Source organism: Elaeis guineensis, chromosome 10 (assembly GCF_000442705.2).
Source record: "Elaeis guineensis isolate ETL-2024a chromosome 10, EG11, whole genome shotgun sequence".
Lineage (NCBI taxonomy): Eukaryota > Viridiplantae > Streptophyta > Magnoliopsida > Arecales > Arecaceae > Elaeis > Elaeis guineensis.
The window spans coordinates 26488185-26632363 of record NC_026002.2 but is presented as its reverse complement, the minus strand read 5'-3'; the positions used below and the strand labels follow the sequence as shown (position 1 = coordinate 26632363).

The following is a 144179-nucleotide window of genomic DNA, read 5'->3' as shown; positions in this document are numbered from 1 at the left end:
CAAAATTCAGTTCATCCCAACATATTAAATACGAAAATTCAAATACAATCCCACAGTAATTCATAAAACAATGACAACAATAAATTGTCGAAGCTTTCAATTTCTTCCACTGCTTGAAGTTGAAGTATGTTGAAATATCCTAGGACAGCGACGACGATCATGACCCTGTTCCCTACAAATACCACAGTGGTTCTTATTTCTTATTTGCCTATCATCCATCTCATTTCGTAGTCTCGTTGACTTTGGTCTACCTTTCTGCTTCGGTCTCAAACGATGATGATCAGACATACATTTGAACATACGTGTATGCATCCAATAATCTTCATGTGGTAGTGGATTGAAATTACCGCTCCAAGCATTCATGTATGCTGTAATTGTATATGCATCATCCACAAAAGCACTAAAATGTACAGCAATTTCTTGACACAGCTAAAACATGTGAACATGGATATTTGTACGTGCTCCACTTTCCACAAGAATATTTTCTTTCAGCTAATGTAACAGTATGAGAATTTTCTCCACCTCGTAATCCTCCGCTTGCTCTTCTCGTAAGCACTTCATATATACCTCTTTGAAGGTTGAATGCTGTTACTCGGTGCTGGTTAGCCTTAACTTGATCTTCAGCAATTTTAATTGCAACATGAGGAGTAAAAAGATTATTTTGATTCTCCTCTACATATCTCAAGGCTTGGGCATGCCTCGTATTGAAATATTTGACAAGACGATAAAATGTCAGTTGAACACAAGCTGTAATTGGCACATTTCTAGCTCCTCGTAAAACACTGTTAAAAATCTCCGACAAATTTGTAGTTAAAACACCATAGCGTAGGCCATCATCATGTGCCAATGTCCACTTCTCCTTTTCTATCTCGGACAACCAGCTCCAAGCTTCTTCATTCACTGTTCTAATCCTACCCATGATAAAATTGAATTTACAAACTTGATGAGCACTTCCTGCTTGCCATACTGCTCTTTTCAGCTGCACATTTTTAAAATGAGTGTTGAAATTACTGCAGATATGTCTTAAACAGTATCGATGATAAGCACGTGGTGGACTCCATCCAATAGACTCATCTGCGATGGCATTTAATATACCTGGATGCCTGTCAGAAATTAAGCATATTCCATTTCTATCTTTAACGATATGTGTTCTGAGCTGGAAAAGAAACCAACTCCAACTTGCAGTCGTTTCCTCATCGACAATTGCATATGCTAATGGAAATATCCCATTCTCTGCATCAATGCCTGTTGCAATTAACATCTTACCTTTAAATTTTCCATACAAGTGCGTGCCATCAATGCTAATTACAGGACGGCAGTGCATAAAACCCTGAATAGATGGTTCGAAAGTCCAAAAAATATAATTTAAAACACGAACATTGGAATTCACAGCTTGAAAAAAATTCCATGAAACAACTGTACCAGGATTTGCATATTGAAGTGCAGCCATATAATAAGGTAATTTAGCATAAGATGGCTCCCATTCTCCATAAATATCAACCAATGCCTTATGCTTTCCACACCATGCTTTCCTGTATGATACTGTATATTGAAATTGATCATTAACGGCTGCCACTATAGCTTCAACTTTAACACCGAGATCTTTCTCAACAATATGTCGGACTAATGTGCTAATCATCTTTCCACTGACATGTTTGTGGTCTCGACTCAATCCCGTAAACAAACAAGTATGAGGACCCTCATATTTTGTGATTTGAAAATATTCATGTTTTTTCAACAATGCAGCACGAAGCCTCCATTTACAATGCTGAACATTATCTGATGATGCGCATCGTACGGACCATAATTTCGAATGCGACTGAACTACATTGTATGTCCGATGCTTCATAATGTGATAAAGATCAACAGCTCTCCTTAGATCATCTTTACTCTCAAACATTAAACCTTTAGAAAATTCAGTCATCGAAGAGTCCCAAAATTGATTGTCAGAATTCAATCTTCGACCAGCACTAACACAACCACCATCATCTAAATTTATATCATTAAAATATTATCATCGAAGAGTCCCAAAATTGATTGTCTTCATCTTCATTTTCATCTGACTCAAAACCCAGACTATCAGAATTTATTCCACCGACTATCCAATCATCATTTCCTATATGAGTGTCGTCTCCCGCACTTACCACTACTTGTACCAAAGGAGAAGTCATCATAGCAGAAGACACAGGAGAAGTCACCACAGCACTTGGAATAATTGGACAGCTAGGACCGGCAGTAGTGGAATGTTGTTCTGCAAAACCGGCCTCAACACTATCAGTTTGTATCATAGGAGTTACGAAAGGTGAGGAAGGCCCAACATTATTATCCGCTTGAGTTAAAAACCGACTATGATATCCAAAGCTTGGTACATCTTCTTTTTCAATATATAATTCTAAAAATCGACATTCTGAATATTTCAAAGGAAAAGTCAGCATTTCTTCGACATCATCATCGTCATCAATTGGAACCAAGATATATTTACTCTGCATTAACTGTCCCGACAGATTAGGAGATCTCCATTTCAATTTTATTTCATATTTTTCTTTGTCTACAGGAATACTGCTGTATAAATGATCCAATAATTCTTGACGTGATAATGATGAAGATATTCTAATCATCCGATTTGCAGGGTGACTATACTGCACACCAGTTTGATCATTCTGTATCATGCCATCATAATACAATAAAACACGAACTCGTGTACTGGCCATTTTCTCAAAAAAACCTACAATAAAATCAAGATAAAAATATTTAATATTATTAATTATTTTATCATTACAAAAGATTTACATGATACATGCATCATATCATCAACAAATAGGTACAGATAGATCCTATCCCATTCGAGAATTGTATTAATTCTATAGATTAATTACATTAATTAAACGATACGCAAAAAGGACCGAAAGAAATTTCGACAGCATTTCTCCTTAGTTCTCCCCACACGACTCAAAATGTGTGAGGAGAACTAAAGAAAAATACTGTCCGAAATTTCTCTCGAACCCTCCGCATATCATTTGAATAATGTAATTATCTATAGAATTAAATACAATTCCCAAACTGTCCAAATTGGACAATCAATTGACCAATGTATGTATTTTACGATATCCATATAAAAATATATATTTCATATATATTTTATACGGATAACGTAGAATATTATACATTGATCAATTGACGGGTCTACGTTTTTATGAAATGCAATATATTTAAAAATTTAAAATACAACTGGATCTAATTAGATAAAGATAAAAATAAAAATAAATTAATGAGATAAAAAAAATGAGCGTCGGAACCCGTGGGCCCCACCGTCATCGCAGCCCATCGCATCGGAGCCATCGCCATGCGGGGCCCACCGTCAGGGCATGCGGCCCGACCAACCGTCTGGGCCCACCGTCGAGACGCGGGGCCCACCGCCGGGAGAGGCGGGGGGCTGAGGACTGCCGTCGGGGTGCGGGGCCCGCCCTGGCCACCGGGGCGCGGGCCCACCGCCAGCCGGGGCTGGGGCCGGGCCCACCATCGGGATGCGGGGCTCGCCGTCGGGAAGCGCGGCCCGTCGCCGGCCGTCTGTGGCCGGCGGCCAAGGAGAAGGGAGAGAGAGAGGAAGAGAGAGAGGAGGGGGCCGGGGGCCAAGGACGGGACGTGGGACCCACCACCGGGGTGCGCGGCCCGCCGCCGGCCGTCTGTGGCCTGCGGCCAAGGAGAAGGGAGAGAGAGAGGAAGAGAGAGAGAGAGGAAGAGAGAGAGGAGGGGGCCGGGGGCCACCGTCGGGATGCTGGACCCGCCACCGGGATGCGCTGCCCGCCGTCGGGACGCGCGGCCCGCCTCCGGCCACAGACGGCCGGCGGCCTAGGAGAAGGGAAAGAGAGAGGAAGAGAGAGAGAGAGGAAGAGAGAGAGGAGGGGGCCGGGGGCCACCGTCGGGACGCGCGGCCCGCCGCCGGCCGTCTGGGCCGGCGGCCAAGGAGAAGAGAGAGAGAGAGGAAGAGAGAGAGAGGAGGGGGCCGGGGGCCACCGCCGGGACGCGCGGCCCGCCGCCGGGACGCGCGGCCCGTCGCCGGCCGACTGTGGGCGGCGGCCAAGGAGAAGGGAGAGAGAGAGGAGGGGGCCGGGGGCCACCGCCGGGACGCGGGACCCACCGTCGGGACGCGGGACCCGCTGCCGGCCGTCTGTGGCCGGCGACCAAGGAGAAGGGAGAGAGAGAGAGGAAGAGAGAGAGAGGAAGAGAGAGAGGAGGGGGCCGGGGGCCACCACCGGGATGCGGGACCCGCCGTCGGGGCGCGCGGCCCGCCGTCTGTGGCCGGCGGCCACGGAGAAGGGAGAGAGAGAGGAAGAGAGAGAGAGAGAGGAAGAGAGAGAGGAGGGGGCCGGGGGCCACCGCCGGGATGCGGGACCCGCCGCCGGGATGCGGGACCCGCCGTCGGCCGTCTGTGGCCGCCGGCCAAGGAGAAGGGAGAGAGAGAGAGAGGAAGAGAGAGAGAGAGAGAGGAAGAGAGAGAGGAGGGGGCCGGGGGCCACCATCGGGACGCGGGACCCACCGCCGGGGCGCGCGGCCCGCCGCCGGCCGTCTGTGGCCGGCGGCCACGGAGAAGGGAGAGAGAGAGGAAGAGAGAGAGAGAGAGGAAGAGAGAGAGGAGGGGGCCGGGGGCCACCGTCGGGATGCGGGACCCGCCGCCGGGACGCGCGGCCCGCCGCCGGCATGAGAAAAAAAGAGAGAGGGGAAGAGGGAGAGAGAAAGAGGAAGAGGGAGAGAGAGGGGGGAAGAGCTCACCGCCGCCGAGACCTCGCCGCCGTGCCACCGTGCCGCCGGAGAGACGCCGGAGAAGATCGAGAAGGAGAAGAGAGAAGGGAGAAGGAGAAGAGGGAGAAGGGAGAAGGAGGGGAGAAGGAAGAAGAGGGGAAAAAGGGTTTGGGAGGGGAAAACGCCATTCTCTATGGCGTTTTCTCCTTTTTTTTTATTTCTTTAATTATGTATTTATAATTTTTTAATAAATAAATTAAATTAAATAATAAAAATAATAATTTAAATGATAATTTTTAATTTAAATTAAAATTAAATTTCTTTAAAATTAATAATTACAATTCCTATTTTATTATTTTTTTATAATATTTTTTATTTATTTATTTTAAAATAGTTATCATTTGAAATTATAATTTCAGTTTTCTTCCATTTTTTTCTTTTTAGCATTCTATTACGTATTCTTTTCTTTTAATTAAAAAAATATTATTTTTTTTAAAGTTTAATTTACAAAATTTTTTTCCATATTTTTCCTCATTTTTTAACTTTACACTGTATTTATTTTTTGATCAAAATTTAATTCAAATTAAATTTTAAATTTTCCTCCCATTTTTTTTCTTTATTTAAAATATTTTTTAAATAATAATGTTTAAATTAATTTAGTTATTTAAAATATTATTTTAAATTTCAATTACAATTTTAATTCTTATTTCTTAAAATTAAAAATTATAAACTTTGTTCTTCAATTACAATTACAATTTCTATTTTTTTTCAATTCTTTATCTTTTTATGAAATTTTTTTAAGATATTTTTAAATTTTATTTGAAAATTTTTTTAATTAAATTAATTTTAATTTTATAAATTACATTTAAAAAATATTTTTATTTCAATTAAACTTTAATTTTTTTTTAATTTTTAATTTATAATTCTTATTTTTTGTGACTTTTTAAAAATTTTCACTTTTTAACTTTTTAACTTTTCCTCATTTTTTTAAACTTTTTAATGTATTTCTTTTTTTATCAAAATTTAATTCAAATTTAATTTTTTTAATTCACATTTATAAAATACCCTAAAAAAAAATTGTAATTAATTTAATTTAATTTTATTCTTTTATGATATATTTTTTCTAATCTAATTTAAAATTTTTATAATTTTAAATTTTAATTTTAGTTTTTTTTCATTTTTATCTTTTTGATATTCTATTACGTATTTTTTTCTTTTATTTATAATATTTTTTAAAAATTTATATTTAAATTAATTTAGTTATTTAAAATATAATTTTTAATTTTATTTATAATTATAATTATTATTTCTTAAAATTAAAAATTATAAAGTTTGTTATTCAATTACAATTATAATTTCTATTTTTTTCAATTTATTTATATTTTTATAAAATTTTTTTAGCCTATTTTTCAAATTTTTTTGAATCTTTTTTAAATTAATTAATTTTCATTTGAGAAAGTAATTTGAAATAATATTTTAATTTCAATTAATCTTTAAAATTTTATTTTTTTAAATTTTTACATTATAATTCTTTTTTTTGATTTTTTAAAAATTTTAAAATTTATAATTTTTTTAAAAATTTTTAGGACAAGTATTTCGAATGATGTTTTTCAATTAAATTTTAAATTTTTATTTCTTTCATATTTTTTTCTCTTTTTTTTTATTTTCTATGATAATTTTTTTTTAATTTCTTAAGATTTTTTTTGACATCTTTTAAAAAATATTTTAAATAAACATTCTAAATTAATTTTTTTAATGAATTACAAATTCAAATCTTTATATTTTAAATTTCAATCAAAATTACAATTTTAATTTATTAATTAATTTCAAATTTTAAAAAATTAATTTTTCTATTTTTTCACGATTTTTTCTCCTTTTTTTGTGAAAAAATTTTAAAACGCCATTCAAAATGGTGTTTTTAAAGACGCCATTCCAAATGACATTTTTTTTTTTTGGGACGATGCCACCGTGGAAATGGGGGGTGACGTGGAAGGGGAAAAAATGCCATTCAAAATGGCGTTTTTTTCTTTTGCATTAGTTTGGTAAATAAGTTTCGTTTTGATATATTTTGGTATTTAAGTTTTTTTTTTATATTATTCTGAAAAAGAGCTCCGTGAAGAGGTGCAATAAATAAGAAATTGATCAAATAGAATATATTTATGAATGAATGCTCAACATGACGGTCTCTTTGTGAAGTTTCAAAAAGAGTTTAGTAATTAAATTCCCTTGGAAATTTTTGTCTTCCAACAGTCATTGAGAACTTGGAAGATATCCATACAGAGACATCATTTAGATCCTCCTAAAGCTTAGGGTTCCAGACCTTCTATGTAAAGACCAAAAATCATGAAAATTGTTATGCAGGTGTCCGGTCAATCACACAAAACGTTTATTGTGCCACTTGGCACAAGAAAATTGGTGCCATTCATAGTTGTCGGTTGATTAAATAAAGGCCAACCTAAGAGAAAACAAGATTGCTCTCTGTGGATCATGGAGTGGATCTACCAATTCTGTTAAATTGCATCACCTAATTTATGCATCTAAGTCAATTCGTTGTGGTTCACATGAACCATTGGATCTCCAAAGCCATGTATCACTTTGTTTGTATTTATAACTATCAATAGGGATACCATATGCCCTAAAAGAACAGGTTGATGAAGTTGCTTATAAATTAAAAACAAGCAGCTTGTTAACAGTAATGACAATTTCATTTTCTTTTTAATAGAAAAAAAAACTTTATGCTAATTTGTCAAAACTCAAGAAATACTCCTTTGCATAAGAAACTCCTTTTAACCTCTCTCAGTATTGCTTCAGGAGCCATATAGTTTACCGAGAAAGACAGGCCCACAACCCTGCATGACCTTCTCATTTGACAAATTTTACACCCTGCCAAGGAACCATCGAAAGGGTAACAAATGCTTCATCAGTCTGTTATTTTGGGCTAGGATAACTAATGCTTAAGATCCATAAGCAGACAAGATTTGTCTAATAAAATTGCAAGCCTAAGACATAATTCTCAAAAGTTTAACATAATTAAATAAATTAGTATTGGTCATATCTAATTACAGGAAAGTTAAGATGAAGACGTGCTTGGACCTTGGAGATGCTACGGTCCTAATTTTCATTATAATAGTGAAAGTAAAAAGATGTCTTGAGCGGTTACAGGCTTACAGCAGCGTGGGATATCCTAGGCAGAGTATGTTACCTCTGCATTTTTTTACCCTTTTGCCTAAAAAGCGTGCAGCCAACGTACCTCTTATGAAATATAAATATGTTTTCAAGCCTATTATCTTAAAAAAGACTATTATCTTAACAAAATGGCATAATTTGAAAATCTTGTTTATCCTGACTTGGTAACTCCTCCAAAAAATAAAGAGAATATTTGGTTGGAAGGAATTGACATCTGGAATGAGAATCAGAGTAGATGACTTTCATTCCACATTTCCACTGCTTGATCGAGGAAAGTATCATTTTGGAGTCCATCGTACGTATCTAATAAATTAATCTTTTAAAATATTTATCATAATTAATTGTTTTGTCGGAAAAAAAAAAACTGTTGGCTTCCCACAGTCCGCCGTCCAAGAGTCAGTTCCCTACTCCGTATTAGTACCCTAGCGGCTCCGTCCCCATCGAGACCCCACCTCTCCTGTTCTCCACGAGGAAGAGGATCTATCTCCCGCGACCTCCTCATCTCCATCCCACCTCCTGACTTCCATCTTCTTCACATCAGCCCTGATGAGTGGTAAGTCTCCATCATCAATCTCTCTCTCTCTCTCTCTCTCTATATATATATATATATAGGTGGCCAAGAAAGGTATTTGAGGAAATGCCTACTTAATTGTATGAGAGAAACATTTGTTCTCTGCCACATTTTGCTATTCCTATTATTGGGATATATCGATCGACCCCTATACACCGACTTACTCTCGGACCTATCCGACCGATACCTGACTCTACCGACCGATGACTCCGACGATGACTGCCGACAATGGCTGCCAACAATATCCGACCGAAGGTATGTCGGCCGAACAGACCCATACTGTTCCCGACCGACCAAGCGGCCGAGCCCAAATCACCGACTCACTGTCGAGAGTGACAGCCGACGTCCGACTTCCGCAAAGCACCAGACCAGCCGACAATGTCTCCGGGTCATCACTCGACGTCCTTGCAGTCGAATACCGATATATAGTCGGCCAGCCCATCCAGACGCCGTACGACCGCTATGGGCAGTTGTCCTGTCAAGGACATGCGGCATGACCGCCCTGGGGTATTGTCCTGCCAAAGACATAGATTGATCCCAGTGACTTGACAGCCCATGGCGATTTGACAGCCTCTGGCAATTTGACAACTCCCCAATTGTCTGCACCATTAATGGCGGGACCATACCGCGTTCTACTATAAAATGGGGTAAGGCAACAGTATTGGTAAGTTTTAAGTTTCGAGCAAGCTTTCTCAAGCTTAGAGAAGCGCCTCTAAGCTCTTGAGCTCTCTTTCTCTCTCTCTCTCGCTGAGCCCCTAATTTTTCACTGTTGCCTAGTCTCTTCTCTGACTTGACCGTCGGAGAGTCTCCGTCGGAGACATCTCCAATCTGTGAGGACTTTTCTTGCAGGTGCACGACACCGACGATCGGGCGACGGGGGGATTGACCGTAACAGATTTGACACGTCAGGTAGGGGTATTCGACAGAGGTAAGCCAGCGAGCTCCACAGAGTTTAAAAAAAATCTCTCGAGATGACGAAAATCAGGGCTCAGTGATCGAGAGCTATCGGGTCGGTGAGGTGCTCTTCCCGTCGGAAAGAGGTCCCTCCTTCACCTTCCATGACGGAGCCCAGCTCTCCGCATCCGGTGGTAACTACGGAAGCGCAAATCGCAGCGATCGTACGATAAATGACCGTTCTGACGGATGCGGTCAAGAACTTCCAACAACAACCGACTCAGTTGCCGCACCCGCCGGTGGAACAACTGGCGGTGCACCCTCTGCCGTCCAGAAGCAGCTGCCGACGTCCGTGTCAACTTTCGTCTCCTCTTCAAGAGCAGCTGTCTCAGCACTTCCATCGAGAAGGGGCGAGGCGGCCACGGCACGACACCCACCGATCTCGGCATCCTTCTCCTTCCCAGCTGGAGCGGATGAGGAAGGAGAAGCAGCTGCGGACACTGTCCGCCTCACTCTCAAGTTCGTCGGGAGGTTCGATCCCTGGGGTTTCACAACACTAACTGTTGGACGACTACGAACGTAAGTTCGAAGAAATCGACCATCGACTTGCCCAACTCCAGGTGGATGGTCAGAAGTCTTCGAACGACGTCGACTTCCGGACCACCCAATCTCTCTCCAGATTTATCCTCGACGAATCGATCCCTAGTCGGTTCAAGATGCCTCACGTGGAGCCTTACGATGGCTCCACCGACCCAGTTGACCATCTGGAGAGCTACAAGGCTCTCATGACAATTCAAGGGGCAACTGATGCCCTCCTCTGCATCGGCTTCCCCACCACGCTTCGTAAAGCTACCAGGACCTGGTACTCCGACATCCACTCAGGGAGTATCCACTCCTTCGGACAGCTCGAGCATTCTTTCGTGGCTCACTTCAGCACTAATCGGAAGTCGTCGCGAACCTCGAACAGTCTTTTCTCCCTCAAACAGGGAGAAAACGAGACGCTCCGACACTTTGTGGCCCGATTCAACGTGGCCACACTTGAGGTCCGAGACCTTAATGAAGACATGGCTATCTCGACTATGAAGAGGGGGCTAAGGGGATCTCGGTTCACATATTCCTTGGACAAGATCCTCCCCTGGACGTATGCTGAATTACTGGAGCACGCGTACAAATACATGCGCACGGACGAAGGAGCTTCCGACCGGTGCCTGATCGAAGGCGCAGGCTAAAAGGAGAAGTGAAAGAAAAATCGGGCTGCTGCTGAACCCAGCAGGCCCCCGACCGATAAACGGGTCTCGCCCCGACGATGGAGCCCGAGATCGCCCTAATGCCAGAGTCCGAGACCGACGCCCCGCAGGTATGACTCCTACACTCCTCTCTCCGCTCCTCGTGCGCAGATCCTGATGGAGATCGAAGGAGCGAAATACCTGCGACGGCCCCCGCCTCTGAAGGCAAAGGGCCTCAATTGGAGGAGATACTGTCGATTTCATCGGGGCCATGGTCACACCACCGAGCAATGCATCCAACTCAAGGATGAGATAGAGGCCCTCATACGATGAGGGTATCTCGAAAAGTACCGAAGGGATCCATCGGCTCGGCCTCTTTCCGACCGACAACCCCAACCGATTGAAGAGGCAGTGAATAATCAGCCTACCGCTGGAGTCATCAACATGATCTCCAGACGACTGGATCGAGGAACGACTGCTGAAGGAGAGTCGACGAAGAGGTCGCACCAGGATGATATAATCATCTTTACAGATGAGGATGCTCGGAGAATCCAAACTCTCCATGATGATGCTGTTGTTGTCTTGGCGACGATAGCGAACTATGATGTAAAAAGGATTCTTGTTGATAATGAAAGTTCGACTAATATTTTATTTTACTCGATCTTTTTTCGAATGCGGCTATCGGCCGACTGACTCAGAAGAGTCTCTACGCCCCTAGTGGGTTTCGCCGGGGAAGCCGTCATGGTGGAAGAAGAAATTACTCTTTCTGTGATAGCTGAGACCGAACCAAGACAAAGCACCGTCCACATGACATTCACGATCATCCAAGTACCTTCGATCTACAATGCCATACTTGGAAGATTCGGACTAAACGTCCTCAGGGCGATAGTCTCGACATACCACTTGCTGGTTCGGTTCCCAACTAAAATCGAAGCCGAAAAAATATGCGGGGATCAACAACTCGCTCGGCAGTACTTCCAAATCTCTACGCAAAGCAATGAATCAAAGGACTCCCTAACGGTCGACAAGCTGGACCAATGGAAAGAAGAGGAGCGGGGTGAACCAGCTGAGCAGCTGATTTCCATCCCGATGACAAGGAATCCTGAACAAGTCATCTGGGTCGGGTCACAGTTGTCTGACCCGAAGCGACGGCAGCTGATAGAGCTGTTGAAAGCTAACACCGACATATTTGCTTGGTCGGCAGTGGATATGTCTGGCATACCTCCAGAAACAATGACTCACTGACTCAATATCGCCCCTGGTGCGAAGCCGGTGAGACAAAAGAAATGGACTTTTGCCCTCGGAAGACAGAAGGCCATCGATGAGGAAGTGGACAAGCTACTCGAGGTGGGCTTCATCAGAGAAACCACATATCCCGACTGGCTCGCAAATGTCATCATGGTGAAGAAAGCCAACAGAAAATGAAGGATCTGTATCGACTACACCAACTTGAATCGGGCCTGTCCGAAGGACAGTTTTCCACTACCAAAGATTGACCAACTGGTGGATGCGACATCCGGTTATCGACTGCTCAGCTTCATGGATGCCTTCGTCGGATATAACCAAATTCGGATGGTGCCTGAGGACGAAGAGCATACGACCTTCGTGACCGCCAAGGGCCTTTACTGCTACAGGGTGATGCCCTTCGGTCTGAAGAATGCCGGAGCCACCTACCAACGTCTCATCAATAAGGTCTTCAAAGATCAAATCGAGCGCAACATGGAGGTGTATGTGGAGGACATGCTGGTGAAGAGCGCGCAGGCTTCAGATTATGTCCAAGACTTGGAAGAAACCTTTCGTACTCTTCGGTGACATCGGATGAAGCTAAATCTGACTAAGTGTGCCTTCCAGGTAGCTTCGGGGAAGTTCCTCGGGTTCCTCATTTTTCAGCACGGAATCGAGGCCAACCCCGAGAAGATAAAGGCGATCATCGACATGCGGCATCCAAACACCAAAAAAGAGGTGCAGCAGCTCAATGAAAAGATCATCGCGCTCAGCCGATTCATCTCTCGATCGACTGAGAGATGCCTCCTATTCTTCAAAACCCTGAGGTAGACGAAAGACTTCTCTTGGCCGAATGAGTGTCGGCAAGCCTTTGAAGATTTGAAGAAGTATCTAGCTTCTCCGTCCCTGCTTGTAAAGCCAGAGGTCGGAGAAATATTGTACCTTTATTTAGCCACTGCCTCAGAGGTTGTTAGTTCGGTACTCATCCAAGAGAATGAGAGCCGAACCCACTAGCCCATATACTATACCAGCAAAGTGCTCCACGGGGCCGAAACTCGGTACTCAAGGGCGGAGAAGATGATATTTTCCCTGCTTATATCTGCATAACGACTCCGTCCGTATTTTCAAGCACATGCCATCGTGGTTCTCACCGACCAGCCCTTGAGGCGATCCTTCGTCGCCCCGACACATCAGGACGACTGACGAAATGGATGGTGAGGCTGAGCGAGTTTGACATCCAGTACCGACCGCGACCCGCTTTGAAAGCCCAAGTTCTGACCGACTTTATTGCGGAATGCCTGACAGCCGACCAAATATCAGAAGATGGGAGCTCCAAAGAAGCTGCGACCTCTAAATATGACCCCGGGTCAACCTGGGTGTTACACATAGACGGAGCTTCCAATGCCCAAGAGAGTAGGGTCGGGTTTCTGCTCACCAACTCGGAGGGAGTGGTTATCGAGTATGCCCTCCGATTCAACTTCAAAGCTTCCAATAATCAAACCGAGTATGAAGCGCTTCTCGCTGGCTTGAGAGTGGTGAAGGAGCTTGAGATCGAGAGCCTCAGAGTCTTCTCTGACTTCCAGCTAATTGTGGGGCAAGTCAAAGGCGAATTCAAAGCGCGAGACCCAACCATGTGAAATATCTCCAAAAGGTGAGAGATCTCGTGGCACACCTCAAGTATTTTGAGATCTCCCACATTCTCAGATCGGAGAATGCTCGGGCCGATGCACTCTCCAGGCTTGCGACATCTGCCTACGGCACTTTGGGCCGGACGCTGGTGGAGAGTCTCGAGCAACCGAGCATCGATAGGGCTGAGGAGATACTACAACTGACGATCGAGCTAAGCTGGATGGATCCGATCGTTCAGTATCTGACTGACGGAACCAGCCCTGAAAATCTCGCGGAAGCCAAGCGACTCCGGTGGACGACCTCCCAATATGTAATGATGGATGGACGACTCTATAAAAGGTCGTTCTCCCTTCCCTTGCTATGGTGCCTGGGACCGACGGATGCGGACTACGCACTCAGGGAGGTGCATGAAGAGATCTGCGGGAGTCATCTGGGGGCAAATCCTTGGCCTACAAAGTCCTACTGCAAGGTTACTACTGACCCACCATGAAGAAAGATGCGGCTGACTTGGTTCGGAGAGGCGAGCCATGTCAGAAGTATGCTAATTTACAACACCGGCCCACCAACCAACTGACTGCCATTGTCACCCCATGGCCCTTCGCCCAATGGGAGATCGACATACTCGGCCCTTTCCCTCCGGTGTCTGGTCAGAAAAAATTTATAGTTGTCGCCATCGACTATTTCACCAAGTGGGTGGAGGCCGAACCTTTGACGTAAATCACTGAGCGTAAGATGGAAGACTTTGTCCAGAAGTCCATTATCTTTAGGTTCGGATTGCCACACACCATCATCACCGACAATGGACGACAGTTCGACAACAATGATTTCAGAGAGTTCTATGCGAGATTTCACATCACGCACAGGCTGACCTCGATCAGGCATCCACAGTCCAACGGAGAAGTCGAAATAACCAACCGGACCATTCTACATGGGTTGAAGACTCGACTGAATGAAGCCAGAGGCCTCTAGGTCGAAGAGTTGCACTCGATCCTGTGGGCATACCGAACGACACCCCGAGTCCCGATCGGAGAATCTCCTTTCAACCTGGCCTATGGGACGGAGATATTGATCCCACTAGAGATCGGGCTACCATCGACTAGAGTTGAGCAATACTGCGAACTGGACAACTCCGAGTGTCGGAGAGCTGACTTGGACCTCCTACCTGAGCTCCGATGCGAGGCTCAACTCCGCATAGCTTCCTACCGACAAAGAGTGGCCCGATATTACAACACTAAAGTTAGGCCAAAATATTTCAGACCCGGAGACCTGATTTTGAGGAAGGTGGAAGTCTCGAAGCCTCAGGATCAAGGAAAACTATCCCCAAACTGGGAAAGACCCTACGAGATTGCAGACACCTGCAGGCCAGATGCCTACCGACTTGAAACCCTCGAAGGGATGGCCATTCTCCGGACTTGGAATGCTGACAACCTGAAATTGTATTATCAATGAATTCTGTATGCCCTTCTTGCTCGGAATACAATACAATTTCAAAACTCCGGAGTCTACAAAGTTTGGCTCTCCGTCGAAGGTCGGCCCTTGCCAGAAGTACGAGCCTCGACGTCCCGACTTGGTCCCAACATCTCGTTGGAAATCTACGACTCGATCGCTGAATCTACGAATCCACGCCGAATCTACGACCCGATCGCCGAATTTACGAATCCACGTCGAATCTACGACCCGATCACCGAATCTATAAATCCACGTCGAATCTACATCTTGATCGTCGAATCTACACCGAGCCTATGGCTCGATCGCCGAATCAACGGCCTTCGCCTCTAAAGGCAAAGGGCTTCGACCAACGCGGCTGGCTAACTTGCCCACTTAGCTTTGACTAAGAAGGGCAAAATGCTAGGACGACCGCAGTCACGCTCATGACATGCTGACTTAGTTACGATCGATCGAAGGATATTCAGCTTGCCATCGTTTATCATACGCCATGACATACCCGCCCGACCAAGGTCTGGGCAACAGGTGTTTGACTTGCGACGAACCGACTTGATCACGATCGGTCGAAGGATATTCGGCTTGTCACCGTTTATCATGCGCCCGACGTGCATGCCCGATTGAGGGCCAGACAATGGATATTCGACCCTTCATCGGTGTCCTATCCGAATACATCGGACCCTGCTCGACTATCGGGCTCTACGGAGTGATCGTGTCGACATGCTACGTTCGGTGATTGGCCGACATTCGGCCTGACATACACGCCCGATCAAGGTTCGGGTGGCGGACACTCGACCTACAATCGTTGCGGCACTCGGCCATCGGATCCTACGCTGTCTGTATGACGGTCGGGATGCCGGCCTGTGATCGGCGCTTGCGCTGCCTTTGGCACGGTGCACGCTACTGACTACTTTGATCGGCCACGCTACACCCTACCGAACGTCCTAACGAGGTATGTCAGAGCTACGACCTATACACTCGAGGATGGCTCGGCAAATTAAACACTTTGGACCGCACGTCAGAAAAGTGTGAAAAGTCTTAGATTTTGTTAAGTTGAAATAACTTACAAAATTGGATCGAAGCCCGGCTACAAAATTGGGACGAAGTCCGATTACAAATATCAAAGACAAAGCAGAAACAAAAAAAATACAAAGATAACGAAGCAGATACTCCGACTATTCATCGGAGTCGACTTCTTGCACCGGGTAGAGTTCGGGAGCCACCGACGTGCCCGCTCAGGTCGGGGAGGGACCGAGGGTTGCAGCCGTCTCACCTTCGGCAACTCATCCCGTCGGCAGTGGGTCGGCCTCCTCCTCTGCGGCTTGGTCCTCTGATCTTGGAGGGATGATGCTGCTCAGGTCGAGGTCTAGGTGCAGACTCTGAATCGCATCCTGGGTGTCCTCGTACCCCACCCGATAGGAGGCGAAGCCGCTCTCTAGGAGCTCCTCCTGGTACTCGTCCGAGCCACGGAAGTCCTCCACCGCTCGGCTCAGCATCTCCTTGGCCGACTCCGCCTCCGCCTTTGCTATGTCGGTGTCAGCTTGGGCAGAGGACAAGTTCTCTTCGGCCTTAGCCAGGTTCTCCAGGCTAACGTGAAGCTGTTCGTGCTCGACCTCGAGTTCCCTGACGCAGCCGTCCCACTCGCATCGAAGTCGGTGAACGAAGTGGATCTTGCGTCGAACCTGCTCGCGAGCTGACTAAAGTTCGACCTCCGAGGTGGCTAGGCCGTTGGTCAGTCGGGAGATCTCCTCCTCGAGCCTAGCCTTGTGGTCGACTGATAGCTTCAGCTGGTCGACTAGTGTCGCCTTCTCAGCTTCGACGATCTCGGCCCTGTTCTTCCAGGCTGCCCGGACGTTGCCGAACCTCCGATACCCGACCTCCAGCTCAGACATATTGTAGATCAGCTGTAGGTAGAAGGCCGGTTGTCAGAAAACTGAACTGATAGAAAACAATAATAAAGAGGAAAGAAGAAGAAGAGGAGCTCACCTGGATCATAGTCGGATAAAAAGAAGAAAGCATGTCGGTCACCAGCCGACTCTTCATGATCTCCCGGTCGGCCGAGAGAATGGTCGCCTGGCACAACCTCCTAGTCAGATTATGGTTGGCTAGGGCCGACGCTCCTTCGAAAAGCTAAACGTCGGATGATGCGGCGCGGCCCGCCGACCTGGTGTCGTCGGTCGGTGCCATCGAAGCTTTCCCTCGTTCGACCGCCCAGGCCCAAAAATTGAAGAGAGATGGGAAGCTCGAGCTCGACTGGGTCCCTCCCGAGGCCGCGATGGGAACCACCGCAGGATGTTCGGGCTCACGTGCTTCGGCCCGAACCTCTTCCGTGGGTGGGGGAGCCGACACTCCTTTGGCTGCCCCCTCAGCCGCCCCTTCCTCGGATGGTGCCTCGGGTGGCACCACCGGCACTGACAGGGCGATGACCAGCTCGTAGCCCGACGTGCGTTTGGTGTCGGGCTGTGCTGCCGCCGTCGCAATATCGATCGGCGATGATATCTGAGGCCTCTTGGGAGGCCGTGAGGGTCCGACCTCGGCCGTCGGTCTCTTCCTCGCCGCATGTTGCCAAATGTCGGCATCTGTTAGCCTCATTCTCGATGGCATACTTGCAATTTCAACAAAAGATCAGCACAAGTCCAAAGACAAATAAAAAGGACAAAAGAACGACCGACAGACCGAACTGTACCTAAATAGAGAATCGAACTCAGGCCGGCGTCGTACAGAGCCTGCTTGGTGACGAGTTCCCTCTGCTTTGGCACTGACACATCCTTCAGTCAGTGAAAATCCTCTCGGTCTCCAGCCTCCACCCGACTATTTTTGTTCGGCTGAGTCCGAGGGTCACCCCAGCGGGAAGGGAACCCCCAAGGTAGCGAAGAGGAAGCAAAAAAAAATTGGTTCTTCCACTCGTGGATCGATGATGGAAGATCGATGATGAACGAAAGACCCTTCCAGAGATTGAAGAACCACCACCCTCGGGCTTTCGGATGGGGTCGGAGGCGAAGAATGCCCGGAAGAGAGAAAAACGAGGAAAGATCGGCAAAAGCCGACACAACAGAGCAAAACTGATTATCAACCGGACTGAGTTCGGTGCTAGTTGCATCGGGCAAAGCCCATAGTAATCCAAGACGTTCCAGACGAACTTCGAAATCGAAAAATAAAGACCTGCCCGAAGGTCTTCGACATAAAAGGCCACCTGGCCCGGAGGCAGATTGTTAACCCGACCCTCAGCCCCAGGGGTAAAGAGCTCGAACTGCTTCGGGATACTGTACTGCTCCCTGAGCCGTTCGATATTTGCCCCCGAAAGTGAAGAAACCTCCACCTCCGGGGTCGATCGGGAATCGTCGGTCGGGTTCCCCGACTAACTTCCTCGAGGAGAGGTTCTAGCCATAACGCTAGCTCCAGAAAGGAGAACAAAAAGAAAATGGTAAAGGAGAAAGGGTGCAAGAAGATAAGAACGGGCAAAACTTCGAGAAGAGTTTTCAAAGGGAGAGCATGGAGACAACTACCTGAAACTGGGGGACAATTCGACAAGGCCTCAGTGCCAGGAATGGATTTGCAGCAAAAAGTGAAGTTTTGGATGTAAGTGGCCACATATATATAAGGCCCTTCAACGGTCGAGATGAAAGTGCGCCGAACGAGGACTTTCCGGATGCCGACGCATGGCAGCGCCTGGACCCTTCCTCGGTCCAACAGTTCGACGCACCTGCCCCCAGATCAAGCCACGTCGCCTCCATCTGCATGAACGGTTCCGGCCCAATAGCCCCCTGACACGTGGTGGAAAAACCGCATCTCGGGATTCATTAACCGACGGCGGTTCATGTTCCCAAGGAGACGGTGGTTCATGTTCCCAAGGAGATGGCAGTTCGCATTCCCAAAGAGACGGCGGTTCATGTTCCCAAGGAGACGGCGGTTCATGTTCCCAAGGAGACGGCAGTTCACGTTCCCAATGGGACGTCTGAAACCGGATCGTTCGTTGGTACGGTCGTCAGAGTCGGAGCATGACGTGATGGATAACCACTCCTTTTGCTTGAAGCCGTCGCCCACGTGGAAACGCTGGCCAACACGACATCCGACTCAGGAGTGGGGGGGGCAACTGTTGGGATATACCGACCGACCCCTGTACGCCGACTTACCCTTGGACCTGTCCGACCGATGCCCGACTCTACCGACCGACGACTCCGATGATAACTGCCGACAATGGCTGCCAACAATATCCAACCGAAGGTATGTTGGCCGAACAGACCCATACTGTTCCCAACCGACCAAGCGACCGAGCTCAAATCACTGACTCACTGTCGGGAGTGGCAACCGACTTCCGCAAGGCACCAGACCAGCCGACGGTGTCTCCGGATCATCACCCGACGTCCCGGCAGCCGAATACCGACATATAGTCGGCCAGCCCACCTAGACGTCGTACAACCGCTATGGGCAGTTGTCCTGTCAAGGACATGCAGCATGACCGTCCTGGGGCATTGTCCTGCCAAGGACATAGATTGATCCCAGTGACTTGACAGCCCACGACGATTTGACAACCCCCGCGATTTGACAACTCCCAAGTTGTCTGCACCATTAATGGCGGGATCATACCGCGTTCTACTATAAAACGGGGTAAGGCAACAGTATTGGTAAGTTCTAAGTTTCGAGCAAGCTTTCTCAAGCTCGGAGAAGCGCTTCTAAGCTCTTGAGCTCTCTTTCTCTCTCTCTCGCTGAGCCTCTGATTTTCTACTGTTGCCTAGTCTCCTCTGTGACTTGACCGTCGGAGGTCTCCATCGGAGACATCTCCGGTCTGTGAAGACTTTTCTTGCAGGTGCACGACACCGGCGATCGGATGACGGGGGGATTGGCCGCAACACCTATTATGATATATAGTGACAACAAAACAAATCCAATCAAAGCTCCAATACCAGTGGAGAAAGCCTTTTCTCACCATATATATCCTCTCCGAAAGAAGAAGAATAATAGAAATCTGAGGTGCGTCTAGCATCAGCGAACCAGACACCAATAAAAGCTTGCTCCTTTGCTCGTATGTTTGAAGGGCAGCATCAACTCATGAACAAATCTTGGCAGGGGAGAAGAGGGCATTGCAACCATGAAGTCCCCAGCCTTTCCTTTGCCATTCTTGGAGAGAGAGAGAGAGAGAGAGAGAGAGAGGGAGAGAGATTGGTTTTGAAGGGAGTTCCGAATGGGAGGGACCGAAAGAGACGGTGGAAAGTGTGAAATAGTATAATATTCATGTATGTTCACATGTATATTCTGTTTGTATGTATTATGTATGTATATACTAAGCAATTATATGTGTATATATATTATATATAGTGCTATTAAGGTTACCCCACTTTTCTTTCATTATTTGCAATATAGTGCTATTAAGGTTACCCCACTTTTCTTTCATTATTTGCAAAGTCACATTTCAGAATTAGTTGTCTGATTTATGTTGTTATTTGGATGTTTGGAGGCTGTTTATTGTTTATAGTCTTTTTGGTTATCTAGTTTCATTTGTAGATAAGGATTACGTTCTACTTAGACTGTGTCTATTTTAAAGGATCAATAATCTGATTTATGCTGTTATTGTGTTTTTGGAAGTTGTTTTCTGTTTGGTTATTTAGTTTCATTTGAGGGGATTTTGGTTGGTTTTGGGAGTAGGGCAGATCTCTTGGAAGTGTTCGAAGCATGAACCTAAACCTTCCATCATCAATCATGTTATCCTTTGCTTCTCATGTTGTTTGGAATTTTTTTATTAGCTCTAGCATTTGAATAGTTTAGAATGTTATTGATTGAATACTCCATACCATTATTGCTGATTAACTATAGAATCTCTTTATGCTAGATGTTTGTAATCATCTCCTTTTGTGAAAACAATGTGGCGGTTTGTACTGATCTAGATTAAGAAGTTTTATGTTCCACTAGTGTAAATTGGTTTTATGCTGCATTCTCATATACATCTGCTTCTTTTTAGATTGTGTAATGGGTATTCTTTTTACATCCCAACAATTGTTGCTTTGATGTGAAATCATGAATCCTCAGGATATCTTCCATTTTTTTCTTTATTTCACATTCAGCAGATTTTTCTAAAGAAATGGTTTTGAGGGTGGATTGTCAATGTAGGATGCCCATTGAAATGTTGTAAGATGAAAGTCTTTATATGACACAGTCGAGCTAGTGCATCTTTGACATTCATATTTAAAATATTAAGGACTCCGTTCACATTGGATTAACAGTAGACTGGTTTCCTACTTAGGGTAGCATTTGAACTATTTTGTTAGATTGCAAATGATTGTGCAACAGAGTTAGAACATTGCTATTTGGCGATGGAATATTGAGCTTTTATTCTTGTAAGATACCTTTTGTTTTGTGCTTCAAGATTAAGTGCAATTATAGTTGAAACATTCTTTGCTTTTGTTTCTTTTATTATCTTTGTACTATTTCTGATTCTGCTTTAAGATTAATTACAGTGGCATTTTCTGAAATGTTCTTTGCAGTGCTGTCATTATTAAAAATTGTTATATAAATTCATCTCGATGTTCATTCTACGATGTATTAGATGCTACTTTTGACAACTCTTCCATGGAGATCATGTATATTTTGTTTAAGCCACTTATTATATCAAAAGCATACATGCATTATTTTGAATTGGGCTTCACTGGGTCTTTTGATTATGCTATTTCTTTTATGTTATACTGTACTAGTTTACTTTTCTATTTTATTGTTCCTTTTGATGTACACATGTTATTTCCACTGGTTGTATCTGTATCTTGTAACTAGATTTTTTACTTTATAATAAAATTTTGGACTCTTATTACGAATGTTATGCTGTTGATTGTTAATATTTTTGCTAAAAGATATTACTATAGGTGACTGTATCTATAAGAAATGGCTCGTCGTCCTATGAATTGGAGAAGGAGAAGAATGCATTATATTAGCATTATGTGTATGATGTTTGTGGTATATGTGATTTGGTATTTTATGGGGTTGATGTATCTTAAGAGGCATCAGTTGATAGCAAAAAAAAGATGAAAAATTATTGAGAATTGAAACTCTAGATAAGTTTATTAATGAGAATGACGAAATATGTGTCTGTCAACTCCAAATAGATAGAAAAATATTTGGTATACTCTGTGAGATGCTTAGAGATATTGAGGGATTGAGAGATTCTTAAAACATGTCGTTATAGGAAATTGTTGCTATGTTACTTTACACAGTAGCCGACCATCAAAAAAATGATAGAAAATTATTGAGAATTGAAAACTTAGATAAGTTTATTAATGAGAGTAACGGAATATGCATGAGTCAACTCCGAATAGATAAAAAAATATTTGGTATATTCTGTGAGATGTTTAGAGATATTGGGGGATTGAGAGATTCTCGAAACATGTTATAAAAAATTATTGCTATATTTCTTTACACAGTAGCCCACCACCAAAAAAGTAGGATAATTGAAAATTATTTTGATAAAAATGGAGAAACCGTGAGTCGCCAGTTTTACCTATGTCTTAAAGTCATATTGAAATTACATAGAGAGTTGCTCAAAACCCCCGAGCCTATTATAGAGGACTGCATTGATGATACATGTAGATGTTTCAAGGTATATGATGATATACTTCATTCTATTTTCTTATTATTTAGATATTTTTAAATTTTTTTTGGTGTTTTAGAATTTTTTAGGAGCATCAGATGGTACCTTCATTAGAGTGATCATTCTTGCCGTGGACAAACCAAGGTATGGAACAAGGAAAAGTGATATTGCAACCAATATCTTAGGCATTTGTTCGCTTGATATGCAGTTTGTATATGTGCTGCCTGGTTGGGAGTGTTCTACACATGATGCTCGTGTGCTTTGAGATGCTATAACTAGGCCAGATGGTTTAGGAGTGCCCCAAGATATGTATATATTGCTGAACACAAATATGCAAATGAAGCTTATTTTAATTTACTTGCCTTATAATTATAGTGTAGTATATTTTCATTTTTATATGTCAAGGTTGTTATTACTTAGTTGATTCTAGATACACCAGTGGAGAGGGATTTCTTACCCCATATAGAGGGCAATGTTATCATCTTACTGAGTGGAGTGCTGGGCGACGACCATAGTCCGCAGAGGAGTATTTCAGAAGAAACATGCCTAAGTTAGGAATGTGATTGAGAGATATTTTGGATTGCTCAAGGGATGATGGGCAATTCTTAGGAGCCCTTTGTTCTTCCCTATACAGATCCAATGTCGCATTATTATGGTCTGTTGTCTCCTTCACAACTTAATAAGGAGGTATATGCATAGAGACACTATAGAAAAGGAAGAAGAGGAAGAGAGTGAAGAGGAAGAGGAAAGAGAGGAAGAATAGGTAGAGGATGAAGTTGAGTCCATCATCACTCTTGAGACATCTGACTATTGAACCAATTTCAGGAACACTCTAGCTCAACAAATGTTTAACAATTGGAGATCTATACCTTTTAAGAGTTGATTGTGTTGTGTTTTTTTTTTTGGTTCAAGTATGTTGGTGATTTTAGAACATTGGATGTAGTATGTTGTGGACTTGTTATGGAATTATTTACTTGTTATGAAATTGTTTGTGACATGGTTTTACTTGTTTGTGTACTTCATATTTTGAATTTTAACAATATTATTGTTATATACTTGTGATATTATGCTATTTTTAAGATAAGAGGAAGGCAAAGAAGTAGAAAGTTATCTAAGAGAAGGAGGCAAGGATGATGAGAGAATCCAAATTTGTGAAGGAGACTTTAGAGGCTATTTCTAAGACCTTTGGGACATTTATGTCGCACATGGATACTCATTTTGGTATCATAGTTGAAGCAATGGCACATTAACAAGAGATGACTGAGAAGAATGCAGTGAGAGTAGTAGAGGAGCTACTTACATTGGAGGCGTTGACCGGAGGTGAAGTGATAAAGGCGGTCGATATTCTCGCAGCAGAACCAAGCAAGAGCGTAGTGTTCTTTTCTCTTCCACCACACTTAAAGAGGCAGTACATGCTTAGCCTTCTTGACTCGGGCATTGATGGGTCAGATTTTAGACGTTAGTATTTTTTGTGATACTATTGTTGATGGAGTGCTTAACTTATTAGATTTTACGAAATTTCATTTCTGTATGTTATTATGCAGGGCAAGCATCTAGGGTGGAAATTGACAAAAATAATGTAGATTCTCATAATGCCGATGCTGAAAGTGATGTTGAGTGTCATGATCCATCTACATCATCATCTCAAATTCCGATTACCTATGTATATCCTGCATCAGAGTTCCACAACTTTGAAGAAGGCAAGTCTATTGAAAAGTTCCAACAGGGTCAGATTTGGGCACTCTATAGTGATATTGACAAACATCCCAAGTATTATGGCTGGATAAGGAAAGTTGAACTGGAGGATTTTAGAGTGCATGTGATATATTTTGAGGCCTGTCCTTCAAGAGAGGAGGAGAAACAGTGGCTGGGAAAAGGGCTGCCAATTGGATGTGGAACATTTAAAATTGCTAGTGGGAGTATTATATTTGATACTACAGATACCTTTTCCCATCTTGTAAAAGCTAGACCAGCTGGTAGAAAAAACCAGTATGTTATCCTTCCCAGCATTGGTGAGATTTGGGCTGTATACAAGAATTGGCGTGCAGGATGGACCCTTTCAGATCTTGAAAATTGTGAGTATGATGTGGTGGAGATTTGTGAGCATACTGGTTCTGGCATGAGAGTTTCGCTTTTAACTAAGGTGACTGGCTATAGAGCTGTATTCCAACCTGAAAGAAAAGGAACACCATTACCATGATGGAGATACGGGAAGATGAGTATTTGAGATTCTCTCATCAGATACCTGCATTCCAGCTGACAGGTGAAAGAGGTGGTAAGCTATGTGGATATTGGGAGCTTGATCCTGCATCGGTGCCAGAGATTTTTCTGGTTTTCAAATGTTGACTGAAACATTAGGCTAATGGGGGTCTGGAGTCTTTGACAAGTATGATTATGGTTTGTGACCTTTCATATGATACTTGGGTTATCAGATCAGGTCCTCCCTGCAAACGCAACAGGAATGCCTCCCAGTTTGCTTCAGAAGTTGCAGAATTCATGTACTTGTGCTGGATCCAATTTGGATGATAGCTTAAATTCTCTATGCCATGCTCTAGTTTTGGAGGTTTTCAATCTGGTGCCAGCTTGGAGAGGTTGCAGATTGTGCAGTTGATACATTTTGCTAGTTGGAAATGAGTCTTTCCATTGGCCACACTCATATATGTAGATCTCTAGTCATGCAACCAGAACTAGCTTGGTGAGATTCTGATATTTAATGCTTGCCGTTAGTTTCATTTTAGCTATCCCATGTGTTGAGGCTTTTAGCGTAGCTGCAGTCTGCCATTTTGGTATGATGAGGCCCTTGGAAGGCTGGCTGCTAAGATGTCAACAAGGTGTTGTGCCCCCCACGATCATGTCTCGTTTGTCTGCTATTTGAAGTTCTATTTTTGCTAATGGCTTCCATAATTCTGATAGAATCAACCAAGGGGTTCAACCAAATTTACTGTGGTGGTCATTTTTATATCCGTGTTGCTAGTGTTCATCGTTTTCTGCAGGGTGCGAATATCACCATGGCATCAATATCTTGTTAGATTCAGAAGCCACTTGCTTTGTTGCATTCAAAACAATGTCCTACGCTTTCTATCCACAAGGGCTTCTTTAATAGATGACCATCCTTTGTTTTGTGCAGAACTTTGAATTATGTCGATGTTGTGGATTCATTTTTATACTTAACCATGCAGTTGGCCATGGTTTGTCAAGAATATAAATTGTTTAGTCTTGGTTTAAACTTGGTGCATGTGAGATGGCTCTCACTGATTTTGGCACTAAATAACCTGAACCTTGGTGCAGATGCCTCTGGTTTTGGAAGTTACATCAGATTTTCCTCGTGAGAGAGATCTGGCTCGCAGGTTATGCTAGATGGCCATAATCCAGTTATGTCAGAAATCTAATATATCTATATCTTAAAATGGAGGCTTCTCGAGAAGATGCCTCCGTTTGACACATGGGTTTTGGAAACAGTGGGAGGAAGCCGCGTGGCAAACAAAAAAATCATTCGCGTTTGAATTCGAAGCGGTGGAGAGGGAATAACAGGCCACCAGCTCGCCGCTATCCTCAAAATCGTCCAAGATGGATGGCGGGATTTGATCTACATTAGACAAGGAAGAAGCATCGGTGAACACTGTCGGCGACAGTGGTGGTGGTCGAGAGGGCGAGGAAGAGGGCGGCGTCGGCAAGGGTGGGGTAGGAGAGGTGGTGGTGGTGGTGGCACGGAGTCGAGCACTTTAAGAATTTGAGGAAACAAGTCTTTGACATCCGATCGTTGGTCCGTTGGTGAACCGGCGGAGTCGCAGGGCCGATTGATCTTCTACTTTCGATCGGTCTTCCGGTGGTCGTGGGTGATGTCATCCTATGGGGGCGGTAGGGGGTTGGAGGAGATGGGCTTGAGGGTGTGGCGGAGGGAGAGAAAGGGGATGGGGGTGAAGAGGGTGTACAGGGAGGGAGAGGTAGGCACGGAAGGCGAGGAGGGAGGTGGGGGGAGGGGGAGTCTATGGTGGCAGAGAGGTGGTTGAGGAGAGAGGCAGGCGAGAGCTTCTTGGTGGCGAGGTGGTCCCAAAAGAAGCGGTCATCGCCGTCGTTGTTGTCGCTGCCACCGCCACTACCATCATCGAGGAGGGAGAGGAGGTCAAGGAGGGAGGGGTTGGAGAAGGGGGAAGGAGTGTTGGGGCCTTTATGGTGGAGGGCTTTGAGCTCAGAAATGACTAGAGAGGAGGTTTCATTCTCCCCTTCTTCCATTGGAGAGAGAGAGATTCTGAAAAAGAATCGACCTCTTCCGAAGTTGGCTTCAAATTTTGGGAGTTTCCGTCGGTGAGGCTGGAAAGTGTATGGGTGGGTGGGGATTTGGTCACCACTCGGCAGCATTACTCGCGCATATACTGGGCTTGCTATTAATTGGTTAGATATTGACCTGCATCCGACTGAGTCTGGCTGCATTATGCTCATACTGTTAGGAAGTTTTTGATCAGGAAGCACAAAATTTGGTCCGACCGTATCACTCGATCCTGATTTGGATCAACTTTAGATTTGGACCAAACCAACTATATGTGTATTAAAATAGAGAAAAAAAATCTAAAATTTAGAAAAAAAAATAAAATAATTTATAAATAACTTATAATCTATATTATACATAAAATATATTTTTTATTATTTTAATTATTTTAAAATATATAAAATAGATATTTATAAATTAATAAAATAAAATATTTTTTAAGAAAAAATTGCATCCAGTAAATAGCACAGGGTTATAAAAAATAGAGGAAAGACGAAAAACAATTTATAGTAAGACCTTTACCCACATAGATGATTTTTTATTATTATTATTTTATTATTATTTTTAGAGATCTATAAAAAAAAGGAGAGCATTTGAGAGAGATTAGAGATGTTTCTTAGGCTGCATCCCATGTTTTGCATGGGGGTTTAAGCTAGTAGATCTCATAGAAGCCATGCAAGTGCCTATCAATGTATCCACTGCCCCTATAGGAAATTTTACTTGTGTATCTAAGAGATTTTCTTGACTCGACATGGGTGTCAAAATTTGAATTAATTATCAACAATTCATTAAAACCATTACCACTAAAGTACGTAGAAAGAGGATTGGAGATGCGGGCATGTTTTGTTCGCAGTCGGAATTGGAACGGATTGAAATAGTTATATTTCTCAATATGTTTGGTTCATGTTGGAAATTGGAATGAGCTTTGGATAATAGGGGAGGGCATGGATTGGATTTTGAGAATTGGGGATTTTCATTTTCTTCTGAAATTGGAATGGAAATAATATCTTCAATCAAATAATTAGAAAAGGGATCATTTATATTCTTATTTCAGAGCTCAACTTTGTTGAACCAAATGGTCATTTATATTCTTGTTCTAGAGCTCAACTTTGTTGAACCAAATATGCTCTAAACTCGATGCCAAGGTAATGTGATGTTGCTTCTGCAGTGGCTCAAAATTTATAAAATTTTAAGTCATGTCCCGTAAAATGTCCATCAAAGCAAGTTTTTTCCATCAAGATTAAAATAGAACCAAGATTCCTAAATGACAGACTCTTTTCTCGTATTGGGGCGGCAACAAGTCAGTTAATGCATGCGCCTTGCAATTAAAATTCATATTCATACTCTCTTGGGTCGGATCAGATTGAATCAAATAGTAGTATGGATCAGATCAGATAGACAAAAAAGATCGGACCGGATTGGATAAAAAAATTATCATATAAATATCATAAAATAATTATAATTAAAAAAAATTAGATTAAATTTATATCGGGTTGAGTTACCATTATCTGTATCTAATACAAATTCATTTTGAATATTTTTTTTAGAATCCATACTTGTTGTGGGTTCTAAATAGATTGGATAAAATCCATCCTATTTAGATCAGTTCGGATCAGATTGAATATTCGATGGATGAGCTAAAATTATCATCTCTATTTTTATCTCGTACATTCTACTTTTATTTCAGAAAATAAAAGATATGCTATTGTTGGAAATAAATAGAAAAATAAAAAAAAAGAAAGATATTAAAAGGCAAGCTTAGCTGTGGCCTCAGCCGGCTCCGAACATTTTGGTGGTCTTTTGTGGTTACCTTCTCACCTGGTCAAATCGTGCCTCTCGAAGTGCCATGCTTGTACTCCAAGAAAAAAGTTTTCTTAGTATGTCTGACACTCTATCTACACTATGAACGTGATTGCTAGACTTTGATGTACATAATCACTCCTTGGCATAACAAACTCGCTTAACGCAGCCTCTGATATATTGTTCTTCTATCACTTCTATAAAACTATGGTGCCACTTGGTTGTTTTTTCTCCTTTCCAGACAGAGAGAGGGTTTGTTACCCAAAAAAAAGAGAGCGAGAAAGGGAGGGAGACTTGCTTGCACAATACTGTGCCTCCAAAAAGCCAGAAAGTGATGACATGTTACTTTCTAATGTTCAGAAAATGAGACTCCCTTCATAGCCCCTGCATAAAGCAGCTATGAAATGATGAAATAGTCGATATCCTCGTCTTCGATTGTTTTTATTGGGGAATACCCACTGACCGACCGACTGACGGCCGGAGGGGCCGACCGACCGACCGACAGGCGGAGGGACCGACCGACCGACCGACAGCCGGAGCGACCGACTGACGGGCGCCATCACCGGCCAATTAACGGCCCATAACCGACTGAGGATGTGTCGGTCGGACATATTTTTTCCGACCGACTGAACCTAGAAGTCTGATGGCCGACTCACGTAAGACTCACCGACCAACAGAGGGGCCCGACGCCACTCAGCTGGCCGCCGACCTAGGGTCGGTCGACTCCTCCGATCGCCGTACAGCCGCCAGAGCTTGTCAGTTCTGACAGCAACATGCGGCACGGTCACCTAGGGGCATTGTCCCGCCGAGGGCGTTGTCAACCCTGTGATTTGACAGTCCCGCGGCGATATGACACTTTCACGGCGGCTCTGACAGTCTACAGTGAGTTGACAATTCCTCAATTATCCGCGTCATTAATGACGGCGCCATACCGTGCTCCACTATATAAATCGGGGAAGGCAACAGTGCAAGGGATCTCTCCACTTCTCGACTTCGAAACCACAGGCTCGCTCCTCTCCCTCTCTCTCTCGATTGAGCTCTCTGTCTTCATTTCACTGTTGCCCAGTCACCTCTCTGACTTGACCGTCAGAGGGTCCCCGCCGGAGCCGCCTCCGGTCAGTGTGGACTTCTCTTTTTGCAGGCGCTCATTCCCCGACGATCAGACGACGAGGCGATTGGCCGCAACAGATTGGCGCACCAGGAAGGGGGAATGATGACGAAGATAAGAGCCCAGCGATCGAGGATCACCGGGTCGGCGAGGCGCTCTTCCCGCCGGGAAGAGGCCTCCCCGTCACCCTCGGCGGCGGAGCCCAGCTCTCCACACCCTGCGGTGACCACGGAGGCGCAGATCGCAGCCATCGTACGGCAGATGACCGTACTGACGGACGCGGTCAAGAGCCTCCAGCAACAACCGGCGGCCCATTCGATGCCCTCCAGAAGCAGCCGCCAATGCCCGCGTCGATCCCCGTCGCCTCCGTGCGAGCGCCCGCAACAGCGCTCCCACGGAGAGGAGGAGGGACGGCCATGGCGCGATGACCGACGGTCCCAGCAGCCCTCTCCTTCCCTGCTGGAACGGGCGAGAAAGGAGAAGCGACCGCGAACGCCGTCCGCCTCCCTCTCGGAATCTTCCAGAGACTCCACTCCTGGGGTCTCCCAGCACCGACGGGCGGACGACTACGAGCGCCGGTTCGAGGAAATCGACCGTCGGCTCGCGCAGTTGCAGGTGGACGGCCAGAAGTCTTCGAATGACGTCGACTTTCAGACCGCCCAACCTCTCTCTCGACTAGTTCTCGATGAACCGATTCTCAGTCGGTTCAAGATGCCACACGTGGAGCCATACGACGGCTCCACCGACCCGATCGACCATCTTGAGAGCTACAAAGCTCTCATGATGATCCAGGGGGCAACCGATGCTCTTTTTTGCATCGGCTTCCCCGCCACACTCCGTAAGGCTGCCAGGGCCTGGTACTCCGGTCTTCGATCGGGAAGTATCCACTCCTTCGGACAGCTCGAGCACTCTTTCGTGGCTCACTTCAGCACTAGTCGGAAGCCGCCGCGAATGTCGGACAGCCTTTTCTCCCTCAAACAAGGAGAGAATGAGACGCTCCGACACTTCGTGGCGCGATTCAACACGGCCACGCTTGAGGTCCGGAACCTCAACGAAGACATGGCTATCTTAGCCATGAAACGGGGGCTGAGGGCGTCCCGATTCACCTACTCTCTGGACAAGACCCTCCCTCGGACGTACGCCGAGCTACTGGAGCGCGCATACAAGTACATGCGCGCGGATGAAGGAGCTTCCGACCGACGCTTGGCCGAACCCAGAGGCCCGAAAGAGAAGCGGAGGAAGGGTCGGGAACCCGCCGAACCCAGCAGGCCCCCGACCGATAGTCGGGCCTCGCCACCCCGACGAATCCAAAAGTCACCCCGGCAACAGATTCCAAGGCCGACACGCCCCAGGTATGATTCCTACACTCCTCTCTCCGCTCCCCGTGCACAGATTCTGATGGAGATCGAGGGGGAGGAATACCTGCGACGGCCTCCGCCTCTGAAGGTAAAAGGCCTCGACCGTCGGAAGTACTGTCGATTTCACTGAGGCCACGGCCACAACACCGAGCAGTGCATCCAGCTTAAGGATGAGATCGAAGCCCTCATCCGCCGGGGGTATCTCGATAAATTTTGGAAGAACCCGCCGACCCAACCAGTTGTCGATCGACGACCCCGGCCGACTGAAGAAGCGGCGACTAATCAGCCGACGGCCGGAGTCATCAATATGATCTCCAAGCGGCTGGGCCCGGGGACGTCTGCGGGAGGGGAGCCGACGAAAAAGCCGCGCCCGGACGACGTAATCACTTTTACGGAGGAAGACGTTCGGGGCATCCAAACTCCCCACGACGATGCTGTTGTTGTTTCGGCAACGATAGCAAATTATGATGTAAAAAATTTTTTTGTTGATAATGGAAGTTCGACGAATGTTTTGTTTTACTCGACCTTCTCCCGGATGCAACTGTCAACCGACTGACTTAAGAGGGTCTCTATGCCCTTGATCGGCTTTGCCGGGGATGCTGTCACGACGGAAGGAGAAATTACCCTGCCTGTGACGGCCGGCACCGAACCACGACAAAGCATGGTCCACTTAACTTTTGCGGTCGTCCAAGTGTCTTCGGCCTACAACACCATACTTGGACGACCCGGACTGAACGCCCTCAAGGCAATCATCTCGATGTACCATCTCCTCGTTCGATTCCCGACCAAAAATGGGGTCGGGGAGATGCGCGGGGATCAACAGCTCGCCCGACGATGCTTCCAGATCTCCACTCAAAACGATGAGTCGAAGGGCTTCCTGACGATCGACAAGCTGGACCAGCGGGAGGAGGAAGAACGAGGTTCGCCGGCCGAGCAGCTCGTGGCGATCCCGATAGCGAAAAATCCAGATCGAAAGGTTTGGGTCGGGTCTCAACTGCCCGACCCCGAACGACGACGATTGACGGAGCTGCTGACGGCCAATGCCGACATATTTGCTTGGTCGGCAGCAGATATGTCGGGCATCCCCCCAGAGACAATAACCCACCGACTCAACATCGACCCGACGATGAGGCCGGTGAGGCAGAAGAAAAGGTCCTTCGCTCCAGAGAGGCAGAGGGCCATCGACGAAGAAGTGGACAAGCTACTCGAAGCGGGCTTCATCCGAGAATCCACGTATCCCGATTGGCTCGCCAATGTTGTCATGGTCAAAAAAGCCAACGGGAAGTGGAGAATCTGCATCGACTATACCGACCTGAACCGAGCCTGCCCAAAAGATAGCTTTCCACTTCCAAAGATCGACCAGCTGGTGGACGTGACGTCCGAATTTCGACTGCTCAGCTTCATGGACGCCTTCGTCGGGTACAACCAGATCTGGATGGCGTCGGAAGATGAGGAGCATACCGCGTTCGTCACTCCCAAGGGCCTCTACTGCTATCGGGTGATGCCCTTCGGACTGAAGAACGCCGGCGCCACCTACCAGCGACTTGTCAATAAGGTCTTTAAAGACCAGATCGGGCGCAACATGGAGGTATACGTGGACGACATGCTGGTGAAAAGTGCGCAGATCCCGGATCATGTTCGGGATCTCGATGAGACCTTCCGCACTCTACGACGACACCGAATGAAGCTCAATCCGACCAAGTGCGCTTTTGGGGTGACCTCAGGGAAGTTCCTCGGATTCCTCGTTTCTCAGAGAGGGATTGAGGCCAACCCTGAGAAAATAAAGGCGATCCTCGACATGCGTCATCCGAACACCAAGAAGGAGTTCCAACAGCTGAACGGAAAAATCGTCGCTCTTAGCCGATTCATTTCTCGATCAGCTGAAAGGTGCCTCCCGTTTTTCAAAACTTTGCGCCAGGCAAATGGTTTTTCTTGGTCGGATGAGTGCCAACGGGCCTTCGAAGACCTGAAGAAGTACTTGGCTTCTCCACCGCTGCTCGTAAAGCCGCAGGTCGGGGAGACCTTGTATCTCTACTTGGCCACATCTTCTGAGGCGGTCAGTTCGGTGCTCGTCCGAGAAAACACGAACCGAACCCATCAGCCTATCTATTATACCAGTAAGGTGCTCCACGGTGCCGAAGCCAGATATTCGGAGACGGAAAAGATGATTTTCAACCTGATCGTCTCCGCGCAACGACTCCGTCCATACTTCCAGGCTCATGCCATAGTGGTTCTCACCAACCAGCCCCTAAGGGCGATATTGCGCCGATCGGATACATCTGGACGACTGGCAAAATGGGCGATGAAGCTCAGCGAGTTCGACATTCAGTACCGACCGCGGCCTGCCTTGAAGGCTCAGGTCTTGGCCGACTTCATCGCCGAGTGCCCGACAACCGACCAAGGGTCGGGAGCTGCGGACCCGGGACGAGACGCGGTCTCCGAGCCAGATCCGGTCTCCACCTGGGTACTGCACATCGACGGAGCTTCAAACGCTCAGGGGAGCGGGGCCGGGCTCCTGCTCACAAATTCGGATGGGGTGGTCATCGAGTATGCCCTCCGATTCGACTTCAAGGCCTCCAACAACCAAGCCGAGTATGAAGCACTCCTCATCGGCTTGAGGATGGCGAGGGAACTGGGCGTCGACAGCCTCCGGGCATTCTCCGACTCTCAGCTGATCGTGGGGTAGGTCAAGGACGAATTCGAGGCACGAGATCCGACCATGGTCAAATACCTTCAGAAAGTAAAGGACCTCGTGGCACGCCTCAGGTATTTTAAAATTTCCCACATCTCTAGGTCGGAGAACGCTCGTGCCGATGCACTCTCCAGACTGGCGACTTCGGCTTTCGACTCTTTGGGTCGGATATTTGTGGAGAACCTCGAGCAGCCGAGCATCGATCGGGCTGAAGAAGTACAGCAGCTAACGGTCGAACCGAGCTGGATGGACCCGATCGTCCGGTATTTGACCGACGGGATCGGCCCCGAGGATCCCGCGGAGGCCAAGCGGCTCCGATGGTCGGCCTCCCAATATGTAATCATGGACGGCCAACTCTACAAGAGGTCGTTCTCCCTCCCCTTGCTCAGGTGCTTGGGACCGACCGACGCCGACTATGCTCTCCGAGAAGTGCACGAAGGAATTTGCGGGAATCACTTGGGGGGCAAGTCTCTGGCCTACAAGGTCCTGCGACAAGGTTACTATTGGCCTACCATGAGGAAGGACGCGGTCGAATTGGTTCGGAGGTGCGAACCTTGTCAGAAGTGCGCCAACATTCAACACCAACCGGCCAGCCAAATCGCTCTTATTATTGCTTCATGGCCCTTCGCTCAGTGGGGGGTCGATATTCTCGGCCCTTTTCCTCCAGCATCGGGTCAAAGAAAGTTCATAGTTGTCGCCATCGACTACTTCACCAAATGGGTGGAGGCCGAACCCTTGGCGCAGATCACCGAGCGGAAGATGGAGGACTTTGTTCAAAAATCTATCATCTTCAGGTTCGGATTGCCGCATACTATCATCACCGACAATGGGCGGCAATTCGACAACCAAGACTTCAGGGATTTCTGCGTGAGATTCCACATCACGCACCGACTGACTTCAGTCGGGCACCCACAGTCCAACGACGAAGTCGAGGTGACCAACCGGACCTTACTCCACGGACTTAAGACCCGACTGAATGAAGCCAAAGGCCTCTAGGTCGACAAGCTAGGCTCCGTTCTGTGGGCTTACCGAATGACCCCCCGCGTTCCGACCGGAGAGTCGCCTTTCAGCTTGGCCTATGGAACGGAGGCCATGATCCCGCTCGAGATTGGACTGCCGTCTTCAAGGGTCGAGCGGTATCAAGAGCCGAACAACTCCGAGTGTCGGAGGGCCGACCTAGACCTCCTCCCCGAACTGCAAAACGAGGCTCAAATTCGCATGGCTTCGTACCGACAGAAGGTTGCTCGGTATTACAACGCCAAAGTCAGACCAAAGCTTTTCAGGCCTGGTGACTTAGTCCTGAGGAAGACAGAGGTCTCGAAGCCCCTGGACCAAGGGAAGCTGGCTCCGAACTGGGAAGGGCCCTACAAGGTAGCAGACACCTATGGTCCGAGAGCCTACCGACTGGAGACCCTTGAAGGGAAACCCATTCCCCGAACATGGAACGCCGACAACCTGAAATTGTACTACCAATGAACTCTGTACTTGACCAGTCGGAATACAAATCCAGTTTGAAATCTCGAAGTTTTAACTCTTCCACTAACGATCGGCGCTCACCAAGCTCAAGCCCCGACATGCCGACTTGGACTTGGTATCCGCCTGAAACCGACGACCCTATCGTCGGTGACGCATCAGACTCTTACAAGGATCGATGCATCCATATGGACGGGAGTTACACTCCTTCGACCTTCGACGACACATCGGACTCTTACGAGGACCGATGCATCTATATTGACGGGAGTTGACACTCCTTCTACGGTCGAACTTTCGGACCAGACCATCGGCTAACACGCCGATCGGGCCCCGACCAAAGAAAGGCGAAATGCCTGCGCGACCGACGTCGCGACTCCCGACCGAGCTACGACCGGTCGAAGGATATTCGGCTTACCACCGTCTATCGCACAATGCGACCTCAGTCGCATTCATGATTCACCGACCGGGCTACGGCCGGTCGGAAGATATTCGGCTTACCACCGTATATCGTGAGGTGCAGTACAAATACCCGACACAAGGGTATCGGGGTCCGACTTATCGATGGTCCCTCGACCGAATGCGCCGGATGACATTCGACTGAATGCGTCAGAGGGGACCCGACTATCGATCCTTTACCACGGTCGGTCGGCTCCCGACTCAACAGACGCGCCCGACTGACGACCTTGACTATCAAAGGCCGATCCAAAGTCGGGACTTACTCTACCTTCGTGGCGGCACGAGTTGCCGAACGTCCTAACCGACCTATATGAGTTAGCGACTTATATGAGTTAGCGACTTACGAAGACATCCAACAATACACAAGAAGAAGACCGAGTAGAGAAAAAAGTAAAGGAAGTTTTCATTCAAAGTCAAAAGGAAGTTTACAAAGTCGGGTCGAAGCCCGATTACAAGTATTCCAAAAAAGGAAAAGACAAAAGAAACCAAAGTCGGCAAGGCCCGATCATCCTTCTGAGTCGATCTCCTCGACCGACGGAAGATCGGGGATAATCGGTGTATCGACCACGATCGGCGCTGGGTCGATGGCCGAAGCAGGACCGTCGGTCGGCGGGGGGCTGGTAGTCGGCGCCACATGCTCCAGGACGGCTTCCTCCGCCACGACGACGCCTCCCGATGGCTGGTCGGCCATCTCCTCGGTGGCTTGCTCCTCGGCCCCCGGCAGGATGATGCTGCTGAGGTCCAGCTCCGGGTACAAGGCATGGACCGCATCCCGACCGTCCTCGTACCCCACCCGGTACGACGCGAAGCCGGACTCCTGCATTTCCTCCCGATACTGGTCGGTGGCACGGAAGTCCTCCACCGCCCGACTGGCCGACTCCTTCGCCGACCTTGCTTCTTCTTCCGCCCGGCCGAGCGAGTCCTTTGCCGACTCTGCTTCTGCCTTCGCTATGTCGGCATCGGCCTGGGCGATTGACAAGTCCTCCTCGGCTTTGGCGAGCTTCTCCAGGCTGACCCGAAGCTGCTCGCGCTCACCTTCGAGTTCGGCGGCGACGCCATCCCGCTCTCACCGCAGACGATGCACGGTCCGACCCTTGCGTTTGGCTTCCTTTTTGGCCGACCTTAGCTTGACCCCAAGCCGGGAGACTTCGTCTACCAACTTGGCCTCCCGGTCGGCCGACTGCTTTAGGTGGTCGACCAACATTGCCCGATCGGCCTCGGCCGCCGCCGACCTCTCCTTCCAAGCCGCCCGAACGTTCCTGAACCTCCGGTATCCGGCTTCAAGCTCCGACATGGTGTAGATCAGCTGCCGATGCAAGTGTTTCGTCAGGAAAATAAAGTGATGAAAATTCTAAGGAAAAAAGAGGTGAAACAAGACTTACCTCGATCATGGTCGGGTAGAACGAAGACAGCATCTCGGTCACTTGCCGAGACCTTAATGCCTCCATGTCGGCCGGGAGGAGGATCCCCTGGCACAGCCTCCTCGCCAGGTTGTGGTCGGCCAATGCCGACGCCCCTTCGGGAAACTGTGCGCTGGGCGGCACAGTGCGACTCCCCGACCTTGTTTCGTTCGCGGGGTCCATCGGGGCCTTCCCTCGATCGGCCGCCCCGACCGACGGAACCGGCAGCGAGGGGATGCTTGAGGTTGAACCAGCACCCCCCGTTGCGGCCACAGACGCCGCCGGATGATGTTCGATTTCCCGAACGTCATCCGGCTCCACCGCCGCCGGTGAGGCCGTCGATGTTCCTTCGACCGCTTCTTCCACCGGCCTCGCCTCCGGATGCGCTGCCGGAGCCGCGAGCGCTATGACCGGCTCCGATTGATCGATCGCCGACGCTTCGACGGTCGGCACCACTGGAGTAGGCTTCTTCGGAGGATGCGAAGGTCCTGCCCCCGATACCGGCCTCTTCCTTGCCGCAAACTGTCGAATCTCGACGTCGGTTGGCCGCATCCTTGGAGGTGTCCCTGCGATACCGACTGATATGTTAATCAAAGAGCCGGACAAAGGGCCGAATGAAAAGAGGACCGGGGGATCGGGCGATACCTAGTTGGGGGACCGAGCTCAGACCGGCGTCATAGAGAGCTTGTTCGGTAACAAGCTCCCTCTGCTTTGGGACCGACATGTCTTTAAGTCGGTGGAAGTCCTCTCGGTCGTCCGCCTCCACCCGGCTGTTGTCATTTGCTTCGGTTCGGGGCACGCCCCAGTGGGAAGGGAAGCCCTAAGGAGAAAGAGATGAGACAAAGAAAAACTGGTTCTTCCATCCATGGATGGACGATGGAAGACCAGTGATGAAGGAAAGATCCTTCCGGGGGTTGAAGAGCCACCACCCTCGGGCCTTAGGGTGGGGTCGGAGCACAAAGAATGCCCGGAAGAGCGAGATATGAGGGTTGGTCGGCAAAAGCTGACACAACAGCGCGAAGCTGATTATCAGTCGGACAGAGTTCGGCGCCAATTGCGCCGGACAAAGTCCGTAATAATTCAGCAGATTTCGGACGAACTCCGAAATTGGGAGCCGAAGACCCGCGCGAAGATCTTCGACATACAACGCCAGTTGGCCCAACGGAGGGTTGTTAACCCGACCGCCGGCCCCTGGGGCGGAGAGTTGAAACTGCTTCGGGATGTGATACTGCTCCCGAAGCCGATCAACGTTCGGCTCCGAAAGCGAGGAAACCTCAACTTCCGGAGTCGACCGAGAGTCGTCGGTCGGATTTTCCGACCGAGCTCTCCGAGACGGATTTTCGGCCATCACACCAGAACCGAACAAGAAGAAGAAGAAGTGAAGAGGAAGAAGAAGAAGGGGAAGAAAAGAAAGAAGGCCACGAACCGGAAGAGAACCCTTTTGGGAGCAGGAGAAAGGGCGACTGCCGGCGACGACTGAGAAATCGCCCGGACAGAGTTTCTGCAGCAAAACATCAACAATGGGGTCCTGGGTCCGGATGGTCCTATATATATAGGGCCGTCCGACGGTCGAGATGCCTCCGCGCCAACCGAAGCCTCACGGATGTGCAACACGTGGCGGCTTCCGGGCCCTCCTTTCGGCCTGATGATTCGGCGCGCCCATCTCGGGACGGCCGCACCGCCCATATTAAATGCGAGGGGCGCCGGCCCAACCACCTCCGACACGTGGCAAACGGGGCCGCAGTTCTGAATTAAAGCGCCCGCGGTGATTCGCGTTCCTGATGGGACGCCTGACAACGCACCGCGACGGTCTGCGTTCCCCAGAAGGCGCCGGATATCCGGTCGTCTGACACCGAATCGTCCGGCACCCGACCACCTGACGTCGACGTGACATCTGACACCGACTAGACGTCTGACGCCAGCGAATCGCTCGACATTCATGAGACGCCTGACATCGTATCAACCCGCGGTACGGTCGGAATCTGGCATACGACGAATCCACTCCTGTTCGCCCGGGGTTGCTGCCCAAATCAAGGCATCGGCCAGCTCACCGTCCGACTCAGGAGTGGAGGGGGGCAACTGTTGGGGAATACCCACTGACCGACTGACTGACGGCCGGAGGGGCCGACCGACCGACCGACAGGCGGAGGGACCGACCGACCGACCGACGGCCGGAGGGACCGACCGACCGACCGACAGTCGGAGCGACCGACTGACGGGCACCATCACCGGCCAATTAACGGCCCATAACCGACTGAGGATGTGTCGGTCGGGCATACTTTTTCCGACCGACTGAACCTAGAAGTCTGATGGCCGACTCACGTAAGACTCGCCGACCAACAGAGGGGCCCGACGCCACTCAGCTGGCCGCCGACCTAGGGTCGGTCGACTCCTTCGATCGCCGTACAGCCGCCAGAGCTTGTCAGTTCTGACAGCAACATGCGGCACGGTCACCTAGGGGCATTGTCCCGCCGAGGGCGTTGTCAACCCTAGTGATTTGACAGCCCCACGGCGATATGACACTTTCACGGCGGCTCTGACAGTCTACAGTGAGTTGACAATTTCTCAATTGTCCGCGCCATTAATGACGGCACCATACCGTGCTCCACTATATAAATCGGGGAAGGCAACAGTGCAAGGGATCTCTCCACTTCTCGATTTCGAAACCACAGGCTCACTCTTCTCCCTCTCTCTCTCTCGATTGAGCTCTCTGTCTTCATTTCACTGTTGCCCAGTCACCTCTCTGACTTGACCGTCGGAGGGTCCCCGTCGGAGCCGCCTCCGGTCAGTGTGGACTTCTTTTTTTGCAGACGCTCATTCCCCGGCGATCAGACGACGAGGCGATTGGCCGCAACAGTTTTCCTTTTTTATTTTGGAAGGTGATGAAAATGGCAAGGGAATCTTGGATGAACATACAATACTTGTTTATGATGATTAGCTCAACTGCATTGGAAGCAAATCCTGAATATTTCAACGGCTAAGCTGAATTTTTTGTCGAAGCTTCATAAACTATCATGGTCAGATTGCACTTTTTCATTTCAGGATGCAAAGCAAAATGATCTCTAACATAGTCTTATACATACTTTGTAACTAGATAGCATGAGCAACCACCATCACACTATTTTTTCTTATTTTGGATGGATTTTGGGGTGTTTTCATCATGTCGGGCCTTCCAAAAGCGAGCCATGAAAATGCAATATTGCTCGGTACTTTAGAACCCCCGAGATGGGATTTAGGTAGATGCTCTTAGAAGGGTGGACGAGAACAATTCAGTGGAACGGTTTTCTCACGGATTCTTATAGTGTCCATTGTTACCTTCCCTACCTCCTGAGTCCCTAATTGTAGTCTGAGTGATTGTATAGACTTGTATTTTTTTGATTTAATTAATAAAAATACTGTACAGTATCATATCTGAGCATATTGCCTTGTATTTTTTTGTATTTTTTGTGCATATTGCCTTGCCTTTTCTCATATTTTTTGTGCATTCTCCTTTGTGCAGGTGACATCGGGGCGCCGCATAGATTTGATCTATCAAGAGACAAAATTCGTGTCAAAGTGCTGCCACCTTTTCCATGAATGATAAGAAATATGGACCAAGTTGCTATTCCTTTTCTTAATTTATCTTTCTTGGCATTTTACCTCTCAATCCTTTGCAATAGAATCCCTAAATTTTTCTGGATCTTCAGCATATATTTTTTTCTAAAGAAGACCTTCTCTCCTTCATGGTTTACTGCATGCTATGGTTTTATGAGTTTACGAAGCATGAAAAGCTCAAACATGGTAAGCAAGCTTTATTTTGGTGGAGTCCTAACTAACTCATTACGAAAGTACCTACAAGTACCTGGAAACAGTTACTTTCGCCGGATTTGCCCTACCCAAAATTCATAGGATAATATTTGTTAGTCAGATGGCTCATTAACAGTCCCAAGTTGCAATTGTCAGTTGCACAAAAGACTTTAGGTTGACAAACATCTGTAAGCATGAACTTCGAGCTCTATGGTCTTGATGTAACTTCTGGCTGTTTACCCATTACAAGTTTTTTCTAGATACCAGATTGAAGCATTTGAGAAGAATCCATATCAGCAAAGGAGCTTTCTGCTTGCATTTTCTTAGTATCTTGCCATCTTAACATGTTAAACATGGATTTTCTCATGATCTGCCTACCGTAGTGTGCAAGAAAGGACTAAAAATTCTCACAAAATTCAAGAGTAAAACAACGTAAGTGAATTTTGTTGACTGATAGATGTGATTAATGGTGAATTATGCAATATTAAGTCCTTTTCTTTCAATTCAACAGAGCTAGATGAGAAGACCAAGGCAATGCTAGAACTGATCGAAGGAGACGCTGACTCCTTCGCTCGGTGCGCAGAATTGTTCTATAAGAGGAGACCACAAACTTGTGGATATGGTAGAACATTTATATCGAGCTCACCGTTCATTAGCTGAGCAGTATGACCAGCTGAGATCAGAATTTGGAAGGCATCAGAATGCGACACCATTGGACTCCCTCACCTCAAGAAGCAGAAGCTGTTCTCCTGATCTGAATAGCACAATGGATAAGTTGTGTGCATCTTCCTCAGAATCTTTTGATTCTGATCGGTCCGAAGGCGATGACCCTGAGCAAGATGACAGAGGTGGCAGATGAAAAGAGCAGTGATGATGAGATGAAGCTGATGAATGAAGGAATAGAGAGGCTCAAACAGGAGAATAAAATTCTGAGAGCTGAAATAAGAGCAAAAGATGAAGAGAAAAGAGAAGTCCTTAGACAGCTCTCTTTGCCCATTGGCATTCTAAGTGATGAGAATGCTGGTTTAAGGAAGCACATCAAGGAGCTAATAAGAGGAGTTTTCTTGAATTAAAAAAACTAGGAGGAGATCTTCCCTGGAAATAGTGAGATGTGCGTTCAACTTTCGCTCTTCAGTGAATGTGAAAGCACAAAAATGGAGTTTGAAAATACTAGTGATATATAAGCTTATATGTGAATTTTCTCTTGCAATTTGCTAGGCTTAGTCCAACAAGTACGATTTTAAAAGGAAATTCCTTGTTTAATTTCTTTCCCAATTACTGTTCTTTCCTTGTGTGATTCTGCAATGGGCTCCTTTTCTTTGTTAGTTAACCTTCTGGATTCTTCCTCCCTATGTTGTTTGAAGTGGTAAGAAGCTGAATATAAACAAAAAAATTAGGATGCCGCCCATCAGCTTGAATAAACGCATAGTAAGGGCTGGTTTGATATTGCTTTCATTTTCTACTTTTTGTTTTTAAAAATCTAACAAGAAAAAGTACTACTACTCTTGACACGTAATATGAAACATTTTGCTTTTTTAAATTGACCCAGTGAAAATCCTCTCACTGTTTGAAAGTGAATATTTATTGCTTTTCAGAAACTGAGTGAAAACGAACGCAACGAATGGTAGAAGTTTGGTATTGATATGGCATATAACCAAGCTGCCTATTATGGAGGGACACGTGGTGGGCAATTTCAAATAAATTCAAATTTTTTGAGTAGTTACTAAGGAATCCAAATAAGATAGGCTGCAACAAATCAGGAGATTTTTATCTTCCAAAACAACCGATTTCCGCTCAGATGTTTTGCCTGAATAATAGTTGCATGGGGTGGCATGCACGAGAAGAGTCTTCTATGCCATAGATTCCATCCTCCTCCAATCCATAAGGGGAGGAGAGGCATGTCCCACTGGATCTTTCCCTTTCTCTTGATCATGGATGACCAAAGAATGGGGCCTGTCTAACATTCAAAAAGCTTGTAGCCTATCATTCCATGAGGCTACATCTCCTTTTTCTCCTTTCTCTTCAAAGATCTAGATCTGGCCTTTTCCAAATTCAACGGCCTCACTCGCTTCCACTGGCCCCCTCTCATTCCTTTCAAGTACTTGAAGGTAGCCTCATTGCCTCCTCCTCAAGCTCTCAAAACCGATGAGACGAAAGCCAAGAGCAACATGGTCTTCTCTATCGACCCCTTCGAGGAAGCCATCCGCCCCTTTTGTGAAGCGATCATGCTCACCTCCATGGAACAAGTCCTCTACTCCAACTACTACGCCACTTATATTTGCTTCGATCCATCTCTATGCCAAGGTCCTCGCCAATGCTGCATGCAGCTGCACCCCACTATCGGGGCCCTCACCTATTGAGAAGATCTTCCAAAGGCTGGATTTGCATGCTAAGCTCATGATAGAACCAATCACGATGGGTGCCATAATTGAATTTTGTCAAGATGATGCTGGACCAACCAGAGTTCATTGACTCTGAGGTCGAACTCCATGAAGAGATCGAGTGATCCTTGCCGGTGACCTTGAGCTCTAACTAGACCTCGTCACCCCCAACACCGTCATTGTTAGTTGATTTGGCCACGATGACATCGACATCACTGTCGATGTCTCAGACTCCATGAGGACCTCACCAATGAAGAGATCCTCGAGGACAATGCCACACTCTTGTTGAGAATAACGTCCTCGAGCTCCTCATCTAGATTGGAACCATGCTAACCATCTCCAAATCAGCCACATGTCGAGCAGATCCAAACCAGGCCGACCATTTCCACATTTGCCACACACTAATCAAATTTGAGCCTAGGCAACCAGAATAAGGTAGCATACTCTAATCATCTATTACATTTTTTTTACTACTATTGCTCCAAAGCCTAACTTAACTTAGGCATTGGAGAGCTCTACCGGAGCCAATCGAATGAGCCTTTTCTTTTTGTATATAGATCCACAACTCTCTAAGGCAAATTAACTTCCACCATTATGAATCGAACAATGCCCTCTACATTTTCAGAACTTAAGCGAGATCATCATCGTCGGATTGAATTTTGGCAACAATAGATTAACGCCATTTGTGGGAAATGAGAATGCATCCTTCTTTTTTTTTGCCAGATCTTAGCATCTTCAGCAACAATTTCACCATCGATGCATCCTCAAGCACCTTGGTGGTTGACTTCATCTAGATACTTTGGCTCCGATTAGCACCTCTAAACAAATGAGAATAATCGTGGAGATACCCTAGCCCTGGCTAGAACCTCTAAATTTAGAGACTTGGTGTTGACCTCATGGAGACACCTAGCCCCGACCAGGACCTCCAAATTTAAAGGTGGCTTGGTGACGACCGACCTTATTGAGACACCTTGGCTACAACTGGGACTAATAAAATATTGACCCACGAGTCGATGAGAAGACAACAAAAAGTTGAGCTCAGATTGGAATACATGATCATTCAAGTTAAAGATCAAATATTGACCTATTCATCAACAAGTGGTGAGCAAAATTTCGAGTCGACCTCAAATACATGCATAACAAAAGAAATAAGGTACAGACACCATCAAACTTATTTTAAATAATACTTAAAATTTTTTGATCATGAACAGATCAATTGTAATATGATTACTTCTTTCATCCAAGCTGGAGAAAATGACTTAGGCTCGGAAGTGGAGAGCATATGATATGGCATATAATCAACCCATCTATTATGGATGGACACGTGGCAAGCAATTTCAAATAAATTCAAATATTTGAGCAGTTATTAAGGAATCCAGATAAGGTAAGTTACAACAAATTAGGAGATCTTTCGTCTATTAAAACCACTAATTTCTACCCAGTCATTTTGTATAAATTATAGCCATATGGGGTGGCTTGCATGAGAAAGTTCCTCCATGCTATAAATTCCATCCTCTTGCACCCACAAAACGAGAGGCACATCCCACTAGATCTTTCCTCTTCTCCTGATAATGGATGACCAAAGAATGGGGCTCCATCTAACATTCAAAAAGGTAGCAGCCCATCATTCTATGAGGCTATGTCTCCTCTTTCTCCTTTCTCTTCAAAGTTTTAGATCTGACCTTTCCTAAATTCCACAACCTCACTTGCTTTCCTTGGCCCCTCTCATCCATTCCAAGTACTTGAGGGCAGCCTCATCACACCCTCCTCTAACTCCCATGGATGACAAGATGAAAGCCAAGAGCAACGCACTCTTCTTCGTCAATCGCTTCAAGGAAGCCATCTGTTGGGAATAGTGTCCCAAAGCCAATCGTCAGCCTGTTGACGGTTGTGCTCCTTTTTGTATTAGTACATGAATTATAAATAAATAAAAATTATTTTGGTATTTTTTCATCACAAATGTTTCATCTTCTAATGAACTCCTGTGTTGTGGTGAAGTCCTTAGGACTATTTAGACTCGACAAAGGAAGATTTGTCGCTTAGTCCTTAAACATGTTCGCGACCAAATGATACGTTGTTACCAAGGACGACAACGTTTATCGAGTATAAGTCGTTGTGTGCCAAATGGGTTGGTTGTCCTCATAACCAAAGAGTGTGGAGACACTGGTATGGCATACAGGTGAGATGTAATGGTACATCTGCACTGAACGTGACCAACTCCGGAGCTATTTCTGCTGTCAAGATTTGCTCCGATGGGATATGGGTATAAATGTCCCTCCAACTTGAGACCGCCACAGTGACTTGCAAGCAACTTACTGCACTTAGGCACTGGACTACCTGAATTTCTAATTCAGTGACGGAAGGCTGCTGGGTGTAGTCAAGTACTTGACTTGTCGGTGCGTGTGTCAAGATGGGATTGACCACTCCAGTTTAGGAGCTGTGTACAGTCGTGTTTCAATTTAGCAAAATCTTGGCCAGGGTAGTTCTAGTGAGGAGTCACAGGACTAATTGAGTTGAGCACGATTCGGATGATATCATCAGGGTTGACAGTTTAACCCTGAGTCGTCCTAAACACAGGGGTCAAAAGGGATGAATTATACGGTAACCATATTCACGTAGGTTCTGAATGTTGTGATTGCGATTATTCGACCTATCCGGTCGTCGGGTACCATTGCTAGATGGTCACTTCGATTAGTACAGAAATTGGTTCCTGTGCTACCGGCTTAGGTTCGAACCTGCGGGGTCACACACATTAGAGGTTCCTTTCTGATCTGATGGCTGATTATGAGTCTTATCTATCTGAGACTCTATGATTGAGAATTAGGATTCTCTAATCATGAGTTCCACATATTTTGGGTACCGGGGTCAAAATTTTGAATTTCAAATTTTGAATTTGAAATTTGAACTCTTTGATCAGGGTTTCATATCGATGGTCTCTGATGCCTGATTGCCCATTGGATTTGAACTCAATATTTATGAGAGGTTTAATTAGTGATTTAATCACTAATTAACTCAATTTGATTGAGTAATTATTTTTGGATCAAGTCTAATTGAATTGGATTCAGTTTGGATTGACCCGATTAGGTTAAATGTTGACCTAATCGCTAAGGTGGTTTAGTCCCTGATTTGATCAGGGGTTAGGTTTAGTTAATTTCTGATTTGATTAGAATTTTATTGAGCCTAATTAAGCCTAATTATGTTGGGTTTAATCTGGTCTAATTGTGCTTAACCTATTTTAAACTAGGTTGGCTCAATTTGAATCAAACCACTTTGTTTTAAATTCCCTGCGACACCCAACTTCCTTGCACCCATTTGAATTCATGAGAAGAAACTTCTCGTGAAAATTTTTTCACGCAAAACCCTTCTCCACGCCCTCATTTGTGCGCCATATGGATGGATAAAATAATTAGTTAGCCATTCAAATTCAAAGCATGTTTGAATTTGAATGGATAACTTATCACTTGCCCTTTCATCCTTATCCATTTTGTGCGCCACATTACTTACACGAGAAAAGGTTTCTCGTGAAACATTTTCCACGCACAAAGAGCCACGCCCCTTCTCTTCTCACGCCCAAAAGGATAGGGATAAGTTGATTTTCATTTGAATTCAAATTTGATTTGAATTCAAATGTGTAACCTCTTGTCTTTATCCTCTCACGCGGATAAGACACGTTCGACGTTGTTTTAAAAAGAGGAGAAAGATGGGACGTGCGTAGAAATTTTAGGAGAGAAACTTTGGGGCGTGAGGAAGGCTTCTGCGTAAGGTGAAGGTCCAAAACCTTCCGAGAGAAAAAGAAAGAAAAGAGAGAAAATTGGGCGCAGGGTTTTTGGTGTGTACCCTAGGATTTCTACCTAGGGTTCGGGAAGTGAGATTGGTGTGCCACGAGTGTCGTGAGTCCACCAAATTTCAGGAAGAGATCCATCAGCCTCTCAAGCAACTGTGCAGATGATCCAGAGCATCTGAGAAGTCGACACACATCGATCGAAGGAGTTCGATCAACATCTGCCATCAAAAGGGTGAAATCACGAACTAGCATTCGTGAGGAGCTGATCAGACGGGAGCTTCGTGTGGACGATCCGCAGAGGTCAGACATTTGTGTGGCTGTGACGTGACAATCAGAGCCCCCCGACGATGATCAGATTGCGGTGATCGACTACCCGCAAAAGGTGATGTGTTCTGAACACAGTACTGTAAAACGTTTACTGATTCAAATTTGAATTTCAAATTTAAATGCATGCTGTTGTATCATATTTAGATCCTAGTGTAGGATTAATTAGTATTAATTAATGAGATTAATTAATAATTTTGCTGTAAAATAGTAATTTTGAAAAAATTTTAAAATTACCATTTTGCCCCTGCACTAAATTTTCGCTTCACCATCCGCCACTTCTTGGAAGCAAAATGCTTTTCCCCATGGAGCAACTTCCACTCCAATTGCTCCATCGCCTGTGCTTCCATCCATCACTATGCAGAGGTCCTTGCTGATACTTCTTATAGCTACACTCTGTTGTCAGGACCCTCGCCTATTGGAAAGATCTTCCAGAGGTCGGATTACATCAAGATTACTATTGGTGCTGCTGTCGGATTTCATCAAGATGATGCAAGATAAGCCAGAGTTCACTGATTTCGATGTCAAACTTCATGAAGAGATTAAGCAATCCTCACGATGACCCCAACTCTAACTAGATCTCATTGCCCCCAACACCGTCATTATCGATCTCCTTGGCCGTGACAAGGAGATCGATGAAGAGGACCTAATCGATGAAGAGGTCCTCAAAAACAAAGCTACGCCCCCATCGAGAATAACACTCTTGAGCTCCTCGCCCAGATAGAAGCCAGGTTGATCATCTCTAGATCCGCCACATGGTGACCATATCCAAACCAGGGCGACCATCTCCAAATCGGCCACATATTGGCCAAATCCAAGCCAGGCCAATGAGAAAAGAGTAACACACTCTAATCATCTATTACATTCTCTTTACTACCATTATTTCAAAGTCTGACTCGACTTAGGCATCGAACGATCCTATCGAAGCCAATTCTATGAGTTTTTTCTTTTGGTGTGCAGATCCACAACTCATGAAGATAGATTATCTTCCATCACCCCATGTGTGGAACAACACTCTCCACATCTCTAGATTTTAAATGAGATCATCACCATCGAACTGGGTTTTGACCTCAATAGATTGTCTTCCACATTAATCTTCAAATGAAATTTTACTAATTTATCGAGAGACAAAAATATAACAACAACAACAACAATACCTAAGATGCCCTAAGGTACTATCTAGTAGAAGCACAAAACCTAGAATAGGATCTACATTTAAAACATGGGTATTGATCTATAATAAGTTGTGTTCAGCCAAATTTTTCTATGCTCATTCGGAGCTATATCATCCCGTATAGAGTTTTTTTTTATTATTTTTTTAATCCTTAATGACCTAAATCTCCAAATAAACATCATCTAAAAGGTTTGGACCTTTCGTATCTTGATTTCATGGGTTGCATCTTTGTAGTGAACAGCCACATGGTTGGTTTGGTGTGGCTAGCATGCTGCTTTACATGCATGATAGGTTTTATTAAATAGAAGTAGAAAGCTAGTCTACTCAGATGGACTCGTGAGTTTTAATTATAAATAGAATGTTCATATTTTATTTTTGCAATATTTTATATTTCTAAAACTTTTAAGACTTTAATTTATTTTTAGTTTTCTAAAAAAAACTATATTTCCATTCTAATGACTAAGTGAATAAAAACTAAATGAAATATTATATTTTCTTTTTTGTTTTGAACTTATGATTACCCTAGGATTGTACTTTTCTATTATAAAAAAAATTACAAATATTTTACAATTTTTTTTTTGTTAGACTAAAAAAATCTGTATTTTATATGAATTTGCAAATATCCTCCGATATGTCTAATTACCATAATATTAATCTTGCATTTTTCATATGGTTGCACTGTGATTCACCTTTCTTCCAATTGGGATTAGGCTCATCGGTGGTACCTACATGGCAGGTGACATAGAGGTAGTTATATGATGTAGATTTTTTTTAAAAAAAAAATAAAGATAGAATTTGACATGGATAAACGTGTCCTCCCTTCTTCCCTAAAAGCTAGGGTTTCAAAATCTCTTAGAGAAAGAGATCAATAGGGAGGGAGTTATGTCTCACTAGAAGCGACCTGTTGATAATGACCACCCCCACTTTGATCTCAGCAAGCACTCCATATACCCTCTCCTCCTATTAGTGTCAAGGCCATCACCGATGACCCTTGTCAAAGATGGAGAACATTTCTTTTCTACCTTGACATCCTTGAAAAATGATCATTCAGCAAATCTGCCTCCTATTGGATCTAATCAAATAAAATGCAAAGAAGATTTTTGTCATTATGATATCACGATCCTTGGCCAGTGATTTGTTGCATTAACTATCAGACTGGGTGTAGTGTAGAATAAAAAATTTGCTGCCCCCAAATGCATAATTTTTTATCCGCCCACCAGCACTGACATCTCATTCTCGCTCTTGTAAATCTCAACATGAAGAGAAAAAATTTCTAGATTTGGGGTCTAGATTGGATACACCCTTCTCACTCTCTCACTTCATCTTGGTTGGAAAGAAGGGCATAAGGAGCACATGAGAGGTGGGGAATCGCCAGGGGAGAGTGTGCGCCTATATTTGTGTTGGGGTTTTGCTAGTGTCATCAATAGGGAGGAGTCCATCAGACTGGGAGCCATCATTGCCGATTTAGGGTTGGGGTTTGATGGAAGGATGCAAAATTGGTTCGAGAATAGATGGAGGATTATTCAGGATTAATCAAGGCCAAGGATTACCTGTTGGTTGCTGCTGCCGTGAATCCTTGGCCATTGAAGAAGAATCAAAACAGATATAGGAACATATTAATCTATTTTTTTTTGGTGGGGGGGGGGAAGAGAGAGAGAGAAGAGTAGAGGATGATGATAAGGAGGATGAGATGTGAAGAGGAGATGGGGGTGATGGCTGTGATGGAGGGCGGTGAAAACTTATTTTGCAGAGGATTGGAGCAGAGTGGTCATCATTAGTGGATTGCTTCTGATGAGATATGGCTTCCTCCCCTTGAATCTCTTCTTCTTTTACAAGAATTAGGGTTTCTTTGGTTTAGGGGAAGAAGGGAAGAGAGGTTTATCCACGTTAGATTCCATCTTCTTTTTTCTACAAAAAAAACTTCACATCATATAATTATCTTTATATCACCTGCCATACATTAGTACCACTGGCAAGCTCAAACTCTAATTAAAAGGATGATAGGTCATATTGCAACTATTATGGATCACCACCTTTGCCTCGGCCAATTTTATTCTCGATGCCGATCGAAGATGTTGGAGATCGAATTCCCGTGAGCATGAAAATTGTTTCTAGCCAACCTAAGGGCGTTAGGTATATGCCTTGGAACTAGAGCATATTTACAGGGAACATACCAATGACAGCTCGATATTCAGTTTCAGTTGAGGTGATTTTACCTTGGCCATAGGCGAGGTATGTCTAAGTTGGCCTGAGCCGACCTCCAGCTGAGATATGCGGCATTCTCAATTGATAGAATCTATCCTCCTTTTTACTCCAAAACATCCGGATAAGCAAGGCTATCTTTGCGATCGAATCATTCTCTGAATAGAAATAACTGTCGTCAAGCTCAATCTATGTGTGATAATAAGAAACCGGCCAAATCCCAAGATATGTATGACTCTAATTTCCTCTCTATAAACTGAGGGATATGGAGATCTCTAAGGTAAGCCCTAAAAAATTATTCTCTTCTTTTCTTTATTTTCCGCTTTCTAACATGAGCGTCGGAGGATTCTCACCAGAAAATATTTGGCCCGGACTTTTTATAGATTCTTGGAGTCAGCTTCCACTCAATCTCGTCACCTCGACCATCAGGATTGCCTCCGACCTCAGATGCAGGATTTTGACAGCAACAGCAACAACTTAAAAAATATAGGATCATGGACATGCAAGAAAATATTTAAAAATTCATCAAAAATATGATAGACTTTCTTTACATTTTTATATTTTATTTTTTTTCATATATATATATATATATATATATATATATATATATATATAGAGGAACTTTACCGTCCTGTCACGTGCCTATACACTAATTCTACACTGCTTTCGGTCCAAGATCTCTTACGCTCACTCGCGGTGAACATAATTTCACGTTTGGTCCTCGTGCCGCTCGACGGATAACTTGAGTAGCGGTCGGCTTCTTCCCCTCCCACTCTTCTACTGCTTTCTTATCCCTCTCTCCAAGGGGTGGCCTGAGGTAAGCCAAATAGCGCACAAGAGAATCTCTCGATCCAATCGATGCTAAGCCTTTAGAATCTCGCAACAAATTGATTTCGATACCATACCATTAGGGTTCAACACCCGATCGATTCGCTTCTTTGGCGATCCTTGAATGCATCTTTCCATCTGATAGCATATCTTTTCTCTTGTTTTGTTGTGATCGAACTTTTGTTTCTTAAAACTTTGATTTCTTATCATTCCTTTGCGTCGAATGCGAGTTTTTCGTTTTTGTTGGTAATTTCTTATGAGTCTGGAAGCATTTCTTACATGTATGATTTCCTTGCTACCATAAATTGGATTGTTTGTTTCTTGATAAGTACCGAGTTATCTCATCATTTAATCTCTTATGAAGCAAAACTATCATCTTTTCCTTTTTAATTGTTAAATTTGATGGGTAAAAAACAATCATTTTCACATCAAGTTTTAGTACAACAGACTGGTTTAATGGTAAATAATCTTTTGTTCATAATTACGGTAAAAGAATCGATTTTTTTACTTCTCACCTGGATCTGTAGTTTGATATCAGTCATACTATTTCTCGAATTCTCGTTGTGATGCTTGTTACAGACATCATCTTGTTTTTCTTTTGTTTTTGATCTTTGATATGCAGATCACGCACAAAAAATGGGGAAGGCTGTTGCTGTTCTTGGCGGCACTGAGGATATCACAGGCACTGTGTATTTCATCCAGGAAGGACATGGTAAGTTGTTCCTACAATTCAATAACTAGCAATTTATTGATCAAATATCAGTCATTATGTTAGATAATACTGAAGGTTTATTTTATTTTATTTTATTTTTTGAATCACATTGTTGATGGAGTTTTTAACCTCTGTTTCAGGTCCTACTAAGGTAATTGCAAACATCTCTGGGCTCAAGCCAGGGCTTCATGGATTCCATGTTCACGCTCTTGGTGACACCACCAATGGTTGCATGTCCACTGGTAGTGAGCTTTTGTTTTGAGATTCAACGTTGTCTGTGATTGAAGTGCTTGATTTGCAGGTTATTCTATTGTTCTTTTCAAATGCAGGGCCACATTTTAATCCTGCTGGAAAGGAACATGGGGCACCTGAAGATGAGAACCGCCATGCCGGTGATCTTGGAAATGTGACTGCTGGCGAAGATGGTATGATTTATTTGTCATAGCCACTTTGTGGTGCTGCATTGTTGTTTCCATAACGTTTAAAAATGACAATTTGATATTAGAAGTGATGTTTTACTCACGCTAGAGCCGGTTTACTGAAGCATTATGCATAGCTGGTTGTTGGAATACTGGATGTTTATTGTTCAATTAATTGTCTTTTGTGGTTTTGGTTTGATGTTTCAGGTACTGTTAATTTTAGCATTATTGACAAGCAGGTTATTTACTTTTTCCTTATGTTTAATATGCTTTGAATGAGATATTATTCTTTCTACCTTCTAAACTCTTCCATGCTTCTTCTCTTTTGCAGATTCCTCTTAGTGGACCAAATTCTATTATTGGAAGGGCTGTTGTTGTCCATGCCGATCCTGATGACCTTGGAAAGGGTAAACTTACTCAGATATTTATGTTAACTTCATATTTCATTATTTTTAGGCATTAACATCCGATGATGTGGAGCAATTAGTTATGAGATGTTGAGCATCAATTTGTATATATGTTATTTTTTATTTTTTTATTATCCGTTTATTGCACCAAAAGCAAGCATGAGCTAGCAAGTCATTAAAATCTCCATTTCTGTTAATGCTAGCATCTAATGATTTGCTTGTTTCTATTTTACATGTTGAAACTATGTTGCAGTTTTTAATCACCCTAATTGGTTTATGTCAATCAGTGCCATTTTATTATCTTGATTGCATGCCTATACATAATTTTTCTATTGTATTTTCTTATTGTACCAATTTTTTAGATCTTAACTTGTTTAGATGCTCACTCATGGAGCTTGCTACATCCATATTACATCCCACCCTTCCTCCCCCCTGCCCCACCCACATGCACACAGCAAAAAAATTCAGAACTAGTGTTTGTGTTGGCATCTCTTGTATACTTGAGCACTGCATGATGAAAAAGAAATACCATTGTTATGGCCTAATGCATCTAGGCTGTTCATTCTACCATACAATTTTAACACCATTGCCTAAATATCCAAGGTTCAGGGTCAAAAGTCGGTTTTCTTTCAATGTAGACTGAGCAGATGAAGTTTTCTTTTCAGCAGTTTCAACAGCTTTGTAGAGTTTGCTTGGAGCTCTGAAATCTCAACTTAAAAAGGAAAAGGCAAGAAAAAAAGAAAAGGCGTTCAAATCAGATAAAATATAGAAATTAGAGAAATCAAGTCTAGAAGGTACCTTAGATATCATTGTAGAGTATATTGATGTATGCGTGATCGGTTGTTATGATGATGCCATGAATAAATTATAATCATTAAAAATTAAGAAGACATTAAAATGCATATGATAACATTTAAGAGTGTATATATTGTTCAATTCTTTTAGGGAACCATAGTGCATGACAGAAATCTAGATATTGTCGTAGGCTTGTAGCTGGCCTCGCAGAACCTCTCAAAAGCAAAGACTCCACAAGCCCTCCACCCCCCCCCCCCAACCCCCAAGCCCCCGAAAAAAACCAAAAAATAGGTGGTACATGCACACACACAAACAAAAAAGAGAAGGTTCTTACCAGCTTTGAAAAGAAATTACTTATTCCTTGATTGTCGCCGAGCACATAAATGCTTCTTGTTTCTTAGAACTTGTGATATCTAAATCTAATAGTAATAAATTATTTCTCAGAAATCAGTTATATTAATAAGTTGTTAGAAAAAAACATCTTGCACATACATACATAAGAAATGACTCTGTAGACCAGTGTCAGCTGAAACTTCACAACCAATATTGGTTAGGGATCATTTTGCAGAGAACCTGAAAAGCTTTGATTTTGTTTTTACATTTACAGGTGAAAGTTAAACTATGTCATGGGCAAAAATCCCAACTCTCTTTCTCTTTGCATTAGAAAGCATCTAATGGATTAGAAATTGTTTTTGGTTAAACTCTGTTACATTAAATATTAACAAGATATTTTAATAAAGGGTTTTCTTGCATACCATGGTTTTGAAAAATACTCATAATTTTTATAATAGTTATTTTGGACTGGTTAAGGAAAAGATGCTATTTACGGTGCCACCATTTATTAGATGTGGTCCATGCATAGTCTATGGCATTTTCAGTCACGTGCAGTATAATTTTTATGTTTTCTTCCACATTCTTGTATTCCTGCTTTAAGAGAAACTAGTATTTTTTATTCATATATTTGAGCCTTTTTCAGTTTTAGTTATTATGTGCTCTACTTTTTAAAGAGTTTGGAAACTTGACTTCAACCATTTGGGTCAAGGCTGAAAACTATAACACAACCAAAGTTGAGAGATGCTATAAAACACTGACCTCCATGTTAAACACCGTAATTGATTGTTATGTTAAATTAAAGTTGATGTTGTCATGTTAAGTATTCTCCATACTGTAGGCAACCCCAATCCATCCAACTACCCAACCCCCATCCATCCAAGTCCCAAATAAGCCATCCCCATAATTTTTAAGTGGTTATCAATGTTTGAAGTCATTCCGCAATTGTTAAGAGGTGTTAAGATCCATATCCTTCTCGCCACTCATCGAGTTTGTATTGGATACCTATCAGGTCCAGGTACCAGGTGGATACCATTATTTATTGAGACAAACTCCTTTGAGGTCCTTAAGATAGTTCACTCATGACATATCTTCAAAGTACAATTAATAATCTGTATAAGAAACGCAAAAGTTATAAAAGTACACATTATATATCTGGTAAGCTATCAGGTTCACATTGGATCAGGTTCTTAACAATTAGCTCCTTGCCCTAAAATTTAAATAATTGTAGTTATTGTGTCTGGTCAGGTCTACTCACACGGACATTTGCCAAATGTAGGCTCAGTTCAAAAAGGTTTTATTCATCAACTTTGGACCCATACTCGACCATTAGGTTTGTGGGTGTGGCTTAGATTCAGGTTAGGTCTGTGTTGATGGGTCCAAGTTACAGCCTAATTGTAGACCGCACATATTATTTTTGGCAATTAAAGAGAGAGAGTTTACTCCCAGAATATTACTCTGACATGAATAATTCTAGGCGCGTTTCTACTTGTATTTCTATAATGCATGTATTGCTTGTGAAGACCATCTTCTAAGGGTTTTTAGATGATATATTTGTGAGATATATCACATACCAAGTGTAAGTAAACTTGGAGCAGTATGTTGGTGGGTACATTTTTATGTTAATTGAGTTGAAATACCGGAATCCTACATATATGTGGTAAACAATCCAGTTTGGTGTAGAAGCTTTGCCACCATATTCTGGTGATATCTCCAAAACTTAGGCCCTGTCTGCTTGCAAGTGATAGAAGCGTCTGAAATTGGGGAGTTCTGATCATATTTGTTTGACAGTGCTGAACTCAAGTTCTGGCTAATTCTGCTGATTGGTTTGCTGGAAGTTGCTGCATAGGAAGTGTAATTTATCACTAAATATTATGAAGAATTATCACTTAAGTATTGCTTAAATGACTCATTTGTAAGGAGTGAAAGAGCATTAAATGCTTTGCTTACCCCACTCCCTCTTTCTTCCCCCTCAATGCAAAGTCTAGTCTGGGCTTTTTAGGTGAACAGGGGAGCCCATAGCAGGTCTTCTCCTCCACATGTTCCTGGCTTTTGTGGGAAGATAGCATATGTCTGCTAGCCTCTCATTCAAACAGCTTCTTAGAAGACTGTCAGTGGTGTCCATTAATATTGAGGTTTTGAGATCAACTGAAAACTGAGTTACATATGCTGCTGATAGCTAGGTATCATATGGATTGTAAAGCAGGGAATTCAAAGGTCTCCTTACAAAGTACAGCAGGTCTGACGCCCATAAAGGTTCTATTGAGCATGTTGTATACCCAATTTCTGAGGATCCATTGATTTCTAAGAAGCTTATGAGTGAAGGTGTTGATTCATTTAGGCAAATTCATACTATTCATTCGTCTCATGCAAACTAGATGCCTATTAGCTGATAGGGGCAAGTTAAACCCAGGTTGCATTTATTAGCTATGAATTCTTAGAGTTTTTGAATTATTATGTTAATGCTTCATTAAGGGTGAGCCTTGGTGCAACAGTAAAGTTGCTCCATCGTGACCTGTTTGAAATATGGAAATTGCCTTTCTATGGGAGTACAGCTGTATACATTTGACCCTTCTCAGATTCTGGAATGGCAGGAGCCTCATGCACTTTGCTGCATCCATTATTTTAATGCTCCACTGCCCCAATCGGATATTGCAAGTATCATGTCAAGTATTCCTTCATGTTTTTTATATTTATGGTTTACTGTTCTTCATGTGCAAGTTGCATTCATCTCTCTCTCTATCTCTCTCTCTCTCTCTCACACACACACACACACACACATGCGTGCGCTTATGCACTTATGCATCTTACCTCCTTCTATAAGTTCATTTTGGCAAATAAGGCTTGAGCAATTTTCTTTTTCTACTTTTAGGTGGACATGAGCTTAGCAAAAGCACTGGAAATGCTGGTGGAAGAGTTGCCTGTGGTGGGTTTTCTGAAACTATATTTCTCATAAAATGATCTATTTCTCCTCCTTTCAATCTCATATTGGAACGTTAGTTTGTTCCTGCTCTTCTGAGTTTATATAATGAATCGACCACCTTGCCTTATTAACTTACGGAGCCAGTTTGTATTATTTCCAGGCATCATTGGACTGCAAGGCCATTTGTGAGAGGGGTCCATGTCCTGCAAAACAATGGCATGTTTCCTTTTCTATGTTCCTTGATGGGAAAACAGTGGCATGACCATGTTGAAATTAGAGAACTTGCGGTTTTCTGGTCAGCACGCAATAGCATTTCTATGAGAAGAACTTATATTTGTATACCATAGCTAAGGTTTAATCATTAAATAAAGAAACAAGGAACTAAGTAAATATCGGAGGCAAATTATTCCATTATTACAATACAAACTTCCTGAGCTTCGTCTATCTAGCCTGTCATGCTCTTGTAAGAGGTGCTCATTACTCCCTATTTTGTTATAAGACAAGACATGGCCCTAACTGAAAGTGAGAGTGCATTATCATATGGACATTACTGTCATTAGTGTTTCCTTCAATGAGATTGCACCTGTTCATGCTTTCTCTTCCAGAATTTGAGTGCATTCATCATATGAGAATCCTCTGCTGTGTTTGCAGCCATCCATGTTCTCTCATGCAATGTTAAAGAGTATGGGAATCACTGTAATTAGCGCCTCCAATGTGATCTCAGCAATCCGTACATCTCGTTGCAACCATCCATGTTTTGCACTGCATGTGCCAACACTGGTACCTTTAAGTTCTAACTCGTGGTAGCTGGCAACCTTTATGCGTCCTGTAATTGAATGCGGAGGGCTTTTCCCTGTTTAGCATGCGGTTCAATATTTATGCACAACAATTATTGATCTTTATGTCTGCCAAGAGTATCCAAACAACCACATATCCAGTACTGTATGGCTTATAAATGCAGTGAGAGGTAAAAAAACACCACATCACTTGAGGAAGAACATCAAGCTGTTCAAATGTTCAGTTTTAAATCGCATCCATTGGGAGAGCGCTTTATTGGTTATAATCTTAGACCAACCACAATTTTATCTCATAAATTATAAAAAATATGAAATTTGTAGATCAAAACAGTAGTTCAGCCAGTAACACCGTAGACCTTTATTCTTTAATGCAACCTGGATTTTGGCAGCTGTCTTTCCCACTAAAAAGCTTTAAAAACGTACATTGGACTCACCATTTGCATTAATCACAAAATTTCTGAATGTATAATTGCCGCCTTCATAATTTACACAACTGCTAGTCATCAAAAAAGGACAAAAAGGGGAGATATCTCCACTTATGGGGGGAGGAAAAAAAAGCAAAAGAACAGATAAAATAATGTTAATTTCAGCAACTAAAAATACAACACTTTCATGCAGCCAACCAATTCTGCGTGTGCTTGTGCACTCAAAAATTTAGAAACAATGGAGGTCACAGCAAACATGAATGGGGCACGATTGGTCAATCTGGCTCACCTTGTCAATGCAGAATGATTCTTAGAAGAGCATCATTGTCAGCTCTATAGGATCATTGAGTTCATGCCCATAAAAGACCATCAAATCCAATTTCCAAATTTGACACGGGGCTGTCCCCAATGTCTTGACTTGGTACTCGGTTATCTTCTGAGAAGTCTATGTATGGCTCCCGCAAATCAGCCGAACGTTCAAATGGAATTCCGTAGTCCTTGAGAATACAGGGTGAGACCGCAGCAGCGGCCTCTCTTTCCAAAACAGCAAGAAAATTGTCTTCGAATTCAAATACCAAGTACCTGTCTTTGCAAGCTACACAAGCACAGAACAATGAGGATTAGAAGTGTGTGAGGTGCAAAGGCTAAAGGAAACCTTTTGCACATATCAGGTGGTGGCACTTACAGTCAACAAGATGAGCGAGATGCCGAATGTTCTTTATTGGCATTCCATTGAACTTCAAAACCTGTGGCAATCATTAGTTCATTCATATTACTATTGACCATATCATAATTGATCCGTAGTAGAGCAACTAATGAAATCTGGGAAGAGGTTTACTTGTTGATTGCCCATATCTTCATACCCAATATTCACTTCATTTGCCAAGACCTAGAATATAAGAGGAAGCAAGAATAATCTAAAAAACATGTAGGGACAACTGGAATCATAGCAAATTTTTTAAGCAAGTAAAGAGAAACATCATCTCCGCAAAGAAGGCAGAAGATTTCAGACTGTACCTGAGATGATTATGAACACATCCATTTAGGTAAGGATGTTTAGATATAAGATACAGAATATGCCAAAAGAAGAAAAGAACATGAAAATGAATTCATGCATGCTGAGGCATGTCTAGATCCTATGGTCAGCACCATGTGGCAAGATATGCTCAGCCCACATGGTAGGAGACATGGTAGTAACCTATCTTCACCCTGCAAGGTCCCTCCATGTTTTACGCCCCACCCAACAGGTCAGTTATCACAGGGGCACAAGGGAGGCCACATGGTGGGGGCCACAGAGGATCCAAACTCTATTAAGAAGGGATTCCCGACTCTTCATTGTTCAATTAAAGCATCCACTCATATACAGGATAATCTGATTCAGATGTTGGTTGAACACAAATAATCCAATACTCATTGGCCCTCTGATCATGCTGTAAGCAACTGAAGTTTGAGAATGGCACTGATGATCATGTCCAAGGTCCACAATCTTGATATCAGGTATCATACTGGTACACTACTTGTTTGGTATGATATGGGTCAATATGATATGGTATGCACCCTGTATTGAACTAGCTCTTAAATCTTTTTTTCCTCACTTCTCATCTCGGTACACAGCACACCTTATTAGCATGGGACAATACAAGGCCTGCACCAACCTGAATGAGTTCCATACAAACTCTGACCTGGTACAGTATGGTACCACTTCGGGATGGTAAGACAGTCCATGGTTATGTACTTTCACTGAAAAAATAGTTTGGCTTAAGGTGCAGACCTGTTCAACAGGATGAGACGCTGCATTTTGTGTCTGAACCTTAACAGTCACTAGATTTGCCACCAAAAAACAAAAATATACACATTAAAGTTCCTTTGTTCTTCGGAAAATATCCATAGACAAAAAATCTGAGCGATCCTCTATGACTAATAACTTTTCTTGGTGGAGTAACTCTTCAGCTTCTGTTCAGGTTTCCTTAGTTACTCTAATATCAACATATTATGCAATGACAGAAAGACTTTCATCAGAAAAGAAAAATGTATTAGCTAACCTGAGATAAAATTACAATCTCCTCTCCTTTGAACCTTGCTAAAGAATAGCGTGCCTTAGCCAGTAATTTCAGCTGACCATGCAAAAACCCCTCCAGTCATGTCACAGGAAGTAACAAAGGTGCTCAACCAAAACCTAAAAATATCAGATGCATAAGAACATAAAATGAGAAACCAAATCTGCATTCTAACTTACCCCAATTGAATCTTCACATTCCTCACTGCAATATAAAGCAGACACGTTAAGTGACTGATTCTTAGTGTTCCAAGGTCTACAAACAGATCACCACATAAAAAACAATTATGGTAACTAAGGATTTTGGGAAGTCCACTACTTACTCTATCAGTGGCTCAGATAGTGGAGTGAACACGAGACCTGCTATTATCAGATAAGAAGGCTGCCCCCCTTCAATGTGATATGGCACCTTACAAGAAAAAAAGGTCAATTACTAGAATTCAAATGGACTGCAAAACACCATGAAAATGTCAATTTAAGTTAGAAAGTACAACAAGGTAAGGCTCTAGTTGCTTACCAGATGCACCCGTGGCTGCAAAACAGTTTTGACTTTCATGAAGGACCCTTCCCGGATGATGCCAAGCTCCGCAACATCACCAGAAAACCTGATGATCCAAAATATTATTTTGCTCAAGAGCTTGAGCGCACCGCCCGAACACATGATACAATGCTTACAATATTTTAAATTAAGAAGTTCAGAAATACACATTACGAGATAAAGACATACAGAGCCTGACATAAGTGTTTAAATCACTCGAGAATATATTCTCTTTTTTTTTTTTTTCTTTCGAAGGGAAAAGGAAGGCAACAAAGAGCTACCCCCCAAATTTATTTCTTAACAAGAAACCACTCGAGAATATATTCTCAAAAATATTTATCTATATCATAAATCAGTTAACATTTTTTTCCCTGGCAATCCTTGTCATTCTGCTGCACCATTTAGGAGAAACCATGAAAGACTAATGATACTTTAGACATAAAGATGATATTTATCAGAAAAGCTAGACTGAAAGTCTTGGGCTAATATTTCTTGTAAGTTCTGAAATGATGGAAAAAAATAGGCTGTAACTTTACTTTTGACTTATAAGGTAGCGAAAAGCAATACGTTCTGTGGATCGGAATGGGACAGTTCCTTCACACCCTACAGGAACACCATCAAAGCTAACAATCACGTCCCCCTGGAAATGCATAACAATTTAAAAAGATTTAAAAAAGAGGGAACCATTACATCAAAAAAAATAAAAGACAATAAATAAAAAATTGAATTGAAGTGGAACATGAACATGACCAGAGTCTTGTCCTTTAATGCAGAAAAGATCCAAAGATGCAACATGATTTCATTAGAGGCACTAATTACTTGAAATTTGATAGTGCTATCCTACAATTGATGTAAACAATTACAATACAGTGTAGAAAATAGAGCCAAAGAAATATTTGATAGAACCCAATTAAATCTAAACATTAGACCAAGGGCCTTTTGTTTTCTTGAGCACAAATCGTATTAGCATTTATCAACTTTATAAGTACTAAATAACAGAATCTACCAAGACTAAGTGTTATGATGTAATAGGCAGAGAGTGCAACTATATTCTTTTGATGGAGTTAGAGTATCGCAAGTCAGTAGCACAGTAGCAAGACATTCCCAGTTTCTATACTGGAGTCACGATTTAAGAGCCATCAGGACAGTGCAAGAATATCATCAGGGGCTCCAAAGCACACAGTCATTATCAGCAGACCAGACATCTGTTTTACTGTAAGTCTATAATAATCATGCAGAATAACAATCCTTATCAGAACTGTAGCATAGATGGTGGTAGGTCTTCTGTGGAGTTTCCGAAGATATTCAGAATATCTGTCAAGGAAAACTTCTGTTAGACAGAAAAGTTTCTCCACACCTAAATGCTACTCCTGAGTTGATCCCCAAGACAGAACCCTAATATCAGGATTTCAGACATTGATCATTAATAATTGCCCATGGATGGAGTAAAGGCATCAACTAGTAGTCTATCAGCAAGTATGGATCTACTTTTTCAGCAGATAAATGTATTCTTTGATTGAAAAATCATGCAAGAATACATACACAAATAGAAGAGAAAAATTTGATGACTTGAAAAATATAGGAAGCAAAAACAGGAGACTGCTGGAAAGTGATGCTTCCTGAAGGGTGTTCATTATCATAAAGCTTCCTTCTTACTAAATGAGTCTAAACAAGCTCACAATTGTCAGAATCATTGTATCGCATGCCATGCGCCAAAGAAACGGGTAGGCCAGAAGGTGAAGCAAGAGTCAGAAACACCAAGCAGAAAATATTTTAGGGACAATGGTAATCCAACTGGACCAAATATGATCATTGTAACCACCATCTGGGAAGGTCATGGTATGGTGGACCATGCACCACATGTCAACAACATTTTGATGATTAAATCATGAGGACAGCATGCGGACCTAATCAAATCAGAAGTTGCTGCTATAAGCCCCAAATGAGTCCTAGAATTGGTTGATATGATGCCATCAGCTTTTACACTGGAGAAGGTTGACATTGGAATCAGGATACAAATACACAAACCTAAAGAGTCAAGTGAGATAACAAACTGGTTGGTTAGCAGATAGAAGTACTATAGGAAGTTCAGTGTAAGGCATACTTTCCTTCTGACCTTATGATTCTACTTTAAGATAGACATATAAGCATTTTATCGATGAAGAAGCTACCACCATCAAAGGAAAAAGATAAAGGATTACCTAAAATTTATAACAAATAGTTAGAGAGAGCTGATTGATTACAATATAGAACATTTGTAGTGCCATAATACTGCTGATAGGTGTATAAATTTGCTCATAGAAGTATTAATTTATGGATCAAATTATCTTTATTCTTTTAAAATTGATACTTTTTCGTATATTTTACAGAAAAGAGCTGCACCAACATGAAGAGCCCGATTTGCAGGCTTAGAGGAATCAAACGAGATAAAAAATTGAGTTAAAATGGAATTAAATTTAAAGCCGAAAGTCAATTCAACTCAATATGCAAGTTGGTGGTCCACCATAGACCATTTGGTCCATAGAAAGATTGGTGAGCCACGTGAAAACAGGGGATATTTTAGAAATCCTCATGTGGCACAGAAGACTTTTTAGCGGCTTGGACTTTTGAAAGGCTTCTCTCAGGAAGACTTGGGCTTTTACAGCTTGGGTGAGTGAATGCTGAAGCAGCATTTAAAGGGAAACCCAACCATTTATTTAATTTTCAAACAAGGGGCGTAACGTGGCATGATACTGGGCGTGCGATAGAGAGAAAATGCGGCATGATCGTGAACGCATGCGGGAAGAAGGAAGAAGCGGAGTGGACGCGGTGCAAGCTTGGGATGCGAACACGGAAAGAAAGAAAAAAAAATTTATATTTTTAAAATTTATTTTAGAGCCTTAACCGATTGTTTTATTCACTCTTGCTCTTAAATCTTATCCATCCATCCGTACTTTCCAAATTAAATCCTAACCATTTATCTATCCTCTCTTTTTAGTCACACATCGAAAAAATATAAAATCCTTCTCCCTGCCTACATCTATAAATAAAGCCTAATGCCTTCATTCATAGTATCTCTCTCCACTCCATAATTCTTGTAGGAGGCCTGTGTGACAGGCAGACATACCCACCTTTAAAACTTTTTAGCCACCTTGTTTCTACTTTCTTCCACCCTTCCAACACACGAGAAGGAGAGTTAGCCAGAGAGGTTGATCCCAAGCTAAGAGAAGGAGAGAAGTTTGGTTCTGTAAGAAATTTTATTTTTTCTGTTCAGACTCCAAGCCTTGTTAATGGCTTAAGAGTTGAAAATTTTGTATCAGAATTTTTATTCAGCAATAAATTAGTTATTTTCTTTCTATTTAATTTTTACAATTTTAATTTTTGCAATAGGATAGTTTAAATTTCTGCATTTTTTAATTCTGTAATTTTTAATTTCTGCAAGTTCAATTCTAGCAAGTAGAATTAGTCTTTTTTTTTTTTTTTTTTTTGACTTCAAATCAACTATGTCTGACTAAGTAATCCCTCTGAGATTTGCGATGAAGCTAGATCATGAATAGAAGCCTGCTCTATTGAATCTCTCTTTTCGAGCTTTTAATTTTTAGAATCCTCCCTTCATCTCTCTCGCCAAGAGACTTGATGGGCTATCGTTGGGTCAGAATCTCTTCATAGTCTATGCTTGGACAACATAAGAGAAGAGAAGAAATGAAGTCTCCTAATTAGGATAAAAACAAATGCTTGATGAATCATAGTTGAGTTAAATCTTTTCATGGTCTATACTTGTTCATGTTTTACACCTTGATCAAGGGACATTATAAGAGAAATCATAGGAAGGCTCTCTAATTCATGAGTCTAGTGGATTCAAGAGCCCTAAATCTTTTAGATAATTTACCTTTATAATTAATTAGTTTACTGCTTTGGTAGTTCGTAATTCAACAAACAATCTCTTCTCTTTTTCTATAAAGCTCGTCTGAGCAAGCATTTAAATATAATTTAAAATTCAATTTCTCGTGGGATTGACTCGTATTCGTCGGACGTGCTACATTGCACACCGTGCGCTTGCGGTAAATTTAAGACACATCAAGTTTTTGGCGCCGTCGCCGGAGAATTTGACGTGTTTAAATTGCATTTCAAATTCTTGTTCTTCGTACTTTTAGTTTTAGTTTTAGTAATTTCTTTTTATCTTTTTAGTTATTTTAGTCAAATCAAAATCTGTCCTGACATAAGGTTGCCCTGGCGTAACAGGAAGTTACGTTGTATGGTTGTCCTACGATAGATTTTGATTTGCATAAAAAAAAAATATTACCTTTAATTCTTAGATCTTCCTTTTAATTGCTACTTTATTTGCTTAGTTAATTTCTTATTTGTAATATAGATTAGAATTCTCACATTTTATTTTAGATTACACAAGTTTTCTTTTATTATTAGCTGATTTAATTTCTTTTTAGTTGAATCTTTTTATTTTTTTCATAACTCACTAATCCAAACTCAATATTTACTTTAGTTTTTGTAATTAGATAAAAAAAAATACTAGTCGCATAAGATTTAATTAATATAAAGAAACAACTAAACTTAAAAAATCTTCCACTTTATTTGGTCACCTTGTTTTCTTTGCATTGCATTTTCATAATATATCTTAAGGGCATCACCCATTAATCAGATAAGGTGGAGATTTGATCACCCTTCCTTAGCCCACAAATCACCTCCTTGTATCTACATAACCTAATCTTTAAATAAAATGAATTAGACGTCAGCCTTAGGGACATTCGAGCTCATTAGGATAAGAAAACTCAAGAGTTGGATCGGATTAAAGTGGGTTAGCCTATCGGTATCTAGGAAAGTGGTTCAGGAACTACGTTTCAAAAAAAGATGGTTATCTAATTAGGTCCGTTACGAAAGCACGGAAAACGTCCCACCAATCTTATACTTACCTGGCTGATTCAGTTAGCCGATTTCGAACTTGGAGTGCTCGAAGGCGACCTTGGCAGTTAGGAGCTGTCTAGAATTAGGAAAACCTTAGTCAGGACCCCTCTTCTTTTCTTTTCTCTTCTTTTGCTTGACAACTTGATTGAAAAAAAAATAGAAGAAAAAATACTTTCTTCACTTTCTTCATGGAAAAGGGTGTCGGGTCGACTAGTAAGAATTAATTGGATTTCTGTTTCAAACCCAACTTCTACAATGGGAGAACCCAATCAACCCCAAACCCTTAAGGATTTATGTTATCCAGTCGGTTCTGTCCAACCTTCTTGCATCAGGTTGCCCCAACCAACTGCAAACAACTTTAAAATCAAACCTCAAATTATTAACATGCTTCCAAAATTCAAGGAAATAGAGGATGCATACATATTCATTAGAGAGTTTGAAAAAGTTTGTGCAACCGTAATGCTGCACCAACTGTCAGAGGACGAGGTTAAGCTAAGACTGATCAATTTTTCCCTCAAGGACAATGCTAAAAAGTGGCTCTATAGTCTTCCAAACCAATCTGTCATAACCTGGGAGGGTTTTGTAAAAGTGTTCCTAAAGAAGTTTTTTCCCCATCACAAAACAGCTAGGATTAGGAATGAAATAAACCAATTTTACCAACTAGCTGGAGAATCATTCTGGAAGTACTTCGATCGTTTTAAGAACTTCTTAACCCAATGCCCACACGATGGAATAGAAATCTAGAGGCTATGCCAGATAATTTATGAAGGGCTAGATTCAAATTCTAGAACTATACTAGAGTCCATGTGCCAGGGTCAATTCATGTACAAGGAACCCACTGAAGCTTGACAATTTCTAGAAGACCTAGCTGAGAAAAATTTACAATGAAAAACAACTAGGGAACCTGAGAAACCAACACCTTCAAGAGGAGAAATGCATCAAATTCAAACTTCCCTAGCTGGAGAGGCTAAAATTGCAACGTTAACACGTAAGTTAGAGGCCTTAGAACTACAGAGACCTGCCAGTGTGAACTAAGTTTCTACACACATGTGCAACGCATGTAGTGCAATCGACCATGTCCTTGAAGAATGCCCCTTCCTGATAAATCCAATAGAAAATGGATGTGCACAGGTAAATGCCACATACCAGAGACCAATGAACAATCCCTAAGCACCCACATATAACCCAGGTTGGAGGAATCATCCCAACTTTTCATGGTCACAAAACCCAAATGTAGGTGGTCTTAGCTTCAACCAGCAAAATCCAAGGCCTAACCCTGTGATAAACAACCCACCAGGCTTCAATAATAATGAGAAGAAACTTAGTTCTCTAAAGAAAAGCTTAGAAGTCCTGACCAAATCCAGTACTGACACCAATACCATACTGAGTAATTTCATGCAAACCACGGGTCAACTCATAAACACTAACACCCAAGCCATTGTCTGTTTAGAAATGCAAGTGGGTCAGCTAGCCTCTGCTATGAGCGAGCGAGAACGAGGTAAACTACCAAGCCAACCTGAACCTAATCCGAGAAACCAAAATGATCCACGACCCCAACAAGAAAATCAAGTCAATCATGTGAATGCTATTCACACCTTAAAATCTGAAAAACAAGTGGACAATAAGGTAGATACATCCAATGATAGAGGAAACTCATTTGTTGAGTCACCTTATGAACAACCTACCTTACAAACTCAAGCTCCTAATCCTGATAGTACATCAAGCCCAAAATCCACAATTTCTAGAGCTTCTTTTCCAAATCGACTGAGATCCACTAAAAAATCGGAACATTTAGATAAAATTTTAGAGGTATTTAAGCAAGTCCAAGTGAATATCCCTCTTCTGGACATGATTAAATAAGTTTCGACCTATGCTAAATTTTTAAAAGACCTTTGTATCGAGAAAAGAACCACCAATGTACCCAAGAGAGCATTTTTAGCAGCAAGTGTGAGCTCATACTTATCCAGTCATGCGCCAATAAAATATAAAGATCCAGGATCTCCAATAATTTCATGCGATATTGAAGAAACCCATATTGAGAAGGCCTTGTTAGATTTAGGAGCTAGTATAAATATTCTTTCATTTTCAGTATATAAGCAACTAGGATTAGGAAAACTTTTACCGACAATAATCACATTACAATTAGCAGATAGATCTCTTAGGATCCATAAAGGAATGGTAGAAGATGCTTTAATCAAGATTGGTAATTTTATCTTCCCCGTAGACTTTATCATTTTAGAAACCGAACCAGTTGCGAATCCCAAGGGTCATATCCCAATTATTTTAGGAAGATCATTCTTAGCTACTGCCAATGCTGAAATTAATTGTCGGAATGGACTTATGAAGCTATCTTTCGGGAACATGACCATTGAGCTGAATATATTCAATTTAGAACAGGAATCTACCCAGCATGCTGATGTAAATGTAATTCAAGAAAAAATTTATGAACCCATTGACATTAGCGATGAGGAAGTCGATTTCGAGTCTAGTTTCTGGCCAATCAATGAATTTGAGAAAATCAAAGAAATTCTTATAGATAATAGGAATAGCCAGAGACAAGAGCCTCTCATTGAACCAATCATAAAAATGATTAATCCATCATTCAAACAATCAATAGAGGAGGCACCCAAATTAAAATTGAAACCCCTCCCCGAGCACCTTAAGATGCATATTTAGGTCCAAAGGAAACCTTGCCTGTAATTATCGCATCTGACCTCAATCCTAAACAAGAAGAGGAGTTGCTAGCAATTCTGAAAAAGAATCGTGAAGCAATAGGCTGGACCATGACTGATATTAAGAGAATAAGCCCTTCCATAGTTCAACACATGATACACCTAGAAGAAGAGGCCAAACCAACTAAAGATGCTCAAAGAAGACTTAACCCAGCCATGAAGGATGTAGTCAAAAAAAAAATTCTAAAGTTACTTGATAATGGAATCATCTACCCCATCTCTGATAGCTCGTGGGTAAGTCCTGTACAAGTGGTACCTCAAAAGTCTAGGATAACAGTGGTCCAGAATGAAGCAAATAAATTTATTCCAACTAGGACACAAATGGGGTAGAGGGTCTGTATAGACTATAGAAAACTGAATGCTGCGACAAAAAAAGATCACTTTCCATTGCCGTTTATTGATCAAATGGTAGAAAAATTAACCGGACAAGAGTTATACTATTTTCTCGATGGATATTCCGGCTATAATCAGATCCCTATAGCCTCCGAAGATCAAGAAAAAACTACATTCACTTGTCCATTTGGAATCTTTACTTATAAGCATATGCCCTTTGGATTATGTAATGCACCAGCAATCTTTCAGAGATGCATGATCAGTATTTTTTCAGATATGGTTGAATGATTTCTGAAAATTTTCATGGATGACTTTTCTGTCTTTGGCCCGACCTTCTTCGAATGCTTAGATCATCTGAGATTAGTTCTAGAAAGATGTAAGGAAAAGCACTTAGTTCTTAACGGGGAAAAGTGCCAATTCATGGTTAGAGAAGGGATAGTCCTTGGCCATGTAGTTTCGAAAAAAAGAATTGAAGTAGACAAAGCCAAAGTAGATCTTATTGCAAGTCTTCCACCACCCAAATCTATCAAAGAAATCCGTTCATTTCTAGGATATGTTGGATTTTATAGAAGATTCATTGTCAATTTTAGCAAAGTGGCTCGCTCATTAACAAATCTCTTAGCAAAAAAAATCAAATTTGAGTTCACTCCTGAATGCCTAGAGTCTTTTGAATTTCTTAAAAAGGCACTCATTTCAGCTCCCATCATTCACCCTCCTGTCTGGTCTGAACCTTTTGAGCTGATGTGTGATGCGTCTGATCATACTGTGGGTGCAGTTTTAGGTCAAAAAATTAATAAGCTGCCTACAGTTATTTACTATGCGAGTAAAACCTTAAATCATGCACAGCTTAATTACACTACCACTGAAAAAGAGTTCCTGGCCATTGTTTTTGCCCTAGAAAAATTTAGGTCCTATTTGATTGGGTCACACACTACTGTCTATACTGATCACTCAGCCATTAGACATCTCCTAACAAAGAAAGACGCCAAGGCGCGCTTGATAAGATGGATCTTACTCCTTCAAGAATTTGACCTAGAAATCAGGGACAAAAAAGGAACAGAGAATGCAGTAGCGAATCACTTATCCCGAATCATAGTCGCACCATCTGGTGAACCACTCATCAATGAATTTTTTCCTGATGAGCAGCTCATGTCTGTGTCCACTGAACCATGGTATGCCGATATTGTCAACTATTTAGCCATTGGTAAAGTTCCTTCTCACTGGATCACTCAAGACAGATACAAATTCTTTGCCCAGGTGAAGTATTTCATTTGAGATGATCCATACCTCTTTAAACAGTGTCCTGATCAAATCATTAGAAGGTGTGTCCCGGACAATGAGGTTAGAAGCATTTTATCTTTCTGTCATGACCAAGCATGTGGTGGTCACTTTGCATCCAAAAAAACAACAGTCAAAGTCCTCCAATGTGGATTTTACTGGCCCAATTTATTTAAGGATGCATATGAGTACTGTAGAAGTTGTGCTCGATGCCAACAAATGGAGCGAATCACCGAGAGAAACATGATGCCTCTCAACCCAATCTTAGTAGTTAAAATTTTTGATGTATGGGAGATCGATTTCATGGGTCCATTTCGAAACTCATTTGGAAATGAATATATTTTAGTAGCTGTCGACTATGTCTCAAAGTGGGTAGAAGCTATTCCCTGTAGATCTACTGATAGCAAAGTGGTCATAAAATTTCTAAAAAAAAATATTCTCTCCCGTTTCAACACTCCTAGAGCAATCATTAGTGATCGGAGAACACACTTTTGCAACCGACCCTTTGCCACATTAATGAAAAAATATAATGTCACCCATAAGTTGGCCACACCTTATCACCCTCAGACTAGTGGACAGGTAGAAGTGTCCAACAGACAAATCAAACAAATCCTGGAGAAAACTATTAATGCCAATAGAAAAGATTGATCTTTGAAATTAGTTGATGCACTATGGGCATACCGAACCGCTTTCAAGACCAACCTAGAAATGTCTCCCTATAGGATTGTATTTGGAAAACCTTATCACTTGCCTATTGAGCTAGAGCATAAAGCCAATGTAGGCTATTAAAAATTTAAATATGGACTTGGACATAGCCAAAAACCATAAGAAGCTTCCAATGAACGAATTAGAAGAACTAAGAAAGGAGGTTTACGAGAATTCTAGGGTGTATAAGGAACGAACCAAAGTATTCCATGATCAGGCAATTATGAGAAAATAATTTACTCCTGGACAAAAAATTTTTTTGTACAATTCTAGATTACACCTATTTTCTGGAAAGCTTAGGTCTAGATGGACAGGACCTTTCTTAGTTAAAGAAGTCTTCCCACATAGAGCTATAAAAATTGAAAATCCAAGTAATGGTGCTGTGTTTAAAGTTAATAGTCAAAGATTGAAACCGTTCTTGAAATTATCCAAAGAATCTATTGACGAAGCCATGGTTCTCTATGAGCCAATTTATCATGATTAAATTGCTTGAAATATTTTGTCTGGCTGAAAACATTAAACTTAACGCTACTGGGAGGCAATCCAATTTTTTTAAATTAATATCTTTTCTATTAAATAAATAGAGATACCAGTCTTCGGATTTTCAGACTAATATCGCATCAGATCACCTTCAACAAAGAACACATATTCACCAGGTGACATCTTTCTTTTTCTTACATTCATTATGTTTCCTCCATTAGAAATAATGATATTTAAGTTGGAGGTTAAAAAAAAAAAACGTATAGTGAGCAAAATAGACTAGGAAAAGAGTAATAAGAGTTAGAAAGTATTTACTAATGACTGTAGCAAGTTAAGTAGATTAGTGGGTAGACTTTTAGCAACTTACTTAGATCACCTAAAGGCTATTAGCACTTCTAATTACACATGCACACTGACAAGGCAAAATAAGTGCTGATTGAGAGGCCATCTGAGGACTCAATTATCACACACTCCAATCAAAAAATTTTAATGAGGAAAGAGCTACCTGCCTAAAATAAAAGTGCAAAACACAGAGTATATGTGGATTACCCTAAGCTTAATAGTCGGATCTCCGCACCTAAGTCAAGTGTGAAAGTTCGCGTCAAACGGTGAAGGGAAGGTCAGGATGCTCAGCACAAAAAAAAAAGGCAGTGTGAAAGCTACCTTAAGTTCATGAACTTTATTTGAGGGTGTATAGAAAAGAAGATACATTTATCCTTTACAAGCCAGCACTCAAATGCTAAGTTGGTCATCACAAACACAAGTGCTGTAGACCTTTCGATGTATTCTAAGGAAGTTTCTAATTGTACTAACTACGAAATTTACTTTTAAAGCTCAATATTTAATTAGTGATATTTGCTAAACTCTTTGACTTTTAATCCTAGATCTATTTTTGTAAAGGGTGATCTTAATGAAATATTGTTAAAAAAATTTAAAATAATATATATATATATGGCATTGCTAAGAGACTAGCAATAAATAAGTTGGGGAATGTGATAGGTGTATAAATTTGCTCATAGAAGTATTAATTTATGGATCAAATTATCTTTATTCTTTTAAAATTGATACATTTTTGTATATTTTACAGAAAAGAGCTGCACTAACATGAAGAGCCCAATCTGCAAGCTTAGAGGGATCATCAAACGAGATAAAAAATGGAGTTAAAATGGAATTAAATTCAAAGCCGAAAGTCAATTCAATTCAATATACAAGTTGGTGGTCCACCATAGACCATTTGGTCCATAGAAAGATTGGTGAGCCACGTGAAAACAAGGGATATTTTAGAAATCCTCACGTGGCACAAAAGACTTTTGAGCGGCTTGGATTTTTGAAAGGCTTCTCTCAGGAAGACTTGGGCTTTTACGGCTTGGGTGAGTGAATGCTGAAGCAGCATTTGAAGCGGAACCCAACGATTTATTTATTTTTCAAACAAGAGGCGTAACGTGGCATGATACTGGGCATGCGATAGAGAGAAAATGCGGCATGATCGTGAATGCGTGCAGGAAGAAGGAAGAAGCGGAGTGGACGCGGTGCAAGCCTGGGACGCGAACACAGAAAAAAAGAAAAAAAAAATTATAATTTTAAAATTTATTTTAAAGCCTTAACCGATTGTTTTATTCTCTCTTGCTCTTAAATCTTATCCATCCATCCGTACTTTCTGAATTAAATCCTAACCATTCATCTATCCTCTCTTTTTAGTTCCACATCAAAAAAATATAAAATCCTCCTCCCTGCCTACATCTATAAATAAAGCCTAATGCTTCCATTCATAGTATCTCTCTCCACTCCATAATTCTTGTAGGAGGTCTGTGTGACAGACAGACATACCCACCTTTAAAATTTTTTAGTCACCTTGTTCCTACTTTCTTCCACCCTTCCAACACACGAGAAGGAGAGTCAGCCAAGGGAGGTTGATCCCAAGCTAAGAGAAGAAGAGAAGTCTGATTTTGTAAGAAATTTTATTTTATTTTTTGTTCAAACTCTAAGCCTTGTTAATGGCTTAAGAGTTGAAAATTTTGTATCAGAATCTTTATTCAGCAATAAATTAGTTATTTTCTTTCTATTTAATTTTTACAATTTTAATTTCTGTAATAGGATAGTTTAAATTTTTGCATCTTTTAATTCTGTAATTTTTAATTTCTGCAAGTTCAATTCTAGCAAGTAAAATGAGTCTTTATTTTATTTTTTTTTGACTTCAAATTAACTATGTCTGGCAAAGTAATCTCTCTGAGTTTGCGATGAAGCTAGATCATGAATAGAAGCCTGCTCTATTGAATCTCTCTTTTCGAGCTTTTAATTTTTAGAGTCCTCCCTTCATCTCTTTTACCAAGAGACTTGATGGGCTATCGTTGGGTCAAAATCCCTTCATAGTCTATGCTTGGACAACATAAGAGAAGAGAAGAAAAGAAGAGTCTCTTAATTAGGATAAAAACAAAATGCTTGATGGATCATAGTTGAGTTAAATCTTTTCATGGTCCATACTTGTTCATGTTTTACACCTTGATCAAGGGACATTATAAGAAAAATCATAGGAAGGCTCTCTAATTCATTGGTCTAGTGGATTCAAGAGTCCTAGATCTTTTAGATAATTTATCTTTATAATTAATTAGTTTACTGCTTTGGTAGTTCGTAATTCAACAAACAATCTTCTCTTTTTCTCTAAAGCTCGCCAGAGCAAGCATTTAAATATAATTTAAAATCCAATTCCTCGTGGGATCGACTCGTACTCGTCGGACGTGCTACATTGCACACCGTGTGCTTGCGGTAAATTTAAGACACATCAACTGCCAACAAGAATGATTCCTAGATGACTGATTTCCGTTGGTCCATGCCTCTTGACAAAATCTAGTCAATGTAGAAAGTTGGCTACTTGGCATAATACTGCCAACAAGAATGATTCCTTGATGACTAATTTATGTTGGTCATCGCCTCTTGTCAGAATCTAGTCAATGCAGAAAGTTAGTTACCTGGACACTCATGTTCAGATCCTAAAATCCATATTGGATATGTATCGGAATTACAGACATGTGTTTGGATGCTTATCAATTATTTCTAGATCCAGCTTATAAAAATTGGTAGCAAGATTCCTAATCTCAGTACCAAAAACTATACCAGTACCATTTCGTAATGATGCTGGTATTGCCCAGTACAAGAGTTGATTCAACATACTAACACTCAATATTGCTCCCATATTGAGAACCAGTATGGTAAGGTATGCTCCGTAGGGAGCGGTATGCACCGTCACTTTGACCTTGATTGGTAGGGAGTCAAATACTCGAAAAAATTCAACATTTATAATAACGTTACCAAGGGTGTAATCGAGTCGAATAGCTGGAAGCTCGAGCTCGACTCGATTCAGAATACTCGAGCTCGAAACTTGGCTCAAGATTAATCGAGCCTTAACATCCCAAGCTCAAGCTCGGCTAATGAAAAATAGGCAAAACTTGAGCTTGGCTCAAATATTAGTCGGACTATGCTCGAGCTCGAAATCAAACTTTAGTCTACTAATAATATATATATTAATATATATTATAAATAAAAATAATATTATTAAAAAAATATATAAACTTGAATAGGCTCGCAAGTTTTCGAGCCGAGTATCCTGCTACTCGAGCTCCATAATAATTGAGTCAAGTTGAGCTTGGACTTGAATCAAGCTCGAGTAGCTCTTGAAAGCGGTTCAACTCGTTTGCACCCCTAAATATACAACTGAACTTCTATTATTATTAGAGACTAGTAAATAATGTAGGTATTAACATAACTTTGCAAAATGCCATTCATCTGAAATCCTTAGGTTAATTGATAAGTTTGGATGAGAAGCATACATAATCAAAGACCTTAACAAATACCTTTGAATTTTTGTTTTGTCCAATATTCAAATAAAATATATAATATCATAATTTAGTTGAAGTAGTTATTTCTGTATATCCCTATATCTCCTTTTTTTTTCCTGCTTATTGACTAGGACACTCGGACGTGTATCTAAATCTAATTCTTGTGTTCGTGTCTATGCAACACTAGAAGAGTGCTGAAAATATTTGTAAAAATTTGAATGTCAATCAACTATAACACATAGTTTATGTTAACAAAATACAAGTTCAAATTTGACAAGATTTAAATAAGCTCATTACAGTGTACCTATTTCAACAGACTGTATACTACAAAGTTAATAAAAATATCACTACTATATAGGTTAGCATCTCTTAACAAATTCTATTTGCATTACAACCCAGAAAAACCATTTGAGTTATGTAAATTCTGAGAAGTAAAATTTCAAGTCAAGATATGTATTACCAAGGTTCGCTATCTCGATATTGGATCCCGTATCAGTACTATCCTATTATAATATTAGTATACGGTTTGGTACAATATGAGACACTATACTAAGTATTAGTATGGTACAAGATAGCATATCAGTACGAGACCTGTATGGTACTGTATGCCCCATAACGGGCAGTATGGGCTAGTACAACAAACCAGGTGTATTATTCTTTCAATATTTAATTGTGGCAAATAATTTGTCACTGATAGAAGGTGGACACTACATTAAAGTTGGTCAGAATTTCAAGTCATACCGCATTGAGATACTGTTGCAAATTGCAACTGATTCTTTATACAAAAATCAATGGCAAAATAATATTATGTACAAATCATGTCCAAGACTCCAAATGAAGGAAAAAACCTAAGCCTTAAACCAAGAGCTTGGTTTCAATTAGGTTTAGCTAGAAAGGGTTTGCATATTTTTAAACTAGTTTAGATTTCCAGAATGAGTCAAGAAAATAAACTGAGGCATTCCACCCCCCCAAAAAAAAGAGAAACTTTTCTTTTACTGCTTGCTTTGGAATAAGAGAACCCTAACTGTGGACCTTCATGATAATTGTGTCCCATATGGAGCTCTTCTATATTCAGACCATTAAGGAAATAAGTAACTCTTTGATAGGATGTGCCTCAGAACAACAAGAAGTAGCTTCAATAATGAGATGCACAACTAACTGCCAAACCATGATATTATGTAGCATGAGCTTCGGATGTTTGCCAAGAAATTTAACCTTATATTTTCCCAAAAGAAGTAGATACTAGAGTGATTCAGCATACATGGCCTTTGGTTTCTCATGCTGCCCACACAATTACAGGGTTTCTTCTCCACCGCTAAAAATGAAAATATTTCTCCAGTTTTCACTTACATTTTTGCCATTTTAGGGTATTTACTAACTTTTCAGACTCTTCATTGTCTTCTGCATTAAGATAGCAATAGGAGCACTGAACCGATGCTGAGAAAAAAGCTCATGATGTATCACAGAAAACGATAGCAGCAAATCCTAGACATAAAGTAAAACATGCTTTGACTGCTTCCAGGCAATTGGAACCTCAATATATGCACTCAAAAAACTTCAATACTGCTGAGAAACCATAATAATCAAGATAACTTTTACGTTAACAAGCTCCAGTTACCTCTTTTAGAACATTACTAGCAGCAGAAGTGGGCTCGACTCTCCGGACCAGTACACCCTTCATGATGCAAGAACAAAAAAGAAATCAGAAAGCCAAACTAAGAGCTTTGGTGCAATCAAGCAAAGGAAAAGAACATATTTACATCAAATTCCGCAAGCTAATGATAAAATAACAACATGAAAACTATAACATTGCAAGCACAAACACAACTTAGTAGATATTAATAATACAATAACAGCATTCATCTGGGAATTTTTATTGCTGTTACTTGTACCTTACAGTCGTTAGAGTTCATATTTTGAACAAGGCTTTCCATTACACAGGGTATATTATGATGATTTGGTCACATACAGATTTCATAAGAATCCAAGGAAAAACCTGAACAATATATATCTTGGAGGGGCATAAAACATTATGGCACGTGCTTTTCCTAGCTTAAAGAGTTTAACAATTAGAGCAAGCATGCATTATTTTTCCCAGTCACAATTGCTCTTCAAAACTGGAATTTAGCCCTTTCTTTTCTGAAGGATATAGAAGAATTGTAGACTTGGTCAGACTTGCTAGAAATTACTCTTTCTAGTTCAGAGAAATCTAAATCTGCTGGATGTGGTCATCCATGAGCTCTTTTATTCATGCTTTGGAATTTTCATCATTAAGGCAAGATTCTGGTCTCAAAGAATGTGATCAAACAACTTTCAGACAAACATCTAACGTAATATGCACTTCATGGACATTTTTAAAATTTATTGACCACTCAAGAATTTAGCAAAAAAAGAAGAAGAAAATCCAAAAACTGTGAAATTCAGAATTGAAACAAAATGAAGTACTGAATGATATAATGTTTGCACAACTGATACATAAAAATATCAACATGCCATGCTTGTCGTAATATGTTTTAATTTGCCATGTATCTTGCAATTTGTGTCTTAAAGATCGATGCTAGACCTAGCTTTTCCTTTTCCCACTTTGTCAGAACCTCTTTCAATCCACAGAGAAACCTTGGAGGATAGCTCCACCGCATAAGCTAAAATGCTTAACCAACTATGATTAAGCTTCCATTCTTACCACTGGTGAGCTAGGTTTTGCAGCATGCCCTTTTCATATCAAGAAACCTGTAGATGCTGGGATCACAATATATTTAGTGTCAACATTTGGCATATGAAGAACCATCCTACAGATTGATTTTGACAAGTTTGCACTCTGGCTGCATTTGAATGAAAGGTGGGAACAGGCATTAGCCTCCCATTCTAACACATTCCCATGTTTGATGACCTATTTGGACATCAGAATGCCAATTCCATTGGATGTCAGATTCACATGAAAGGGGGCATGTATTAAGAACTGGAAAGATCAGCTGAATCAACCCGCCTGACCCATGACGTGCAACCCTTTATCTACCAGATCAAACCAAACATGTAAATCCCAAAAACCTGTGCGACCCATTAACCGGGGGTGGTCAACCCTTGACCCATCCAGATTGCCCCATTTCGATCAATCCAGACTGACCACTTTAAGGGTTCTAAAACAAAATATAACAATGTAATATTATTTTACCATTTTACTCTTTAGGATTAAGATTTGATCTCATCCAAACTAGCCCTAAAGTTAATGCAATTGCAGCCATTCCTGACCAACAACAGGACTGATCTAACAGCAGCTAAATCTTACTTCTGGGGCTTGTTTAGATATTAATATTTACTGAATTAGATGTCTCAAGATAGGAATATTGGAATATACTAAAATCATGGAAACAATATTCACTAAATAAGTACATAATCATACAAGCATAGTCATCATACAAGCATATAAATTTGCATGGGCACGCAAAGAGCTAAAAGTGTTTTGATATGCAAAATCTATGTTTGATGAGTTCCAAAGCGCACCTCATTGGATGGTACTTTTAAGCATGCACGCAATGCAGGGTTCTCCAACTTCTGAAGTAAGACCCCAAGGCAAGGAAATCCTATATGTTATAGCACAAAATAGCACAGAAAGATCAGTTCACACCAATTCTCATAATGACATAACACGTATCTTTCATGCTTACAACCCTTTCAGTGATGTGTGCATGCATGTATCTTATATAGAATAGGATCAGAAGTATATGGATTTGCATATATCTTAAAGAGAGTTGGTCATTTGACAACATCACTAGTTCACTACACTAAAATCATATATTAACTTACAAGACAGACATATATAAGCTTCAGAGCCTGTTTTGGTCTTATATGAATTCTTGATAAGATTCAATCTCTGCTAAAGAAAATTGATATAAATGAAATAAGTACACCAATTGTAAACACGAGCCAAGACTTCATATATGAAGCAAAATTTAAAGCAACACATGAGAAAGCTCAAAGTGGTGCCACAAGTGTGATATAAAATTGGGCATCAAAATTAATTTAGCAGTGTAAACTATTCAGAGCCATGCATGTGACACCGAACATTTTAAGTGTTAGTCCGGACTGTACCATGTCATATGCAACATATCAAGCTGGTAGGCTATAGGAACTATGCAGTGGTGCACACATGCAAAACACTAGACTAGCCATCTGTCGATTCTGTCCTATGTTGCCTTACATCAAAGTTCAAACTACTGCAAAGCTTTCAGTTTGCTATGCAATGTATGTGTAAATGTGAGATAGCATAAGCACATACACTACTTTTCCAGTTTCAATTCATGCATGATAATCTTGATTGCTTTTCCTATGTCTTAGATGGCCCAAAATTTTTACCTATTGGTTTTCCAATTTAATTTTTTTGGGCCTAAGTTTAAGTTTTACAGTTGAATCATTTTCATTATTGTGTAAAATTTTAATTCCACATCAGATCAAAGGTCAGAAATCACTGCAACTATTCCTTTATTTTCAATTCCTTCAGCACATAATTAATGTAGGACTTAATGCATGCTCGCAGTCCTCACATACTCCCACCATTCAAGTCTTAACATCTTCACTGGACTAAGAGTCCAAATCCAATCACAAACACCATGATCGCTGAGGTTAGCCCCAAAAGAGCCCATGCTGCAGGGTCTTATATTCCACATAGGTTGTAAGTTGGATCTACTCTAATATTATGCGTAACGACTCAAGACCTCACCCAAACAAATTTAGCTGAAAGGTATTACTTAGGTTCCTTGGCCCTGCACAAGAACCCAGGGTCTACCTAGTACATAATCTACATGGAACTAAACACACACTTTCATGACTCCTTACAAGTTGCAAATATAATTGCAGCAACTAGATTTGCATGTAACCTTTGCGGCTCCTTGGTTGCGTGCAACTCATTCATGTTGCAATCAAGTTAGCAAAAAAAAAAAAAAAAAATCTCCATTAGTTGCATTTGGTGTTGTAGCCAAAAATGACTTCAATTTCATGTACAACTTAAGCTGCAAACCTTATCACACCCCTCTAACATCGTCTCACACACTCGTGGTGTCCACCTCAAAGAGCACTTCCCACCTGTGTACTCCAGCACTTTGGTTATGGCTAGTCCTGTTCCTCTCCAGTAAGCTCCCTCCTCTTTTTCTACATCTTTCTCATTAATTATTATGATAATAAAACATGTTACCTACCTATATCTAGTAACATTTTTGATAATTATTAAAATATTATGACAGTTCTAACATTCTATTCTATTTTAATACCAAAACATGCATATGATTTATAATTTTTATATATTAACACTGATATTGTTATTGTCATATATTTATGCAAAAGACATATCGTATTATTTATCATATATGAATGATATTACAAGATAATATTTTATTATGTAAAACTAACACATCCAATACTAATAATTATAATAATATATATGACCAAATGATAATAAATATTATTATATCTCAATACCATAAATATATCAATATATAACTGTTATATTACTAATATCAGTAATTACATAGTATACTATTATAATAATTATGTTTTTTTTTTTTTGCCCACTCCACTAAGGGTAAGCTCTGATTTGTTCTCGATAGAGAAATTGAGTTCGAAATTATTTAGAGGGTTGCACCGTTCAAGTGAGTTGAACCTGAGACCTCTTGGATCTGAGCAGGTGTCAGATGCTTTTACTGACACCTGCTTGGAATGATAAAATTCACAAGTACTTCGGACTGTTTGCCATACTGGGATTCAATTCTGTGCCCTCTATTCTTTAAATAGATGTCAAGATTTAGAGCTCCTCAGATCTAAATATTAGAATAAAACTTATCTATAACTTCATATAGTTACCGTACAAGGATCCTTTCCAGACATTCAAATAGTTGATATACAAGAAAACAATTCAAACTATCAAGGCTTCACAGGAATATGAACTTTCATGAGTCCAACTTACCAGTATACTTCCCATTTCTTTCATAGTCATTTAGAAAATGAGATACAACAGTAGTGGGAATCACATATCCAATATTTTCAGCTTCTTCGGATCTGAATGCCTAAATGAAGTATCTTGTGAGAAACACAAAAAGCCTGATGACAACAAAGCCAAAATGAATCATCTACAAACTATCAATTCCATTCCAGCAATGAACATTTAGATTTCATACATAAAGTGGATTTATATAAAGAAAAGATGAAACCAAGTACAATCATGAAAGAAGAGAAGGTAAACACAACTAGAAATGATGGTGAGAAAGGATAAGAGAGCAAGGCAGAAGAAACATAAATAAAAAATGCATCTTTATGCACAAGGCTCCCATGACTACGAGGTCTGGGGAGGGTCACATGTACACAGCCTTACTCCAATGTGTGGAGAGGCTGCTTCTGTATTTCTAACCCATGATACACAGGTAACAATGGAGCAACCTTACCATTATGCCAAGGCCTGCACTCAAAAAATAAGGTACTTCATAGCAACACAAAACTCCGAGACAGTAGAACAAAGGAATGAAACACTCAAGCTGCATTTTGGATGCTAAATACATTTAATCATTGGTAAACACTCCCAAATCAACCATCCATTGGTTAGAATAACCTGCAGTTTGTTAACCCAGCATTAATGCAAGGGTGGAGAATGTGCTGTTTCGTTGAAACAGTGGTGGTTAACAGGTGACTTTTCTTACTTCCACAGACAACAAGGTCAGGTAAAAAGGTTGTTGAAGGGTAAAACTTGGAGAAAATTGGGATTGGAGGGAGCTCTCCCTTTGTTAGCTTTGTTTAACCCTTCCCCATAAAATACAGTTGTCCGGTTAGTCTTCTTTTTCGGAGCATTGGTCGACTAAGGATAACATGCGATTTTTGCCACTTGTTTGGCTGGTTAAACTGATAACCAGGTCCTAACCAGCATTCAAACAGGGCCTCAGAGAACTAAAACCAATGACAAATCCAGCAACAGAAATTACCAGGAAAAAGGTCAATATTTAGATACCCCTCATATATATTGAGAAATAGTTAGCGATATGGATGACTCTGAGGCATGTGTCTTTGTTTACATCATGAATGCCAATAGGTGAATGCCAGCAATTATCAGACAGACTCAAACATGAAGTTGACTCTAGAAAGAAAAGGACAACATTTACATCTAAATAGTGGATCATGTTTTTCTTTTTTTGTGGAAATTGTGATGAATAAATAATATAAGCCACATATGCAAGATTATGCCAAACTAAAAACCACATACACAGAGTGCAACAGCTGTAGCACTTCCTTTATCTTTTTATTCCACTATTCTCCTCCTCTACGTGGTAAGGCTATATCTGCATTATCTCAAGTTTGTCATCGCAGGGCATGCAGAAATTCTACTTAAGGTATATATGTTTTTTATCTGGCCTTTATTAACCATCCAATGCACATGATAATCTCCAAAGTCCAAACTGGAAACATATAGTTGTCCCACACAATTTTTTGTCTAAGATTAACAACCATTAAGCTCCCCAAGTATTCACACATACCATGAATCCAACAGGATCTATGGCCAAAATAATTGAAGATTGTTGATCTCCTTTCCATTTGCAAAAAATATATTTTCATCTTAATGGATAAAGCCAAATAAAAGAAGATAAAACAAGTAGGTGTGATTGTGGTTAAGTTTAACAGCAATGCTACAAATCATTATTGTGGCAGTCACACAGTTTAGCTCATTGTTCCATATGATCTATGGACACTGCTATGTAGAGGCACTGACATATAATGTACATGATCCCAATGCATCATATCTAGGGGTGGCAAAAATCGATCCGACCAGCCAACCCAACCCGCATTCGACCCGTCTTAAACAAGTTTGGGTTTGGATTAAATGGATTCAGATCGCAAATGGGTCGACTTGTTTAACCCATTTAATAATCGGGTCAGATTCAAATTTCAGACAGCTGACTCGTTTAACCCATTTTATAAATGGATCGGATCGGATCAAGTTATAACCCGTTTAACCTATTACACTTAGGGCTTACGGAATAAGGCTTTAGGGTCCTAGGGATTTAGTCATTCCAAATTTCCACTCGTTCGCCGTTTGGCCAGTTCCGCAACTGTTCACCACTTACCTCCTCTAGGATTTTCCATCCTATCCCTCTCGATCGGGGATCCCCCACTGTCTATAATAGATGGCTGTCCACCACCAGCTCTTCTCTGTTCGCGGCCGTGTTGAAGGGAACTCGGAGGAATCACGAGATTTCACTGGTCCGAAGCTTAGGTATTCCCCTCCTCCTCCTCAACCTCCTCCCTTAAACGCTGCTCCTCCCCGGTCTCCCCTCACAGGAGCGCTTGTTGGGACCTGGCCTCCATCTTTAGCCGTCGGAACGCGCCACATCACGACGACAACAAGCTCAGAGGAATCGCGAGATTCTGCTGGTCCGAAGCTTAGGTATTCCCCTCCAATCTCTGGGGTTGGTGTTCGATTTAGATCCGACGACTGTTGTTAGATTGGATTTTTTTTCTTGAATTTACGTTAGGATTTCTAGGATCTCATTTAGAAGCGATCTGATCTATTATTTGGAATTCTCTTTGTTCGACTGGTTTAATTTAGAGCTTTTAGTCTTTTTTAGTCATTTCTTTTTTTTCTTCTTGATTTTGCTTTGATTTATGGGTTCAATGGCATTAACCTATTGATGTTCGAGCTGGCTCTCAGACGATCATTTTTCTTCTACGATTTAATTTTATTTATTTATCTATTTTTATTTTTAAAAAATTATATATTTTTTAATAAATATTATCTTGCATATCACATTTATATATTGAACTTTGTTTCGCTTGACATATGTTTACAATATCTATAAGGCCTATGTGCAGAGATTTGTGTAGGGAGGCTATAATGATTTTGGAATATCTTTTTGCTGATTCAACTGTTTCAAATAGCAATAATCTTGGACAGTCTTCTACAGGCAACCGATTGTTGTTGTTCTAATTTAGTTATGGATGAAATACTAAATCTGAGCCTTCTCACTGGGATGTAATTTGGCAATATGTTCTGATACTATTTACAGTAACATGTTAACTTAATATTTTGATATATGTATTTTATGTTCTACAATAGGATATTTCAGATTTCATACTTTCATGCGGGATATGAGATTGGACTTAAAAATACTATGATTACTTGCCTGGCTGGTAAGCTTTTTTTTTTTATTGAGCAGGTTTTCTCCTCATGCTTTATATTATTTAAAGTGATCATATGTTAAACAGTGGCAGCATTTTTTGTTCTCCTTTAAGGATAATGCGTTTTCGATTTGGAATGGTATATTTTGTCTGTTTGTGAATTGTGATGTTTGTCTTATTTAAAAACATGTTAAATGGGTTGGGTCGGGTCGATTAAATAGGTTATTCATCTATTAAATAAATTGAACGATAAACAGATTAAACGGGTTGGGTCGGATCAGTTAAACAGGTTAACTGTTTAATAAACAGATTAAACGGATCGAGTCGGATGACCTGTTTATTAAATGGGTCAGATTCAGATTTGAAAATCTAACCTGTTTAATAAACAGATCGGATTCAGATTCGATGTTTTCTGACCCGATCCGCATCTGATCCGACCCAATTGCCACCCCTAAATTCATATTATATCACATCAATCATAGCATACTTAATCACTCATAATATGTTTTCGAACTTAAAAGCTATTTGAAATAGATAAAACCATTTGAAATTAATGTTCGTTTGCAAATTAAAAGAGACAATATCACAATGTCACTAGTGAAAATTCAATCAAGAGTTGAGAGTTGAGACACTTTAATAACAGATATAACCCATGAGTTCTGGATGCAAGTACTTCCACCTCTTCAAGATCAAATGGAATCTTTCAGTTTGTGAGCTCGAACTCATTCCATCTGCAGTTTCATAAAGGACTATCCCTATTTATCTCACTCCATCTGAAATTTCATTCTAGAAGGATTCTTGATTATTGATTGACCAACTTTTCCCCATCCTAAAATGACAACGGAACTAGCAAAACATTCTACTTTTAGACATTGTTAGCCAATAATTGAAGTCCCTACTTGTAGTTCATTTGGCTGATGACTGCACATAGTTCAGGAACATATAAAGTTTTATTATCATACGATCAGTCAATAGTGTAACATGATATAGCAGAAGATAATGTACCTGAAATGCTACTCCAATACACTCCCCTTGGTCATTAAAAGCAGGACCACCACTATTACCTGCAACAATACAAACATTAATACTCCTCCCAGTGCTCCCACACAACAAACGACAGAAATGACAAAAACTAAAATCACAAGTTGAATGGAGACCAACAATAGTGCTCCATAAACTATAAACTGACAACATATATTAGTGGACCTAACATTTACCAGGATTTACTGCTGCATCAATTTGAATGCCAAGCAGATCAGATGCTCCATGAGCATATGAAGTAACCTGAGGTATTCAGAAGGAAAATAACCATAATTATTGTTATCAAGAATTTTAGATTTAGTAATGTGCTCCAAAGTAATCATTATTTGGCCAAGATTTGTGTCCAACTTGATTCTTAAAAAGTTGTATATCTAGCACCATATTAATTTGCTCATGTAGCTAAAAACTACAATATTAATAATCTGTTAAAGCACAAGTGATCTCTCAGTACACCTGGTGGAGCTCATTGGAAAAAAATATTAGGATAATGACATTGTTATGCAATAATTATTCTTGGACGACCTGGTGTTTTATTGCTTCTTATAATCTTTGGTGCAACATTTGGATACTTTTCATATATCTCCTTTCCTTTTTTCTGCTTTAACTGTTATGGAATAGGTATCAAGGTTTCTGTCATGACACTCAGAGACATGCTGATGAATGCAAGGCCTAGAATTGCCATGGCAACCGACAAGTGAGCATCATGCAGAGGTGGCCCAATGACAAGGATCAATATAAAGCCTATAACTCATTGCACATGTTATGGACGAAATATGCATGACCAAACCTTTGTTGTGCCAGACCTGGCCAAATGATAAAGGTCTAGTTGCTTGTGACTTCGTTTAAGAGTACTCCACATGCACTTAGACATCAGCAGATATGAAAATGCACATGGTCAGCAGTTTAAATGTTGCCATAGTTGATCATGGTCACCCTACTTCTTCCATCCGATCTTTCAAAAGAGATTTATAAACAACATCATTAGGACCTTCACGCCCCGCCCAAGGTGTTCCCCCCTCCATCATAATATTCATGGACTTAAAAGGCTCCTCATGATTGCTTGAGCAAATTTTGTACATTGTCGTAAGAATTACATAAATTTTAAAGAATATGTTCTTGCATTGCAATTATCCACAGACAACTACTGAACAATGATAAACAAGTTGATATAACATATGCAAAAGATAATGAGATTATGAAGGCCTAAGTCATTAAACAATATATATGGTTACTGCAATTCAGAAATCATGATATCTGATATGAAAGTAATATTACTGATGCACTCAATTAGGTCCTAAAAAGTCATGATGAATAAGATCAAACCTCAATTCGTGATACCACACCCTTTGTTACAGATATAGTATCTCCACCAAGAGGATAACCTACAACAGTTACTGAATCCTGCAAATTGCCAGTTGTTAGCTTAAAAAGTTAAAGACAAATCAACTTAAGTAGCAGCTTATGGAAAACAACATATAAAAACATGGATAATAACTGTATTGACATACAGGATGCACCGTGGTACTGATGATTCAACACAGCAAATAACATTGTACTAACAAAAGCCAGACATGAATCTTACTACATTTCACACCCAAAAACATGTGTCAGAGAAGTTTGAATTTCTGGCACACATTATTGCATGCAGAAAGGGTCGCCAGATATATTTAATTGCCCATTACCTGAAGGCATGGAAGACGTCCAAAATGAAGTGGTTCGGCTCCTCTCCAGAATTCCTCACTCTCCACTGAGAGCAATGCAATGTCACATTCCACACCTCTAGCTAAAACCTGTGAATCAGGTCACTGAGGAGAGTTATTAGCCAATGTGACATATAGTTCTAAAAGCTTTGAGATCCTTGACAGGACCTTTAAACATCACTAAAAAAGGTTGCACATGAAAACAATTACATAGCCATCCACCATTCGAACTATATTTCTCTATATAGTGATGCCACAAGAGCCCAAGAAAACTGAGTATGAGAACCAATACTTATGCAAAGTTGTCATTAAACAAAAGTAAATCATCTAGTTTCACAAAAAGGAATGCAAAAATATGCATACTATCAGTGAAAATTCCAGTTGGTGAAGTCAATAAAAAAATTGAACAAGCATACAGACATTAAGAGAGAAAAATGATTCAGGAAGAACATAACATGTTTGGCTGCCTACAGAGAAAATGGGGTTGGAAGATTGCAAACAATGTCAAAATACAGCTGGAAAACAATGGTAAGATAACAACCAAGGAAGCTATGGAAATATTCAATTCCATCTTAGTATGGGTCAACAAGAATCAGAAGTCTCTCAAGGTCAAAACAGCATCCTGCTGGACCTCCTTTAGAAACTACTAACAACTTTTTCCCAGGATAAAGCCAATTTTCAATTTTCCAATTGGTTTATCTTCTTCGTCATTTATCCTTCTCCTTCACCACCTTCACCTCCCTCAAAAAGAACTAGTTGCTATATCAGTTCAATCACCAAGCATAAATTGCTATTATGTTGATACTCAATTTTCTGCTCAAAGATGATATGAGAACTAATAGCATTTTCAAAAGAAAAATCAACATGAAAACGTTCAACCTGTTTGCTAAGTTAATTGGTTAATCGAAGGTCCACCGATTTTACACACCACTGTCGTTTTATGTTTTGCTGCATATATGTTATAAATGTTTATAAATTACTGAGAATAGAATGAAACTAAAACCAAGTGTAATCCCGCTTTTCTCTTCAGTTCCATGAAGGCACTTGACCATCTATTAAGCTGAATGTGCAAGTAATTTGTGGCTTATGTTCTGGATCAAGGTGTATCTTTGGTAACTTAAGGAAAAGATGGGGGATCAGAAACCAGCCTGAGTGTAAGTTTTGATACCCTTATTTAGAGAACCTACATCCCAGCATATCTGGGAGTACCTTGGGGTCAAGGCCTAGTGCTTGGACTCCTCCCAAGTGCTAATATTTGGTTTGACAACCTCTGCCCTACTAATGAAATCTTAGTCCAGAAATGTTGCACAAAGGATAAGATGATTTACTGTAAAGGAAGGTTATTATCTGCAAGAGCTTTTTCTTGTTTCCTTTGGTTTATAAATAACAACCATGCCTTTAAAGTTTAATGTTTAGCTACAAGGACCTTCAAGTGAACATCAGATGACTTGCTGATGATTCGGCTCATTTGCGATATTTTTTGTTTAATTGACTTGACTCTTCTCATGCTTTCTTCTGGTTTCTTCTTTCTTCCTTGATGCTACCATACCAGATATTCTCTCTTTTAAAGAGATTCCATGCTTTTCACCTGACAATGAGATTACTTCGGGTTCTTCAACAACACACAAGGGTTAAAAAAACAGACCTTGATTTCCAATACCTTCATCATCGTTTTTCTTATAAGTTGGACTGGCAAAGAAGCAATAAACAGACAAATGGAAAGAGACATATTGCATCAAGATACCATATATTAATTGAGGAGAGTCACTAAGTAAGAATGGGAAGACCTGTGGAGAAAAGCGTCCAAGAAAACAAAAGGATACAATTAAAAAAAAAATCACTATGAGCAACCAGCGAGGAGAACAGCACGTATGTATCATATAAAAGTTTATAAATGCAAGAAAATACCTTAGCCACAAACTTGGTGTCATCTCCTCTTCTCTTCACTTTGACCTGTTGCCATTAAACCAAAAAATTGAAGGGCAAATATAACTAACCACATGTAATAACAATAGGAAAAAAATAACATAATTTTTAAACAAAGAAATAAAACACAAAAAAACTTGCAAAGACTTGATTTATAAACAAAATGACCATTTCCACAGAAAAAATGGATGATTCAAATGGTGAAAAGATTAATATAGAAAAGATGATGATGAAGAGGGTAATATTATTTAAGGGCTACCCTACAGAAGATTGGACCACACCACACACATATTGATGATTATAACAAGGTTTGAAGTTTAAGCTGCGAGCAAAATACTTCTCAAACAAAATGGTTTCACGTGAACTAGTTCAAAACTGACTCCCTTTTTCAGAGTTTGCCACTTTCAAATGAAATTTGACTATAAATAAATGAGAGATGGGGTTTGTTTGCACTTTCTTACTTCATTTTGGGTATTTTTGAGTTGTTTTGGCAGGTGAATTTGGTTTCAAAAACTTGGATGTTGGTTTGGGAAAAATTAAGCTCCGATACAGCTGAACCCTTTTGAGAAGATTTGGGTGTTGGCCTCAAATTTTGTCAGGTATCTCAATCCCATCTTTTTTTTAGCTTAACATTCAACAGAACTCAACAAACTATGCAGATCTCACTCAGATTGCTTTAAAAAATCTTCAAATTATTAGGACAAATTGATGTAAAATATTCATGAGAAGCAGGGTTTTACTTTCATGAAAACAATTTAAAGAATACAGGTCTTTTCCATGTGAATAGACATGCTGTCACGGAACATTATTTAATTCCAAAATCTATCATAAAATATCTACTGGCAAACCTTTTTACAATATTGTCTATCATACCAAATTTAAAAGTCAAAAAATGCATTTTCAATTTGACCATGCATAAACATGAACAACCATAGGGTATTTCATGACAATTATTATCAAGGTCTGTAAAACCGGTATGAGAACCATGCCAACACATTACAGGTTCAGTATAGTACTATCGCTATGATATGTATACATGCTGTACTGGATAGGCTTCCAACACTTTATTCTCACCGCCAACCATAACACTACCCAAAATCAGGCGGTACAGGTTGGTGCGGTATGGTACACATCCCAGTTTCTGGTGGTATGAAAGGGTTCAGTTAGGACCAGTACAAACTGATTCTACTCATAACCATGACTGAACCTTGATACCATACCAGTACAATATGGTCGGTACAGGTCGGTCAACCTCGCATTATCCTTGCAATGTCGTCAAACCAAAAAGATTATATTTTATGTCATCTTTATATATAATATTTAAAAAAAGATATATTTCAAAACAAGAACCTTGCCTCATTTTTTTTTTTTTGGGTGGTGAGTTACAATTTTAGACAAAAAATGTCTAACAACATACCAGTCCCCATAAAATCTAATGTGTTATCATTCATCAAACCATGTTAAGCTGTACCTGTGTATCATGTTCAACACAATGTGCATTTGTTAAGAGCTTCCCATCACCAATCATAAAAGCACTGCAAAATCAAGAAAGCATTAGATATGTGTTTGCTAAAGCCAATACATGTAAAGATTGACGATAGATTATCAAAGAAGATGAAAAATATGTGCACATGTGAGAACGAGACAAGGTTTTTCCATGAACTATGCTCAATTCGTCAATCTCGACAAAGTTCGCTATTATTACAGATACAAACTTCTCTACAAACTGCAACATATCACATAGGCAATGTCTGGTGGGCGCTTATATATAGTTAAACCAAGTTTATTGCACAAGACGATGAGATTCCAAGAATAATTTTTGGTATAGCTTGTACAGTATAATGCAAAATTCAGTTTTTGCATCCCCAGCAGACACTTTTCAGCTAGCACTTGACCAACAAGCAACATCAAGTTGAGAAGTGATTTACTCACCATATCATTTCTAGTCCATTTAAATGCTGTGCATGTCACAGCTATCATCTACTTCATCTTTAATGATAGGAACACCAAACAGTTGACTAGACATCATTGGTAATCAAATACACTATTAGAAAATGTCATGCACCACATCATCCAAAACATTCAACCATATCTAGTGTCACTCTAACTAGGACTTGAGTCAAGAATCATTGTAATTTTCAGAAGATATAGGGGAAACAAAGGACATGGATCTAATAGCAAAAAGGGAGGACTAGGGAGATTGAGGAAGCAGCAAAACATGCATTGACTTTCTTGATGGGATAGGAAGAGAAAAATGGGTGAATTTTAGAATCATGGCCACAAGATAAGTTTATGCAGTAGTGGATAGTTTCTTAGCTTCTCATCAAGCTCAATTTTTTTATGAAAGCATGAGAATGAAATCTTATGTAAATTTAAATTTATTGGGCCTAGGTTTCCCTTTGAGGCCATGGAAGAAAGTGTTTTTCCAATAGTATGGTGTTCTCACAAAAAGAATTTCATCACCTTGCATCGTTTCATCCCATACTAAAGGCCTGCTTTGAGTTTTTCGTGCATTGCAATTTTGGAGATTATCCAAGAAAGTTTGTCATGTTTAAGACGATTATTGTGAAGATCAAATAAACAGAAAATTACCGAGCTAGAATTATTACTGAAATTATAAGCTTAGCTTCTTGTCAATTAGCAAACTTAGATTCTAGAAACATGACCTGGTACTCTAATCTAAATCTAGCATACAGCCTCCAAACCAGCCTAGGCTAATTATAATACAATATGAGCTGAGCTTATACCAACAGCACCATATCGTTTAAACTTAAGCATTCTCTTATCAAGTTGATCCAAGCCTATGAAAAGACAAACCATTTATTTTCTAACCATAATATCTCACTAGCCCAACAAGCCTACTGACTCACTAATTTCAGGACAATCTTGTTTAAAAGCTGCTTCAAGCAGCTCCATCTCCCAAAAAAAGACCTAACTCTCCAGTCCCCTTGCAACCCTAGCTGAACAATACACCCAAAAATTCAAGTGGACATCAGTAATGACCATGATACTTAGTTACCATGATCAAGCAAATGGTGGAGTTTCTTAAACCTGATACAAGAAACTTGATTTCTCAACCAAAACATAAAACAATCAAAATAAAATAAGGCCGGTTAAGCCTACAAAAGCCATGTTTTCTATTTGATTCCAAGGAATCCAACTCAGACACCAGCCCATGGAACATAACACTTGGGCCTATGCAGCCACCCTGCCTATGTCCAGCCAAAAATATTAAAAAACGAGATGTTTAAATGGCAAATAATATAGTAACCATCTTAAGTAAACCCCAAAATTAGGGCATAGCAGCATCCTTTCAACGCCTAAGTTTTATACATTGACCGTACCTGATTCCCAGTTTTTCTTTACTCATTATAGTGGACTTCTGAGATACAGCACAAATAAATAATAACCAAAGAATGAAACACTGCTGAATAAAAAGAAAAAAAATGTCATAAGGGAGGAAAGGTAATTTATCTCTTTTGTTTTAATCTCGATGACCTTAAGAGTAATGAATCACATATAGTAATCAAAACTTGCCTTCCAGTACTTGTATATTGCCTTTGTTTTTGCCAAGGAAGTGAATAATCAGGTGCAGTATGTGTGCAGTAAACCTGGACAAAATGGACAACATGTTTGGTAATTATACGCAACACATTTTACATCGCCAATTAATGACCTGAATCATTAGAATCCAGTCACGATCATACCTTCACAACAGCATTAAGAAAAGTCACATCTTGAAGATTCCCTGTGTCATCAAGCTAATATAAAAATTAATTTTTAGTATCCATCCATCAAACCTTCATCAAAAGTAATGCTATATATATGAGAGGGCTATAGAACATAAAAGATCCAACATTTTATGAAATTTCTATTATTCATGAATATTAACCATACCTAATAGTAGTACCCAAATAATTCACCAAAAAGAACAAATCCTTGCACAGCTACAAATGACTAGTCCAAATATTTATGACGATGGTTCACCATAAGGCCCATAATGACCTATACCACTCAGTATTGGATGCATCCATACTATATCAATACAGTATCAAGGTTTGATACAGCGTGGGGGCAGAACCGACCTTTACCAGGTGGAACCAATCAGCTCCATCCAGTTTCATATTAGATTGACCTGTACCACCCAGTTTTAAGCGGTACATCGTAAAGCATGAGAAAAGAGTCTCCCAATCCTATAACCATACAGGAGATGTACTAGGCAAACCATACCATATTGGCAAGGTACTTGTACAACATCCGATACCAATATTATGAACCTTGCTTATGACAATCCTAGAATATGAAAAATCTTATTATTTTAGCATCATAAAAATCATCCTGCATATTGTATGTTTTTGGTTTAGGTAGCCGAAGTGGGTTAGAGATAGGCAGATATAGCACATAAAAAAATTAAACATGAAGTGAATGAAGATTAGTCATGAATGAATACCCTTAGCTGGTAAACATGCTCACATTTCCACTATTTCCTCCACAAGAAAGATGCCAAATATGGAAATTAGCAATGCTAAAAAATTTAGAGGACTATCATGTCTGCAGTTCAATTATGTCCAATGACCCGATGAAACAGAAATCCTGTAGCCAAATCTTATATTAGAATGATGAGACCATCAATTTTAACCTAATTTCTGCCTCAAAACACCAATCAAACTCAGTTTACTGTCCATGGTAATGCTTGACCTGGACATAACTCCAATTCTCCTGGCATTTAAAATGCTCCAGAAGTTGGATGTCAATGACATTTTTTAACCATATGGAAATGTCTTGACTCAAATTGTATTCTCTGTTGAATATTGGACATTTGTCTTACTATTTATTTTGAATCATCCTCTTTTAATCAGATGAAAAATGTAACTCTAGTAAAGAGAGCTAGGCCTCCCTTGCCACAGCCATTATAAGTTTTGAATAAGTAAAAAAGGGACAATCCTGCCTTTTTTTTTCCCCCATACAGACAATAGTTCCATTTCTTTTTTATTGTTGAATATTTGGACATAGTATATTAAAGGAAGGAAGTTCTTCTCTCCAGTTGGCAGTAAATCTAACTTGCCAGTCTTCGAGCTTAAGCTCATGCAACAAGAAGCAACCCTCTACAAGTCCTCTCGATATGGGACGAGTCTAGTCATGATGGAAGAAGAACAGGTATGGATACATGGAATACATCCATCTCCAATGCACAATAATAAACCAAAGAGCCTTATGGAAACATAGTCCCATGACACTATGAAATATATAAGTCACCATTTTCATCATAGTAAGATGTTAATCAAGAAAAAAGAAACAAGATGTAGTGGTCCTTCCCAATATCATAAATTTCTTAGAGAGAATGATGCTCAAGACCCCGATTGAGTAAATCAGATATTCAAAGTACACACTATAATTTCATAAATGCATGCTTGAAAAGCAATTGCAATTGCAGTTAGAGTTTGTCAGAGAGTGTAAATCATGCCTGCTGTTCCCTGAGATCATACACCAGACCCTTGTCCTTCTTCTGCAATCCAGCGGACTTGAACACCGCCGACTGGGACCACCCAGACTCCCCTCTACTCCCATCGGGTGGCAGGTACGCCCTCTCATCCTTCCCTCTTCCTGGAAACCTCTTCTGAGAAATCCCTTTAAACTACCCTCAAAAAACGAACACAATACCATCAAGAATCTCAACAAACATAAAACTTTCCCACAAAATATCGATCATAAGACAACTAAAAATGACATACAATCAAACAAAAAAATATTTTTCTGGTTTTGATTACCTCGCCTCCGTTTTCTCGCGCAGGAGGGCCTTTTCTGAGGGATTTCTTTCGGGAGCGCGGAGGTCGATGGGAGCAGGCGAAAATTGACCTCCAAGAGGAGGAGGAGCATTGGGAGAAGGACAGAGAGGGAGAGGAGCAAGAAGGCGAGGCTAGAACTGCGGCCATGGCCGCCCTTAGAGGAGTAGGAGGAGGGCGAGGGAATGAGAGAGGTTTAAGCAGAGGGAGCGCATTATTCGTTAGCCGTCTTCTTATCCTCTCTGGCCCTAGTGAGAGGTCACATGCGACGCACGTGAATATGAATCGGAACTCCAGGCGGGTTCGGTCCGAACCGGAACAGTCTATCTCTTGGCCCGATGTAATCCGGCCGCCACTCGGAAACTCCGTGCCGTGCTCGGACCGGGAATGCTGGGAAATGGACACGTGGCATAAGATTGTCTTTTAGATCCGACGGTCATCAATTGAGAACGGCCCGAATAAGCGCAGGTCGGAGGTGGTTTCAAATTTCTCATCGTAGTGTCGAACCCACGGCTCTTTCGCTGCGGTTTTGTTCGAGAAGGCGATAGCGAAGCGATTCCAAATTAGCTAAGGTACTAGCATTCCGATCTCCTTAGAGGTCTTGCTTTTTGTGTTTTCTTTGTTTAATTGCTTGTGTTTAATCTGATTGTTCTTTGTTGGCCGGATCTCTCTGGAGTAATTGTTGATTTTTTTTTATCAGTTTTTTTTTTAATTGTTTTGTGGTTGGGTCTGTTCTACGAGTTTTTGTGTTTTCTCTGCGGACAATTGTTCGGGTTCTGATAATCTCCGCTGCTATATGGTGGTTCAGATCAAGCTTTAGGGCTTCTTGATTTTTTATAACGCTTGTTCTATTCTCGTTGAGGGCTTCTCGATTTTTTATAATCCTCATTCTATTATTTTTGAGGATATTGGTGTGGATCAAAAATTGCTCTCAAATAAGGAAGGGAGACTTCGCTGTCGTCGGATGATTTCTTTCGTTTTGAAGGATTTCATCTTTTTGTTTCTCCATAAGAAAAGTTAATCTTGGTTATGTTGTTAATGTTGATGAAAAGTTCTTGTCATCTCAAGGGGTTCTTATAGTGTTCCTCTTATGGGCCCTTTTTTTGTGGGTAAATATCATGGACTTTCCACCAACTTACCTATATTCTCACACTTCTCTCGGTGGATAAATCATTTTTCTATGGATAGCATCTATCTATGAAATGGGGAGAAAGTTTTACCCACCTAGGAGGTGGATAAGTCATTATTCTATCAATCAAAAAATAAATTTTTTATTTTATTTCTAATATACCCTTGACTCTATAAAAATAATATAATAATATATAATACTATCTTATATGGTATAATATAAAATATTATTCGATAATAATATTTTATCATTTTAATATAATATATGATTATACTAAATAAGATGTTATAGTATAATATCTTATTTTATTATTATAATATAATGTTAACGTGTTATATTATTATATAAAATATAGTATAGTGTAATAACATATTATTTTTATATATATTAATATTATATACCATATTATAAAATATATTTTATTTATTATATATAATATAATTTATTATATTATATATAACATACAAAATATAATATATTATACTATTATATTATATATAATAATATTTATATAATAAAAAGTGTTATGAAAAATATGGATAGATCTTAGCAACTTATTCAGAAAATTAGTAATGCAAAAGAACATGGATAACAGATTTCGAGCCATTTTTCAATGCATAAAAAAACATGGGTAGATTATTTTTTATGTCTAAATGTTGCCTAATAAATATTTATCTAGAAAAATACAGATTTCTGAATAAATTTTTTATCCTCAAAAGAACACTATGGGATTTTGGTTAGGGTTTCATTTGATACATACTTGTTTTTTTTATTAGTTTCAAGTTTGTGAAAAAGAAAGTTCTGAGGGTCTATGTGTCATTGAGCTTCATTCCTTAACTTTGATTTGGGGTTTCTGAAGCCATATTTGGTTTCCTCAGACAGAACATGGATGAAACCATGCTTATTTCATTTGGTTTGTCAAGTCTGTAGGTCAAGCATGTCCAGATTGATTACTTTGTTGTTATGTGTTCTGCCAGTATCTAGGAATTTGAGAACCCTTTCTAATGATGTTTTATATGTTTTTCTTTCTCTTAGATGAGTTAGGAATTTCTTTGGGGGGAAGAACAAAGATTTTATCTGACTTTATTATTTCTAATTTCTGAAGTCAAATTGTCATGATTATATACATGTGAAGTTGTTCAATGTCCTCGCATCTCCAGATTTCTTTTGTTTAAACCTTCTAGAATCATGCTTTATTGTCAATATGTAGCCTAACTTTATGCTTTTGGAATTTCCAAGTAATTAGCAATAGGATTGATATGAGATTCTTATCAATTCGTCAAATTCACTGAAATCTGCAGTCTTCTTTATTGTGTAGAAAGCTGTTCAACATTAGTAAACCTCTCAGATAAGGTTTTTGGAATGTACAAGAAGTAGCAATAGGATTGAGCTCATGTCTTCAAATTTGTCAAATAAATTGACTTCCATATTCTTTTTTTATCATCCAGAAATCTGTTTAACATTAGTCGAGCTCACAGATTTGTGCGTAAATCATTGAATTTTATGATTCCAGTGCATCTACATTTTGAGGTCAGCAAATTTCAAAAACATATATTTAAGAGATTGTGGAGCATAACTCTTTTAAGATGCATTTATGAGTACCCTTCTTGAACGCATATATGTAGAATGTAAAAGAAACTACATAGAACAGTTTGTAAGTATTGGTCATGCATATTCATGGGATTTGATAAGTATTCTATAGATTGTAATTGGTAAAAAGCTGTTCTATTTGCTGATTATAGAATGAATTTATGGAATCTGCGATCAATATGTAGGATGGATTGAAAATGCTCTAGGTAGTGATAACAGATCAACTTATTGGTGTATAAGGAATCACAACAAAAGCCTGCACACATTGACATCAACATTTGCCATCAATAATGTTGCAAACTCTTTTGATTTGCCTTCAATATTTAAGCCCTCGCATGAAAGCATTGTCCCATCCTCATGCATCCATTGGGTCTTTATCTGACTTCATTTTCTTATCAGGTTTGGCACTCCTTATCTCAAGTTTACCATGTACTGTTTATTACATCATCCATTTTGAGTGCTTATACTCCATATCATTATTTTGTATGCAATACCCCTTTTTTTTTTGGTAAGATATGCAATACCCCTTTAACATAGAAGGAAATGAGTACAAACTTTGATGGAAGTAGATTATATTTTCTTACCACTTAAATCCAACAGATAGCGGAAATATGGTAAAGGGATGTGAGTTTGAAAATAGTGTTTTTATTAAATTTAATGTCATTATTTGAAAAGATGTAAGAAAGAAGTGGTTGATAGTCATGGTACTTTCGGACAGTGATTTAAGTTCGGGCGGAACAGGGGCCATCCCGGCCGTTTTATCCCGATTCTCTAAGATTCCAGCATCTGAGATGGGTGCGAGATCCCAAAATATATTTCTAGCCTTCGTCCTGATCGTCCCACCTTCTCTTTAATCGGATCACATGCCGATACGGCCATCCCGATCAGGATTTGTCCTTTTTTTTCTTTGATTCGTAGTCAAGAGGAAGAAGAAAGAGAGATTGATGTATTGACCTTTTTCTGTTGATGTGTCACTGTCCGCATCATCATTCAGAGTGTAGAGTATGGTCACGAGGAGCATACATCGAAGTTTGATTCTGATTATACTATAAAGATCGGAAGGGAGGATCACTTGGAGAGGAGAAGGGAGGAGAGAAAGGAAAGGAGGAGGGAGGCATTCGGATTTCCAACAAGGAAATAATGGAGGAGGGATAGAGGAGCAGAAGAGAAGAATGGTTGAAACCTAGAGGCTGTTTTTGCCTCTCAGGTTTGGACAGTCAAGCTGTCGCTTGATTTGCATTCTTTCGACCTCATCCATTCTATCACGCCCACACAACTCTCAAAGCACTTAGATTTGGACGTTCAGGATTTAGCTTTGCGTGATCTATGATTTGGCTGTGCATGATGCGATTCGGGATTTGGTTATGCATGGGTCTGAGTTGTATGTGTTGTGTGATAGAATAATTAATCGTCACGGCATGGTGACAGCCTCAAAGTATGATGATAGTTTAAGAGCACTTCCATACGGTGATAGATTGAGATTGATACTGTGATGAGAAAAAAATTCTGAAAAAAAAATTATGCACGAAAAAAGAAATCTTACAAACAACAACGATGGGTGCACATAAAAAAAGAGTCAAAAAAACTAATTTTCTTAGGATGAACTAACACATATACATTGAAATGAGAGAGTTAAAAATAAAATGAGAATCTTGTATGGCCAACATTCGACATGAAAAATTATTTGTCTAGGGTCGATTTGATTTGAAATAATAATATGTTTGGGAAAAACATAGCACTTTATATGCAATTTAATTCCATAAGTTCATAATCTTCTGTTGCTTATAGACTATATAAATATTCACACCCAGCTCTTAGTCTCTCATGGCCACAATATTCATCGAGCGGTGAGAGTTATGCTGTTAGTTCTGATGGTAATATTATTTTTGAGCACCTTGAGCCTTACCTAAGAAGGAAGAGAAAGGGAGATTTTAGAATTCATACGGCAAAATTGACGGGACTCGCTAGTGGTATTTCTACTCCCATCTTTTGTTTCCATATTTTATGCTTATCATCAAACTTATAAATATTTTTCAATTGATAAGCTATTATTTAAGAAATTATTGTTATATTTTTTCTTACTATATTTTATTTTTCATTATAATAGTGATATCAAAATTGCGACCACTCTAATTAACAGTTGATTTAAAGTTATTGCAATATGTCATATTACATTGGCTGGTTTATGTTTTTTCGATCCTTTGAAATGTATAATTATTAAAGGGACTAGATCTTGTGAACTAGTCCAATAGTTATCTGCAACATTACACCTTATCTTTAAATAATTTAAAATCATATGAGGATGCCTGTTATCCACCGTACAGATGCTCTGGGATTTGAAATAGTATATTGGTCTATATAATAATTTTTCTATTAAAATAATAAGATATTAAGAGTCTAATGCTCAAGTTAATGCAAGTAAACAATGCTTATAAAGAGAAGAGAAACTTTAAGAATAAATAGAAAGGTGGTAAAAAGATTAAAATAGATTTCAAAAATTAAAAAAATCTTAAACATAGAAATGGATAATAATTGGATGTAATAAATATAATAAATAAATTAAATAAATTTTATTAATTATAAAAAATATTTAAAAATTATAAAATGTATTTTGGATATTACCAAAAATTCTAAACATAGAAATGGATAGATAACTGGATTATTAAATATAATAAATAATTAAATCAAATTTATTATTTATAAAAGTATTTAGAAATTATAAAAATATATCCTAAATCTAGAAAGGGGTAGATGATTGGATGTAATAAATATCATAAATAATTAAAATAAATTTATCAATTATAAAAAAGTTTAGAAATTATAAAAATATATTTTGGAAATTATAAATATCATAAATATAGAAATGGATAGATACTAGATATAATAAATATAATAAATAATTAAAATAAATTCTATTAATTATAAAAAATTTTACAAACTATAAAAATATATCCTAAACCTAGAAAAGGATAGATAATTGGATGTAATTAATATAAAAAATAATTAAAATAAACTTTATAAAAAAATAATAATATTTAAAAATTAAAAATATATATATTTTAGATATTACAAAAAATCTTTAACATAAAAATGGATAGATAACTGGATATAATAAATAATTTAAATAAATTTTATGAAGCATAAAACTTGTAAAATTATAAAAATAGATTTTAGAAATTTAAAAAATCCTAAACATAGAGATGCGTAGGTAATTGATTATAATAAATAATTAAAATAAATTTTATTTACAACAAAAATATATTTTAGAAATTAAAAAAATCTTAAACCTTGAAAAGAGTAGATAATTGGATATAATAAATAGTTAAAATAATTTTATTAATTATAAAAATATTTATGGATTATAAAAATATATTTTAGAAATTACAAAAAATTCTGAACATAAAAAATGGATAGGTAACTAAATATAATAAATAATTCAAATAAATTTTATTAAGCATAAAAATGTTTAAAAATTATATAAAATATATTTTAGAAATTTAAAAAATCCTAAACCTAGAAAACAATATATAATTGGATATACCATAAAGGCATAAATAATTTAAATCCAATTTCTAGTTAGTTTTGATGAATTTTACTAAATGCTCAAAGTAATAAAAATAAATTTTGGTTATTAATTACATAATTATTTCAAAAATTTGAAAAATTAATGAAAATAATGAATATAAATAATATAAGTCTCCAAGTATTTTTTAAAATTTTAATAAATTTTAAACTATTATTTAGTATAAATTAATAAAAATATTAAAAAATTATAATAAATATGGAAAAGTATGGATATAGCATATGCAACTTAAATCTAATTTTTAAGTACTCATCATTATTAATTTCATATTTTTTTAAAACTAAATGGATCTTGATAGCAAGTAATAGAAAGATCCAGATATTCGATGGTGTTTTAGAAAAATAGAGAAAGACTGGCATCAATGGAAATGTAATTATTTTGGACTAAAAAATAGAGGAAGGTAGAGTCATCCAATTGAAGCAATACTTGATGGATGGCTTTAGTGATGTCAAAAGGTGTCCAAATGTTTCCGTAAAAGTTCGAGTGATGATGAAGGAGCATCTATAGAACGAAAAGAAGGTGAAGATAGCATCCAAAGCTTAAAGAGAAGCACTTGATCATCAAACATGTTAATGATATATTCACAAAGACTTGAATGATGATGACGATTATTTTGATCTAGATGATTTAAAGATAACTCATCTATGAGAGGCTATTCGGATCTCTCAACAGGATCAATGGTAACATGAGGAGATATTAAAATATAAAGCACAATTTAGACGCTCTCAAGTTGAGAAGGATGGTGGCTTTGGTACAGAAAAAATCATATTCACATTGTAGTTCTTTGGATTAGAGAGGAGTCAGTTCAAGAGGATGGAATCATCTTCAATCAAATTATTATTTCATGCATTTAGAAAGAAATCGAAAAAGAGCTCAAGAGGTCCCACCATCCATGAGTTAGATCCTACAGTATATCCAGATCTAATGTCAAAGTAACTGCAAATTGATGACTATATAAATAAGAATAAGAAAAAACAAATAAGAAGGGCAATTGCCAACTGTTTTACTTTAACCATGTTCTAGCATGGGCAGTGGCAAATACGTACTTTTGATTGATGATTAGTATAGTGTAGAAAGTTGGTTCAGATATTGATCCTCCTACATCTTATAAGATATATGGATCATATTTGCAACAGTATGTCACATATATCAAATTTTGGATTGAGAGTTATAAAAGAAAATGGAACACTTATACGATGATATTGGTGTGTGATGGTTGGTCTAAGTCTATTAAGAGTATCATGAATTTTCTAGTCTATTGTGATAGGATGACCATCTTTCATATTTCAATTAATGTTTCAGATAGAATACATGATTCTAACTATATATGGGTTTGATGGGAGACGTAGTTGATGAGATTGATGAAGAGTATATTGTTCAAGTGATTACAAACAATGATGCAAACTATATGAAAGTTGGAAAGGATTTAATGCAGGAAAAGCAACATTTATATTGAACCCTTTGTGCAGCACATTGTATAAATATGTTGATGAAGGATATAGGGCAGCCATCTAAGATAAAATTCATAATAGATGGTGGACAAAATATATCTACAATCACATTTGGATATTTACTCTTATGAGAAAACATATATAAGGAGAGCTGCTTAGGCCAAAGTTGACAAGATTTGCTACTAATTACATAGTGTTGAAGAATCTTCTTGGTAATAAGCTTGGTTTGAGGGCTATGATGATTTTTGATGAATGAAAGGTTTGAATATGCAAGGACCAACAATGGATGATGTGGTAGGGTATTATATTACGTAATGATTTTTGGGATAGGTACTCTGAGGTGGTGAAGGCAGTAGAGTCCTTGTATGTAGTGCTGCGAATAATAGATACTGAAAAATTTACTCAGATAGAATTATGTATATCTCAAGATGTCTGTCTGCAAAGAAGAGATTATAGCCATAGTAGGATAGAAAAAACAATATCATATTTGCGTATCGTTAAGGACAGATGGGATATTCAAATAGAAAATGAATTGTACTTGATAGGTAAAATTTGTTTTAACCTCAACTCTCATTTATGCTTTATCGAATAAGCTGGGTCCTATTCATAATTGGGGTCTTGAATATGATGCCAATTTTGATACTGAGCCCATCATTGCATATCTTGTATTTGATGTTATCTAGGATAATTCTTTTGATAGTATATTAGATAGGAGACCGATCATCTTTTGTTAGAATAATAAGAGGCAATACTATATTCATATAAAGATGGATAATACATATAAGAACATTCTTAATGATATAATCATTAGGAGTATATATCTAAATCATTCGTAGAAAGAAAAAGCTATGATATGCATTTTGGCTATCTGATGCTCCAACAGATTCTGTTCTGATTGATGATGATGATGACCTAATTTGCTTAGACTCCAACTTACTTTCCAAAACATCTTGCTATATCCATGCCATAAACTCCGAATATGTCTGAAATCGATGTTCCTCAGTTATTTTCAACCTTTCAGAAAAACAATTCAAAATATCTGCAATCTGTGTGCTACACCCTACAACAATTCTTCTTTTCCTCCTCCTATACGCTAGCAACTCATCCTAATATTCGGCTTTATGGTTTTGGTCCTGCAAAGCAAATCTGAGAATCATTGCCATTCGAATCCTATCATAAATTGTCTCATTAAGTGGATGCAAGTGCAATTGGAGAACATAAGCTAGCAAATCCTAGACGATTTTTGATTTTCATGTGGATTAGGGCAAATGTACTTCAATTGTGCTCGCATCCATTTGATGAGACAGTTTGTGATAGGATTTGAATGGTAATCTTTCTTAGATTTGCTATGTAGGATTAGGATTGTGGAGCTAAACCCAGATCTAGATATCAGGACTAGGAGTTGCTGGCCTATAGAAAAAGGGGAAGAAGAATTATTGTAGAACGTGCCACATAGGTTGTAGATGTTTTGAATCATTTTATATAAAGACTTGAGAATAATTAACGAATATCAACGTTGAGCATATCCGAAGTTTATGGCATGGATAGAGCAAGATGCTTTAAGAAGTAGATTGGAATCTAAGCAAGTTAGATCATCATCATCGTCTAGAACAGGATCCATTGGAGCATTATATAGCCAAAGTGTATATCATGGCTCCTCTTTTTATGAATGAATTAGATGTATACTCCCTACGGTGAGGAGTGTTCTTATATGCATTATCCATCTTTCTATGGATATATTTCTGGGCCATAGTATGGTATTGCCTCTCATTATCCTATAATCAAAGATGGCTAATCTCTTATGCAATGTACTATCAAGAGGATTATCCAGGACAATATCAAATATAAGATGAGCAACAGCTTATTCGATAAAGGATAAGTGAGAGTTGAGATTCAAATAAATTTTATTGGTCAAGTGCAATTTCTTTCTCCATTTAAGTATCCATTTGACCTCCATGAGATGCAAATATGGTATTTTCTTCTATTTTACTGTAGCTATAATCTCTTTTTTACAGATAGACATCTTGAGTTATGTATAGCCTAGCTGAGGAAACTTCTCAATATCTACTATCCATGGCATTATATACAAAGTCTCTATTGTCTTAACCGTCTCAGAGCATCTATCCTAAAATTTATTGCTCAATATAATATTCTCAACTCATCGTCCATCATTGATCTTTGTATATTAGAAAATCCTCCATTCATCAGAAGTCATCATAGCCTTTAAACCAAGCTTATTATCAATAATGTATATAATTAGTGACAAATCTTGTCAATCCTGGTTTAAGCAGCTTCCCTTGTACATATTTTCTCATAAAAGCCAGTATCCATATTTGATTGTAGACAAAATTTTAAATTCCATAGGATGGGACTGTCTCAATTTTTTCATGAAACGGGATGCGTCGCTGTCCCACCACATCCCGACATTTGAGATAGGGGATGTCCTAAGATATCTTGATCGAGACGTCGAGACGATAGCAGGACAATAATGTCCCAACACATGAGATGGTATCCCATCACACGAGATGTCTCGTTGGGATTTGAATCTTTGATTGTAGATGTATTTTGATGCTGTTTGTCCACTATCTACTATAAATTTTACCTTAAACAGCTACTAGATATCCTTCGTCATCATGTCTATACAATATGTTGTATAAAAGGTCCAATGTAGATGTTGCTTTTTCAGCATCAGATCCTTTTCAACTTTCATGTAGTTTGCCCCATTATCTGTGACCACTTGCATAATATACTTTTCACCAATCTCATCAACTACGTCCCTCACCATGTTTAAAATATAATTAGTTATATATTTTATCTGAAGTATTAATTGAAGTATGAAATATGGTCATCCCATCATAATAGAATAGAAAGTTGATAATACTTCTGATAGGTTTAAACCAACTATCATACATCAATGTCATCCCATAAGCATTTTATTCTTTTTTATAACTGTTAATCCAAGATTTGGTATCTATGACTTTCTGTTGCAAATATGGTCCGTTATCTTATAGGATATAGGAGGATCAATATCTGAGTCGGCTTTCTGTACTGTACTAATCATCGATTAAAAGTAAATATTTGCCGCTGCCCATATCGGAACATGGCTAAAGTGAAATCAATTGACAATTATCCTTCCTATTTATTTTTTCTTATTCTTGTTTCTATAGTCATCAATTCACAACTACTTTGACTATGGATCTGGATATGCTATGGGATCTAGATCATGGATGGTGAGATCTCGAGTTTTTTTTCGGTTTCTTCCTAAATGCATCAAACAATGATTTGATTGAAGATGATTCCATCCTCATGAACTGACTCCTCTCTAATCCAGCAATTTGTAAATATGAATGTGATTTTTTCTCTGCACTAGAGCTACCATCCTTCTGAAATTGGGAGCATCCAAATTATTCTGTCTCAATACCTTCCTATATTGCCATAGTCTTGTCGAAAGGCTTGAATAGCCTCTCATAGATGAGCTGCCTCTAAATCATCTAAATCAAAATAATCATAATCATCATCTAAGTCTACGTAAACACATGATTAAGATGTCCGACGATGATCAAGTGCTTCCCTTCGAGCTTTGGATGCTATCGTCATCTCTTTTTTTTTTGCAAATGTTCTCTCATCATCGTTCGAATCTCTATAGGTATCTTTGGAATTTTTTGACATTACTAAAGTCATCCACTAAGTATTGCTTCAATTAGGTGACTCCACCTCCTCTATCTTCTGGCTCACAGGAATTATATTTTCATTGATGCCGATCCTTCATTTTTTTTTAAAATGCCATCTAATATCTAGATCCTTCTATTGCTTGCCATCGGGATCCATCTAGTTTTAAAAAATTTATGAAATGAATAATTATAAGTATCTAGAAATTGGATTTAAGTTGCATGTGCTATATCCATACTTTTTCGAATTTATTATAATTTTTTAATATTTTTTTATTCATATTAAATAATAATTAAAAAATTATTAAAATTTAAAAAAAATACTTGGAGTTATATTATTTATATTCATTATTTTCATTAACTTTTCAAATTTTTGAATAATTATGTAATTAATAATCAAAATTTATTTTTATTACTTTACATATTTAGTAAATTTCATCAAAAGTAACTAGAAATTGGATTTAAACTATTTATTCCTTTATGGTATATCCAGTTATTTATCCTTTTTTGGGTTTAAAATTTTTTTGTAATTTCTAAAATATATTTTTATAATTAATAATATTTACTTTAGTTATTTATTATATTCAATTACCTACCCATTTCTATGTTTAAGATTTTTTTTGTAATTCTAAAATATATGTTATAAATATTTTTATAATTAATAAAATTTATTTTAATGATTTATTATATCCAATTATCTATCCTTTTCTGGGTTTAGGATTTTTTATAATTTTTAAAATATATTTTATAATTTTTAAATATTTTTATAATTAAAAATTATTTAAATTATTTATTATATCCAGTTATCTATCCATTATGTGTTTAGAATTTTTTATAATTTTTAAAATCTATTTGAATCTTATTACCCCCTTCTCATTTATTCTTCTAAGAGTCCGTGCTCCGTCTTCTCTTTATAAGTATTATTTACTTACTTTAACTGGAGTATTAGACTTTTAATATCTTACTATTTCTATAGAAAAATTATTACATGGATTAATGTACTATTCTAAATCCTAGAGCACATATATAATAGATAATAAGCATCCTCATATGATTTTAAATTATTTGAGAGTAAGGGGTAATGTAGTGGATAACTATTGTACTAGTCCACTAAACCTAGTCCATCTGATAATTATACATTTCAAAGGATTGAAAAAATTTGAACCAGCCATTCTAATATGACATGTTGCAATAATTTTAAACCAACCATTATTTAGAGTAGTTGCAATTTTGATATCACTATTATAATTAAAAAGAAAATATAGTAAGAAAATAATGTTAATAATTTTTTAAATAGCAATTTATTAATTGAAATATATTGAGAAGTTTGATGATAAGTTAGCATAAAACGTGGAAACAAAGGGTGGGAGTAGAAATACCGCTAGCAAGCTCCGTCAATTCATTATACAAATTCTTCGTTCTCAGGTAAGGCTCGAGGTGCTCAAGAGCAATATCACTGTCAGAACTCAATAGCGTAGCTCTTGACTCTCAGTGTATATTGTGGCCGTGAGAGACTGAAAGCTGGGTGTGAATATTTATATAGCCTATAAGTAATAGGAGATTATAGACTTATAGGATCAAACTGCACATTAGATACTGTATTTTTTTCGAACATATTATTTTAAATCACATTGATCCCAGATGAATAATTTTTTGTGTCAAATGTCTGCCACATCCAATGCATATGTGTCGATTTCATCCTAAGAAAATTAGTTTTCTGACTCTTTTTTTATGTGTACCCGTCATTATTATTTGTAAGATTCTTCTTTCTATGTATAATATTTTTTTCAGAATTTTCTTTCCCATCACAGTGTCAATTTCAGAAATTTTTTCAAACAAATAAGGCTGAAAGAATGTAAATCAAGCGACTATCCGAACCCGAGATGCAAAAACAGCCTCTAGAGTTTTGACCATTCTTCCCTTCCACTCCTCTCTAATCTCTCCTCCCTTGGTTGCTTGTTGGAAATCCAAGAAGAAACTGGGATAGAAGCCAGAAGTACGTTTTGGGGTCCTGTACCCATCTCAAGTGCTGGAATCTGAGAAGAATGGGATGGGACGGAGGTTGGAAGCATGTTTTAGGGTCCCGAACCCATCTCAAGTGCCAGAATCTTAATGGAACGGGATGGCCTCCATCCCATCGGGACATAAATCACCGATTATTTCAATCTTCTCTTTTCATATTCTCTCGAGGAAACATTTCATTTAGTTCTTCTTGGATGTATTTTTGTTGCTAGGTTTTCCTTCTAGGTTAAAAGCTTAGGCAGTGTTGTTATGAGTATATCTAGATATGCAGTGAATTTTCAGCTGTATGTTGTATGATACCATCTGCCAGTTCCAAAGAATTATATCTAACTTTTAGCCTATAATTAAAATATCATCTTTCGATAAGCTTTTTGCCTACAACTCACAATGCCTAATGTCCACTTTATGGCTGGGTGTGTCAAAAGCCCCTTCTTGGCTTTTCTATGTTGTAGACCATCAAAACAATTGTAGGAAGGGAATATTTTAGGTGATGTGCTTGGTAGACTCCAGGTTTTCTATTATTATCAAAGAAATTCTCCATGTCTCAATGCTGATAAGTTATTTGATTGCATCCCTTATGGCTTGTAGTCTTTGCCAAGTTCATCTTTTCGTATAATAAAAAGTCAATATTATTGTTAATTTTTATAATTTTTTGGGAATTTTTATACATTATTTTTTGCGGGCATGTTATTTGGTAAAGTTTTATTTTTGGGTTGGCATGTTGGACAACATAACATCTTACTTGCTCTTTTAAATAATTCTTGTCTTTTGCTTAAAAGACCTTTAATATTTTTATCTCATTACTTCTAATGGTTATATTAGGAAATAGAAAAAAAGTTGAGAATGGCAAAGTCCACCTCCAGCGATGCTCAGATGCTCATTCGTTCTCTCCGTACTGCTTATGCTGCCACGCCAACTAATCTCAAAGCATGTATTTCTATTTCTATATGTAAATTTGTGTCATTTGACATTTTTTTGTTATAATTTATCTCGCTTTTCAGTCTAGTTTCATTAAGATATAGGAAATGACTTGCATCTTCTTCATTCATAAACAATGCAGATCATTGATCTTTACGTGGTGTATGCTATCGTTACAGCTGTAATTCAGGTATGAGCGGATACCATTTCCACCATATATGATATGAAAAGTTAGGCTTTGCTCTTCATTTTTTTCAAATCTAGGTCTTTGCTTATCATTCTTTCCAAAATGAAAAAAAAAAATGAAAACAAATCTTAATTCTAGTGTTGTATGTTATTTTAAACTTAATAAATTTATTTAACAATATTAAAATCAGTTATGGTATATGATGCTGAGGTCCCTATGGATGATCCCATTCAACTCTTGAGGATGTGGATACCTTCTTATATTTAAAAGCAATGTTTCTTATTTACGGTTCATAAGATTCTTAAAAAAATAATATTCAGTATTAATTTTGCAATGAGGTTTTGAATGCTATGATGGTGGTACTTTTCTTATTTGGTTAAACCAATTTGTTGATACAAAGAGCAGCACCTGGCCATTGAAGGCAACATCTTCTTATATCATTTAGCAAGTCTAAAATGGCTATGTTCATCAAATTACATGATCTCTTATATGTTAATCATGGCAAACCAAGAAGGAAATTGTTGCTTTTATGAATAGGCTTGTATTCCTTAATGTACGGCAATGTATGAGAGAAAGAATTAAGGTTGGTACTAATTCGCTTTGAAAAGAAAGAAATAGCTTGCATCATCATTCAGCAATGTTCTAGCAAGCAAGTTAGAAATTAGGTAGTGTTAGTGAGAGATATCTACTTTTATTAAATGACTTTAAAAGCTAACACAAGAATAGTTTAATGAATCTGTGATGTCATGAAAAAGATTAAATATTTCATTATTGGTTGGCTTCTACATAATTTTAAAATATCAGGTTCCTTAAGTTTAGATAGATGAATTATTGAAGGTTATTTTTAACCCTCTGGAGAAAGATATACTCACTATGATGGAAAAGATAAAATCTAGCAAAAGAGTAAATCTCAAATTAGATGGGCCTTTTCTGGAGAATCATTGTCCTCTTGATTTTCGGAGTTATTTGAGATGCTGATGGAGGTGATTTAAGTCGATTTATTTATTCTAGTTGAAAATTGAAAAGAAAAATCAATAAGTGGATTCTTTATTGAATAATTAAACTATTTTTATTATAGATTTTTTTCAATCGTATATGTACATTGTGTGTCTAAGACTACTCACGCAATGTTGATGGTCGTATTTTGTGAATAATTATTCGGTAAATTATAAATGCCATGGTTGAATCATGCACTAATAATGTTGTTTTGTGCATGATTGGTCATTAAATTGTAAATTTTTGCTGTGTACTTGGAACCAAGGCTTGAAAGTTAGAACCAAGGATTACTAGGTCAGTACCAGGGCTTAGATCAGTTGCTCGGTTATATGGTTAAGTATGCTCTTATGCCATTCCTTGTAAGGTCTATACTAACATAGTAGAGAGGGAGAGAAAGAATGAGAGAGAGGAAAAAAGAGAGGGGGAGGAGGAAGGGAGAGAGAGAGGGAGAAGACCTACGGAGCACATCCTGACATGACAGAGAGGCTGGGGAAGAGAGAGAATGGGAGAGAGGAAAAGAGAGAGGGGGAGAGAGAGAAGGGGGGAGGAGGAAGAGGGGAGTGCTGCAGACGTGAGGGAGGGGCTCTGCTTCTGGTTTCCTTGTTTTATTTGAAATAGGGGTTCCCAGAGGAGGGCTCTTTTTATTTTCAAAAATTTTAAGTTAGGTTGGCAAATCCCTTGCTAACTTCACTTAATATTTTCAAAATAAGCAAAATACTTCGTGGTCCTCCACCGGCCATCTGCCATTCTCCCTCCCTTCCTCTCTCTCTCTTCCTCTCTTTCTTTTTCCCTCTCCTTTATTGTTAGTTTTTGGTTTTGTTTGCCGGAACCATTCTGATTTCCATCGGTATGGCTCATTACACTCTGAACCATCCAGTTCAGGATGGTTTCGATGTCCTTGGTTAGACCAATACATTTGTAATAAGCTTTGCTGCTATTTTTAAGTTTTCTACCCTAGGCATTCAATATTAGTGCTGCTGTGATTGTGATTTTGATTATATTTAGTGGTCTGTATTATTTGAAATAGGCTAGCTATCATAGATGTAGTCTAGTTAAGTTTGTTGAGACCAAAAAATTTAAATCTATTGGTACGGTCCATGATAAAAATTCTTTCCTTTCATGATTTTCCTTTAAAAAAGAAAAACTTTGCACTAACTATGCCAGTTACCTATAGTTGTCTACTACCGAGGTCTCCTCATTTTCTATTTCTTTGATGTGTCTTTTGGACCACTTGGGATAGTTGCCTACTGATACTTTGGATCCAACTTGTGGTTAAACATGTTGATTTAGGGCTGAATTGAGTGGATTTTGATTCAACATTGGTTGCCCTTTTGGACCTTTTATGTTTCCATGACACCACCTTGCTTAACTCTCGATCATTAAATGGGTAGGGTTTTATCCTAGGTGTATGATCTATATCCAAAAATGATGCTGTTAGGTGCTTGATATTGACTTAGCATTTATTTTGATCCAATTCATTTTTTTAGGATGCATGACGCCTCAAACATGTTAAACATGATATATGCTTCCCAACATAGATCGTCAGATTGAATTTTAATATTCATCTTTCCTCCATATTTTGATTTTAGATTAATTGAATTTTTCCTCAAAGCCTATGTAAATTCAGCCCACTAAAGGTAATCTATTCATATTGGACATCAAGTCATTCTTAGGTATGTTGGATTGTCGGCAATCTAGGATCATAGAATTAATGTGTAACAGACAACTGTTATTGATCAGGCAAAATAATGATTTGTGTTAGATCATGCACTTCATATTTTATAGGCTTTTTCGAAGCCTGATGATATGTTTTTCATATTCAAACAAAGAACACAGTGAAGTTTTAATAATTATCAACCATAAATTCATTGATGGCACTTGGATTATCAGAACAAATATTTTGCATAATAGTAATGCTGACCAGTTGTCAATTTATGAGATTGCTTATTATGGTACTCTGTGATGTAACAGGTTGTCTACATGGGAGTAGTAGGGTCATTTCCATTTAACTCTTTCCTCTCTGGAGTTCTCTCTTGTGTAGGTACAGCGGTACTTGCAGGTATGAAGTGTAATTCGGATACCTTTTTTCCTGCTACTCTTTTTAAGAAAATTAATTGTTCTTGCACTTTTATACGTGATGATACAGTTTGTCTTCGAATTCAAGTCAATAAAGAGAATAAGGAATTTAAGGTAACTACTGCTAGAACTTAAGACTTTCACCTTAATCTTTACATCACTCTATGAACTAACAGATAACGATCTATCTCAGGATCTACCACCAGAACGAGCTTATGCTGATTTTATTCTCTGCAATCTAGTGCTCCATCTTGTCATCATGAACTTCCTGGGATAGAGAAGTTTTCTCTTGGTGCATCATGAGGCATAGAATTATTTCTGATACTTTTTGTCGGACTTTAAAGTGGTAGAACATCTTAGAGTTTCGTCATGTATAAACCTAATGATCTACATGCCCGATAGTTTGCGCTTGTTGTTTCGTGAATTGATCATCATCACTTTCAAGAGGTTGTTCTTTCTGGATGTTCTGCCATAAAAATGACGTAGCATGATAGTTTATTTATTTTGCTTTCAGGTGTTTCTACCACAGTGATACCAGAGTCATTTGCTAAATGTTGCTTAACTAAAGAATATTTTTATTAAGAAAAGATAAAAAAAAGATCATGGCAAATTATTTCTAAGGTGCAATGCCTTCGGTGATAATGTCCAACTCAAAAACTTTGAGCTTCTAGATGGACAAGGTGATAATGTCCAACTCGGACAGGGTGATAATGTCCAACTCGAAAACCTAGTTGATAGGTTGGTGGGTTCATGAATATTTAAAAGATGTCTACTACTTTCGATAGGGGATTATGTTTCATCTTTTCAAATATTCAAGTTGATAGATATATGGGCTCGAGCAAACATTAGATGTGAGATAGTTTTTTTATCACATATTATGTTGTGTATGTTTCCCTTCATGTTGCATTAGTACTAGATATTTGCTGGGCTTGTGTTGACCACAACACATCATTCACACTACTAAGCATGGGACCAAGTGCGCAAACAGAACATGGAAAGGAATTAATGTATGATATAGTGCAATGCTACTGGAAAACTATAGTTTGCCACCTCATTGTTAATGACAGATTAGTTGGTTTAGTATTACTTTTAAAAGTTTGGTTTGGTAGATTTTTGAAAAGTTATAGGATTTTATAAAAAGATGCCATTGGGTTTTCACAAAAATAAATTAAAATATGCATTTAAAAATATTAATTAATAATCAGAGATAGAGAGGTGATATGTTTACGAACTATGCTCTTATTTTTCTCTATTCTACTCAAGTTTAAGACTACTTGAGTTTGACAAGTAAAACATCTTGCAATTGTTATTCTTATCAATTGCCTTCACTCCACTTAATAGGATTAGTTAGAATTGTAGAGAATTACAGCATGAGAGCTATTTGGTAGCGATAGATCTCAGCATGAGCAGTTGTTACAATGCTGGAAGGCATAATCAGTCTCTCCTGTATTGATATTTTACTATTGGTCCGTGAGTTTTGGGTGCTACCAACAAAAATAAGAGGGATCAATTTTCTTAGCAAGTTATTAATTTTTGGAACTAAGAATTGGTAAGAAAGGCAATAATTTAAAAAAAAAAATCTAAAGAAACAATTAAGATAGTTTGTTGCACAGTGCTATGTATTTCTCACAGCCACTATTAGGAGATGGATGGTCATTAAATAATATATACAATTATCTATCTCTTGATGGTGGCTATCTGTCACTGCATAGCACTTTATAGTGTCGCATATGTATTATAGAGAAACTTTGCTCTCAGGAAAAAAGGATATTGGTGAAGAAATTATACCATCTCTACTCCTAGTTTCTCGAGATCACTTTTTATTCTAGTATTCTCATCACTCAGTCGGTTAACCATCCACTCCAGCTCCATTTTGTAAGCCTATTTACATTTTGCAAAGTGAAGGTAAAAATAAATTAAAAAAATTACATAATTTTAAGCTCAAAGAAAAGATATATATGTCTTCTATCATAAAGGAAGTTTTTTGAGAAGCAGGCCACCCACTAAGCTATCCAGAAGAGCATAGATTCAATGAATTGTTACCCCAAAAACTAAAGATATTTTGACACTTACTTTTCCTTTTAAATTGGACCATAATGGAAGAATGGAGTAAATATGATACAACATCTCTAACAAAACAATTAATGATCAAAATATATAGAACATACTATTTTCTTCTTTTTCCTCTTTTAATTAAGAGTCCAAAAAGATAAACAAACTTTATCCATTTCGTCATGAATGTTCTCCATCATATGAAGCCACCTTGTGGAACGTCCTTCCACCAATGGAAGAGTCACCACCCAAAACAACTGAAGGGCTCTGGCTTTATATGTAGCTTAAAGAACTAAGAAAGGTAAGCAACATAATAGGATGGAGTTAAGGAAGCTTCAAATTTATGGAGATGATAGTGAGAGATGAGGATATTTATAGTTGAGAATTTTCTAAATACAGTGTGGTTTTGAGATGAGAATACATCTAATTTGGTCTTGAATATATCTCATGTTATTTATTGTGATTTAAATAGACATATGGGATAATGGTCAAGGAATCCTATGTGTGCAACTCTTTTAGAATTCTTTAGGCTAATAGCCTTTGAATGCTTCCAGATATCCCATATTTAGGAGGGAAAATTGATTAAAACCTCCTAGTTTGATTTCCATGTTTGTTCTTTAGGCAAATAGACATACTCTCTTCTAGTCAAGCCCCTTGCTTTTTTTGGGTAGAGAATGAGGGATAGATACATATGGTTTAATTTAAGCACCTCGTATCAAAAGCGATGTTAATTCTTTATTCTTAAGCTAAAATAGCATAAAGAAAGCACAAGTCTATTTCAAAAGTTGGGTTTGAATTGATAGTTAAAATTTCTTCTTAGAAATATTAGATTTGGTCAATATGTTCTACGTCTCATGCTTGACAAGCAGGGTAAGAAAAAATATTCTAAGAATTAAGGAATCTATATCCTATTATGAGTTTCACTTTAGAACCAGATTATTTCCTTCAAGATTCAATACTTGAGAGAAAAATTATTTTCATTAGTCATATGTGTGTCATCGAACCCACCTTGATATGCACGGTTGGAGGCCTATAATGCATGCCGGTCCTCCAATGTAACAAACATGAATCTTAAGATATCTAGAGTATATCTTCATCTTAAAATGAGCTAGGAACCAATTATTTGTAGTAAGAACTTATTGATGTTATTTATTGGCAAACCCAACCATGACTTTCCATTTAATTGAACAAGTACTCATGCTGAACAAAAATTATCGAAAGTTTATTATATACCACATGTTTTCAGAAATTTTGTTGGAAGAATGATCATGCAACAATATCATGTGAGTGCATCAAGGAAGGAAAGCTATTACTTTCTTTATATAATTGAAAACAAGCTCATCCCTCCCTTCTAGCATGAGAGTGAGAAGCAGACTCACAATTCTTGATAATTCTATCCCCAACCATTCATTTACTATTATATGTTTTAGCCTTGATAATCAGACCATCTACTGATATTGGGGTCACTAACAATCTCATACCCAATTGTCGTTCTTCCATTATTTATATCCTTATGCTCCCTACTTCACTAAAGTATATCTCTTCTAGGGATACCCCTCTCATAGCACTTCCAAGATGGCCCCATCCTCTATCTTAGTCTGTTGCACTCCAATCCTAGTGATCCCCATCCTTTCTCCCATCCTTGTATCAAGTATCACTTTATTAGATTCAGCATCTCAATGGAAAAATACCATGTCAAGGTTCAAGCCTTGCACAGGCGATGGGTTCACGACTTTCTGAGTTAATCTGGCTAGATTATGATTGAAAAGTAACTTAAAAGCTTAATTTCAACTCAAATAATTGAAATGCAAAGTGCTGGAGGTCCCTGAGCATTTTATATATGTTTAACGTCAATCTTATCGTTAGAAATTCATCGAGTGGTAGGGAATGAATATTGACCGAAAACTTAATCTATTAAATTCATATTGATGTAGGGTGGAAAAATAAATTTTAGAAATATTTTTATTGATAAATAGTAAGATAATTATGTTATTTTATATTAAATTCAATCAAGCAAAAAAAAAAAAAATTCCTTTTTTTTAGGGGGGGTGTAAAATATAGACAAATAAGTCCAAATCAATTCCACTACTCAAGCTGAAACTTGTTTATAAATACTCTTTTAAGACATCAAAACAATATATAGAGCCTAACCAATTAAGCAAGTAGTTGAAATTATTTTTCTTTTGATGGATTTCCTCTTTTTTTTTTTTGATGAGTAGTTGAAATTGTTTGCCAAGACATCACTCATCATTGGTTAAGGTTTCGAAAATGACTATTAGCCATTATTTATTTTCACTGCTCATCTAAGCAAAACAATAGTTTTCGTAAATTTTTTATAATATTCATTTTGAACCGTTATAGTATTTTATTATTATTATTATTTCCTCCTTTTGGTGGGAAAAAGGCTCAACCACTTGCAAATACCAGAGTTCTTTTCCCAAATAATACGAAAAAAAAAATTTTTTACCAAAATATATCAAAACGAAACTTATTTACCAAACTAATGCAAATGGGAAAAATGCCATTTTGAATGGCGTTTTTTCCCCTTCCACGTCAGCCCCTATTTCCACGATGGCATCGTCCCAAAAAAAAAAAAACATCAAGAAACGCCATTTGGAATGGCGTCTTTAAAAACGCCATTTTGAATGGCGTTTTTAAAAACGCCATTTTGAATGGCGTTTTTCAATTTTTCCACCGGAAAAAATCGTGGAAAAATGGAAAATTTTGTTTTTTAAACTTTGGAATTAGTAAATAAATTAAAAAATTAATTTGGATTGAAATTTAAAATATAAAGATTTTAATTTGTAATTAATTTAAAAAATCATAAGAAAAAAAAAATTATCATAGAAAATAAAAAAAAGAGAAAGAAATATGAAAGAAATAAAAATTTTAAATTTAATTGAAAAACATCATTCGAAACATTTGTCTTAAAAATTTTTTTAAAAAAAATTTGAAATAATCAAAGAAAAAGAATTTTAATTGAAAATTAAAAAGAAATTAAATTTTAAAGATTAATTGAAATAAAAATATTATTTCAAATTACTTTTCGAAATTAGTAATAATTTTTTTTAAAAAAATTAAAAAAATTTGTAAAAATAGGGTTAAAAAATTTTATAAAAACATAAAGAATTGAAAAAAATAGAAATTATAATAGTAATTGAAGAACAAAGTTTATATTTTTAATTTTAAGAAATAAGAATTATAATTAAAAATGAAATCAAAAATTATATTTTAAATAACTAAATTAATTTAAATATAAAACGCCATTTTGAATGGAAAATTAAAAAATTTTGTTTTTTAAAATTTGAAATTAGTAAATAAATTAAAATTTTAATTTTGAATGAAATTTAAAATATAAAGATTTGAATTTGTAATTCATTAGAAAAATTAATTTAGATTTTTTATTTCAAATTTTCTTTAAAAGATGTAAAAAAAATCTTAAGAAATAAAAAAAAATTATCATAGAAAATAAAAAAAAGGAGAGAAAGAAATATGAAAGAAATGAAAATATTATTTCAAATTACTTTCAGAAATTAAAATAATTTTTTTTTAAAAAGATTCAAAAAATTTTTAAAAAGAGGGTTAAAAAATTTTATAAAAACATAAAGAATTGAAAAAAATAGAAATTATAATTGAAATTGAAGAACAAAGTTTATAATTTTTAATTTTAAGGAATAAGAATTATAATTGTAAATGAAATTAAAAATTTTATTTTAAATAACTAAATAAATTTAAATATAAATTTTTAAAGTATTTTTTAAATAAAAGAAAAAAAATACTAATAGAATATAAAAAAGATAAAAATGGAAAAAAATTAAAATTAAAATTTAAAAATATATAAATTATAAAGTAGATTAGAAAAAATATGTCATAAAATAATAAAATAAAATTGAATTAATTACAATTTTTTTGTTAGGGTATTTTATAAATGTGACTTAAAAAAAGTAAATTTGAAATAAATTTTGATAAAAAAATACATTAAAAAGTAAAAAAATTATGAGAAGTTAAAAAGTTGAAAAGTGAAAATTTTTAAAAAGTCACCAAAAATAACAATTATAAATTTAAAACCAAAAAAAAAATTTAATGTTTAATTGAAATAAAAATATTTTTTAAATATATTTTATAAGAATAAAATTGATTTAATTAAAAAATTTTTATTTATAAAATTTAAAAATGACCTAAAAAAATTTCATAAAAAGATAAAGAATTGAAAAAAATAGAAATTTTTAAATAATCAAAGAACAAGCATTATAATTCAAAATTTAAAAGAAATAAAATTTTAAATATTAATTGGAATAAATATATTATTTGAAATTACTTTCTGAAATTAAAAAGTAAATTTATTAAAAAGATTCAAAAAATTTTTTAAAATAGGGTTAAATAATTTTATAAAAATATAAAGAATTGAAAAAAAAATAGAAATTATAATTGTAATTGAAGAACAAAGTTTATAATTTTTAATTTTAAGAAATAAGAATTATAATTGTAAATGAAATTAAAAATTATATTTTAAATAACAAAATTAATTTAAATATAAATTTTTTAAAAAAAATTAAATAAAAGAAAAAAAATACTAGTAGAATATAAAAAATATAAAAATTAAAAAAAATTAAAATTAAAATTTAAAAATATAGAAATTATAAATTAGATTAGAAAAAATATATCATAAAAGAATAAAATAAAATTAAATTAATTACAATTTCTTTGTTAGGGTATTTTATCAATGTGACTTAAAAAAATAAGAAATAAGAATTAAAATTGTAATTGAAATTAAAAATAATATTTTAATTAATAAATTAAATTAAATATTATTATTTAAAAAATAATTTAAATGAAGGAAAAAAAATGGGTGGAAAATTTAAATTTTAATTTGAATTAAAATTTGATAAAAAAAATACAGTGTAAAGTTAAAAATTGAGAAAAAATATGGAATAAGATATTCATAAAAAAATATTTTTTTAATTAAAAGAAACAAAAAAAAAGGGGGAAAACGCCATAGAGAATGGCGTTTTCCCCTCCCAGATCCCTTTTCCCCTCTCCTTCTTCCTTCTCCCTTCTCCTTCTCCTCTTCTCCCTTCTCCCTTCTCCCTTCTTGATCTTCTCCGGCGTCTCTCCGGCGGCACGGCTGCACGGCGGCGAGGTCTCGGCGGCGGTGAGTTCTTCCCGCCTCTCTCTCCATCTTCCTCTTTCTCTCTCCCTCTTCCCCTCTCTCTCTTTTTCTCATGCCGGCGGCGGGCCGCGCGTCCCGGCGGCGGGACCCGCATCCCGGCGGTGGCCCCCGGCCCCCTCCTCTCTCTCTTCCTCTCTCTCTCTCTCTTCCTCTCTCTCTCCCTTCTCCGTGGCCGCCGGCCACAGACCGCCGGCGGCGGGTCCCGCGTCCCGGCGGTGGTCCCCGGCCCCCTCCTCTCTCTTCCTCTCTCTCTCTCTTCCTCTCTCTCTCTCCCTTCTTCTTGGCCGCCGGCAACAGACTGCCGGCGGTGGGCCGCGCGTCCCGGCGGTGGGTCCCGCGCCCCGGCGGCGGGTCCCGCGCCCCGGCGGCGGGTCCCGCGCCCCGGCGGCGGGTCCCGCATCCCGGCGGTGGCCCCCGGCCCCCTCCTTTCTCTCTCTCTCTCTTCCTCTCTCTCTCTCCCTTCTCCTTGGCCGCCGGCCACAGACGGCCGGCGGCGGGCCGCGCGTCCCGGCGGCGGGCCGCGCGTCCCGGGGGCGGGTCCCGCGTCCCGGCGGTGGCCCTCGGCCCCCTCCTCTCTCTCTTCCTCTCTCTCTCTCTCTTCCTCTCTCTCTCTCCCTTCTCCTTGGCCGCCGGCCACAGACGGCCGGCGGCGGGCCGCGCGTCCCGGCGGCGGGTCCCGCGTCCTGGCGGCGGGTCCCGCGTCCCGGCGGTGGCCCCCGGCCCCCTTCTCTCTCTCTCTCTCTCTTCCTCTCTCTCTCCCTTCTCCTTGGCCGCCGCCCACAGTCGGCCGCGCGTCCCGGCGGCGGGCCGCGCGTCTCGGCGGTGGCCCCCGGCCCCCTCCTCTCTCTCTCTTCCTCTCTCCCTCTCTTCTCCTTGGCCGCCGGCCGTCTGGGCCGCGCGTCCCGGTGGTGGCCCCCGGCTCCCTCCTCTCTCTCTTCCTCTCTCTCTCTCTCTTCCTCTCTCTCTCCCTTCTCCGTGGCCGCCGGCCACAGACCGCCGGCGGCGGGCCGCGCGCCCCGGCGGCGGGCCGCGCGCCCCGGCGGTGGTCCCCGGCCCCCTCCTCTCTCTTCCTCTCTCTCTCTTCCTCTCTCTCTCTCCCTTCTTCTTGGCCGCCGGCCACAGACTCCCGGCGGCGGGCCCCGCGTCCCGACGGCGGGCCCCGCGTCCCGACGGCGGGTCCCGCGTCCCGGCGGTGGCCCCCGGCCCCCTCCTTTCTCTCTCTCTCTTCCTCTCTCTCTCTCCCTTCTCCTTGGCCGCCGGCCACAGACGGCCGGCGGCGGGCCCCGCATCCCGGCGGCGGGCCCCGCGTCCCGGGGGTGGGTCCCGCGTCCCGGCGGTGGCCTCCGACCCCCTCCTCTCTCTCTCTTCCTCTCTCTCTCCCTTCTCCTTGGCCGCCGGCCACAGACGGCCGGCGGCGGGCCGCTCGTCCCGACGGCGGGTCCCACATCCTGGCGACGGGTCCCGCGTCCCGGCGGTGGCCCCCGGCCCCCTTCTCTCTCTCTCTTCCTCTCTCTCTCCCTTCTCCTTGGCCGCCGCCCACAGTCGGCCGGCGGCGGGCCGAGGCCCCCTCCTCTCTCTCTTCCTCTCTCTCTCCCTTCTCCTTGGCCGCCGGCCACAGACGGTCGGCGGCGGGCCATTCTTCCCGGCGGCGAGCCTCGCATCCCGATGGTGGGCCCGGCCCCAGCCCCGGCTGGTGGTGGGCCCGCGCCCTGGTGGCCAGGGCGGGCCCCGCGGCCCGACGGCGGTCCTCAGCCCCTCGCCTCTCCCGGCTGTGGGCCCCACGTCTCGGCGGTGGGCCCAGACGGTTGGTGGGGCTGCATGCCTTGACGGTGGGCCCCGCGTGGCGATGGCTTCGATGCGATGGGTTGCGATGACGGTGGGGCCCACGGGTTCCGACGTTCATTTTTTTTTATCTCATTAATTTATTTTTATTTTCAACATACTTCAAGCAGTGGAAGAAATTGAAAGCTTCGACAATTGCGTTGCTGTCATTGTTTTATGAATTACTGTGGGATTGTATTTGAATTTTCGTGTTTAATACGTTGGGATGAACTGAATTTTGTGTTTAAGTTGTATTGTGTGATAATATTGTATTTTAAAAAAAATTAAAATATATTATTTATTTTTTTTTAATACATCTGTGATAATATTGCTTGAGACAGCGTATTATGGCTTACGATCCACGATATCCCGGTCTCCGAGACAGCAGCATTCTTACATTGCAGGAGCACCATCGATCACAGACTATTTTAGATGGCGGCGTAAGCATTACAATCTTATTTACTTTTTAAATTTTTATTTTAAAAATCATGTACGTTATCTAATTAGTATATTTTCTTGCAGGAGTCCAGACATCTTCGTCTACGACGATCCGATGCAGATTTCTGGAGGACAGAGGACATCCCAGATAGAGTGTTAGATTATTTACGATATCTGGGATTTTATGGAGTATATCGGATCGGTCGTATACAGATGGACGTTGGTCTTATTACTGCTATGCTTGAGAGATGGCGTCCAGAGACACACACATTTCATCTTCCATTTGGTGAGGCGACCATCAGTTCACAGGATGTCAGCATCCTTACTGGACTACCAGTTGATGGAGATCCAGTTACCGGAGTTGATCCCACACTTACCATTCCGGAGTGGCAGGCTTTGTGCTTGCGGTTGTTAGGGTTTGAGCCCGACGCACATTTTTTTTATCATTCACGACTCAGGATTGAGTGTTTGGATGATCGTTATCGTCATTTTCATATTGCGGATGATGCACCAGAGGAGATGGTGCAGCAGTATGTTAGGGGTCAGGTGCTGCGATTGTTAGGTGGTGTCTTGTTACCTGATACTTCATCGAATAAGATGAAGTTGATGTTTTTGCCATTATTAGAGGATTTAGATTTCGCTCGTCGACTCAGTTGGGGCAGTGCAGTACTAGCTTGTCTATACCGAGCTATGTGTCGGGGTTCCTATGCTGATCAGAGCGAGATTGGCGGTTATCTTGTATTATTACAGGTACGTGAATTAAAATTTTTAATTTTTAATATTTAATTATATTTTATATTCGATATATTATTTATTTAATTTTTAAATTTTGCAGATTTGGGTATGGGAGCGTATGCCGACTATCAGTCCATTACGACGACAGTTGCTCGAGATGCCATCAGAGCAGCAGGATTCTGATGTTCCATTCAGACTAGACGGACCATTAGGATACAGGTATCGAAATATTTTTTTTTATTTAAATTTTATTATTTTAAATTTATTTAATATTAGTACATTGTGAAACAGATGGAACGTTGCATTCAACGTTCATCACGTATCGACAAGAGTGGCACGGGTTTATAGATGCCAGTTGGATACATTAGTTGATACATCTAGACGGGTAAATTTTAAATTTTTTACAAATATCAATTTACAGTATTCATAATCTATTATAATTTTATATTAATTTTTTTTATTTTAACTATATTATATCAGTTTTTGTGGAAGCCATATATAGATGGGATATTGGCTATACTGCCGCAGATGTGTACAGTTGGACACGACATATGGACTGCTAGGGTGCCACTTATTTGTTTTGATGTGGTAGAGTGGCATCTTCCCGATCGTGTCCTGCGGCAGTTTGGTCAGACTCAGGGCATTCCAGAGCAGTTTGATACCAGCCAGGGATTTCATCGTATTGATCGACGAGGGAGAGCTCGTATCGACTGGCGTATCAGACATGCACAGTACATCGATATTTGGGATGCACGTCGAGATCACATTGTTCATGGTGATCCTATTTTGAGAGGCCGTTCATATACTGATGACTACATGGCTTGGTTTTTTAGCATTACGGTGCGAGTCATTGGACAGTCTCAGTATGCAGTTTCTGGATACGAGGGCGAGAGTTCTACTGTACGTCTTTTGGTAAGATTACGAAAATTACTTCATGTTATTTGTGTTATATTTTTATTTTATATTGTACACTATACTGATTGTTTTATACTAACAGTTCTATTTTTATTTTATAGACTGATTCTGTGTCGGATCTTGTGTTGGACACTCGTCGTGCTTTATCTACGACTGATGAGGACGAGCGGATTCAGATACTGCGGGAGATGGAGAGAACAGGTTCCGGAGCATTGGAGGCGATTGGTGTTGATCCACATACCTGTGCGCCTTGGTATGGAGCAGTTCGGGCACCAGATATGAGTTATACGCCGTCACCATATGCTTCACATATGCCATCACCGCATATTCCGCATATGTCATCATTCGATGCTGCACAGATGCCACCGCCTTTTCATCCACAGATGGCAGCGTCTTCTTCGTCCTACATCCCCCAGATGCCATCACCGGGTACCAGTTGGCCACATGAGTATGATACTTTTTTTTCAGGTCCATCCGTGTATCCAGATGAGAGAGTTGAACGGGTCTCTCAGTCCGTAGATGATCCGACAGCATCAGTTATTCCTGAGCAGCATGATCAGCAGATCTCCTCCACTGATATAGGAGAGGAGCCATCACAACAGGAGCAGCCGGCGAGGACCTTCCTGAGAAGGTCCAAGCGACCACGGGCGCCGCGACGTCCTTGTGGGACTTAGTCTTTGTTGTATTTGTATTTAATATTTTTACATTTTTGTTGTACTATTTTTTTTTATATATTTAACATTTTGATTCTATTGAATAATATTAAATATTGATTTTATTTTATATTATTTAATTTTAAATTATTGGATATTATGATTTGTGCATATGGATACACATACTCGAACGTGTTTCAGAACATTAGGAGAGAAAATGTTATGCCGGCGGGTCGTACTTCTCGGGGCCGAGCCCTGCATCCCGATGGCCACGGCGGGCCCCTGCGTCCCGACGGCGGTCCTCAGCCCCCGTCTCTCCCGGCGGTGGGCCCCGTCTCGATTGGTTGTGGGTCCAGAGCAGTTTGATACCAGTCAGGGACTTCATCGTATTGGTCGACGAGGGAGAGTTCGTATCGACTGGCGTATCAGACATGCACAGTACATCGATATTTGGGATGTACGTCGAGATCACATTGTTCATGGTGATCCTATTTTGAGAGGCCGTTCATATACTGATGACTACATGACTTGATTTTTTAGCATTACGGTGCGAGTCATTGGACAGTCTCAGTATGCAGTTTCTGGATACGAGGGCGAGAGTTCTACTATACGTCTTTTGGTAAGATTATGAAAATTACTTCATGTTATTTGTGTTATAATTTCAAATGATAAAATTTTTAAAATAAATTTTAAACAAAATATCATAAAAAAATATTAAAATAATAATAAAATAGAAATTATAATTATAAATTTTAAAAAAAATTAATTTTAATTTAAATTAGAAAATATCATTTAAATTATTATTTTTATTATTTAATTAAATTTATTTATTAAAAAATTACAAATAGATAAGTAAAGATATTAAAAAAAATAAAAAATAAAAAAAAAGAGAAAACGCCATTCTCTCCCCTCCCCAAACCCCTTTTTCCCCTCCTTCTCCCTTCTCCTTCTCCCTTCTCGATCTTCTCCTTCTTCCTTTACAAATTTAAGTAAAGGAAAAGAATACATAATATATCATAAAAATGAAAGAAAACTAATATTATATTTTTAAATTATAAAAATTACAAATTAAATTAAAAAATATATCATAAAAAAAGTAAATAAAAGATAAAAAATGGTAATAAAATAGAAATTATAATTTAAAACAAAAAATTATCTTTAATTTAAATTAAAAATTATCATTCAAATTACTATCCTCATTAAAAAATTAAACTCATGAGTCGACTCACAGGTCGTGCCAAGCCAGAAAACCAGCGTGCCAATAGGAATTTCAGCGTGCCAAGCAGCTCATTGTGCCATGAGTTAACTCATGAGTCGACTCATGCACTTAAAACATTCATAACTTCAAAAATATAAGTCCAAAAATAATGAAATTTTCACCAATAGATCACAAATCATTTGTTCTACCAAATGATACTATCAAATTAGGATTTTGGTAAAATTATGTTTTTGCCCCTGAAGAGCATAAAGATTTTTTCAAATAAAAAATATTTGTATCCCTTCAATCTGCTTTGTAATCATCAAAATCAATCTAGGAGCAACATAAATATATCATAAAAATAGTAAATAAAAGAGAAAAAATGGTAATAAAATAGAAATTATAATTTAAAATAAAAAATTAACTTTAATTTAAATTAAGAATTATCATTCAAATTACTATCCTCATTAAAAAATTTAATAAATTAAAAAAAAATAATTAAACAAATTATGAAAAAAATTTAAAAAAATTTTAAGAAAAGAAAAAGAATAAAAAAACGTCGAAGGGAACGGCGTTTTCTCCTTTCCTCCCTTCTTCTCTCCTTCTCCCTCTTCTCCTTTCTCCCTCTTCTCCCTTCTCCGACGTCTCTCCTACAGCACCGCGGTGAGCTGCCTCCTCTCTCTCTCTTCCTCTCTCTCTCTTTTTTTAAAAAATTTTAAAAATAAAAATTACCAAAAAGAAAGTCAACGGGTCGACTCACAGAGTGTGGCAGCCAAAAATTTTGCGTGCCGTTAAACTTTTTTAGCCATGAGTCGATTCATGGGGTCGACAGAAAAATATAAATCTATTTTTCTTAGAAAATACGCTTCCAAAAATATTGAAATTGCCTCTAATAGATTACACATCTTTTGTTCTTGCTTTTGAGACTTCAGAATCATATCTGATAAAATTATGATTTTTTTTCTTCATTTTTTAACTTTTTAATATATTTATTTTTTGATCAAAATTTAATTCAAATTAAAATTTTTTAAGTCACATTTATAAAATACCCGAAAAAATAAATTATAATTAATTTAATTATTACATTTTATTCTTTTATGAAATATTTTTTTTTATAACTTTTATAATTTTTATTTTTATTTTTATTTTTCTTCCACTTTTATTTTTTTGACATTCTATTACGTATTTTTTTTTTATTTAAAATATTTTTTAAATATTAATGTTTAAATTAATTTAGTTATTTAAAATATTATTTTTAATTTCAATTATAATTTTAATTCTTATTTCTTAAAATTAAAAATTACAAACTTTGTTCTTCAATTACAATTAGAATTTCTATTTTTTTTCAATTCTTTATCTTTTTATGAAATTTTTTTAGACGATTTTTATATTTTATTTAGAAAATTTTTTAATTAAATTAATTTTAATTTGAGAAATTAATTTTAAAAAATATTTCTATTTCACTTAATCTTTAAAATTTTATTTTTTTAAAATTTTAAATTTATAATTCTTATTTTTTCTGACTTTTTACAAATTTTAACTTCTTAACTTTTTAACTTTTCATCATTTCTTAACTTATTAATGTATTTTTTTTATCAAAATTTAATTCAAATTTAATTTTTTTAAGTCACATTTATAAAATACCCTAAAAATAAAATTATATTTAATTTAATTTAATTTTATTCTTTAGCATTCTATTACGTATTCTTTTCTTTTAATTAAAAAAATATTATTTTTTCTAAAGTTCAGTTTATAATTTTGTTTTCCATATTTTTTCTCATTTTTAACTTTACACTGTATTTTTTTATCAAAATTTAATTCAAATTAAAATTTTAATTTTCCTCCCATTTTTTTTTCTTCATTTAAATTATTTTTTTAAATAATAATGTTTAATTTAATTTAATTATTTAAAATATTATTTTTAATTTCAATTACAATTATAAATTAAAATATTAAAATATTAAAATATTATTAAAATATTAAAATTAAAAATTATAAACTTTGTTCTTCAATTACAATTACAATTTCTATTTTTTTTTTCAATTCTTTATCTTTTTATGAAATTTTTTTAAGCTATTTTTAAATTTTATTTGAAAAATATTTCAATTAATTTAATTTTAATTTTACAAAATATATTTAAAATTTTTTTTATTTCAATTAAACTTTATAATTTTTTTTAAATATTTTAATTTATAATTCTTATTTTTGGTGACTTCTTAAAAATTTTCATTTTCTAACTTTTCCTCATTTCTTTAACTTTTTAATGTATTTCTTTTTTTATCAAAATTTAATTCAAATTTAATTTTTTTAAGTCACATTGATAAAATACCCTAACAAAAAAATTATAATTAATTTAATTTAATTTTATTCTTTTATGATATATTTTTTCAAATCTTTATATTTTAAATTTCAATCAAAATTAAAATTTTAATTTATTTACTAATTTCAAATTTTAAAAAACTAAATTTTCCAATTTTCCATTCAAAATGGCGTTTTATATTTAAATTAATTTAGTTATTTAAAATATAATTTTTAATTTCATTTATAATTATAATTTTTATTTCTTAAATTTAAAAATTATAAACTTTGTTCTTCAATTACAATTATAATTTCTATTTTTTTTAATTCTTTATATTTTTATAAAATTTTTTAACCCTTTTTTTAAAAATTTTTTTAATTTTTTTAAAATAAATTATTTTTAATTTTCGAAAGTAATTTGAAATAATATTTTTATTTCAATTAATCTTTAAAATTTTATTTCTTTTTAATTTTCAATTAAAATTCTTTTTCTTTGATTACTTCAAATTTTTTTAAAAAAAATTTTTAAGACAAATATTTCGAATGATGTTTTTCAATTAAATTTCAATTTTTTATTTCTTTCATAATTCTTTCTCTTTTTTTTATTTCCTATGATAATTTCTTTTTTTTTCTTAAGATTTTTTTTGACATCTTTTAAAAAAAATTTGAAATAAAAAATCTAAATTAATTTTTTTAATGAATTACAAATTAAAATCTTTATATTTTAAATTTCAATCCAAATTTAAATTTTAATTTATTAACTAATTTCAAATTTTAAAAAACAAAATTTTCCATTTTCTCACGATTTTTTTTTTTTTTTTTGGGTGGGAAAATTGAGAAACGCCATTTTGAATGGCGTTTTTTTATGTTTTTTTTTTTTTTTTTTTGGGATGATGCCACCGTGGAAATGGGGTTTGACGTGGAAGGAAAAAAAATGCCATTCAAAATGGCGTTTTCCCCTTTTGCATTAGTTTGATAAATAAGTTTCATTTTAATATATTTTGATAAAAAAAAAAATTTTTTGTATTATTTGAAAAAAGAGCTCCAAATACCACTAGTGGCAGCTAAGAAGTTCCAGCGAATCCAAAGCCGATGGCATCTTTGTTCCATTCTGTAACCCTCGCGACCCCGAGCAAGCCTTTCCCGTTCACTTCTTCTCATCCCCAATTGGCCTCCGTTTCTATAGCTCCGAGGCCACCCGCCTCTGATGGCCGCTTCCTTGTCCTTCGATATCTCTACCACGCTTCCAGACCCCGATCCGGCCGCCCCCGTCTCTGCTCATCGGTCTCTGGAGTACCAGGAGAGGAGGACCCGGAACCCCTAGTCCAGGAGCTCAGGGTTCCTGACGCTTGGTTGATCCGTTCGAACGCCATGAGGGTCTACTCTCTTATCCCTTTCTTTGCCGTTATTCTGCTGATTTTTTGATTTGTCGGCGACTTCTTGTTCGTATGGTCATGGTGTGATTGCATTTCTGTTTAGTTTGGTTTAATGCGAAATATTTTCTTCGATTTGTTTCGACGAATTTTAAGATTGGAAGCTAGTTTCTGGGTCCCATTTATTTCAACTGGTTATGTGTATCAAAGTAGCAATAGAAAGAATAAATTATAATATTATGTGAATTTTATGCTTAGAAGTTAGTTTCTAGCACCTTTTATTGCAACCACTTATGTGATTCTGAGCGACTATGTGGAGAAAACTGAAACTTTAAACAATTACTTTAACCTTATTGATGTTTATATGGGCAACTGATCCTCTAGGACCTGGAATCTTATTACACTATTACTTTATCTTGCACCTGGTAAGCTTGATTAGTATGAGTTGGATCTTGGGATCCCTTTGGTGAAGGCATAGGGTCATAAGATTGGTACCCAGGATCAGGAACTGAGCTAGGATTTTCCTGCAGGAAGGGCACAATTGATGGAAGATTTTATTATAATCACAATCTTCCTCATTATAAATGAGTGTGGAAACCTCAGAAATTCTGTAAGAAAAATAAGGAACTGATCATTTTTCTTCTAGTAACAAAGGATTTCAAAAACATGACATGGGACAGGACAGCATGTATCTTGCTATGGGCCCATGTCTACTCAGGGTTCAGCCATGACAGGACAGTACCTGCATTGTTACAGCTCTATACAGATCAATATGGACTGATATGGGCAATACATAGCAGTGCTCACTGTGAGTTTCTAATCCTGACAAACCATTTCTGCAAAGTGGTTGCTAATATAAGTATTTCAGTTGCAAAATAGACTATACTATGAAGTTATGACTGACGGTGTCATGGGTACATATTTAGAAATTTGAGTCCTCAAAGCAGGGTTATATATCATATGTATTAGCATGAATTTCATAAGTTCAAACTATAGTCATGCAAAATAGACTATACTATGAAGTTATGACTGACGGTGTCATGGGTACATATTTAGAAATTTGAGTCCTCAAAGCAGGGTTATATATCATATGTATTAGCATGAATTTCATAAGTTCAAACTATAGTCCACTGCTGTGCACATAGACGGCAAAAGCATGTGTCGAATACAAGTATAAGACACATACATCAAAAGCCATAGATAAGACCACACTGGTGGATAAGAAAAGGAAGAAAATTAAGGGAAAATGTATACCTTGGCAGACCGATCTCTAATTCAGTTTGAAAGGGCTCAACCTGATAACTTGTAAAAAATTTCTAAAGCTGAGCTATCCGGACTCTAATATTCACTTCAACTAGTTCAGATATTCATCCATGAGTCAGGTACATGTCAGAACCTTAGGTACCTATAAAATTCTCTAGTAGCGGCTTTTAAGATCTGGAGAGTTGGCCTTTCTAACAATGATTTTGACCAATCATAAGGTTTTTGGAAGTAGACTTTACTGCTCTTAGAGATTGGTTGAAGATGTACATATCAGAATAACTTGGTGAATGGTAATGCTTCTTGTATCCTTGAGCTACTTTTGGAGTTACATTGAGGAATATATAGACTGTATCACTTAAACGAATAATAACTTCTGATATTTTCTATATACCGTTTGTATACATGATATATAATTTAGTTATACTGCTGATTTCCTATGCATCCCAAGATTAGTGGCCTGCAAGTGGACTGGGTTACCCCACTGGCAGTCCAAGACCAATGCCAAAAAAAAAAAAAATCAGTCCAGTCATAGTTTAAATGAGATGGATCAGGCTTGGGTTTGAAATGTGGCCCATTTCTAATTCGGATTGTGTTTTTGATCAACCATTGATATATCTGATCTGAGCCTAATCTGGTCCACAAGGCAAACAAATCTGGTTTGGGTAGACTTTTTCCTAACTTGACATGACAGGACCCATTTCAACCTGCTCCAAGCGGCTCATAGAAGAGATATTTCTCTACTTTCCTTCAACATGATTTCTCTGTTATCAGAGTCACAAGCGTGGTGTTCAGGAACCATTTGGTTGGATGTAATCATTCAGAATTTTTGAAAGATCCGGAAAATTCATCAAAAATTCAAAAATGGTTTGGATAACAAAGAATTAGAAAAAAAAATGAAATTAAGAAAATGGACTTTCTAAAATATTTGTAGGTTTATTTATTTAAAAGTAAGTGTAGGAGAGTCAAAAATAACAGTTGGTCCAAAAAACATCATTGCTAGTAACGATATATGGTATCATTAAATTGTAATGCATAAACATTTTTTCAATTAGTCATGAATAATTCATGAATAAATAATAAAATTTATGAGTAATTGGAGAATAATTGAATAGCTTTAGATCAATTTATTTTTGGAGAATATTCAGAGAATCATTCAGTTAAGGGAAAAATTGATTATAGTTCGAGAACTTTTCAAGAATTTGGAGTATATTGTAACTATGTCTGTTATGGCAGCGGTATTACCATCCTGCCATTTCCATCTATTTCTCCGTCTCCTCTTTCCCTTCTTTTTCATTTCCCTCCATTTCTCCATCTCTTGTTCTCCTCCTTTTTCGTACTTTGTTCCATCTTCTCTGATTTATACTCCTCTTTTGTCCTTTTCACTATCTTCCACCTTATTCTATTTCTCTTGATGTTGCCCTTCCTTTAATGGTCCCATGATCTCATTTCTTTCCTTTTCTTCATTCTTTTTGTTTTTGTTCTCTCCCTCACCCCATCTCTTCTGCTTCTTACATCCTTGTCCCCCAAAGCCTCACTTATGGCCTTACCCATTCTCCTTTTCCTATTCCTTTCCCATAATCCTCCGGGACACCACATCATCTTGTTTTCTTTCCTAGGATGCATCCAGATTTTAACATAAGGATTGTGATAGGGCCAAGAACTTCTATTTGTGAAAGGAAATAGTAACCATCTTGAAAGCTCAGGGGTACTTATCCTTGCACTATTTTTTGTCAAGCTTTCTGAGACTTCCTTTTATGATGTTCCTGGACCTGGCCGTTTGCTATACTTTGAACATATGCTTTTAACACCATATTGATGACTTTATATTAGTGGACTAACTTCCATTGTTATGTTCTCAATTATGTAATATATTAGATGAGAAACAAGTCTATGTTTTTACAACTTCAGTAGAATTAAGGTTCTCATGTGACTTGTAAGTTGAGCTTCATGATTTTGTTTGGTGCATTCACTAAGGAGCTCTTTGTTTCCAAGTATGAGCATTTCACTTTTATGCTTATTTGTATTTGTTTGAATTTATGGTTAAACATTACTGTAACTTTTCAGACTACATAAAATGTTGCAACATCTTTTTTGGGGGACTAGTTTTGTTCTTCGAGATCTGAAATGATCTGAAAAACCAATTGGCAACCCTAACCAAACTGAAAAACCGATGGTTTGAAAAAGGTTTTTTTTTTTGACCTTGTCCTACCTGACCCAAATTCAAATAGACCTTGCTTGGATAGAATTTCTTGACTCGATTCTGATATGAATGAGGTTTAGGTCATGCTTCCCCTAATCCAACTTGACCTTCTTGCTGCCCTACCCTAGATCTCATAAGTTCTCCTTTTTCTGAGTCAAACACTTGGCTGCATCTGTGAATCCAATTCTCATGTGTCAATGCAAAGCAATAACAATAATTTATCAGCCTTTTTATGCTCAGCTTTGATTGTGAATAATTTTAATCAGCAACCAACATTGAAACTCCAAATAAAATCCTATGCATGTATATTATTGCCCTTGTTGCGTTTACTCTAAATATCCTTGTATGTTTCTGGTGGTCAAAATTCAAATCTCTAGAAGTAATGAATGGTGCATCAATCTTAATGTGTGGAAGTATTAATGTTGTTCTTGGAACATCTACAGAAACTTAGAAGTTACAAATGTAATATCTTTCTGTCGTACATCCATATAATGCATAGTATCAGAAATGCTGTAGTGTTCATGTTCTACACAGCACTAAGATTTGTTCGATTTGAACTTCTATTCTTATAATGTAGTGGCTATTAATTTTTACGTGCTGGTGTCTTCCATGATGAATCTCAGTTTCTGCAGCACTTCTATAGGAATCAGAGTGGCTCAGAGTAACATTGCACAAATGGCTGGACGATGAGTACTGCCCGGAGACTACCAATATAGAGATCAGTAAACTTGCTGCACGCTCATTCTATGAATCTTTGATGGCAAAGCAGACTGACTTGGGTGAAATATTGCTGAAGATGGTGAGAGATTTGGAAACTCTTTCTTACCAGGAAAGCTTTCATGGACCATTCTCAGCAGCCAATGCAGCCATGCATTTGATAACTTCAAGGATGGAATTAATGGCGGATCAATAGAATCATAGACGTCACTTGATAGAGTTGTGCAGGCGGTTGTGTTCAAATTATGTTATTTGTGATTTGTGTGCCTCCTAAAAGAGCTCGATCAGAAACATTTTCTAAGATATTGTAGCTTGCCAGTTTTAATTAGACCAAAAAGGGGTTATGATTTTATAATGCATTTTATGACAAAAATATACCAAAAGGAAGTTTTTGTTTCAGATCGTGGGTGATTGAGGTTTTAGCCATTCCAAGCCAGGTAGCAGCTTGTCATGGATTCATGGATTCATTGCATTATATTATTGTATAAGGTATCATTATTAAATAGCTCCATGACTTATATGACTGTATCTTATATCTTAATTTATTGCATTTCTAAAAGCACAATATAACCTATCATATTATGCATAATATGACTGATTGCAACCCCTTGACTCTGAAAAGGGCAAAAGAAAAGCATCTACCAGACTGAACATTATTCTTGTTAATTGTTCTTATTATTGGTACATGAGAAAGACAGATCAACGTCAAAATAGAAGACTTCTTTGACAGCTTATTTTCTAAACTATTTTTCTGTTACATTTTCCTTTTCATACAAAATAGTATACTGTTGGTATTATTTCGAAACTTTTTCTATACGCTAAAATATTGTATTTCTACAACAAAACATATAGAAATAGATGATATTAACAAATAGCAGCAACATCCACTGACCACGAGAATTGCATAGAGTATCCAATAGTTCTTTTGCTGCTTTAAAGATCGGGAATCTAGAAGATCTTATCCATTTGAGAGGATGATAATTTGGTGCAGCAAGATAGGCATCTTAGAAGGGAGAACCCAAAAATAACAGGAACTTTCAACAATTGTTATATTGGTAGAGCAACGTGGCACACAATAAAAAAAAAAAATGATAGCTCTTTTTTAACAAATAACCTATCTCACTATAAGCATACTTTAGGAAATAAAGTTTCTATTTTATTATCCCAGCCACCAAGAATAAAAATTAATTTTACTCCAGGAAATGTCAGATAGCAAAAAAGAAAATCGAAAATGCATCCTATTAATTAACAATTTCGGCAATTGCAATATAAATTGAGTGCATTATATTCTAGTTAGACAAAACTTACGATCAAATGTACCAACAAAAAGATTTGGAGAAATGATAAAGTAAATGCAAGAACCAAAAAGAAACCAAGTTAAAGGTAGAACACACTAGCAAATCATATAAAAGATTTTGCACCAAATCAGACTACAGAATAGACTTAAACAGGATGAACGGTAAGATAATGCAACTATACCAAACTTTTTATTTTAAGTATAAACCTAGGACACGATATCTAGCAAGCCTTGTTAAGCAATACCAACAAATGCCCTTCCCCCAAAAAAGCCACAATAAGTGTAGACACAGAAAAAAAAAATTCTAAAGAATCATGGAAGTGTGACAGCATTCCCTGGAAAAGGTGACCGACTCACTCAGGAAAATCTAGGTGAGATAGGAAAAAAATTCTAAAACCAACCAATATCCCGTTTGTGATACAGAAATGCATAGCTTAAAAACAAAAAAAAACTATGGAAAAATTTAAATAAAATGGCAAAAAAAACTATAGAACATATTATTTGAACCATAATACCATCCATAATAGAGTCAAAAAAAACAAAGACTGAGCATCACCAATCAACACATGCACAGATGTCATCTGACTCACTGAGGAAGGAAAGCAAACAGCCATTGCCCATGTTGCATGAACTACCAGCCACTAATACCAAATAAGTAGTGGCAACTAACTTTATAACAAATACAGTTCAAGCATACCTATCTACGGCAGTCCAAGATGCATTAAAAGGATTGCCTCACCAAGCTGGAAAGAGGTTCTCAAGGTGTATGGTCCATTTCAACAAGGCTCTTACCCCTTAGTTGGTAATGGACAGCAGACTTCCATTTGGAGTGATGCATGGGTGAACGTTAAAAATAGCATAATATCAAACCAACCTTCAAACACATGGTAACATTAAAAAAAATAGCATCAAAACATCTTTCCCAAGCACAAAGCCGGCCCTGAGGCAGGTCAAACTGGATGACCGCCCTAAGCCCCTGAATTCCCCAGGCCCCTGAAATTTTTTTTTTTTTTTTTGGTAAACCAAATGTCGTTCTCCCAACAGCTCCCAGTGGCTTTTCACCTCTCATTGCCCCGCACCAGAGATATTCAAAGGATCAAAGATCTGTTTAAAGATCTATTTAAAAACTTTGATCTTCTATTAGTTTTTCCTCACAAAATCATCATAAAAATTCTCTTGATTTCTCCCTGTTTTGCTATTCACCGATGGTTCTTCCTTGCTTTGGGTACCAAAAATCAGATTAAAATCCGTCAAAAAGCCAAGTAAATTTCTTCAATCCTTCTCCTTCAATCTGCTATAGATTTTAAGCTTGAGTTTTTGCCAATTTATTGTCAAAAAAATCTTTGAAATCTTAGTTGAGCAAGTTCGCCTATTTTTTTTCTTTTTTTTTTGATCTTTCCAGTACCGTCGGGCCGCCGCCGGTCACCAGAGCCTGTGGTTGTCGTCGTTTGATCGTTGGCCACCGCCCCTTCAGTTGTGGATGGTGTTGGCCAGGGAGGAAGATCTCCCTTGCGGCCTTGCCTCAGGAACAAGGGGACAAAAAGTCCTCTGTTCTGTTGAAGAAAAGAGAGGAGTCCTCTCTCCTCTGTTTCATCGTGAAAGAAGAAGATGGAAAAAAAAAAAATTATCATAGAAGAAGAAGAAGAAAAAAAAAGAAAAGAAAAAATTGTCCACAAATAAAAAAAAAGATAGTCCACACAATATAGTTGCATATTTGCATGGATTTGTTTGTTGCGACATAATAGGGGAAGCATAGTATTTTTTTTTTAATAGATGTACTGTATATTTTGTTGTAGCATGCAGATCTCCTCAGCTTTCCACTTTGCTACGGTTCAAGTCTTTTATAATTATTTACATAATTATTCTTAATGTAATTGATTAATTATCATATTTTATTTTTTAGATTTAAATTTTCATTATAATTACAGTAGTTTTTGCTCAAATTTTGTTTCATCAAAAAAGCTTTCAAGTAAGTTCTATTGTTCTATCAAAAAGTTTTAAATATCCAATTATTCCAAACTTCAGATTTATTGATTACTAATTTTAACTAATATTTATTATTTTATTTATAAAAATGATGCCTAGAAAATATCCTTCGGATCATGAAAAACTTTAAAAAAAAAGAAAACAAAAATAATTGACTCAATCATTAAAAAGAGGTCTTGATAAATTTATTACAAGTAAAAAAAGTGGTATAATTGAGAATTCAAATAATGTTGCTAATGAATTTGTCAATGAAAATATAAATGTTACTTGTGAATTGGATAATGATAATAATATTATTATTAATGATAATAATACTAATGATAATACTAATAGTACGGATGATCTCATTAGTTGTGATAAAAATTTAATGAAGGAAAAATCAAGTGAATCAAATACTTTTGACATTTATGATCTTAGAATATAAGATAGCGTTGATACAAATTCTAGAGATTTACTAATTGAAAATGATCTCAAAAGAGATATTAATATAAAGTTTTCTCTTGATCAATATAATAGATATTTTTCTTTAACATATTACGATATAACTTTATCAAATGGAGAGCAACATAATCGAAAATAGTTAGCATATTCAAAAAAGATAGATAAATTATTTTATTTTTGTTGTAAGCTATTTAAATCAAATGATAATAGTAGTAGAAGTCAATTAGCAAGTGATGGCTTTAGAGATTAGAAACATCTTAGTGAAAGACTTAAATCTCATGAAACTAGTAATGATCATATTCATAATATGACCACTTGGATCAATTTGTAGAATAGATTTTAAAAAAATCAAATAATTGATAAATATATTCAAAAGTAAATTAATAAAGAGAAAAAATATTAGAAAAAAATACTATTAAGAATAGTAGCTGTCGTTAAATTTTTTGCTCAAAATTTTCTAGCTTTTCATAGAACAAATAAAAAGATTTATCAAAATAGTAATGATAATTTTTTATAATTAATTGAAATGATTGCTGTTTTTGATTCAATTATGCAAGAACATCTTAGATGTATTCAAAATAATGAAATTCAATATCATTATCTTAGTTATAAAATTCAAGATGAGTTAGTAATTGTATTAGCATCTAATATAAAAAATTTAATAATTTAAATAATTAAAAAAGTAAAATATTATTCAATTATACTTAATTGTACTCCAGATGCAAGCATCAAGAATAAATATCTTTGATCATACGATGTGTGAATATTTCAAAAAGACCAATAACAGTAGAAGAATACCTTTTAGAATTTTTAAAAGTAGATAATAAATCAGGTTTAGGTCTTTTTAATGAATTACAATCTATTGTAGAAACTCTTGATTTAGACATTGATGATATGAGAGGACAAGGATATGACAATGGATCTAATATGAAAGAAAAAAATCAAAAAGTATAAAAAAATATTAGAAATAAATTTTAGACCATTTTTATACATCATGTGCCTGTCGTAGTCTTAACTTAATACTTTGTAATATGGCTTCATCTTGTAGTAAAGCTAAAATTTTTTTTGATGTGATATAACGTATATATAATGCATTTGATGGTTGTACAAAGAGATGAAAAATTTTACTTGATAATGTACCTAATTTAATATTAAAATTATTGTCACAAATACGTTGAAAAAGTCGCATCACGAGCATCAAAGCAATAAAATTTCAAACTCTACAAATAAAAGAAACTTTATATCAATTAGCTGAAATTTATGAGGATCCAAAAACAAAGAGTGAAACTGAATCTTTAGCAACACACAAGCTTGAAAATTTTAAATTTTTATTAGGAATGATTATTTGGTATAATATATTATTTACTGTTAATTTAGTTAGCAAAAATTTACAATCTAAGGATATGCGTATAGATGTTGCCATTCATCAGTTTAAAAAAATTTATTTCATTTTTTGAAAGATATAAAGAAATTGACTTTACTTCTATCATGATTTCAGCTAAAAAACTTGCAAATGAGATGCAGATTAATCCTATATTTCATATAAAACATCAAGTAAAAAGAAAAAAATTATTTGATAAAAATATTAATATAGATATTAAATAATCATCAGAAGAATCATTTAGAGTTAATTATTTTTTGTATTTAGTAGATCAAGCTATCTTTTCATTGAAACATAGGTTTGAATAATTTTAGTTATATGAAAATAATTTTGAATTTTTATTTGATTTCAAAATGTTAATTTTATTGAATGAAAAAAGTTTAAAAAAATATTGTCTCAATCTTCAAAATATTTTAACAAATGATAATCATTATGATCTTGATGGGATTGATTTATTTTCAGAATTAAAAATTTTAAAAGTAATTATACCAAAAGAAAAAAATACTGCTTTGGATATACTTAATTATATTAATGAAATAAATTGTTATCCAAATGCATCAATTGCATATAGAGTATTATTGACCATACCTATCATTGTTGCCTTTACTGGAAGAAGTTTTTCAAAATTAAAATTATTAAAATCATATTTATGATCAATGATGTTACAAAAAAGATTAAATGGTTTAATTATACTATCTATTGAGGGAGAATTATTGTCAAATATTGATTAAAAAAAATTATTAAAAATTTTGTATTACAAAATGCACGTAGATTAATTTTTCAATGATAATTAATATTTAAAATATATTAATTTTTAATTAAAAAAATTATTTTTTTATTTGATTTCAGATCTAAAAAATATTATGACCGACCCTACCTAAGCAAAAGTCCAAGTAACTTGGAATGACATTGAAGCACTACTGCCAACATATAAATTGTTGTCCAGAGAATAACACTACAATTTAAATAGCCCATCCAATTTATTAAAGATTCGAGTTTAAAGATCCAAGCTTAAGTCTTTAAGAGAAAGTTAAGTAAATTTATGGGAAAGAAAGAAAAGGTGTCCGTCAGCCCCGGATAGATTCACAAGATTCAAGCTTGGATCTTCAAACTGAAATCTTTAATAAATTAGATGAGATATTATGATACTATGATGATATTATGATTTGCTAATGTGACCTGTCACACTCCAGGTATCCAAGTGTTCAGGCGTGTCAAAAAGGTAAAATTATGAAGTATCTGGATAAAATTGATCTAGAAACCTGGCGTTGATTTTCTTGGCATGTGGAATGATTGAACTTGATCATTGTCCATAATAAACATCTATTTTTTTTATGCAAAATAATAAACATCTATGGACAGCAATCTTACATGCGTGTGGTATTAGTTCCCATGGAGATTCTCATTTGCCACCACTGCCGGACTTCTGTCTCCCACCACCACTGTCCCTCGTAGCTTTTGCATGTGACGAGGTTGTCAGACTGCCTAGACGAGGCCAAACAATGGACCCCTATATGGCCTAGGCACTTATGTGGTTGCCTACGGTGGAGCTTTTATTATATCCATAAATAGGTATATATATTTATATATACACTCTTTTTTTTATCAATATTGGCACCATGAAACATTTTTGTCATATAAAAAGTAAAATGGCCAAGATTCACAAAAAGAGAATAGTTAAAACATTGTTACCATTGCTGGAACCAATGGGTTGTGGTGTATGGTGGCCAGAGCCTAGCAAGGAGGAGGTGGAGGGTAGGAAGCAGCTGTTAGCAGGCTGCAGGGTCGCAACCAACAAGCATCAAGGAGGATGAGAAGGTAAGCAGAATAAAGACTAGCAAGCACTACAAAAGGAAAACCTAAGGATAAAATGGTAAAAGAATGGCTAGATGAACAAGCGGTGGGAGCAGAAGAAAAAAAGAGAAATTAGTGCAAGAAGAAGAAGAAGAAGATATTATATGGGGAAGAAAAAAGAAAAATATTGTACCCAAACTTCATACTAGTGCTTGACATTGCAACTGGATTGCGGTTACTGGCTACCTATTGGTAGCAATTGATCAACCTACTAACTGCTTCAAGGTTGGTAGTTGGCATGAACTTTGGTAGCTATTTCATTTTCTATAAAGGGCTCAAATAGGGAAAGAAAGTAGAAAAAGAAAAACTTAAAGCATAAAAATTATTAGTTAGAACCGTTCTACCACGTGTACCTTATACTATTTAATAAAAAATCAATATATAATTCATTATTGGAAAAAAGATTGAAATTTGGTTGAAAATTTTGAATGAAAAATAGTTTAGTATTAATCATGGTTAGCTAGCTGACATCTTTTGCTGTTTTGAATAAAAATAGTTCATTATTTTTAGATGACGTATTGATCTTTTATTGGATGGTCCAAGATACATGGTAGGATGGTGCAAAGCAATAATTGCTCAACAAAATAAAGTTTAGATGGGGCTTGGCCTACTGGCCTGCCCAAATTAAGCACCTAGGTACCTAGGCACTACTTCGTAGGTGTCCACTTTTGAGAACACTAGCATGTGGGATGGGACAATCAAGTGATCTTCTGGCTACAAGGCTTGCTGACAAGTGAAGATTCTCATAGCTCATGTGTTGATTGTCTAGAGGTGCTGAAATCTCTAGCTAGTTAATTTTCTTGATTCAAATAATCGCTCTATGCTAATTGCTCTTGTAATTTACAAAAACCTCTTTTTTTTTTTTTGTTAGCTTATATTGTGTACTGAAGGTGAATGTATTTACCTACTCTAAAAGTGTCTTATGGGACTAGGAAGAACACTTAGACTTGATTTTTATGCTAGTGAACTTTCAAGAGATTCAATTTTTGTAATCTTTGTAGAAAATATTTTGGAAGAAGATTGATGTTTCAATACTCCAAGTCACGCCTATAGACGCTCTCCTTTAGATAGCATTTACAAGCTTTCAAGGCTTCTGGGATTCATATCTGCAGAATATGAACCCGAGAGTAGGCTTTGGAAGAAAGAATGTCAAGAGAAGAGAGAGATGTTCACTAAAGCAAAAGAAACACTGATTGCTTTGTTTATAGTGTTACACTGAAAGGTTGCAATGGATCTGGCTAGCAACCGTCTAGCAATCATTGAAGGCAACGGTTAAACTAGTTTAAATCTAACGATTCAATTGACAGTTTAAATCCAATGGCTGTTATAATTCGTGCCAAAATATAAGAAGTGCAAAGTGCGCCACTAAATCGCCTCAAGCACCCTACAGCCCACCGCTTTTGCCCATGCCGCACGTGCGCGTGCATGATGATGCTTCGCACCGTCATGGGTTGGTCATGTATAGCAATCACATAGAAGACAAGGCCTTTGAAACCATATCTACATATAAGCATCTTTATTGATTTTCTCTTAAGCAATGTGGAATTAAAAGCCACACATCTCTCAAATGAGAATGGTGAAAATTTTAAAGTTTGAAAATTCCCTCCAATTTTGAAAACATCATATTCTAAAAATGTCTGACAATCTTTTCATGAAACCTTTAAAGTTAGTTCAACACAAAGTGAGCTGAGGTGGTATTGTAAATGCTGTAAAAAATGAGAGATTCTTATGGGGTATAATCTATTCAGAAATGATGTAATGGAGCATGATGAACTAGGTTATTTGCATGAAAATGACAATAACAGGAAGATTCATGACAAGTATGATTTTGCATGGCATACAGTTGAGGTATAAGTATACTATTAAACTTTGTTATATGCGCATGCCTCTAGCTCGTTATCCAGCAAGTTGGCTGATTCAAGAGCTGAAACAATATACAGACACCCAGACAAGATTTTATGGTTAATTGGAGGAAGCTGAATAAGTTGAATTAAAGTAGACTAATAAGTGGCCTTGAAGGTTGAGTGAGAAACAAAATGGCTTGAGTTGCGAATGAATAGAGCAACAATTAGCAAATGCGCAGATTTGTAATTCAAATATTTGAGAATCATCTCAATTTTGTTCGTTATTGGCAAATTATGAGTAACAAAATAATGACATCGGTAAAGTTGTAAGCATTGTAAATGAGTTATGCGGCAGCAATCGATATTTATCCTAGAGATGAATGTATTATAATTTGTTAAATGAAAAATTTTCTTGGTTTATTGATAACTAAAGGTTCATTTTATTTGCTTAATAAGATTTATAAATTTTAGCAATATCTCCTTGTGATAGACAAACGATGACTAGCTTCTGAAGATCAGCAGGTGCCACCAAAATTTTTTGAACTTCTTCTTATTCTCTTTGTGAAACCAAGGGCTTGGGGTACCCTTGCTCCAACAGTTATCCCTTTTATCTGAGCTTGGATTTGGCCTAAGAGTGAAGCCCATTTAAATTTTGGGCCAATCTTGGGTATACCTTTGGCCTAGTTTGAGCCCAAATCCATTCAAGGTCTGCAATTAAGTCTATTTTAAGATTCGGACCGAGCCGGTTAATTTTAGATGGATCATAGATCTGACTCATCTAGGACTAGTCTCCAACTCCCTGTTCTCCCCCTCTCTGCCCTCATCTCCTAAATCCCATTCCCCCTTCTGCCTCCCCTGCCAACTTCCCCCAAACCCTCTACCGCTTCTTCTCCTACCACCCCATCAATTGGTTTGAGATATTCTTCGAGTCCATCAGCCTTCCCCCCCTCCACCCACCCCACTTTTCCCACTCAAATCCTTTTCCTGTCTAATAACCCATATCTCCTCGTAGCCGTCTCTGCCCTCGCCTGCTTTGCCTTCCCCTAGACACATCTTGGCCTCCTCTATTGCAAGTAGCCCTCCATTTTCTCCACCCCTCCAATGGTCCTCCTTGCTCTCTTTCATGCCTTCGAGGCCTGTGGCCTATGCCTTCCCTATCACCCTCCTCTGACCCTCTTAGTGCAAGTATTCGTCCAGGCAAGCTAAGCTCTTCTGCACCATTCGCTCTGCCTTCCTCTCCTTCCCCATCCTCTCCCTCATCACCTACTATCTCCCCCACATTGCCCTCCACCGCATTAATGGAGGACCTCAAACAGCCACATCCACTATGCCATCCACACTACTAGCACTCTCTTCAGCCACTGTAAAGTCTGCATCACCTTTGCCAATCGAGCTCGAGCTTAGATTTTTTTTCAAAAATATTAGGGCCTAAGCTCAGCCTGAAGCCCGAAAAATAATTTCACGCCGAGCTCAAGTAGGAGTATGACCTAATCAATGCCAGCCCTATCAAAAGGGCAAGATCTAAAGGAACCTTTTAATGATGACCATTAGGAGAAAATGTCTGAGATTGAAGTTAAGTAGCTACAAATAATTTGGTGGACTATTAAGGGATGTTGCAAGCAACTTTGGCCGTCAATTTTATCAATAATATAGAATTCTGCCTCCTATCCAAAAATCGCACGCAAATATGTATCTATTGGAATCAAGTGATCTTTTCAGCATCAGCTAATAATTGGTCATTTTGTCTCAAATTCACAATCACCACTGGATAAAGTTGATGGCGAAGGCAAGTGATACGTAACACGATATAATTATTCAAGTCAACATTACTAGTATAGTGATTTTGAGCTTTAATAGTGTCTCTTGAGTGATATTCTACAAATGAATATGATGTCGCACCAAATTGCTGTACAGATTATAAACTCTATTTATGTAAAATCCATGTGCAAATTAAAGTGTGCTATATTAACAAGATATTTAAGTTATATGTGATATATAAAAAGTAGAATGCACTCTAGAAGTGTCCATTGCATGTCATTTATTTTGAACAACTATTGAATAAACTGTTTTTATGTCCACCTGCTGAATCTATTCTTCAGATTGGTTCTCTGATTTTATTTACTAGCATATTTTTTCGATATT

General features: G+C 38.4%; 6 protein-coding genes across 12 annotated transcripts; 5 read left to right on the top strand and 1 right to left on the bottom strand.

Moving 5' to 3' along the window:
- Nucleotides 1-41020: 41020 nt before the first annotated feature.
- Nucleotides 41021-41899, top strand: LOC105059994 (protein NETWORKED 3A). Its single transcript, XM_073245170.1, is given in 4 exon segments — nt 41021-41075; nt 41338-41435; nt 41437-41660; nt 41662-41899. Coding segments are annotated over 4 exon segments (615 nt in total).
- Nucleotides 41900-51369: 9470 nt separating this feature from the next.
- On the top strand, nt 51370-57712 carry LOC105059944 (superoxide dismutase [Cu-Zn]). Of its 2 annotated transcripts, none has more exons than XM_010943475.4 (8): nt 51370-51508; nt 52142-52231; nt 52372-52473; nt 52561-52656; nt 52858-52889; nt 52982-53057; nt 57055-57108; nt 57266-57712. In XM_010943475.4, the coding sequence occupies exons 2-8, from the start codon at nt 52156-52158 to the stop codon at nt 57292-57294; spliced, it is 465 nt and encodes a 154-aa protein (XP_010941777.1). In that variant the 5' UTR covers nt 51370-51508; nt 52142-52155; the 3' UTR covers nt 57295-57712. The 2 variants fall into 2 exon arrangements, with proteins under 2 accessions (XP_010941777.1, XP_073100209.1); XM_073244108.1 differs by lacking the exon at nt 51370-51508 and adding an exon at nt 51742-51765 and having other exon boundaries at nt 57266-57549.
- Nucleotides 57713-58312: 600 nt separating this feature from the next.
- Nucleotides 58313-95002, bottom strand: LOC105059943 (protease Do-like 2, chloroplastic). The gene is made up of 21 exons (XM_010943472.3): nt 94767-95002; nt 94463-94633; nt 92706-92759; nt 92536-92609; nt 90470-90533; nt 88981-89025; nt 87055-87162; nt 86696-86773; nt 85549-85615; nt 85337-85395; nt 81138-81237; nt 78683-78762; nt 76800-76856; nt 61458-61561; nt 60901-60988; nt 60707-60792; nt 60564-60588; nt 60370-60441; nt 59166-59216; nt 59013-59073; nt 58313-58922 (listed from the first exon to the last, which is right to left on the bottom strand). The coding sequence occupies exons 1-21, from the start codon at nt 94929-94931 to the stop codon at nt 58678-58680; spliced, it is 1854 nt and encodes a 617-aa protein (XP_010941774.3). The 5' UTR covers nt 94932-95002; the 3' UTR covers nt 58313-58677.
- A 231-nt stretch (nt 95003-95233) lies between these two features.
- LOC105059942 (dolichyl-diphosphooligosaccharide--protein glycosyltransferase subunit DAD1) lies at nt 95234-112903 on the top strand. Of its 6 annotated transcripts, none has more exons than XM_073244107.1 (7): nt 95276-95353; nt 97686-97899; nt 109047-109155; nt 109285-109332; nt 112297-112384; nt 112472-112515; nt 112595-112903. In XM_073244107.1, exons 3-7 carry the CDS (start codon nt 109090-109092, stop codon nt 112676-112678), a joined length of 330 nt encoding a protein of 109 aa, XP_073100208.1. In that variant the 5' UTR covers nt 95276-95353; nt 97686-97899; nt 109047-109089; the 3' UTR covers nt 112679-112903. The 6 variants fall into 6 exon arrangements, with proteins under 6 accessions (XP_010941772.1, XP_010941773.1, XP_073100208.1 ...); XM_073244104.1 differs by having other exon boundaries at nt 95286-95353; nt 109047-109151; XM_073244105.1 differs by lacking the exon at nt 97686-97899 and adding an exon at nt 97359-97440 and having other exon boundaries at nt 95298-95353; nt 109047-109151.
- A 10226-nt stretch (nt 112904-123129) lies between these two features.
- Nucleotides 123130-124551, top strand: LOC140852202 (uncharacterized). Its single transcript, XM_073245169.1, has 3 exons — nt 123130-123529; nt 123634-124163; nt 124395-124551. Exons 1-3 carry the CDS (start codon nt 123146-123148, stop codon nt 124549-124551), a joined length of 1071 nt encoding a protein of 356 aa, XP_073101270.1. The 5' UTR covers nt 123130-123145.
- A 4181-nt stretch (nt 124552-128732) lies between these two features.
- Nucleotides 128733-133633, top strand: LOC105059941 (uncharacterized). Its single transcript, XM_010943468.1, has 2 exons — nt 128733-129058; nt 133161-133633. The coding sequence occupies exons 1-2, from the start codon at nt 128774-128776 to the stop codon at nt 133428-133430; spliced, it is 555 nt and encodes a 184-aa protein (XP_010941770.1). The 5' UTR covers nt 128733-128773; the 3' UTR covers nt 133431-133633.
- The last annotated feature ends 10546 nt before the right edge of the window (nt 133634-144179 follow it).

Excerpts from the sequence above, each read along its gene's own strand:
- LOC105059944 (XM_010943475.4), top strand. The coding sequence starts at position 52,156 with ATGGGGAAGGCTGTTGCTGTTCTTGGCGGCACTGAGGATATCACAGGC. Across the intron at positions 52,232-52,371 it reads TTTCATCCAGGAAGGACATG|GTCCTACTAAGGTAATTGCA; the intron begins GTAAGTTGTTCC and ends CCTCTGTTTCAG. Across the intron at positions 52,474-52,560 it reads CAATGGTTGCATGTCCACTG|GGCCACATTTTAATCCTGCT; the intron begins GTAGTGAGCTTT and ends TTTCAAATGCAG.
- LOC105059943 (XM_010943472.3), bottom strand. The coding sequence starts at position 94,931 with ATGGCCGCAGTTCTAGCCTCGCCTTCTTGCTCCTCTCCCTCTCTGTCC. Across the intron at positions 60,989-61,457 it reads CGCTACCTTATAAGTCAAAA|GTTTTCTGGTGATGTTGCGG; the intron begins GTAAAGTTACAG and ends TTGGATCATCAG. Across the intron at positions 60,793-60,900 it reads TGCAGCCACGGGTGCATCTG|GTGCCATATCACATTGAAGG; the intron begins GTAAGCAACTAG and ends TTTTCTTGTAAG.
- LOC105059942 (XM_073244104.1), top strand. The coding sequence starts at position 97,858 with ATGCATCCATTGGGTCTTTATCTGACTTCATTTTCTTATCAG. Across the intron at positions 97,900-109,046 it reads TGACTTCATTTTCTTATCAG|GAAATAGAAAAAAAGTTGAG; the intron begins GTTTGGCACTCC and ends TGGTTATATTAG. Across the intron at positions 112,516-112,594 it reads AAGAGAATAAGGAATTTAAG|GATCTACCACCAGAACGAGC; the intron begins GTAACTACTGCT and ends GATCTATCTCAG.
- LOC140852202 (XM_073245169.1), top strand. The coding sequence starts at position 123,146 with ATGTGTACAGTTGGACACGACATATGGACTGCTAGGGTGCCACTTATT. Across the intron at positions 123,530-123,633 it reads GTTCTACTGTACGTCTTTTG|ACTGATTCTGTGTCGGATCT; the intron begins GTAAGATTACGA and ends TTTATTTTATAG. Across the intron at positions 124,164-124,394 it reads GCGAGGACCTTCCTGAGAAG|GAGAGAAAATGTTATGCCGG; the intron begins GTCCAAGCGACC and ends TCAGAACATTAG.
- LOC105059941 (XM_010943468.1), top strand. The coding sequence starts at position 128,774 with ATGGCATCTTTGTTCCATTCTGTAACCCTCGCGACCCCGAGCAAGCCT. Across the intron at positions 129,059-133,160 it reads TCCGTTCGAACGCCATGAGG|GAATCAGAGTGGCTCAGAGT; the intron begins GTCTACTCTCTT and ends GCACTTCTATAG.